General features: G+C 41.9%; 2 protein-coding genes and 1 non-coding gene across 3 annotated transcripts; 2 read left to right on the top strand and 1 right to left on the bottom strand.

The window, feature by feature from the left end:
• Window positions 1-5,427: 5,427 nt before the first annotated feature.
• Window positions 5,428-5,631, top strand: LOC149070800 (small nucleolar RNA U3). Its single transcript, XR_016195006.1, has one exon. It is a non-coding gene; the product is annotated as a small nucleolar RNA U3 (small nucleolar RNA).
• A 33,898-nt stretch (window positions 5,632-39,529) lies between these two features.
• On the top strand, window positions 39,530-70,390 carry LOC149070801 (uncharacterized). The gene is made up of 11 exons (XM_089248482.1): window positions 39,530-39,998; window positions 49,232-49,411; window positions 52,524-52,882; window positions 53,024-53,171; window positions 53,518-53,595; window positions 54,590-54,757; window positions 56,439-56,511; window positions 59,787-59,878; window positions 61,737-61,882; window positions 64,633-64,776; window positions 67,296-70,390. The coding sequence occupies exons 1-11, from the start codon at window positions 39,969-39,971 to the stop codon at window positions 67,456-67,458; spliced, it is 1,581 nt and encodes a 526-aa protein (XP_089104608.1). The 5' UTR covers window positions 39,530-39,968; the 3' UTR covers window positions 67,459-70,390.
• A 4,818-nt stretch (window positions 70,391-75,208) lies between these two features.
• On the bottom strand, window positions 75,209-83,452 carry mRpL12 (mitochondrial ribosomal protein L12). Its single transcript, XM_089248622.1, has 5 exons — window positions 83,239-83,452; window positions 80,357-80,501; window positions 77,493-77,567; window positions 77,271-77,399; window positions 75,209-75,450 (listed from the first exon to the last, which is right to left on the bottom strand). Exons 1-5 carry the CDS (start codon window positions 83,340-83,342, stop codon window positions 75,334-75,336), a joined length of 570 nt encoding a protein of 189 aa, XP_089104748.1. The 5' UTR covers window positions 83,343-83,452; the 3' UTR covers window positions 75,209-75,333.
• Window positions 83,453-110,370: the final 26,918 nt, after the last annotated feature.

Genomic DNA, 110,370 nt, shown 5'->3' on the forward strand with positions numbered 1-110,370 from the left:
CATGTATCACGAAAGAAAAACACTAATAATTAATGCTATATGCACTGCCCATAAAAAAAAGATTATGGTTGTCTTATCTAAGTATGGATGGCTTCCCGATTCATCCCACTATGTTTATCGTACTTCATTTTAAACGTGTCAATTGTGTTAGAATTCACGACCCACCGGAGGTTGGCTATTCCATTTATTAACAACCCTATCAGAGAAAAATTCCCTGTGACACCACCCGGAATTGTCCCTCACAAAACCATACTGGTATTCCCTTGTTGAAGCAGTTGATTGACGGTGTATTAAATCATGGTTCATCCCGGTGAAAATTCTAAACACTTCAATCATATCCCCACCCCCCCCCCCCTCGACATATGCGCTCTTCCAATGTAAACATTTCCAAAAAAATCAAGTGTGTCTTCATTCTCTTCTTGCCAAATCAAGTGTCTCTTCATTCTTCGTGCCATCAAGAGCACGCGTGGCTCTTCTCTGCACCCTCTCGGTCAAGTCAATGTCCCTCTGTAAGTATGGTCTCCACAACTTGATGGCATACTCCAATCCAGGACGAACTAAGCCCCGGAAAAGTGAAAGAATTGCTTTAGGAGAACGCAGAGAGACCTTTTTAATAATGAAACCGAGCTATTTCGAGCCATTCTATTTTTTAACCACCGCCGAACAATGTTCAGAAAACCTAAGCCTTCCATCCATTGGCATATGCAAGGAGGGAAAGGAGTTTGGGGCTACCCCCCACCCCCCCCACTCCTCAAGCCGTGGTTGTAGTGTTATCTTGCTGGAAAACACGTAATTCCCCCTTCCCTTCAGAAGAAAACAAAATTGAATTTCCCCCCCCCCCCCGAGAAAATACTGCGTACGCCTATGCCAAGGAGATGAATCATAATATCCATGCCATCAATAAGAACGCCAAGATCGGTGATCATCCGGAATGTAATAACACCATTCAACTCGTAAGTGAAGCACCGGTTGTTCGAACCAAAATGAGCGACCATGCACTTGTCAACGCTAGAGCACGTGCTCCATTCATTCGCCTACGCTGCTGTCCTGTTTAGGTTGGTCTGGAGCATCTTCCCTCCAATCGATTGGAATCCCAACTACCCCATTAGCTTCCCGTCATCTGCGAATTTGCTAACAATACCGTCTATACTCCCGATCGAGTTTACGGATGAAAAGCAGCTGATAATCACACTAATCTTACTTACATGGGCCAGGGATATCCATCCCTTTCATGAATTGTCCAGCCAAAGCCTGAATCATTTCTTGGTTTTGGCCATCGGAGTCTTGGCAAATTCACGAAGTGGCTGCACTTCGGGCTTCAGCAATAATTATATACAGTTTTCAGATGATTTCGCAAAGTTCCTTTTTCTGTTAGCGATACTAGGGTGATCATTCAAGTATTACGTTAGCATCGATTTGCCGACTTTTGATGGGGGGGGGGGGGGGGTTGGATGATGCTTACATCATCAACCACCCATTATAAACATATGAACTATTTTTAGTGGCATCTTACTCGGTGCGCCAAAAACGAGAAAATCCTTTCGGTAACTTGCAGGCACCTCAACTAACGTTCTCTCAAGGAATAAGTCCCCTACAGAGTCACTTTAGTGATCTCTAAATGTTTCGCGGATCCAAGTGATCTGGAAATGTGTTCGGGCTGCTTAAGTGCTCTGCAATAGTGTCACGCATCACTCAAATCATCCGTAATTATGCCACGTATCACTTAAGTAATCTTGTAATGTTCCGCGGATAACTTGAATGATGTAGAACCGCACTGGGGGCCGCTTAAGTGCTGTAAAACTGTGCCACATGACACTCAAGGAATCTCTAAATGTGCCCCGGATCGTTTAAGTGTTCTGGAACTGTGTCGCGGGTTACTTAAGTAATCTTTGATTGGCCACGGGCCTACTTCAGTGATCTGAAAATGTTCCACGGGCCGCTTAAATGCTCTGGAATTGTATATTGTAAATGTGCCACCTAGGTCATTTTTACAAAATTGGGTTTAAGGAGGCAGGCCACATCATGTAACCCCCAAGTACCACACGCAAGCCAGCACACATATTCGAATGGGATGTCAAAATTCTGATTTAGAACAATTTTTGTGAGCTCTGTTGAAATCATTTCCAAAACTAAGGAAGACAGCTTTGCAAGCACTTCTACTGTTTGCTACCACTTAGTTTTACATTATGCTTTTTCCACCACTTTTACTGATTAAAAAAAAATCACCTGAATGTTAGTGATAATATGCGTACGAAAAAGCGTAGATTTCAAACTATTATTATGAAAAACTACAATTTAGGCGCTAAAATTCGACATATACATCAAATTTTAACTTTGATGCGTTGACAGCTGGCTCGTTTTTTCTTCAACAAATCAATTTTGCAATTGTCAACTAACTTTAGAATTTTTATAACGACTAATTAGTTGATTGGCTTTGACAAAATGTTATTCAAAAGGGTGCGGGAAGGTAAATCGAGTTGCTCTGGTGGGGCGGGATGGAAAAAACGTTGCTCTAGGTCAGAGGTTCTCAACCTTTGGAAGCCCGCGGCTCGGTTTCATTTGTTTTTGTAAGAGGCCCGGTCAAACACTTGACTAACGGCGAATGAAAAAGGAAACCACCAATCACTCGCGGCCCGGTGTGAATGATGTCAGAGCCCGATAGCAGGCCGCTGCCTTGCGGTTGGGAAACACTACTCTAGGTTATGCGTAGGGTTGCAACCCGAAGTCTTAACGCCCATAAGGGAAATTAAAAGCACCTTACGCTTATTAACAGTAGCTTACAAAGACTATTTTTCCCTTGAGGTCTGATCTAGTCCTTTCGTGTCAGCTATCTCTGGTGTTTTTTTTGGCAGCGCCAAGCATTCAGGAATATATCCCTCTTTGTTCATGATCGATTTTTCGAATGTGCTGCCATCTAGTGAGCGGATGATTATTATACAACCTCAGCTAGTATGAAATTTATGATGGGATTTTTCGAACGAAAATTAGGAATTTACCTTCTCAAATCTCAGGAAATTCACTGATATGAATAAAATAATAAAATCTTTAGCACCTTACCACGTGAATAGATACTGGTTAATATATCATAAAGCTAATATGATTGATATAATTTGAAAGTTCAAATTTTGTAAGCCATTCTAGTTACCGAACTAATTGTATGCGTTGTAACTTCTCATGCAGATGTTGAACGCTTTAATATGTACCCCCTCCCGAGAAAATTCTGCGTTCGCCTATGGTTGGCTCTTTTATAACATACCCTGCTTAAAACATGCACTATGGCTATAACATACTAAAAGAATGGTCTTAACCAAGGAAATAATTCGGATATAACATAATGCAGAAAAATACAGTCAAAACATGGGTTTTTTTTGTGCAACATTCATTGTATACGGGGTAATATATCTTGACTTTACTCACAAAAAGACGAATTTCTTCAATATAAACGAGAAATTACGTATCTAAGATAGTTACATATCTGATTAACAGATGGCATTTAATTTTTTTAAAACTTTACCGCTATCTGTCGGTAATAATCGGTAATTCAACTGTATTATTTATTGGTGACGTGTATATAAAATTCATAAACATCAGTGGGGTTTTCTTTTGAATAAATTGCAATACTGTCAACTTATTGTTGTATCTAGTTTTCTAATAAATTTTCAAAACATTTCAGATACCAATCAAAAATTATATTCATACTATATATTACATTTCAATTATACTCATTCAAAGTATTGATACAGAGCGCCGATACAGATCTTTGATGGAAGGGCAGCATTGCCCCTCCGTATCTCCATCCATGTTTGAGACACATTGTGGAGAGCAAGCAAATTTGACGTTATGTTGCGATGCGAACCGAATTATACACGATCCGTATAGATCGAATTGACCTTAATGCAGTCCGGTTGAAGAAAGTGGAGAGAAAAACGCGTAATGGTATCTTACTCGGTGCGCTAAGCGAGAAAAGTCTCTTCCTAGTTTGTAGGCAGAGAGAGAGCTAACATTTTTTCTTCCTATACATTCTTCCCTTACAGTGCCACTTTAGTGATCTCTGAATGATCGCGGATCCTTTAAGTGATCTGGAAATGTGTTCGGGCAGCTTAAGTGCTCTGGAACTGCACATGTCCCTCAAGGGATCTTTAAATGCGCCACGGATCGCTTGAGTGTTCTGGAACTGTGTCACGGGTCACTTAAGTGATCTGTAAAAGTGTCGCTTAGTTCAGTTTTACAAAATTAGGTTTGAGGGAGTAGGCCACATCAGATAACCCCCAGGGCCACATTTGGTCTACGGGCCAATGATTTGGCATAGCTTATATGGCTTAGAGCAGGCATCTTTAACCCGTTGCTCGCGAGCACCACGGTGCTCCCTGAAGTACCTAGAGTGCTCGTGCCTGATTTCGTGCTCACTAGCACTTGATCAACGTTCCACTTAAGTACCTTGTAGAAATTGCATTCGCGGATTTATATCATCCTGATTTCGTGTGGACGTTTTGCACTTACTTGCAAAAATTAATCTTCTTTTACTTGCCGTAAGGGGTGATCTTCTTTTCATGATGTGTACAGGCACTGCTCGGGACTTGGAAGAGACCTCTGGCTTAGAGTGTGGGTCGCAATAAATTTCTTAAAAAGATATTTTGGGTTCGTAGCCGATAGTAGAGATATTTTGGTTAGATAGTAGAGTTATTAGAGTTCGTAGAGATATTTTGGGTTCGACTTTTGTTAGTTTAAATTTCAGTCTGACGTAAACGGAAACTTTGGTTCGAATATAAAATTATAATTGAAATAAAAAATTCTCATTTTGCTCATAATGAACCAAGTTTAAAGTATTGACTGAATTTTTTAGCATAATTTGTTTATTTATTTAAATATACCACGCTGCAGAAAACAATCGAATTACAACAAGGTATGATATAGAAATGTAAATACAATAAAATCAAACGGGATACAGAATGCAATACACAGATATAAAATACAAAAAATAGAGACAAACAATAGTCAATACCAAATTAAAATGAAGGCCTGTATAAAATCCCCGGATCAATTAAAAAATGAAAAAAACACACGACAATTAAAAATAAAATGAAAAATAAATAAACAAAATAAAACTAAATATTTTAACAGTCAAATACAAGAAATCATCATTTAAAAAAATAATAATAAACATACACGCCAGTTAAATAATACGTTGTGGATTAGCGCCATCTATCGTTCTAAATGGGTGCACATCACACAATTCACTTTCGTTGTAGATGTGAGAAATAGAACAATATAAATTTTTTTCACATTGTTAGTGATGCGAATATCAAAATTTTTTATGCAGAGGTTTCACTTTTTTCCAAAAAAAGTCTGAAATACTGTAATTAAACAACTGTTGATGTGTCAGTGAGTTAATTTTTTATATATAATTTTTGTAACTTGAATTGCGTTAAGATCATACTTCATAGGATCATTTCTATAGTATGATTTACGAGTTCGTGTCTTCGAACTCTCGCAACCCAAACCACGATGATGACGTGAGGGGTTGCCTCCTGAGCGTGAAGCCGGCTCGTAATCATCATCGGTTCTTGCCATTGATGATCGCGCCGGGTGTTCTAAGGAATACCCGACGGGAGGTAACTCGTTCTGAGTGGCTTTATTTTATATTCAACAAGTAGTGAATCGTGATGATGATTGTATCCGTAGTCAAATCTTGGTTATGACTGTTATGCGTGAAGGAAGCTGACCAGGGTACGATGCGGATCGATTATTTCGTTGGATCGTTCTGTATTTTACATAGACCAATTTTTCCTATATAATTCGGGTATTGGGTTGCAATGAAGCCCCTCCCTAGTGTTTATCCGTGCTCGGCCCAGAGATCGATCGTATTTATAAAATTTTGTTCTGACTGAATTGAATGGGTAGAAAAGGTCGCAGATGAATGTAGGAAGGCACTGCGATATAGCCTGAGTTAAAATCCAAATAATTTCAGGGTTGTTTTTTATCTTCCAGTGTGCACTCCGTCTCACGGAAGAGCATATATAGGGAACCCAAGACCGTGTTAACATCCTCATGGGCCCCCGAGCAAGTGATGATTCCCCTAGCTCAAAGTATCTGCCTCCCAATTTCCACAATCGCTCTCGGTAATCGCTTTGGTGTATATATATATATATACCAAATCTCGGTATCACGAGGCTTCCCCAGCTGAGTGTGCACACACGTTAAAACGTTTCTCCTTCCCCCCCCCCCCAGACGATTGAAAATTACAAATCAATCTTCTTGAATATTTTTGTACAAAAATTAGAATATCGAAAGAAAATATCTTCTATGTGGCCGTTTTAACCAAGTTGGTAATTTTTTTTTTTCCTGTAAGAAGCGTGCTCCATCCTGGTGCATCCCCAAACCTTTTGTACCCCTCCCAAAGGTCAACCCTGTGTACACCCACCTGCAATGCGTTAAACTCAAACAATAAATGATAATGCGTTGGAGGAAAAAACATGAGAAAGCAAATTAGAACAGAAATCAGAAAATAATGGACAGAGCATTTTCAACAACGAGCAATAATGGATAATATGTAAATTCGCATCGTTGAGTAATTGTTGATTTGATTAACAAACAAAATCGGACACTGGCCACGGGTCGATTAAATTGACCCGGAGTGTCCGAAATTCGCGTTTTGGCCAGCCAGTCCGCGAAATGGCAGAAGATGCCTGGGCCTTCTCCTCTTAGCCAGAACATGGCCCACAGCTCTAAAGATTAATGGCCAAAGTCCGATAACAAAAGATTTGATTCGAGGTCATCGCCAAGTTGGTATATTTTTTCATGATAATAATGTCCACGTAACCCATCAAACTTATTAACCCATCATTTTCTCCTCTCAAATTTCTCTTTCCCACCCCATCCCTTCCTCCCGTCACATGGTACTAATCCAATACAGCTACTATATATAGCCACACATATAACAATGTACCGCCCGTTGGCGATGAATAAATGTATTGGCCGGTCAAAACCCGAAACATGTCTGTAGATCGGACTTTGGCCAAAACTCTCAGCCCTTTCGCGAATTGGCCGCATTTCGGGCTTTGGCAGTAAACATATAATATATACACGCACACAACAAATGCATGTTGTATAAAGAATTTCATGATTGACCATCTCAATGTTCCATATTAGTCATGATTAAATGTCCGATCATCATATGTAACGAGTTCAAATAATTTGTTTATTTTTAATCGGGGGGGGGGGATATTTACCGTAGCCGAGAATAGCTCTTAGACTAATATTTTGCCGATAGATGGCGTCAGAAGTCCGGATCTCCACTCATTGAGGAGATGGATAAAAAAAACACTCTCACGCGCGCGTATGGTGAAAGTGAAGGGGGAAATTTACTCCTGAAAAACATGGCAACAAAGCGTGGGGGCCCTGAAGCCACTTGGGGGCCCGTGAATCGTTCATCTGTTGTACCAGGGGCATAGCCAGAAATTTCGTTCGGGGGGGGGGGGACCGAAGCGATAGATTTGGCCAATATTTTCTCTTTTTTCGATCTCACATTTCGGGGAGGGGGGGATTAGACCCCGAAGTTCCCCCCCTCGCTACGCCCTTGCCATGTACTAAGACGACCCTCGGTAGCGTCAACCATATCCATTCATCCAAACTTTTTTGGATTCAGTGATTTTTGTTCGTCTTAATAGCATCAGGAAAAGGAGCCCCCCCCCCCTCCCCCACCCCACCATGCTGAAGAGCCTATATATGGCTACCTTGCACAGCAGTTTGGTATGAATTTTGCTAGACGAAACACTGAGAGAGGGGAGGGGCCTGGTTTCAGGTCCACTTCTGAGGAAAAACAGGTGGGTTCTGATGCCCCGGGTACTACTTCACCAAACACCAACTCTGGCCATATCGCTATATTGCAATTTACTGCCATTAGTGAGATGGGTTGGAAGTGAAGGCGCTGTCTATCGGTGGTCGCCTCGAGTTCGTTAGGGAAAGTATCTTATCTATATCCTTCCTTGACGAACCCGGGACCCTGGCAACAACCTTCACGATGGTAGACTAGCATCTTACCACCATGCCACTGGGGCACTGCCCCGGGTACTGGGACAAGAAAGGGCGCCACGTTAATTAGTCATTCAAAATTACGAGAAGGGGGCCGGTGCTAACGTTAACGCGGATGCTTCGGGCGACAAAGTCAGTTTTAATTCCTAGTGCCGTTCTTCGCCCCCGTTAATTGCTTGACCCAAAGACGTAACAAACGATGGTGTTGTGATTCTTGCCAATCTCCCCGGGCAATAGACTACCCAGACTCCACGCGCGAGCGGAGGGGGGGGGGCACGGGTCACACTCGGTAGTAAATTGTCCGTGGTGATAGACCGAAGTTGTGCTCGGTTTGAAAGAAGGAAAGCCTCCACGGGTGATAGATCATCTATTCCATATAAGTCATGACTTCCTTTTATTCACTAAATTTTCCACCGTGCTCCCCTCCCAGGGGCAGGACGATGGAAGGGATGACCAATTGTATGAATTCGTGGGATTATAGGATTTGCCCCTCTTCTGTGGATCCTGGTCCGCTTATAACAACCTAGGGCCACAAGTTGAGAATCACACCAAAGCCGTCTCAAGAAATTCATGCCCCCCCCCCCGACCGTTGTTACCAGTCTACCATTTCACATACGTATACCCGGGAAAATAATAAGTACCAAATACCATTATTATTTGTCACCAGCCCCCCCCCCCCGGCCACGGCCCGGGGGCCTCAGGGATATTAGAACCGGTCGAAATTTTCGAAAATTTGTCAGGTAGGGCCTCAGAAAAATCACTTGGCCCGGGGGCCCATGATGCTCTTAAGACGGCCCTGCTACCATGCACGGATGGGGGCTCATGCTTTATAATGACCTTGGATGCGAAGCATATAAAATTCCTGAACGTGCCCCGTGAAAGTAAAAAAAAAAAGTTTCTAAAAGCCTGTCGTCAGACAGTGTCGAGGAATCAGGAATACCGCCTTGGGCATGTAAACCCGTGGGACCCACACGGGAAAGGTGGAGCTAGTGGTAATGAGATTCTGCCCCATGTTTGTTAGGTTTGCATTTTCATCTAGGCATGGATTCAGAGTAATGTATCGGGGAGGGCGACTTACTGTCTAATAATGGTCACTGAGGTCCATTTTCCGATATTACTGGGCTCTCTCTTATGGGGGATTCCAATACCTTCTAAAGCAGAAGGCCTTGCTCTAGAAGGTGTTGGGGATTCCCCCGTGACCCCTCTGGATCTTCCCTGTCTTCGGCTAGAAGTGCCTCGCAGAACGTCACCTAGCGCATGGACCCTGTGGTTCTGTCGATGGCGTAGCGGGGGGGGGGGGGGACTTGAGGGGTCTGGCCCCCGAAATGTTAGAAAATGACCGAAAAAAAAGGGATAAAGATGGCCAAATCTATTGTTCTATCACTTTGGTTCTCCTCCCCCCCCCCCGAAATGAAAGTGGCCCCCCCTCCGAACGAAATTTCTAGCTACGCCCCTGGGTGCTGTAGTCATCACTTCATCTCCCTTGCTAACGAGATTCATTGCCTTGAATTTCCGCATTTCTCATGAGCATTCGTTGTCTATGGCACGAATGCATTATTTATGAGAATTTCCCACGGTGTAGCCCGCAGCACAAGCCACCGTAACATCACGTTCGCTATTCACGTTCATTTGCCGAGCGAAAAAATTTTGACTTTAAAAAAAAAAACTCCGAAAACACGCACCACGAACGAAGATTCGTGCAACAACAAAAAAAAATGATGGTGGAAGAAAACGTCGCCAAATCCACAAACTGAGACATCTATCTTCCCGAGTCATTTTTTGTTTGTGAAATGTCACTTATTCGGTTCTCCTTCGATTACGTTCACGTTCCATAATCGATTGCGAAATCCCACGAATCAATTTGGCGCGCACGTGGCGCAAAAATAAACATCTCTCAAGACAATAACCGTCAACCAACCGTGATATTCTCGAGAACGTTTTGGCATGGGGGAAACCATAACGGGTTAAAAGACGGCGGTGTTGTGAGCAGCAACATGAGTAATTTTTGAACATATTTGAAGAGGTTATTTTATTACATGAGCACTGCATACAAATGTAGAATGAATGATCATTCGGGTGCGCCACCTGTCGATGGAGTTTTCTGCCGATCGGCATTTCATTCAATGCATATTTTCCCAACCTTTTTTGTGTCCCACACACATCGCCCGGTTCTTCAGAATGTTTTTTCTCCCAGCGCCCCCCCCCCCAACCCATAGAATCCTATGCTTATACCCGTAGCTTCTACCGCCTCCCAGGAACATTCCATCACTCCCCAGGGGGCGTTAACTCCCACGTTGGGAATCACTGATTTAATGAATGATTAGGGTGACCATACGTCCCGTATTTCCCGGGACAGTCCCGGTATTTTCTGTTTTTTTGGCCGTCCCGACTTTTTGGCAAAAGTGTCCCGGTTTTTCCCGTATTTTACACGAAGCCAACTTGAATTTTTATTCTTCATTGAAGTCAAAGATTGACATTATTTTTCAACTTATAAATTATTTTACGATAATTACAACTATATATGAGAATATTAATCTCCCACATTTGATTGAACGTTTGTCTTTCGTGGAATACATTGTAATCCACTGCAATTTGCATCATTTCCTGCCATTGGGATTTTTCCGTAATTTCAACAATATTTGGCAACTTTGTTTGGTTTTGGCGTTGTTTTTGGCGATAATTGGCGATGTCCCGTATTTTCCCGTATTTGGAAACGCAATGTCCCGTATTTCTCTCGAGGAAATATGGTCAGCCTATGAATGATGAGCACGTCATCAGTAGGTTGACCATATTTCCTCGAGAGAAATACGGGTAATTGGAATTCCAAGTATGGGGGAAAATACGGGACATCGCCAATTATCGCCAAAAACCGAACAAAATTGGCAAATATTGTTGCAATTGTTATGAAGCAAATTGCAGAGCATTAAAATGAATTCCACGGGGGAAAAAAACGTTCACCAAGACAAATGTGGAAGATTATATTGTGATAATTACAATTATAAATAGGAATATTAATTTATGAGTTGCAAAAATAATTCCAATCTTTGACTTCAATAAAGAATGAAACTTCAAGTAGGCTTCGTGTAAAATACGGGTAAAACCGCTACACCTTCGGCAAAAAGTCGGGACGGCCAAAAAAAAAACAATAAATACCGGGACTGTCCCGACGGAACGTATGGTCACCCTAATAGTCATCTGGGTTTTGGTGGCTCAGGAATGTCTTTGACACTCCAAAATAATCTGATTTGAGGAAGAATTCTTACTGTGTGTCTCAAATTTTGGTTCGAACGAAGACGAAGTTCCTGATGGCCACCGGCCGCTGAAATTAAAAATCTGTTTGTTTTTTTGTCATCAAAGAAATGCGTTGTTCCAACCTCGAACCAAAATTTTCCTGATAGCCGAGAAAACATCTCCATGTTCAAAACTTTAAACACGGCACGTAATACTGTTTGTAACATGCAAACACACAAGGGTCCGAAACGACCTCATTTATATTTAGCGTCACGTGAATAATTACGAGCTGAACTTTTTACATTTCTTCAGACTTTTTCCCCTTAGAATTGTCAAAAAAACAAGCATTTTCCATTTCTTTCAATTTTCCTCTCCGTTAATACAGGCGTTCCTCAACTTACGAACAGATTCGGTACCAGCCTAAAACATAGGCGGAGATACACTTGGAAGTCTGGGGCGGGCAAGATGATGATGTCGATTCATCTGTACATATATGCATTAGATCTGTCGACTTCACCTTTGATGCTGGGGGAACGATGCCTCCACATCCCCCGTATCTCCACCCATGGCCAAAAAGTGTCACACACACTAGCACAGAGGTGCCGACGTGAGGAAAACATTGCAGGGGCTGGTCATCCCATATATACGGGACTCAAGTGCGTACGCAGGAGGAGGAAGGGGCATTGCATTGCCTTTTCAGAAATTATTGGGAGGTGGGGGGGGAGCCCCCAGCCCCTTTACAAAATTCCTTAGAAGGCCTCAAATGGCCCCCCAGCCCCTTTACAAAATTCATTGGAGGGCTCAAATGGCCTCAGCCCCTAGGTTCCGGTAGGCACAGCTATTCTATACTCCGTTTCCGGTTAACTTTGCAGTGAAGAGTTTGAAGAGAGAAAAGTTGAGAGTGTATTCCTTTGTTCCCATTCATCGGAGGCTTACGGTGATCCTTTATACAGAATATTTCAATTTTTTTTCTATGAATTTGAAAAAGAAATACTGAAAAAATAACGTTTAGAACCGATGTTTATTCATTTAAAAAAATTTTAAATTATGAAAAATATTGGTTGCCATTATCGAAAATCCATAGCAACGGCAACAACATTCTGGCGCGATATCCTAGAGATTTTCTCCGCCAATATCACTGTCGTGCTTTTTTTCGTTACACCCAATTATATATACTGAAATATACATACATATTTTGTATCGCTATTCGGCTGAATTTTCCATAACGGATACAATTTTTCATTCCGTTTTACGAAAGCGAGGCAGAAATACGGAGAAGGACAAGAGCAGGGGTGGGAAGAAATTTGGAAAAGAAGAGGGGCTGGAATCCAGATATGGGGGGGGGGGGAAATTCAAATAAAAAAAGACAAGAACGGTGAAGAAATTCAAAAAAGAGGAGGGCCGAAATCATGGCCTCCACATCCTGAAGCAGGGTCCATGGGCTGGGGTCTTTGCCGGGCCCCTAGACCAAACTTTTCACTGGCCTCTCCGTAGTTAATTTATAGCTTAATAATAGCTTAATAGCTTATAATTTATAACTTCACCGCTGTAGTGGTCGAGTGGTTATAGTGACGGACTTGCGATGCGAGGATCCGGGTTCGAACCCCACAGTGGTGGTCGGCTGAAGTTGGTTTTCTGTGGTTCCCAACTTCAAGGCGCAAATGCGAGCCGATCTCCCCGTTGAAAAGTCTCGCCACAGAGAGCAACAGTCCTACAACGATAAATCATTCAATCATAACACTTCACTCATAGTTAGTAAAACTGGGGGCATATGATAGCACTACACATAACAAGCATTACACAGAAACAAACTTTACGTCAGGTTGCACTACACGTACACGCACATTCCCGCATGTACCGATTCGTTGGGGGGTCGAAAAGAAAAACGGGGCTGCAATCCAGACACGGGGGGGGGGAAGTGAGACAGAAATACAAAGAAGGACAGCAACGAGGGAGAAGAAAAGAACGGAAAGAAGAGGGGGAGCCAAAATCAAAATATGGGGGAAGCCGAATTACAAATAATGACAAGAACGGGGTGAGGGGAAAGAAATTCAAAAAAAGAGAGGCTAGAATCCAGTTATGAATGAAAATGCAGAAATACAAAGAACGACAAGAACGGTGGGGGGGGGGTGGTTAGAGAAGAAGAGGGGGGGCTGGAATCCAGATATGGGGGGGAACGCAGAAATACAAAGAATAACAAGAACGTGGAGGGTGTCAGAAAAGAAGAGGGGGGGGGCCGCAATCCAGATATGGAGGGAAAATGCAGAAATTTAAAGAACAGAAACTGGTTAGGGGAATTCAGTAAAAAAAAAAAAGAGGGCCGGAATATATAGATATTGTGGAAAAAGGCAGAAATTTAAATACAAATACAACGCCACAACAGGCAAAATGCCCAACGAGGTGGCTGAGAAGCATAAGGGGCCGTTCAAGTATTACGTCATCATCGATGGGGAGGGGAGTTTCCCATTTGCTGACTTTTGATGAAAACGGAGGAGGGGGGGGGTTTGGATAATGCTTACGTCATCAACCACCCTTTATGAAAATATGAGTTGGATTCAGAGGGGCAAAGCTGATGACGAAATTTTGCTGACAAGGGGGGGGGGGTCAAAAATGGCTAAAAATTTGCTTACGTAATACTTGAACGGCCCCTTATGAAATTCAGATTTTTTTGACCAATCAGCGTTTTCACGCTGCGCGCACCACAGAAAACTTGCTCCTAGGAAAACCCGGCTTTACCGAGGCCGCGCATCGATACATTGGTTAAGAGGCTTTCGTTGTCATAGCAACGATTGTAAAAGTGGGGGGGGGAGGAGGAATAGGGAAAGGAAAGGAGTCATTCAAGTATTACGTCAGCATCGGGGGGGGGGGGGGGTTCGGATTTGCTGACTTTTGATGACAAAGGGGGAGGGGGGTTTGAAGGTTGCTTACGTCATCAACCACCCCCTTTTGAAGATATGAAATATTCCAAGATGCTGACGAAATTCTGTTGACAGGGGGGGAGGGGGTTAGTGTTTTGCTGACTTTTGCTGACAAGGGGGGGAGGGGGGTCAAAAATGGCTGAAAATCTGCTTACGTAATACTTGAATGGCCCCTAAGAATGTGGAGGGGGGGGGGGAGAGAAATTCGCAAAAGAAGAGGGTCCGCAATCCAGTTATCGGTTCGGGGAGGCAGAAATTCAAGTAAAGACAAGAACGGTGAAGAAATTTAGAAAAGAAAAGAAAAAAGGGGGGCTGAAATCTCTCCAGATATTGGGGAAAATGCAGAAATTCGAAGTACAAAGAACGGAAGAGAAGCTCAGGAAAGAAGAGGGACCGGAACACACATATGAGCAGTGCCGTCTTAAGAGCATCATGGGCCCCCCCCCGGGCACGGCCCGGGGACCTCAAGAGAAAAGGGGGGGGCCTCACGAAAATGGAATCTGGTTGAGATTTTCGAAAATTTGCCAGGTAGGGCCTCAGAAAAATCATTTGGCCCGGAGGGGGGCCCATGATGCTCTTAAGACGGCCCTGCATATGAGGGGTGGGTGAGCAGAAATTCAAATAAAAACAAAAAAGTGGGTAAGAAACACTAAGAAAAGGAGCGGAACCGAAATCAAGATGGGGGAGGGGGGGGGAAGAGAAGACAAACACACATTCGAAAAAGACAAGAACGGGAAGCGCACGAAAGTGAAAAATCACCCGAAAAGTAATAATACTGTAAATGCATTAATCGCAAAGAATATCATTCCATCAGGAAATGCGCGTGTTTCGTGATACATGCTTTTCGATCTCCCCCCCGTTTCGTACGATGTTATATTTATAGATACAGAGAGAAAAACCCACACATCACACAACATATTTATTCATTTTTCCTTTCCCCCCGTGACGTACGTCACTGACGCGTCATCGGACGACACATTCTGCGTCATCCGCGTCTACTTCTTTCCTTTAACGATCACGCAACACACGCGCGCACACACACGGACGGACGTTCGTCGGTGCTGGTGATGACGAAGAGATCTCGAGGAATACTTCTGTGAGAGAAAAATTTTGAGAATTGAAAGACGCTTCTCGGGTGCTTAGAGGGAAAAAGATTATTGCAAAAATCAGGAAAAAGGGAAAAATGGTCCCAATAGCATTTTCGCGCTTAACTAAATTCATTAATGTGGGATATGTAATCAATGGTGGGAGTTAATTATCCACAGCCTGAGACCAATTTCGGGGGGGGGGTGCGGGAAAGCATTTTCGGGGGTGCGAGATAGAAAAAAAAAATTACATGTCGACTCAAGGCCGTGGGGGGGGGGGAATTGGGGGTCTCCCCCCCCCCCCCTCCTCCCCGAAATGTGAGAGAAAAATTACCGAAAAAACCGTACGCAGAATTTTCTCACGGAAGGGGGGGGGGGTCAATTTCTTTTCTTCCACACCCTTAGTACCAATGGTGGGAGTTAATTATCCACAGCCTGAGACCAATTTCGTGATTTCAACATCCTTGCAGCTCTTATCTCGGAGATGAAGCGTTAAATCTCCATTCTAATCAATGACCGGATTTGATTACCGACAGGGATTAGCCAGCAGCGCATTCATGGTTCTGCCGCCTGTGGGGGAGGGGGGGATACACGAACTTCAAAGCCCCCTCTCATTCCTGCCTGATTTTTTTTTGACCACTTATTCCTCGAATTCTCTCCCCCTAAGCAAAAACAATCTTGGCCACCATCCATGTTACTACGCATAGTTGCCAAGGCACTCTTTTGGTCACCCCCCTTCCCTAGGTTGGGATTTTAGGCGACCCCCCCCCCCTAACTATTTTGGGCTCTCGCATGTCTCCCGCAAGAGAGGGGTTGACAGGGCTGGGGACAATTACCATCATTTCTGTTGTTTTTGTTTTTTCATGCTATAAATTCATTATAAATAGAAGGGGCCCCGTAAAAAAGTCTGGCTTGGGAGCGCGAGAAAGATCCCAGCCTAGGGGCACTGCTCCGGGATGCGCGGCCCATGGGCACTCACACTTCCTTCGCTAAACCTTTTCCCCTCGCTCTCCGGGTCACTCTTGGTCCTTCATTAGTTTCATTTCGCGCCCAGGGCTATAGCCCGCTAAGCACACCCTCCCCCCCCCGTAAATACGCCACTGGGAATAGCGCCAAGTCTATGAGGGGTGCTTGTCCTGTATTTGAATAATACAGATTTGCTCAATGAATCACTGGTTCTTAATCGGGGGGGGGGGGTGCGGGAAAGCAATTTCGGGGGTGCGAGATAGAAAAAAAAATTACATGTCGACTCAAGGCCGTGGGGGGGGGGTGGACTTGGGGGGTCTGCCCCCCCCCCCCTCCCCGAAATGTGAGTGAAAATTACCGAAAAAAAGGGAAAAAGATGGCCAAATCTATTGCCCACCCCCGAACGAAATTTCTGGTATGGGCCTGCGTTGACTGATTGTTCAGGAAAACTAAAATTGAAATTTTTTTTTCGATTCCTAAAAAACATGGATAGGCTATACACATAGGCGTACGCAGAATTTTCTCACGGGGGGGGGGGGTTTCAATTTCTTTTCTTCCACACCATTAGTACCCGAAATATTTCGCGGTTTATTTACATTATTGTCCCACATTGGGAAGCCCAATGTCCCGTATTTTTCCTCGAGCAAATATAGTCAGCCTTAACTGAAATCGTCTTTCACAATGTTTTCAACCATTTTCTAAAAAATCGGGGCCACGACGAACAGCTCCGAGGGGGCCCACGGGCTATGCGCAGTGCGGTGTTGACGCATGGGGCCACCCGAGCACCTCATAAAAATGAGATCCGGTTGAAATTTTTTGGAATTTGCCAAGTAGGGCCATAGAAAAAACACTTGGCCCTTCGGGGTGGGGGGGCCATGGTGCTCTAAAGACGGCCCTGGCCATGCGTTGAATACCCCTTTTCTAAGTTCTTCGAATTTGATGGCCCTCTCCATAATATGAAGCATTGAAACAAAACAAGGATGTTCATGGGTAATGTTAGCGGCGGAAGCTGCAAATAAAAAGCAGGCTTCCTGTTTGACGGTCGTGAGACTGCGGAAGCCGCCGCCGAATCCGTGATGGTTGCGATTGTTCAGAGAACCAGCTAGTTGTGTGAAGTCATCACACATGCAAATTCATTCACTGTCTTCTACGTGCAGATCTGAACCATTTAGCCCCCCACAAAACGGAAGTTCTGTGCTAACAAAGAACCTGTGACATCCGGAATTAGTAATACGAATCAACTAATCGCAACTAAACACCAGCATCTCGTGGAATACAGTCGAATCCCGTTATAACGAACGCCAAGGGACCGGAAGAATCACTTCGTGTTAAAACGAAATTTCGTTGTAAAGGAAAATTCCAGGTTACCTAGCATTGTTCCTATGTAAACTTATTTGGAGGATTATAAAAGTGTTCGTTAAAACGAGAATTTCGCTATAACGGGATTCGACTGTATATGGATGTTATCATAACAGCTGTACTGCAGATAACAGATTTTTAAATGAATTCCCGCAATATTTCTTCAAGCGTAAATTCATTCCAGAACCAACACTTATCTCTAAAATAATATATGAGAAACGGTCGTATATATATCATTATCCTTTTGTTCGAGAGCGTTTCTAGAATGTTCTATCTCTCTCTGGAGTTTTTTACGAGCACTGCGCGCGCACACACTCGTAACTCTTCCACGTTGAGCTTCCTTTCACTTGTTGATTCTTAGGAAAATATTTTTGAGTATCTTAATTCGATATTGAATTCCTTCAAATTTTGTATTTTGTCTGAGGCCGGAATTATATAAAAGTTTCATAAAAGTTCTTTCACAAAACTAAGGCCGGGATTACACTATAGAAGTTTGATAAAAGTTCGTTTATAAAACTTCAAAAATGCAACCAATAGGTGGATCAGTTAAGTGTTCGCTCGAATGTAACAGATGTGTTTATTATTGTAATTACATTTTTCAAGTTTTATAAAAGAATTTTTATCAAAGTTTTATAGGGTAATACCAGCCTAAGAGAAGTTTTATTAGAGAATTAAGAAGTTACCTCAATAAATTTTGTGTGTGTGTGTGGGGGGGGGGGTGTTGCAACTCCCCCCTCCCACCAATAATTAAGGAGTAGAACGATCTATGTCGCCATCTGGAGGCTAAACGAGCTGCTCCTGAGTTAGGAGGGTGTCTATTGCGCAGTCCCGCTCAGCCCAAAGGAGCACAGTGTTCTTAGGATTAAAAATGCCTGTCCTCTGTAGTTTAATGGTAGAACACGCGGAGAGTGCGAGGTTGGTGGTTTGATTCCCCCACAGAGGAATGTGACCACAGAGGAGGTAACCAGTCATCTGTGCTTCGAATTAAAGAATACAAAAAATGCAACGTCCCCCCTTGTCCTCTTACATACAGGCTTGAGCAGGGGCGTCGGAACTGTTTCGAACCTGTGGGTGCCCGTCTTGAATCAATTCTGTGGGTGCTCGAACCCGCTCTACAAACTTCCGTGGGTGCTCGAGAACCCACAGCACCCCCGGCTCCGACACCACTGGGCTTGAGTCTCGCATATACAAGACGACGGGCAACTTTCACCTTTCACACACACAGCTCCCTACACAGTTCCGTCTTAACACATGGGCCTCAAGAGGGGGGCCTTACAAAAATGAGATTTGGTTACAATTTTCTAGAATTTACCTAGTAGGCCCATGATGCTCTTAAGACGGCCCTATCACCAGCCCCCCCCCCCCTCAATTTTTTCTCGGCGCGAAATATTAGGTTCATCGCACCTTATCGAGCAAAAATGAGAGAAATTGCCATCCTAAGTACGGCACTGGATATCACTGATCGTAGCCAGAAAATTAAATTTTCGATAAATTTGGATAATTACTGCCAAAATTGCAGAAGAGTTGGAAATAAATGGTTTCTTCAAATTGAAGTAACCAATTTCTTTTTTTTTCACTGGGGTGGTGGGGGGGGGGGAGGACATTCAAATGAACCGGGTGACTGTATTACATTGAGAAAAATACGCAAAAACTATGATAATGAACGCTGTAAAATACGGGACATCAAGATTTTTCTTGACACAAGTCGCCAAAAAACACCAATTGTTGTTGAAACCGCTGAAGTGGGAGAGGAAAATGTCGAGATAGCAACGAGAAAATCGCAGTAAATTGAATATTAGTGCGCGGAGAAAAACGTCGAACATGCATCATCTCACAAACACGTGAGGTGAATATTCATGCTACTACTTACATCTCGTCCATATTCATCTGCGGAACTTCTAACGAATTGGTACATGTTGGAATGTGTGTGTGTAGTGAACCTTCCGTGATGTTTGTTATTTGTAGTGCCGCCATCTGCCACCAATTTTTCGAACTATGCATGAAGTTTAATGATTGAATAGTATACCGTTGTAGGCGCTCTGTGCATAGTACCCTGTTGCTCTCCGCGTAAGTATTCATATTTGTAGCTATAATTTATATGTTATGAAAATAATTCATCATCGTTCAAGACTAGTAAATATTAAAAATTCAAATAAGGGGTCATTCAAGTATTACGTCAGCATCGAGGGGTGGGGGAGGGGGGGTTCGGATTTGCTGACAGGGGGGGGGGGGCGGGGTCAAAAATGCCTGAAAATCTGCTTACGTAATACTTGAATGGGAATACGGGACACAAACGGTCCGACGAATCGTTTTAGTCATCTTCCTGGTCCTTGGTGTGTTCGAATGTCGTATCGGTTGCTATTGTCACGTATGTCTTTGCTGTGTGGATGTTTATTAAAATTTATGTCTAGGTTCTCGTTATAGTAATCGACGTAGTATCGCGCGCATTTTACTAAACACTTGCGTTCAGAAAGGTTGAGAAACGCTGATCTAAGACATTTGGAATTTTTGCGGAATTGCTGTTTTGGTAAAACAATTTGACCAAAAAAAAGCGCGATCTCGTAAATTACCGTCATTATGAGCAGCAAACACATTGGGAAACAAGATCTCCGCGAATGTTTCCAGGTTTTTATAACAGCTGCTGCGTGACATTACATAAATATACATGTTTACTACAGGTATATTCAGAGTGAAACGCCCTCTGGTGGTGACACGTGCAACTAACCCCCCCCCCTCCCCGAAACACAAATTCCCATCACTTCATTAATTCCTCCACAAAATTTCACACTCTTTTCTGATGACTGGTTTCACCTGTAGGCTACTTTAAAATAGCGTCTTTTAATTACAGACGCCCTGTATAATCGGGAACTTATCGAACTTATTCCAGAGGGGTATCTAAACAATCATTTCTGAATCCATCGAGGATGCTGGTAAAATATTGCGTGTTGATTTTTGTGTCATCACTTGCAGGATACCCTGTATATAGTACTCTTCCTAGAAATGCCTGATATTTCCAGTCGATTTTCTAGGAATTTTCTGATTTCTTGTGATAATTTCTTTTAAGAATTTTCTGACTCCTTTTAGAGTAATTTTTCTAAGGATTGTCTGATTCCCCATGTGCGATTTTCCTTGCGTGTGAGTGAGTCTGGTGGCAGTTTTTTCTAGAAATGTGTGATTTTTCTAGGAATTGTATGATTTTTTCGTGGCAGTTTTTTATAGAGATCGGTAGACAGACCCCTGGAAGCATTTTTTCCCCAAAGATTATCCGACTTTCCTTTGAAATTTCTCGGACTACTCGTAGTGAGTTTTCTAGAAATTGCCTTATTTCTTGTGATAATTTTGGCAGGAATTGTCTCTGACTTCTGTCAACAATGTTTCTAAGAACTGTCTGCCTCTTAGTAGCTGTTTTTCTGAGGATTGACTGGTTTCTCTCGCAGCAGTATTTTTAAGGATTTTTTCCAAATTCTCCTCGCACATTTTCCAGACATTGTCTTCTCGCAGTGCTTTTTTTGCCATAGTGACGGACTCGCATCGCGAGGAACCGGGTTCGAACCCCACCGTCACCCATAGGCGGAGATACAATTGGAAGTCTGGGGGGGCACGATGATGATGATGTAAATTCATATATACATTTATACATTAGATCAGTCGACTCCACCTCTGACGCTGGGGTGGCAATGCCCTCCACGCCCCTCCCCCCGTATCTCCGCCCATTCCGTCGCCGCAGTGGTGGTCGGCTGAAGTTGGTTTCCAGTGGTTCCCAACTTCGAGTCGCAAATGCGAACCGATCTCCCCATTGAAAAGTCTCACCACAGAGAGCAACAGGCCTACACACACACACACACAACGATACAATTATTCAATCATTACACTTCACTCATAGTTAGAAAAAACCGCTGGCAGATGGCAGCACTACACATAACAAGCATTACACAGAAACAAACCTCTCACGTCAGGTTTCACTACATTCCAACATGTACCGATTCGTTAGAGGTTCCGCAGAGGAATATGGACGAGGTACGTGCATGGTTCTGTAGTAGCAGTAGTAGTTTTTCTTTTCTTGTCAATCATTATTGTAGTTTGCTAGTTTCCCGCGAATTGTCTGATTTCTCGTGGCTATTTTCTGAGGATTATTCATTCGAATAATTCTCAGAAAACAGATTCTGATAGCTATTTCCAAGAGCAGCGCCCCCCCCCCCCCCCACCAACCACGGCAAAACTTTGTTTTCTCTGAAAGATACACACTGCGTCTTCAAAGCAGCAATTAACTTACATTGCACATTGTAAAGTGTAAGCGTCGCAAAAAAAGCACAAATCTTTGATCGTCCGTCTTATCTCCTTGAACGAAAGATACGGAGATTTGTTTATCTTCGGTGAAATGTCGAGAGGATGCCATCATCATCATCATCACTCGATGATGCCTTCGATTACTCATCGGATCACTTGACCTTTCCCGTCACGATATTTCTTATGTAAATATAATCATTTTAAAAAAATCATTTAAAAAACCATCATCTCTCCTCAACTCTATTCGTAGATTTCTCTCAAATGTAATGGAGCGGCTGATCATGGCCCCCACAAGGGGTGGGCTGACAAGGCTCCAGCCCTGGGGCCCGGGAGGATTTTAATCATTTTTTTGTTTTTTCACGCTATAAATTCATCATAAAGGCGGCCCTCATAAAAGTCTGGCCGGGGGGGGGGCCCGTAAAAGATCCCAGCCTAGGGGCCCTGCGTCAGGATGTGGGGGCCATGCGGCTGATAGATAATGGCTTCTTAAAACATCGGAGTGGCTTCTTCGAAATGTTTGACAATTGTAAGCATAGTTTCTTAAAATGTTAAGAAATCGCAAGGATGGCTTCTTAAAATGTTGGGAAATTGTAATATTTTTCTATAATTGGTAGAGAATTTCTTATAATTTGGTAGAACCTCAACAATTTCTTTTATTCTTTCTTTTATTCTTTCTTTTATTCTTTCCTTTATTCTTTCTTTTATTCTTTCTTTTATTCTTTCTTTTATTCTTTAATTCTTTTCTTCTTATAATTTGGCAGAATTGCAACAATCTCTTTTCATAATTTGGTAGAATCTCAACAATCTCTTCTTACAATGGTAGAACCTCAACAATTTCTTCTTATTTAATTCTTTTATTCTTTCTTTTATTCTTTCTTTTATTCTTTCTTTTATTCTTTCTTTTATTCTTTCTTTTATTCTTTAATTATTTTCTTCTTATAATTTGGCAGAATTGCAACAATCTCTTTTCATAATTTGGTAGAATCTCAACAATCACTTCTTACAATGGTAGAACCTCAACAATTTCTTCTTATTTAATTCTTTTATTCTTTCTTTTATTCTTTCTTTTATTCTTTCTTTTATTCTTTAATTCTTTTCTTCTTATAATTTGGCAGAATTGCAACAATCTCTTTTCATAATTTGGTAGAATCTCAACAATCTCTTCTTACAATGGTAGAACCTCAACAATTTCTTCTTATTTAATTCTTTTATTCTTTCTTTTATTCTTTCTTTTATTCTTTCTTTTATTCTTTCTTTTATTCTTTCTTTTATTCTTTCTTTTATTCTTTCTTTTATTCTTTCTTTTATTCTTTCTTTTATTCTTTCTTTTATTCTTTAATTCTTTTCTTCTTATAATTTGGCAGAATTGCAACAATCTCTTTTCATAATTTGGTAGAATCTCAACAATCTCTTCTTACAATGGTAGAACCTCAACAATTTCTTCTTATTTAATTCTTTTATTCTTTCTTTTATTCTTTCTTTTATTCTTTCTTTTATTCTTTCTTTTATTCTTTCTTTTATTCTTTCTTTTATTCTTTCTTTTATTCTTTCTTTTATTCTTTCTTTTATTCTTTCTTTTATTCTTTAATTCTTTTCTTCTTATAATTTGGCAGAATTGCAACAATCTCTTTTCATAATTTGGTAGAATCTCAACAATCTCTTCTTACAATGGTAGAACCTCAACAATTTCTTCTTATTTAATTCTTTTATTCTTTCTTTTATTCTTTCTTTTATTCTTTCTTTTATTCTTTCTTTTATTCTTTCTTTTATTCTTTATTTTATTCTTTAATTCTTTTCTTCTTATAATTTGGCAGAATTGCAACAATCTCTTTTCATAATTTGGTAGAATCTCAACAATCACTTCTTACAATGGTAGAACCTCAACAATTTCTTCTTATTTAATTCTTTTATTCTTTCTTTTATTCTTTCTTTTATTCTTTCTTTTATTCTTTCTTTTATTCTTTCTTTTATTCTTTCTTTTATTCTTTCTTTTATTCTTTCTTTTATTCTTTAATTCTTTTCTTCTTATAATTTGGCAGAATTGCAACAATCTCTTTTCATAATTTGGTGGAACCTCAACAATTCTTCTTACAATTTGGTAGAATCGCCAGGGCCGTCTTAAGAGTACCGTGGGTCTCCCGGGCCAAGTGGTTTTTCGGAGGCCCTACGTGGTAAATCCTAGAAAATTTCAATCGGATCTCATTTTTGTGAGGCCACTCTTCTCTTGAGGCCCCCGGGCCGTGCCCGGGTGAGCCCCATGCGTTAAGACGGCACTAAGAATCGCAACATTTCTCCTTCTTATGATTTGGTAGAATTCCGACAATAGCTTGTAAAAATTCGGTAGAATTACAACAATCTCTTCTTATAACGCTGTAGAATTGCAATAATGGCTCCTCCCAACCCTCACCACAGTGGCGATCGGCTGAATTTGATTTTCTGTGGTTTCCAACTTCGAGATGCGAATGCAAGCCGATCTCCCCATTAAAAAAAAAAAATCTCGCCGCAGAGAGCAACAGGCCTACAACAACGGTAAAATCTTCGAACAGTACACTTTACTCATAGTTCGAAAACTACATGGCAGATGGCAGCACTCATTACACAGAAACAAGCTTCACGTTAGGTTCACAACACGGACACGCTATCCCAACATGTACCAATTCGTTAGAAGTTCCGCAGAGGAATATGGACGAGGTACATACGTGGATACTGCATTCTTTATATGCACCTCTCAAGAACAATTCTGTGGTTTCTACCAATGTTTCTTAACCTTTTTTTGCCCGTGGCCCCCTTTGAACCATATTTGTTTTCTCGTGACTCCCCTGTGTTACCCAGAGTTTTCGACCGTCATCTAGAAGCAAGATCCTTTATGCATATTGAATAGATATTTTTCAGTGAATTTATACTGAACGAAAATTTTGCAAATAAGATTGGCCTCCAATCTTATTTGCAAATTTGAGAGTTTATCCTTATTTTTTTATCCTGGCCTAGAATTTATTGAGCTCCCCGCTAGTCCGAGGTATATTCAGGGCCGTCTCAACATCATGGGCGCCCTAGGCAAAGTGTGGTAATCCCATACTTAGCCGGAAATAAACAGCCTACATATTTCCTACATATTTCCAAAATTTATTGTACTATACAAAATATCATAAGGTCGGGGTCACTTATGGACATGAGACCCCGGGCATGACCCCTCACAAGAGTGGGACTGACAGAGCTGCAGTCAGGGGCCTGATATGGTTTTCATCATTTTTTGTTTTTCACACTATAAATTTAATATAGAGGAGGGGTCTGTGAAAAATGTAGCCGGGGGCATGCGAAGAAACCCCACATCCTAGGGAAAAACTAGGAAAAAAAAAACCACATCCTGCTACAAAATGTAGGCGGTGAAGCCCTGGCGGGTCCATACCCTAAGACGGCCCTGGTTTCTATGGGTGGTTTTGTTGGATTCTGTAAGTGTATAGTCACTAATATAAAAGCTTTATTTCTTCTTACACCTTAATTTTTCTTCTCAGCTCTCTGCAGCCCCCCAAACCACCTGTCATGGCCCCCCTTTCCCCATTTTCTTCCGTGGCTCCCCCGGTTGAGAACCACTGGTCTATACTGTCAGTGGTCTATAATGTTCACGCATAATATACACACAAATATATATTATTTATAACCACCAAACTCAAGTTCTTCGAGACGACCTCGTAAGGTACCAGCAGCAGCATTGGTATCAGCGGCCGATCGCCATGAAGGTCGGTCGTATTAAGCACATTCATATATTTTTTTTATTTTCTGGCTCGCGATAAACGGCATCAATGGCTTGTGAAAGATTGGTTTCAGATGGATTGCAGGGCATTTGTAATAACAATAATGACCTTAGAACCGGTTCGAGTTTATCCTTATATTTTTCCTGCCCAAGGTCATCTTCTGTCTAGATATTAGTTTTCGACCGAGAGTCTTTCCTTGTAGGATAATCCTTCGTTAAATGTCATCACATCCTCGACATGATCCGATGACCTTAAGTTATTACAACGCGAAGATGAAATCTTAATTCCTTTATCGGATCGATGTCGATGGCCGTCGCCTTTTGAACTGATGCCAAGTGGGAGAAGAAGATCATCGTTTATTCATGAAGCCAAATCATTTTTCTTCTGGTTAATACAGCAAGCACTTCGAAGATTCGAATTATTCTGGATAGGTGCTCGTCCTCAGCAATGGGTGTAGGGGCGGTGCCGTCTTAGCACATGGGCCCACCCGGGAACGACCCGGGGACATCATAAAAATGAGATCTAGATGAAATTTTCGGCAGTAAGCACGTAAATTTGCCAGGTAGGGGCCTCAGAAAAATCACTCGTCCCGGTGGCCAGGGCCGTCTTAAGAGGATCATGGACCCTCCGGGCCAATTGATTTTTCTGAGGCCATACCAAACAAATTCTCGAAAATTTCAACAAGATCTCATTTTTGTGAGGCCCCTCTTCCCTTGGGCAATGCCTGAGTGGGCCCACCTTAAGATGGCACTGCCGGGGGCCCATGATGCTCTTAAGACAGCCCTGTGTAGGGGCTCGGTGATCTCTATGGCATAATTTCCCAAACCTTTCAATCGCCATTTTCTTCACATTTTTATTTCTCTCGTCGCCTCCAACTCAATTCATAGGATCCTATGCTAAATCCCTAGCTTCTACTGCCTCTCTGGACCATTCTACCTCCCTTCGAGGGCAATATTACCCACTTTGGGAAACAGTGCTCTAGAGACTCGTCATCAACAGTGGCGTAGTAGCCGGAATGAGAATGTCTGTTCTTAACAGTGGTGTTAGGCATGGCCCCCACATCCTAGAGCGGGACCCCTAGGATGGGAACTTTTCATGGGTCCCTTCTGTAGTTAATTTATAGCGTGAAAAAGCAAAAAATGATAAGAACGGTCCCGGGCTCCTAGGGCTAGAGCCCTGTCAGCCCCCCCCCCTTTGAGGGGGCCATGGGTGTAGGAGACTTTGGGCTGTGTGGTTTGTTCTCAGCAGTGACGTAGGAGCCGGGGATGGGGGAATGTCCGTCCTTAACATATGCGTAGAAGCCGGGTTGAGAATTGTTTTCCTCAGCATTGGTGTAGAAGCCCGGAAGCTGTCGGGGCTTGTCCTCAGGACTTGTTGCCGAAATTAGGGAAAGCTTAGGCTAAGTTCGGGTGAAAATATACGCTTGTCTTGACAGGGTAGTCGTGGAAGTGGCCAGGCGCGGATCTGGGGGGGGGGGTGGTAATGGGGCTGATCGCCCCTGCTAAAAGTCAAATAATATGGGGAAATTTTTTCTGTCCCGTAAAATGCAGCATGATCCAATGCACCTATTCAAAAAAGCAGGATACACACTGTACCGATATCTATTCGCAGCTGAAGATATCTGCCTAGGCTTCATTTTCAGCCACAGATATCGGTCTAGGCTTCATTCGCAGCCGCAGATATCTGCCTCGGCTTCATTCGCAACTGAAGATGCATGTCTCCGCTCTATCCGCAACTGAAGTTATCTGCCTCGTCCCCATTCGAAGCTGAAGATTCCTGCCTCGGCTCATTCGCCACTGAAGATGCCTTCCTCCGCTCCATTCGCAGCTGAAGAGTGTCTGCTTTCCCTCAGGCGCGGATCCAAAGCCGGGAAAGGGGTTCGGGAAACGACCATCGCTCCCAAGAGCCAAATAAAACGGGAAAAACGTGTCTGTCCCTAAAATACGGGACGATCAAACGAACCCACACAATTCGCCCCTCCCCGTCACTTCGTCCTGAATCCACGTCTCTATCTGTGGCTCTACGTATTGGATATCTTATCCAAATAACTCTATCGCCTCTCGTTAGAATCCACATCGAGTCATCCATGTTAGTCAGATATTACCCCGCATTACGGTCATCATCATCATCAGGATCTCGGACGGACCTTGTTGACCTGGACAAACACAGAAACGTAACGTAGGCACTTATATTACTCACGACACTCCACGCAACGAGAGACGCTGCACAATCTCTACATTTTAGAAAACGAGAACAAATTAACCTATTTTTTCCGAGAAAACAGAAATCTCACGACTTTTGCCCAGTTTTTTCGGAAGTAGCAGCAGCAGCAGCAGCCATCTCTTAATTTACATCGTGGCCATCGTTGAAACAAAAAAAAAGGCGGATTAATGACAATCCGAGAACAAATAATGAGAACAAAGAGCAGGAAAAACTATTTCCCACTTTAAAGAAAAACAGACAATTAAGACAGAGAAAAACAGGTTCTTTAAGTTGTTTTTCAACGAAAAATCCGAGAAAAAAAGTGAAATTAGGATATTTTTTTCCCCTTTTCATTTCCAATAGTTTATTAGTAGTCAAGATTGATGTCGATCAGTCCTAGATAGTCCCTAAAAAATCGAGGTCCCAACCTTTTTTCCCTTCCGCGTTTCTCGCACCATTGGCCAAGTAAAGCCCAATTTTCTTACTTATTTTTCGAACATTTTCTCTCTCCTCCTTGCTTGTTAATCACGCGACTTTTTTTAACATGAGAAAAGACGCCGAATGTCTCTTTGGCATGCGAGGGATAAGAAAAAAAAGGCGCCAAGTCATTCGTGAAATTCTATTTTGAAATTCGGTTTTTTTTTTAATATATATATATATGCCTATACTATATTCATGCAATTGTTATTACTATTCGATGGAGCGTGAGATGGACATCGAGGAAATAAAAACCATCTTCAGTTTAACTATTGGCCTTTTTTTTCTTTTACTTTCCTTTTTTTTCTGGCGATTTTGGTTCAGAATTTTTCGGTTCGGGGGGTAAGTACTTAGTCGGAATCAAGTTCAAGAGATAGCTACTGAAAATTGCCCAAACTTATAATATCTGTTTCCGAATGGTATGCTATGAAAATCTTGGATTTAATTAGCACTGCAGTGTTTTTGTTCGTTTATGATTGCAGTGTCCGAACCCTATCTGGTTCAGAGCTGGAATACTCTATGAATCTTGGTTGCATTGGATAATTGTGTCTTTTTAAAATATCTCAGAGTTGCAATGATGTTCATGGAAAACATTGAAGAATCGTAATGATGTTCGTGAGAAACATTGAAGAATTGCAATGATGTTGATGTTCGTGAGAAACATTGAAGAATTGCAATGATGTTGATGTTCGTGAGAAACATTGAAGAATTGCAATGATGTTGATGTTCGTGAGAAACATTGAAGAATTGCAATGATGTTGATGTTCGTGAGAAACATTGAAGAATTGCAATGATGTTCGGAGAAACATTGAAGAATTGCAATGATGCTCGTGAAAAACATTGAAGAATTACAATGATGTTCGGGAGAAACATTGAAGAATTGCAATGATGTTCGGGAGAAACATTGAAGAATTGTAATGATGCTCGTGAAAAACATTGAAGAATTGCAATGATGTTGATGTTCGTGAGAAACATTGAAGAATTGCAATGATGTTGTAGCGACCTCTACTTGAACTTTCACCGATTGCGGAAAAGTTATGACGTCGCACTTCGCAATTTTCTGATGAGAATATTTTGTTACCTAGCAACGCAAGTTGCGATAAAAAATCGAATGTTTTTCTTCGCAGTCGGCAAGCAACCATTGTCATGTGATGTCTTTCATTTTTATGTGTCCGTACCAAATTAAACATGTATTATAAAAAACCTTCTGATTATTATTATATTTAATAATGGAGCTCAACAACCGGTCCTACAGATAGGCGCCTACACACTGGTGCCCTGCATCGGTCCCTAAACTGGGTGCCTAAACTGGCGACGCCGGCCGTGATTTCGAACAGCGCCATGATTTCGAACAGCAAGCTTCTCAAGGTAAGCGAGTAATCGTTTCCTCCGTTCCAAATGGACAATCCGCCGAATGTCGATCGCGTCGCTATAAAGCCGCCTCCATTTTGGAGAAACAATCCAAACTTGTGGTTTATCCAACTAGAAGCACAATTCTCGATCGCAGCGATAACTGCCGATGCTACGAAGTTCAACCATACTATCGCTGGTATCGATGCCGATATTTTATCAACAGTCCAAGATTTAGTTCTAGAACCTCCCCAGCAGAATAAATACGACGCGCTGAAGACACGATTGATTCAGGTTTACGCGGAGAGCGAATCATCGAAAATCCGTACGCTACTGCAAGGTTTAGAACTAGGAAATCAAAAACCATCGCATCTGCTTGCCCGAATGCGTGAGCTTGCCGGACGTAACTTTAGTGATGACTTGCTGAAATCGTTGTGGTTAGCGCGACTCCCCGCTAACGTCCAAGCTATACTAGCTGCTTCGAGCGAAGGGCTTCCACAACTCGCTTCGATGGCAGATAAAATCGCTGAGTTGGCCATTCCAAATATCTGTTCAGCATCCGGTCGACCTGAGAACGCAATCAGCCAATCACTGGAGCAACAAGTCGCAGCTCTGACCAAAGAGTTGAGTGAGCTGAAGGCCGCTATTCACACTTCACAGCGACAGCCTAGACCTCGATTCGACCATCGTCATCGCGAACGGTATTCTCGCTCGCAATCCCACAGCCGAGCCCAATACAAACAAGCTGAAAATGGCTTCTGCTTCTATCATACCAATTTCGGAGCTCAGGCTAAGAAATGTCAACAGCCCTGCTCCTTCAAAACCTCACCGGGAAACTAATAAGGCAGTCGTCCACCGGCCAAGGCCACGGCTGCCAATTCGTCGACAGAGTCATACTGGCCGATCCTTCCACCAACTGGACTTTTTTGATCGACACGGGCGCTGATGTGTCAGTCGTCCCGCGAACTGTCGTCAATACCCACAAGAAACCCGAGAAGTTGATTCTTACAGCCGCCAATGGTTCCTCTATCTCAACTTACGGTACCAAACTTCTAACATTGAATTTGAACCTCCGAAGGACATTTGCTTGGCCGTTCATCATAGCCGACGTAACCCGACCAATTATTGGTGTAGATTTTCTATCGCATTTCAATCTGTTAGTCGATAGCAAACATCATCGCCTCATCGATGGAACGACTTTGCTATCTGCCACTTGTTCCATTGCAAGAAATATCGCAGCTCCATCTTTTTGCTTGAACGGTATCGATCTATTATCATCGCCATATCGGGATATAGTCAAAGAGTTTCCTGATATTCTCCGTCCACACATCCAAAATAAGAAAATTAAAGAGCACAATATCAAGCACTTCATTGAGACTACAGGTCCACCAGTTTTTGCCCGACCTCGACGGCTTTCCACGGAAAAGTTGAAAGTTGCGCGAAAAGAGTTCGAGTTCATGATGCAACAAGGACTTTGTCAACCTTCGAAGAGCAGTTGGTCTAGTCCACTCCATCTAGTTCCAAAGAAATCTGGCGACTGGAGACCGTGTGGAGACTATAGAGCACTCAACAAAATCACAGTTCCTGATCGTTACCCGATTCCTTTCCTCACAGATTGCTCGCACATTCTCCACGGAACGACAATATATTCCTCAATCGACCTGATTAGAGCGTAACAACAAATTCCAGTGCACGAGCCGGATATTCCAAAAACAGCAATTACTACACCGTTTGGACTCTTCGAATTTCCATATATGACCTTTGGATTACGCAATGCAGCGCAGACCTTCCAGAGATTCATGAATACGATCCTACAAGGATTGGAATTCGTATTCTGTTATTTAGACGATATCCTGGTAGCTTCTCCAGACGAGCAAACTCATCTCCAACACTTACGTGAAGTATTCAGTCGACTTGACGAATACGGACTGTGCATAAATGTGCCAAAATGCATATTTGGCGTCCCGACCATCAAATTCTTGGGATATGAAATTAGCAAGAATGGACTCAAACCGTTATCCTCCAAAGTAGATGTCATCAAGAACTTTATGCAACCCACTTCCGCCACTTCCTTGCGCCGATTTCTGGGCATGTTGAATTTTTACCACCGGTTCATACCTAAGTGTGCGGACCTGCAGCGACCACTCACCGCTATGTTAGCAGGTCATGCGAAAAACAGCCGGAAACCACTCAATTGGACTCAACAAGCTTCACAAGCCTTCGCCGATGTCAAGGAAGCGCTATGCAACGCCACTTTGCTCGTTCATCCAAAGCCAAACGCGCACATTTCTCTCGTAGCAGATGCATCGGACAATGCCATCGGTGCAGTGTTACAGCAAGAGCATGACGGTGTGATCCAACCCCTCAGTTTTTTCTCTCGCACACTCTCCCAGTCTCAAGTAAAATACAGTGCGTATGACAGAGAACTTCTAGCTATTTATAGCGCAGTTAAACATTTCAAATGCCAGCTAGAAGGACGTCATTTTACCATTTATAGTGACCATCGTCCATTAATGTATGCCTTCAAACAAGACCCGAACAAAGCTTCACCTCGACAACTACGGCAATTAAATTATATCGCAGAATTTACTACTGATATCAGGTATATTCCCGGACCAAACAATGTAGTTGCTGACACTTTGTCACGCATCGCAACTATTGCTTCTCCATCACCAATCGACTACGATGCGATTGCCGACTCTCAATGTGACGATGAATTACGTGAACTCCAACAAAGCTCATCATTGAAAATCGTCAAACTGCGTTTGCCGGACAGTAATATAACGAAGCACTTGTTTTGTGACATTTCTACGGGACACATCCGCCCTTATATTCCAGAATCACACAGAAGACAAGCTTTTGAATCACTCCATACGCTTGCTCATTCAGGTATCAAAGCTACTACCAAGTTGGTTTCTCAACGCTTCATCTGGCGCAACATCAAAAAAGATTGTCAGGCGTGGACTAGAGCATGCATTGCATGCCAACGTTCTAAAGTTCACCGACACACTCGTTCCGCTCTGGCCGAATTCAAAGTACCAAACAATAGATTTCAACACATCAATCTCGACATAGTTGGCCCATTGCCATTATGCCAAGGCTCACGGTACCTCCTAACGATAATAGACAGATATTCCAGATGGATCGAAGCCACACCTATGCCAGACCAAACTGCCGAAACAGTCGCCAAAGCCCTAATTGCGACCTGGTTTGCCAGATTTGGCATACCACAGAAGATTACCACAGACCAAGGAATACAGTTTGAGAGTCATCTTTTCCAAACCTTAAGCAGATACCTCGGATTCCAACATCACAAGACGAACGCATATCATCCTCAGGCGAATGGACTCATCGAGAGACAACACCGATCTCTGAAAGCTGCCCTAAGATGCCGAATCCAATCCCATGCAGCTTGGGTTGACGCTCTTCCATTAGCACTACTAGGCCTGAGATCCGCAGTGAAAGAAGATTTAGGATGCTCCTCCGCCGAAATCCTCTACGGATCACCATTGCAACTGCCTGGCGAGTACTTCTCCGCAATACCAGACATCAAACAATCCGATTTCGTCCATCAACTTCAAAAACTAATGCGTTCAATGAAACCCATACCTACAACAACTCACGGATCTACGCCAACATATGTTCCTACATGTCTACAATCCGCATCTCATGTCTTCCTGCGTAACGATGCACCACACTCTGCCTTGCAACCAACGTATCAAGGCCCATTTCTGGTCAAAGATCGACGAGATAAATTCTTCGACATCGACTTCAACGGGACATCCAGGAGAATCTCCATCGATCGGTTGATCCCAGCTTTCTTAAGTGACCAGCATACCCAAGTGCCTTCGACGTCACCCGTCCATCCAAGTACAGTACCAGCAACTGTGACTCGTTCCGGTCGTCATGTCCACTTCCCCGACAGATACTCGACCACGACATTTCGTTGACACTAAGGGGGGGAGTGTGTAGCGACCTCTACTTGAACTTTCACCGATTGCGGAAAAGTTATGACGTCGCACTTCGCAATTTTCTGATGAGAATATTTTGTTACCTAGCAACGCAAGTTGCGATAAAAAATCGAATGTTTTTCTTCGCAGTCGGCAAGCAATCATTGTCATGTGATGTCTTTCATTTTTATGTGTCCGTACCAAATTAAACATGTATTATTAGGGTGACCATACGTCCCGTATTTCCCGGGACAGTCCCGGTATTTTCTCTTTTTTTGGCCGTCCCGACTTTTTGGCAAAAGTGTCCCGGTTTTTCCCGTATTTCACACGACACCTACTTGAATTTTTATTCTTTATTCAAGTCGAAGATTGAGATTATTTTTCAACTCATAAATTATTTTATGATAGTTACAACTATATATGGGATATTAATCTCCCACATTTGCTTTGGTAAACGTTTTTTTTTTCGTGGAATACATTTTAATCCACTGCAATTTGCAGTAATGCATCATTTCCCGCCATTGTGATTTTTCCGTAATTTCAACAATATTTGGCAACTTTGTTTGGTTTTGGCATCGTTTTTGGTGACAATTGGCAATGTCCCGTATTTTCCCGTATTTGGAATCCCGATGTCCCGTATTTCTCTCGAGGAAATATGGTCAGCCTATGTATTATAAAAAACCTTCTGATTATTATTATATTTAATAATGGAGCTCAACAACCGGTCCTACAGATAGGCGCCTACACACCGGTGCCCTGCATCGGTCCCTAAACTGGGCGACCTAAAATGTTGATGTTCGTGAGAAACATTGAAGAATTGCAATGATGTTCGGAGAAACATTGAAGAATTGCAATGATGCTCGTGAAAAACATTGAAGAATTACAATGATGTTCGGGAGAAACATTGAAGAATTGCAATGATGTTCGGGAGAAACATTGAAGAATTGTAATGATGCTCGTGAAAAACATTGAAGAATTGCAATGATGTTCGTAAGAAACATTAAAGAATTGCAATGATGTTGATGTTCGTGAGAAACATTGAAGAATTGCAATGATGTTGATGTTCGTGAGAAACATTGAAGAATTGCAATGATGCTCGTGAAAAACATTGAAGAATTGCAATGATGTTCGGGAGAAACATTGAAGAATTGCAATGATGCTCGTGAAAAACATTGAAGAATTGCAATGATGTTCGTAAGAAACATTAAAGAATTGCAATGATGTTGATGTTCGTGAGAAACATTGAAGAATTGCAATGATGCTCGGGAAAAACATTGAAGAATTGCAATGATGTTCGTAAAACCACATTGAATAATTGCAGGAAAAGTAGGGCATTTTACCAAAAAGTAGGAAAAGTAGGACAAAACCGAGAAGGTAGGGACAAAAGTAGAACATTTTACCAAAAATTAGGAAAAGTAGGAGCCCTGTGTCTTTTTAGAAAATCACAGAATCGTGATGATGACTTTTTGAAACATTGAAGAATTTTAATGATGTTTATAAAGAAAGCACTGGGTAATTGCAACTTTGACATATTGGGGAATTTTAATTATATTTTTTCTAGGGGGACGAAACGATGTAAAAAATGACTTTCCTGAACAACAAACGGTTGGAATGATTGGTTCTGAAACATTAGGCAGTTACGAAGATGGCGTTCTAAGACACCAAAACGTTGGAATGGTGGTTTTTTGTAACAACTAACCGTTATAATAATGAATTCTTAAAACAATAAAAAGTTGCAATCATCATTTATTGAAACATTAGAGATTTGCAAAGATGGTTTCATAACCAATAAAAATATTTCAATGACAACATCTTAAAACATTGTGTAGTTTTCGCAATCAGAAGGGGGCGCTGAATTCACCCTTTACACACTCGTTCAATAATGTAAAAAAAGGGTAATCCCAAATGCATCCACTTGCAATGATGGCACCTTGAAACATTTCAAAATTGCAAGGATGACATCTGAAAACATCGGATAAATTGCACCGATAATATATGAAAGCATCGGAGAGTCGTAAGGAAAATTTGAAAACATTGCAAAAAAGAATTTCAAAGAGCTGCAAAGATGGCATCTTAAGGTAGCTATGGTGGCTCTATTTCAACATTCCTGCAGACTATTGAAATAGAGCTAAATGAAGGGACACATGTGCAAGGCCGTAGCGAGAGGGGAGGGGGCCCTTAAGGGTCTGGTATCCTCCCCACCCCTCCCCGAAATGTGAGAAAATGGCCGAAAAAATGGAAAAAGATATTTAAATCTATTGTTCTATCCCTTTGGTTCCTCCCCCCCCCCCCGCCGAAGTGAAAGTGCCCCCCCCCCCCCCACTCCGAACGAAATTTCTGGGAACGGGCTTGCACATGTGTCTCCTCAAAACATTTGAGAATCGAAAGGATAACATCTTAAACAGTGAGGAATTGCAAGGATGAGAATTTGCGAACATTGAAGAATTGCAAGGATGACATCTTGGAACATTGAGTAATTCGAGGATGATATATGTAACATTAAAGAATTATCGGAGAACGCGTAAAAGTCCCCCCCCCCCCCCCCCCCCCCCACAAAACATCTTAGAACTGTAAGGCTAGCTTAAAGTATCGGAGAATTGCGAGTGGCTCCATTTCATCTGTTCTGTGTCCCCTCAAACAGTGCCGTCTTAACACTTGGGCCCACCCGGGCACCACGGCCAACACCTTCTGCTTTAGAAGGTGTTGGCACGGCCATTGGTGTACGTGGGGGGGGGGGGGTTAGAACCCCAACCCCCCTTGAGCCAAGATTATAGTGTTATTTTGCTGGAGAAAACGTAAACCCCCCCCCTCAGAAGGAAAAAAATCTGAAAACCCCCCTCGAGAAAATTCTGCGTACGCCTACGGGCACGACCCTCAGGTACAGAGGGGGGGGGGCTCATTCTAATGAGATCTCGTAAACATTTTTGAGATTGAACACGCAAATTCGTAAACAATCACTTACAATCAGGTGGGAGGGGGGGGGAAACCTCAGAAAAATCAATTAAGCCGGGGACACCCCATGATGCTCTTAACCCTTTGGATGCTCTTAACCCTTTGAACGGCAATTATAAATCACTAAACCCTTCAAAATATCATATCTTTTTTTTAATTAAGTAGGCTTTCTTCCGATTTTCAGCAAGTGCAAACTAAGGGGTGAAGGGAAAAGTTTTCCACTGAGAAATCATTTTTACAAAATATCTGGGCTTGTCAGAGCTAAAATAAGTGGCTTTTATGGAGGCGAGTTATCTCGTCATTGCCGCTCAAATGGTTAAGACGGCCCTGCCCTCGAAACATTCGAGAGATACAAGAATGACATTTTGGAACATTGAAGAATTGCAAGCATGGGGCCCCCCTCCCCACAGCGTCAAAGGTGGAGCCTACTAATCTAATGCATCTAATGCATATGCGTATACGTCAGTCATCATCATAATCATCATGTGGGCACCCCCCCCCCACCCCAGCAATCATCATCGTGCCTCCCCAGATACCTATCGCCGCCTATGATCGCAAGGATGGTATGTTTGAACATTGAAGAATTGCAAGAATGGCATTTTGGAACTGAAGAATTACAAGGATGACATCTTAAAATATCTGAGAATGGAATGATCCCCTCAAAACAGATCAGAATCGCGAGGGGAGGGGGGAACATCGGAGAATTGCAAGGATGACATCTTAAAGCATTGGGGAATTGTTATGGTCACCTTTAAACATTTGAAGATTGCGATAATGGTTTCATCAAAACATTGCTATGCGGATTCTTGATCGAAAATAACTTCGAAATCCACTTCCGCCAGTTTTCAAGTACCCACTCGAGTTAGTACAGTCCACGCCGATTACTGTGATCACATCGGGACTCGGGGGGGGGGGGGGAGGAAGGAGAATTTCTGATAACAATAACCGATCGACAAGTACGTCCGAAAAAAGGTCCCTGTAGTAAGTACGATGACCATATATCCCGTGCGGTTGAACGGGGCGAATTGAAATGGGATAACTCCGATTTTCTTTCCCGTGTTTCAAGTTTCAAAATGTTAAATGGTGCATTTTTTTTTCAATTGTGCTAAAACAGGATTTTCTCTCCCATTCTTGAGCTAAAATCCCTTTTCTTAATCAAAAATTGTGAGAAATTGGAATGGAACTGTCTAACTCACAATGCTTCCCAAAGTGGGCAATATTGCCCACTGGTGGGCGATAGCAGCTACAGACTTAACATAGGATCCTATGGGTTCACTTGAGTTGGGGGGGAGGAAAAAATTGCTGATGAAGGGGCCGATGGGAAAAAAGTTTGGGGAACTATGGTCTAGCGCAGTGTTTCCCAAAGTGGGCAATATCGCCCCCCTGGTGGGCGAAGGAATGGTCCAAGGGGGCGATAGAACCTACTTATTCAACATAGGATCCTATGGGCTTACTTAAGTTGGGGGGCGATGAGAGGAAAAAATTTCTGAAGAAAGGGGCGATGGAACAAAAAGTTTGGGAGACCATGGAGACGTGTATGATGGCCCATACAAACGCTCAGTTATACCTGCGCAGGCATAACTGCACAGTTATACCGAATCGAAAAACCATTCCCTTCAGGTCGCCTGTGCAGGTCAACTGACGACCCCTACACACGCTCAGTTATGCCTGCACAGTTGGCCTGTACGAATCACGATACTTCTGATAATGTACAGTACGTCCCTTGGATTCCCTAGTGAGTCTTCCGGCCGAACAATAGTGAGTGTGGGCAGTTGAAAGAACACATAATGAACTAAAGAAAGGGACTTCTTTTTTACCTTTACACACACACACACACTTTAACAGTAGGAAAGCAATCGCCAGGGCCGCAACTGGGGGGGGGGGAGCAGGCGGGTCTCGTGCCCCAGGCGTTGGACCAGAGGGGGCGCAAATAAATTTTATTCTCAAATCTCTCCTTCAACATTACAAGTGGGCGCCAAAATGCGCACTTGCCCCGGGTGACCAAACATCTAGTTGCGGCCTTGGCCATTGCAAAAGTATAGCGCTATACTTATGGATCATGGCTGCTATTACGGCCCGACTAGGACATTGCGAACCCGAGTACGGAAATGGTCAATAAGGGAGCCTTCTAACCTCCCTACATAGTCTTGCAGTTGGTTGATAGCAGTGCCGTCTTAACGCATGGGCCCCACCCGGGAGGCCTCAAGAGAATAGGGACCTCACAAAAATGAGATCCTGTTGAAATTTTCTAGAATTGACCAGGTAGGGCCTCAGAAAAATCACTTGGTCCGGGGGCCCATGATGCTCTTAAGACGGCCCTGGTTGATAACAATAACTTTAGGGGGAGAGGGGACGTAAATCTGGTTCAACCGTAACTTCAAAACACACAAAGATAAAAATGAAAACTTCGGGGGATATATAAAATTGATAACATGAAGTTCTGATAACTCTAAAAGGGAATTTTTTTCCCTATGTTAATGATGTTGGTCCGTCCCGTACTAAGTGGAAGTGATACCAATACCCAAATGATATTGGTATCACTTCGATATAACGTTATCCAGGATTGTTATAAGCGACGGTGAATCCGATAGAGACCGAAACTCAATTTTTTTTTTGTCAAGAAAAAAAGCAGAACCAAATCTCCGGAGCCAACTCAAATTAATTTTGACAGAAAAAGTCAAATTTATTTTGACAGAGAAAAGATAAATTTCGAAAAAGAATCAATATTCTGTTTTGCACACTCACACACACCCGTATTTCATTTCTTTTTTATCTCCCTCCCTCTTTCAAATGAAGAAATCGATTCCATCGCCAATGTTTGTCGTCTGCTGGTTTTTCCCCTCCTCTCTCTCTCTCCCTCCAGATGGCTATATCATAAATCCTCTTTTTCCAATCTCGCCAAACGTCTGATGATCAAATCATACCCGCCAAGACGCACCCTTTAATACCCGACGTTATTCCTTCGCCAAATTGGCGGGGTCTCTCAGGGGCGGCGGAATAAGAAAGGCTTCCCTCTCTCGGTAGGTTAGATAACATCTGCAGGAAGGCGTTGTGTGTGTGGTTTTTTTCCTTTTTTATTTTGTGCTTTCTTCTCTTCCTCTCTCCATATGTATTGTTATCGCAGATGCTGCATGTGGAGTAGAGCAGTCACTTCCCTTCCTTCAGTTATCGCGATAACCGGAGGGTGAACGACAACAATAGTAATCTCTGGAGAATTTCCCTTGCGTCCATCTGCCATCATGGGGTTTCCTCCTCCTTGTCAGTGATTTCGGGTCTGCTCATAGACGAGTGAAATTCACCTTTTTGTGTTGTGTGTGTGTGTGAAGCGAGTGAGCGTCTCCGGCGTCCGCTACGGGAAACAAGTGCGATGGCGCAGCGCATGTCTCGCCGCAAGACATTGGCAACTTGATGACGAAAGATCCCTTCCAGGAAAACATGGTAAATTATTACACAGTCGTTATTAATGTCTTATCTATAATACGATTCGCGGGGCCCTGGCCTAGATTTATACAGTATTTATAATTCACTGCAACCCCATGTGAGGACCATGGATGTCTCATTCATGCCCCCCCGCACAAGGGGTGGGCTGAGAAGGCTCCAGCCCTGGGGGCCTCCCCGGGACAATTTTTTTTTTTTTGCTTTTTCACGCTATAAATTCATCATAAAGAAGCGTGAAAGTCTGTTCGGGGCCCCTGCAAAAGATCCAAGCATAGGGGCCCTTCTCCAGGATGTGGGGGGGGGCGTGGTCTCATTAACATGGATAAAAAATGGGTATGGACCCTGATTGTGCTAGCCTTTCTATCAAAGATACACATTGTTGTGTGATCGATCAATTGTTTTTTTCACGATTGTTAACAATTGAAATGAAGACAGCTGTTGAAAAGCTGTCTTCATTGGGCCTTCGATATCCAGTAGAAGGCCCGCAGCCAGAAATTTCGTTCGGAGGGTGATCACTCGAATTTCGTCCGGGGGGGGGGGGAACCAGACCCCCCAAATCGCTCCCCCCCCCTTCCTACGGCTTGGTGGGTTACGGGTAGAATGATTTTTCTCAGCCCCCCCCCCCCCACCAAATTGATTAATAAAAGCCTGCCTACCAATTTGCATGCTTACTATCGAAAATTTCAACCAGATCTCATTTTCCCGAGGCCTAACTGCACTTGCGGGCAGCCCCATACGTCAAGACGGCATTGCCCCGTTGGCTCAGTGTCTTGTCTTTATCATGATTGTTCGCCCCCTTTCGAAGAAATTCATTTTTATGCGATCGATTGTTGTTTTTTTCCCCGATTGTCAACAACTGAATGTAAGACAGTTGTTGGAATAATGGGCCCCCCTGATATCCAGTAGCAGGGCCGTCTTAACAGCATCGTGGACCAGCCCCACCTCCTGGCGGAAAAGCCCTCGCTTTGTTAAAAATGCCTACCTACCAATTTGCAATCTCGAAAATTTTAACCAGATCTCATTTCCCCGAGGTCCTCCTCTGTAATTATGGGCCCTCGAGCAGCTCGGTATGCCCATGCGTCAAGACGGCACTGTCCTGTAACTCAGTATCTTGAATCTTAATCGTGATTACTATAGCCACCTTTCGAAGAAATTCATCGTTGAGTGATCAACCGATTGTTGGGTTCACCCCCCCCCCCCCCGATTGTCAACAATTGAAAGGAAGACAGCTGTTGAAATCATACCTCCATGGTTGAAATGATGGACCCTCGATATCCAATAACAGGGCTGTCTTAAGAGCATCGTAAACCCCCCCCCCCCCCAGGCGAAATAATTTTTCTGAGGCCCTCCACCTGGTTAAAAATGCCTACCTACCAATTTACATGCTAACTTTCGAAAAATTTAACCAGATCTCACTTCCCCGAGGCCCCCCCCCACCACATCTTGGTGGCCTCATCTCAGCACTTGCGGCCCCCAGGCAGCTCGACATGCCCATGCGTCAAGACTGCACTGTCCTCTAGCGCAGTTTCTTAACCTTATCGTGATTGCTCGCCCCCCTTTTGGCAGCAATTCATGTCTATGTAAGGGTGTCTCAACATCATGAGGCAGAGATGTTCTTGGGCCCCCTCACAAGTAACGGCTTACGTGTAAACATACTACCCAAATCTTATGACGTGAGCCCCCTCTATATACAAGAGGCCCCTCTTGGCCATACCTGGATAGGCCCCCCTCCCCCCATGCGAGAAGATGGCCCTGAACGAACTCGTGCAGACGGCATTGGGTTCAATCTTTTCTTTTTTGTAAAAAAAAAAATGGAAATGCCAGAGAAAAAATTATTCTATTCGGCCCGTTTCTTCCAATTGTACGAATATATGAACAGATGTCTAGGAAAAGGAAGTTCCCTAGATAAGGTTCCCCCGTCAATGGAGGGGGGGGGGGGGGGGGGAAGACCCTCCCTGCGCATTAATCATTGAATACGGGGTAGAGGCCTCGTGTCAGCGTTATGACGTTTCTATTTTTTAAATCGCATTTTGTTCGAAATTGTGACTGAAGATTTTCATGTGGTGAAGGCAAAACTAGACCTGGGAGGGGGGGGGGGAAGAGACCGCCCCAGGACCGTCTTATAACAGCAGCCAGGGCCGCAACTAGATGCTTGGTCACCCGGGACAAGCGCGCATTTTGACGTCCCCTGGAGGAGAGGTTTTAGAATGAAATTTTTGCCCCCTTGGGTCTAGCGCCCGGGGCATGAGTCCCGCCTGCTCCCCCCCCCCCCCCCCCAGGTGCAGCCCTGAGAGCATCATCGGCTCCCGCGCCAGTGGTTTTTCTGTGGTTAAGCGAGATAAAAATTTACTTTCCCAAAAAATTTCAACGAGATCATTTGTGAGGGCCCCTGCTCTCTTGAGGGGGCCCCTTTCGCGCCCGGGTAGGCCCACGCGTTAACATGTCACTGCTTTGTCCCACTACGAAATGATCCCGAGTTCTAGTTACTGGTCCCGATTCTTTGATTTACATAATTTTAATTACGATGCACTATATATAATTGTTGACATTGCAATAAATTTTGGTTTTGCGGAGATGCCCTGGTCCCCCCCCCCCGGGGGGCGAAGTGCTTACATTGCTTCATGCGACAGAGCCTGGGTGTCTCATGGTTTCTCCGGTTACTGGCCCTGTGGGGTGGGGGGCGAAGGAAAGCCAGGACCGTCTCGACTAGTTCGGGGAATTCGGATGCGCTTGTCCCTTATCCCAACACTAGTAGTCATTTATCCGCTAGTCTTTTTTTGCCATCCCAATAGTCGTTCACTTCTTTATCCGAGCCCCAGCAGCCATCTATTTGCCGATCCTTCATCCTAGCCGGAATGGTCATGCACCCACTGGTCCCAGCCCCAATAGTTATCTACCCGTTGGTGCTTTATTCTACTAGGATAGTCATTTTCCCGCTAATCTCTTATCCCAGGCATCTTCAATCCGTTGCTCGCGAGCGCAGTGGTACACTCTGAAGCACCCAGAATGTTCGATGCTCTTGCCCGATTTCGTGCTCGCGAGCACTTGATCAACGTCCAAATTAAACACCTTTTTACAAATTGCATTAAAAGATTAAAATTGTCTAACTTGCCGTAAAGGTGCTCTTCTTTTGATGAGGATACTGACAGTGCTCGCGACTAGAAAAGGTTGAAGACCTCGGTCTTATCCCAACTCTGATAGTCATTTTGCCTCTGACCTCTCATCCTAGCCAAGATAGTGATTTAGCCACTGGTCCCTTTTCCCAGCAGTCATTCATCCGTTAGTCCCTTGCCAGGGCCGCAACTAGATACTTTGTCACCCGGGGTAAGCCGGAATTACGGCTCCCCTTGCATGAAGAAGAAACAGTTAAAGGGGGGGGGGGTCCTGAAATGTAGATGGCAGCACTGAAAAAAACACACAGCACTAGATACGCACTCACTGTTAGGTACACACGCATTTACATTTCTGGCATAACTCACTAGGTAGTAAATCGCCTGTAGATGGTGATAGACATGAGTTGTGTTCGGTTTGAAAGAAAGAAAGTTAAAGGTGGGGGGGGGGGATTTTTTTTTCAGTGCTCATTTCTGGTCCAGTGCCCGGAGCACCAAACCAGCCTGCTCCCCCCTAATTGCGGCCCTGGCCCTAACAGTCATTCATCCGTTGGTCTCTTATCTCAGACCTAACAATCTATCATCCGCTTGTCAGCCCCCAACAATCCAGGGCCGTCTCAAGAGCATCATGGGCCAAGTGGTTTTTCTGAGTCCCTACCTGATAAATTCTAGAAAATTTCAACCGAATCTCATTTTTGTGAGGCCCCTCTTCTCTTGAGGCCCCCGGGCCGTGCCCGGGTGGGCCCATGTGTCCCTTAGTCCGACAAACCAGTCACGACCCAGGCTCTATCCCTCCAGGGATATAAGCCTTTTACCCTTGCGGGTTGGGTCGCGCTGGGGAGTGTCCCTTAGTCCAGCTCCAATAGTCATTTACCCGCTGGCAGGGTTGTTTGGTTTAAACCAATGGTTTTAACCAAGTGGTTTTTTTCAAAAAATCAAATAAAAGTTGCCTAAATATAGTTTTTTTCCTTGAAAAATATCACATTGGTTCATTATTAGCCAAAATGCTTCATTTTTACCACATTTTATATTCTTGGGGTACATTTTGATGGTATATCTTCAAATGACATAAGATGGTGTAAGTAGTTTTTTTCAAAAAGTCTCATAAAAGTGGCCTGAACATATATATTTTTTCACATATGAAGTATCTTAGTTATTTAAAGTTATATACAGAAGCCAAAATTTCTCATTCTTACCATATTTTCTAACCTTTGGCTACATTCTGATGCTCTATCTTAAGCAAATTCATGAATAAGGATTGCATCACACATCTAAATATAGTGGTGTATTATCTCACAGGGTTTCTTTTTCCCTTCACAAAGAAGCAGCAACAGTAGTGACACCATCATGCTAGGGCCAGGTGGTCCTATAATCCAATAAAGACACCAGCTGTCCTTAAAGGACAAAGACTAGTGTACTAGTTGTTACATTACCTCACATACATTTTCATTCCCATAAGAAGTAGCACATCTCCTACTGTATATCTCCCAGTCTTAATATTCGATAGTTGTTTTTTTTATACTTCCACACACACACTGTTAAGCCCACATTTCAAGCCCACAATCAAGGTTCTACTGTATAGTAGTAACAGATTTATGAAAAATAATCAGCTATATACAGCGTGATTATAATTTAAGTTTTAATTCCAAAACTATACAATAAGTACTGACCAGAATAACTTGAAAATTTGCATAGATACTCCTGAAGCAACGGAAGTTTCTTTCGCAAAAGAAAAAAAGTGGAAAATGTGCAAGTAGATGATGCTGTACTTGGCCAGCAGTATAATCTACTTTGTGCAACCACATCATTTTGGCACTTCCACAGCATCAGTGTGTGGATAGAACAACTATCAAGATGCATATTGCAATACAGCAAAGCAGCTGCTGAAGACTCATTTTGGCAGGATGCACCTTAACCCTTGCAACTTCTGGCTGTGGGGGTCAAAATGTTATAAACAGTGGTCAGATTGCAAACTTTGGTGAATTGCAATCTCCATCACATTCCCTATATGTTAGAAGTTCCTCAGGAATATTAACGAGGGGGGGGGGGACGCGCGTTTAGTTTAATAAAGCTGAATTGCAAGCACATCCACATTATGGCCATGGCATACTCCGATTCTGTTGTTGAAACAAGAATGTGCTTTCAACCTCATAGCCAGAACACTCGGTGGACAACATATTTAACATTTCTTAAGTAAGTTGTAGTTATTTGTTCAATTACTTCGTTTTCTGTGATGTTTCCATGAATTATGAAATCGTGAAATGCTGTAATTAAGGTATCATTCTGCCATGACTGGCTATCGTTTCCATTCTGCGAGCAAATTTCCCACATGTTGGATGATGTCATTAATTTTACATTTTTAAGTATTTTTTTCCCCCTTTACAAAATAAAATTGAATTTTTTCAGGAATATTCATGTCAATTTTCAAGTCATTCTGACAATCGTTCTTTTTTTACAGTGTTTTATACAAATACAAATACAACGCCACAACAGGCAAACTGCCCAACGAGGTGGCTGACTTAAGAACATCATGGATCCCCGACCTACTACTGCTACACCACACATGCACCCCCCCCCCCCCCCGCGGAACCCCCCCAACGAATCGGTACATGCGGTAATGTGCGTGTACGTGTAGTGCAACCTGACGTAAAGTTTGTTTCTCTGTAATGCTTGTTATGTGTAGTGCTGCCATCTGCCACCAGTTTTTCTAACTATGAGTGAAGTGTTATGATTGAATCATTTATCGTTATAGGACTGTTACTCTCTGTGGCGAGACTTTTTAACGGGGAGATCGGCTCGCATTTGCGCTTTGAAGTTGGGAACCACAGAAAACCAACTTCAGCCGACCACCACTGTGGGGTTCGAACCCGGATCCTCGCATCGCGAGTCCGTCATTATAACCACTCGACCACCACAGCGGCCTTTTTCCCCTTTATCAAATAAAATTGAATTTTTTCAGGAATATTCATGTCAATTTTCAAGTCATTCTGACAATCGTTCTTTTTTTTTACAGTGTTTTGAAATCAGAACCTTAGTTATAATCACCCTGTATATCGTAAATCATTGCTAATTAATCTGCATTATTTATGCCTCATTATATTCACCTAATTTTTATTACTTTTTGCAAAATAGCTTCGTAATTAAGTGTACTGAAAGTAACTGGAGAAAAACCTTTATATATTATATGATTAATAATAACATTAAAAGAATTTTCAAACACACAAAGTAATCCATTGAGTTGAGCAAAAAATAATGAAATTGCAAAAGTTGGTTTTTGTTAAAATGTAATAAATATTTATTGATTAATTAGCATGGGAATAGTGTTAATTACATTAATAAACATTTTATTTTAATTAATTATTAGAAGTTGGAATGATTTTTCAGAAATTTCATTGTTTTTAATGTTAATACTATTTAAAACAAAAATAACCGGTTTAAATAAAAACGGGTTTTTTTTACCAACCCTGCCCGCTGGTCCATTATCCCAATGTCGGGTGGCCCTTGACTAACGATCAGTTTGTTTTGCACGTGTGCATGGTATAAATGCCACGGCCTGCTCCGTTTATCGGGTCACTCCGCTTACGGGGGGAGGGTAATGCTTTTACTTTCCTAAGAGTGACCCATTAAAGAGGTTTGACTGTAATCCTGTCCCAGGAAAAATACGGAACGTATGGTCACTGGTAATAGGTACGATCGGGCTATAACCCATTACACGTTACCGTATGATTCGACGAATCGAAGGGGGGGAAAAAAAGGGCAGTTTCCCATGGAGGACGTAATAGAAAAGCCACGTGACTTATCCGTGACGGGTGTCGGTATTAAAATGCAGGTGGATATTGGGATTTCCTTCGGCTCCCGAAACCATTGTTTGGAACCATTCTAATGTGGGAAATGATAATGTGAAAGTCTTACACATGGATAAAAACAGCTGATCTTTCCGTTATCATGTGACTTATCGGTGGATAAGTTACCGCGTGATCAATCTGAGAGAAAAGTCTGGAAGAAGAAGAAAAATTGACATTGTGTACGCCTTGAAAGTTTTTTCCCTTCTATTCTTCCGCTTGATTTAATTCTGCCTCCTTTCTCTGTTTTAACCTATTTTTCTTTTTGGGCCTTTCGCTATCAGTTAGTTCTTTGGCGCGTTTTCACGCAATATCCGGGTCCCGCATCGTAGACGTATACTTTCCGCTTGGAAAAAAAAGTAACGATGTACCGTCATTTGCCTGCACCAGTGTTTCCCCAAAGTGGGCAATATCGCCCCCGGTGGGCGATGGAAGCTTCAAGTATAACACAGGATTCCTATGGGTTCGCTAGAGTTGGGGGGGGGGGCCGATGAGAGAATACAAGTTTCTGAAGAAAAAAGGAAGTGAAGGCTATGGCCTACACCATAGTTTCCCAACCTTTTTTTTTTCTCCCCTCGCCCCCCCCCCAGCGCAATCTAACCCATAGGATCCTATGTTGTACCCATAGCTTCTACCTCCCCTTTAGAACTTTCCATCGCCCCCAAGGGGGCATTAACGCCCACGTTGGGAATCACTGGCCTAAATTATGACGTAAGTGCTTATTTAATTTTTCACTTGAAAAAATACGGATGTCCATATCCGCATCCTGCAGCCAGACCCTCCTAGATCGGTATCTTTGATAAGCCCCCCCCCCCGTATGGTGTGGGAAAAAAGTGATAATCTCTGCAGGGCGAGATCCCTGTCAGCCCTTTCTTTCAAACCGAGTACAACGCAGGTCTATCGCCATGGGCAATTTACTACCTAGTGAGTTGTGCCGGAAGTGTGTGTACCTAAGTTAAGAACGCCTCGAAGTTAGGTACCACGGGAAACCAACTTCGGCCGACCACACCACTGTTTCGTCAGTGGGGGTTCGAACCCGTTACCCCTCGACCACCACAGTGGTACCCTGACAGCCCTGCCTTTGTGGGGGGGGGGGGTGTCAATGTCCTATTTGAAATTAAATCCGATGCCCGCAGAGGTGGGCGCAGGGGGGTCCGCCGCACACCCCCAACACGATCGAAAGTTAAAAATGTTTTTAAAATACAAGTTGTAAAATGATTAAAACATTTATATGCTATCTCAGTTTCTGTCGATTCAAATTTTTTTTTTTTTTTTTTTTAAAAGTTGGTAACCGAAAATTTTCTGGAAGACCCCAGATGGCAGTAATTCTCAGTGTAATCCGCGTTTCCTAGAGGCGTTGTCAACCGTTATCGGGGGGCGTTCACGGCAAGCTCGCGACACAGATGTGTGTCTGTTCAGTCTTTGCAGCCAATTCGCCGACAATATCCCCGGCAAATCGTCTAGGGACAATTTACTGCCAAATCCCTTTTGTGGGGGGGGGGGGGCTAATGCGGGTTTTTTATTGTTTAAGAAAAATATTTACAAAGCAAGACAATAAATATGTACATGATATACATATACATAGAGATCTCATGCCGCTATGTAAACCGCGTTTTTTTATGCACAACCATTCATAGCCCTGATCACAATTTGTCCCGGGGTCGTGACTTGGTCGCTCACTTTATTGTTCAATGTGCCGTGTTGCTGCCAGTCTGCTGGATCTTCTCGTAGGCTGCTCTGGTCTAGTTGTGTGGTTGCCTATGTCTATTCTCCTCCTGTGTTGTTTTTCAATGCCCTCTTTTTCGAGGTAGCGCACGAGATTGTCAAGGGTTCGTGATTCTTTTTCGAGCCGGCTCATCCTCCTAAACCACTCCTTCACCTGCCTTGGTTTGATCAGGTGGAAGTCTTTTGTGTAAGGGCAGCTGGTGGCATAGTGGAGTGGTGTGCCGCAGTCTTTGCAGCCAGGGGCGGCTCTTCGGACGTGCGGCCCGCTACTCTAAGAGGAAGGGGGCACCAAATTCGAGTCGAAAGTGCAAACATCGTGGTCAGGGGGTGCCAAAAATAGGCCCCGCACCGAGGTAGGGGGTTTTTTTTCCCCTCCAGCCGCCCCTGTTTGAAGCGGTTCTTTGTTCGACTATTTTGGGGAGCTGCAGAGACAAATCCTTGGCAGTCGCGTTTAGATGATCAGCGGGGATCAAACAAAATCTATTTTCCATATAAAAATCTGATGATAAATTTATTAGAGCTAAACTAAGTAATGTTTTTTTTTCTCACCCTAAAGAATGAAGATGAGTGGGAGGAGATCCTCCAGCGATTCAACGAGGAAGGACTGAACACGAATCTATCAGATGAACGGAAGCTCCTGTATGTCTGGAGGTGGCTGGTCGATGCCGAAACCAACTGCATCTCACTTCGTCATCAACTCGACAAACTGAGCAAGAGACAAGCAGAGGAACTCAAGGTATAATTTATACTGTAAATCGACAGAAAAAATAGTCATGTATGATCAGGTAGACAAAAATTGCGTAAATTTTGCAAAAAATAATAATTTCAAATCTAAAATTAAGCATTTATTCGCAAAAATATAAAATTTTTCAAATGAAGACTTGCTCTTTCAATCAAAAAATTTGCAATAAAAATTTTGCATTCATCCACAAAAAATATTTTTCGAATCTAGAATTTTGCATTTATGTATACAACATACATGCTCAATCCATGGTCCGCGGACCAAATGTGATCCATAGCAAATAACTAAACCACTCAACTGGCCCACGAAAGATGATCAAATCACCTGAGTGTTCCTGTAGCACATTTCCAGACCATTTAGGCTCCCCACAGAGCGTATCCAGATCACTTAAGCGACCCACGGCATACTCCCCCCCCCCCCACGCCCAATTCACTTAATTGGCACGTTACATTGCAGTTAGTTTACTTAGGTGGCTGACCGGCACATGTCCAGATCACTTGAGTGACTCGTGGCACAATTTCAGATGACCCAAGCGGCACGCTTTTCATACAATAAAGTAGTCCGTTCTCCCCAAAAAGTTGAGCACCTTGATCAACAATAATATTTCTCAAATCGAAAATTTTGCAATTCATCCCGCAAAAAAATATTCCAAACCAAACATTTTGCAATCATTCCCAAAATGAAACAACAATTTTCTTTAATTTAATTACAAGGCCAAGTAATTCCTAAGAAAGTTCCTAAGTAAAAGTGAAAAAATATATATTGCCTACATACATAATATCAAACATATTTTCAATTCTGGGATTTTTTTCCCCTTCAATTCAGAATTCTCATTGTAATTAGGTATTTTTTTAGTATTCTGTAAGCTTTGTGGTAAATGCATGAATCCTTGGATGCCGATTCCTATTCCCCTCAAAAATCGGGGCTAAGGGGCCGCGAAATTACTTTCGTAAAGAGGACCAGGGCCGCGACTAGGGGATGGAGCATGCGGATCTCGTGCCCCGGACGCAAATTTCATTCTCAAACTTTACCTTCAACTTTACAAGGGGGCGCCGAAATCATGGGCGGAGATACGCCGCCCCCCCCCCCCAGCGTCAAAGGTGGAGTCGACTGATCTAATGTATATATGAATTATCATCTTGCCCCCCCCCCCCAGCAATAATGACCGTGCCCCCCCCCCCAGACTTCCAAGTCTATCTCCGCCTATGGCCGAAATGCCACTTGCTCCGGGTGACCTAGCATCTATAGATGGCCTATACAGGCAGGGCCGCAACTTGCCTGTATAGGCCATTAATGAGGGCCGTATTCTGAGCCTGGTTTTTTTCTTCTCTCTACATTTCACTATAGTAGTAGTAGCAAAATTAATCAATTTATAAATTAACTAGAACTCGCCGGAAAGAGAAACACACAAAACCGGGTTTTGAAAATCCAATATCCATCGTTATAAAAATCCAAGAATTTCACTTTCGAAGAACAACGCGCGAAGTGAGGCAGCAACGTCACTGATGACGTCTGAAGTTGAACTGCGCAGTAGAATTGCGCGATCGTCAGTTCGCGCGCTCTCGTATTTGGCGGGAAATTTCAAATTCAATTTATTCCTCATTGGCCATTAGGCCATCCGGGAACTCTCTTGTAACTACTAATTTTTGTTAACTAATTTGTTTATCGTCTGCTCTTTCTCTCCCGGTAATATAGAGCGGGAAATTTCAAGCCCTCTCATTGGTGGATTGGCGCGCCGGGCGGAAATATATACGGGGGACCTCCCTCAGCGTGAATGGTGGAGCCTTCATATATTAAGGAGTTCTAGTAGAGCCGACTGATATACGAATTGACATCATATCCCCCCCCCCAAGGCTTTCAAGCCTATATCCACCTATGGGTTGGTCTCTTCACATTTTTATTTATAACTTTATATCAGGAGGCTCTCTTACTTAACCTATGCGTCGTGACCCAAGGGCTTCCGAGAGGGTCGTACAAATCCACTTAATTCTTTTAAATGCATTTATTGCGTTACTGGTTTCACTATTTCCGAAGAACAAACAGTCCCATGTGTCAAGGAAATGCCCCTACGACATCCTGGATTAGGCCACCCAATCCTGACTTTTCAAGGGGCTCTTCTATAGTGAATTTATAGCATTAAAAAAACAAAGTGAAGGCTCTCTCGCCCGAGCCCTGTCAGCCCCACCCTTAGGGGGTCATTTTCAAGGTCGTCTTAAGAGCATCATTGCCTCCTCAGGCAAAGTGATTTTTCCGAGGCCCCCTACTTGGTTCGAAATGACTGCCTACCATTTGATATGCTCTTGAAAATTTGAACCAGATCTCATTTTCATAAGGCCTCTTTGCACTTGAGGCCCTCCATGCATTAAGACGACACAATGGCTGGGATCTTTGAGTGAGCCCTCGGGCCAGGTTTTTAGGGGCCCGTTTACAGCGTGAATGATAGCGCCGCTGTGGTGATCGAGTGGTCAGAGCGACGGACTCGCATCACAGGCCCTTGGGTTCGAGCCCCACTCTCGCCACAGTGGTGATCGGCTGAAGTTGATTTTCAAAACTTGGTTATATATATACTAACCAACTTCGAGGCGCAAATGCGAGCCGATCTCCCCGTTAAAAAGTCTCGCCACAGAGAGTAACAGGCGTACAAATATTCAATCACTACACTTCACTTCTGAAGCAATGGCAGCACTGAAAAATCAGATACAACACATGTACGCACTCATAATGTTATTGCCCCCCCCCCCCAGCATCAAAGGTGAAGTCGACAGATCTAATGTATAGATGAATCGACATCATCATCTTGCCCCCCCCCCCAGACTTCCAAGTCTATCTCCGCCTATGTCACTAGGTAGTAAATTTCCCATAGATGGCAATAGATTGTGCTCTGTTTTGAAGAAGTGAATATAATCATTCTTCAAGCAAGAAAAAAAATGGAGAGAATCGTCCACGGCCAAAGGCTGTGGCCCTGTCAGCCCCAACTTTATGGTGGGCATTGAATATCTTCTCTGTAATCAGTACCCATACTGTTCCTTCTCGGGGCCCTGGGGCAGATGCTTTAGCATGCAATGATGATTTTCAATGGACACTTATTGAAGACTATTCTTTCCAGGACATACGCAACTGCATGGAGCAAATGTGCAACTCCTGGGAGATGAAGGTATCAACGTTGGAACAGCAAAACCAAAGGTTTCAAGAGGAGTTAGACCTCAGTAGTCAAAACTCTGAGAGCTTAGTAGCAAAGCAGATACGCCAAATGTTGATGCACGAAGGTCTGCACAGCATAGCCAACTTCGGCATCACAGAGCAGTTCGGGTATTTATTGGACGAGTACTCGCGGCTCAAGAGGCATCTCGAACAAGAGGTTGAGAGGAGAAGAAAGTGCGAGCAACTGGCTAGGGTTGCATCGAATCTTCCAGATTGCCTGAAACTGAGCTCACCACAAATCCAAAGGATGCTGGACAGACAGAAGTAAGCTACATTTTTATTCGTGTAGTTGTTTAAAGCATCTTGTGCAAACTGTTGTGAATAAATGAGGTTTAAATATATTTCAATCGATTGATGGCCATAAATAAGTCCTTACTGTAACAGTTTTTGTGTCTCTTATTTAAGGGACGAATACGAAGAAGAAATCAGGCACCAGCAAGAAGCGATGAAACAAGTCAAAGAGCAGTTAAAGGAAGTTCACGAAGATGAAATAAATAGGCTAAGCAAAGAAAACGAGCATCTCGGTAGTGAACTGGCAAAGGCAAGCGAGAAAGTATGTCTTTAATATGCTAATCACATTAAATGACTAATGATTAGACAAAAATTTATCACATCTCTATGTAGTTACCTCCAAAGCAGAATATGCTAGAATTAGTTCTTCGGCAGAATTTTAAGAGGAAATACAGAAAACACTATTGGGGGATTTTTACCGATAAGACAAGATATATGCATCCCGCCTTACATCTTTTTCTGATTTCGGGGGGGGGGGGGATTTTTACCGCAGAACATTTTCAGTCAGCTGAGGGCTCATTGCAGAACAATGCAAAACATTCTGCTTTGGGGGTAGTTACATTCATTTGTTTGTCAAAATAATTATTCTACCTATTCCATTTATTTAGATTCAAGAATTGGTTATGCACATTGGAAGTAGCCAAGGAAAAGACATGAGCGACATTCCATGGGCCATGCATATATTGGTGAGTGCATTGTCTATTTGTACTCAGAGGCAGATCTATGGTTTTACCACGTTCATGCTACACAAATTTTGCCGCCCTTCAGCAACTCTAGTACAATTATCTTGACCCCTCATCTCTCAAATTTGTTACCCCGAGGCTATTTTACACTTTTCCTCCTTTTTAAATGCACCTCTTTCTAGGACACTCTTTTGGTCTCGTACAACTCACATGCTTGCCACACTTTCTTGGTCACTCTTTCGGTCACTTATTGATCGGGTCCTTTGCTCATCTAGGTCACTCTTTTGATCATTCACATAAGTTTTTGTTCAGTTCATCACAGTGCAGTTTTTGTCGCACATGCTTGCACACAATTAGTGCTTCGCAACTGCCAAGCCATGAGTGACTCTCACTATATTTCATTTTTCCTCATTTTCTATTAGACGTGTATATGGCTGGGCCTTCCTTTCACAAAAAATGGATCTTCCTTTCAGAGAAAAGTTTAGGTTCTCCTCAAGAATCCATAAAAGTCTCTCGATCCACATAAATAAAGACAAGGTTTTGCATAAATTTAATAGCAAACAAGAAAAATTGTCAAAATGCACGAGAGCAATGTCGTGAAATTCTTCGAACTAGTATACGCAAGTTAATCTGAAATTAGTTGTGATAACACAGTTCACATCCTAGTCGACTTAAGTGGGGGTTTATTTATCATGTGTCAAGTTGGAGAGATTTTTCCCCTATTCAGTATTATGCCACCCCCGGAAACAATAAATGGGTAGCAATTACCTGCATGTTGAGTTATCATGGTTCCTCTGTATTTAGTGATTCTTGATAAACTGCTTTTCCTGGCATGTCCGGAAAAGACCAAGCTGTGTCTCTTCCCCCACCCCCAAAGTTTTATGGCATGCCGGAAATACTGTATCCAAGCTTAATATGCAACATGTATTCGGCCTAACGCTATCATCAATATATTTCCCGATTTTTGTTTTTTGAAACCTATTTATCTTTATTACAGGACGGCTCCTATGCCAAAGAGATGAGAGATGTCAAAGCCGAGCGGGATCAGCTCAGGGCAAAGATGCAAGAGCAGCAGAAACAGATGAGGGAACAGTCCGAAAGAGTTCGTCTGGTTGAGCGGGAAAGCAAACAACTTGAGCTGGATAATGACACACTAGCATTTAAGGTTTGGTTTTGTTAATTTCTAAATTTTCTTTTTTTTTAGTTTGCATATGTACACTATCGGTACAAAAAATTTTTACTCTTTTTTTTTTTATGCTCTTGTTCGGAGTACTATGTTAGATTATCATTATTTTTATAGATATTTAAGTTTAATACAGAGCCAACCTCTTAGGGGTGTGGTCGCACCGGACCCCCCACACTTACTGTAATAATAATTTCTTTCATAAATTCTGGAACTTTCAGAATTTTCATCAATTTCTGTAATTAGTATTTCTTTCAATCATTCAGAATTTTCGTCAATTCTTGCATTTGTTCTGAATTTTTACGTACGCCAGAATCTTTCATGCGAAATTCACACACATTCAAAGAAAAATAAATGTTTCAATTAGTTATAGTATGCATTGTTTTACTTATACGTGAAATACAACCTTTAACAACGATACTCAACAAATACTGAACCTTTTTAACAACGGCAACATCCCAATAACAGCTACAATTTATCAGTCATGTTAGTGGCCATTATTGGGAGGTCTCATTGTACAAGTATGGCTCACAACAAACTCACTATTGTGAGTGATCTGCAATCATAGGTGGAGATATGCGAGTTTTTGACTTGAATGGCTTGGAAGGGGGCGAGCAAGATAATGATGTCCGTATACATTCAGTGCTGGTCAAAAGAAAGAACAGAATTCTCAGCTTCATTCTTAAGGTGTCTTCGCATTCTCCTGAAAAGATTCTTCCACTTACCGCTTATACTTTACCTAGTTTGTTCTGTCTAGAGTATGCCGTAAGGTTTAGGAGACCATACCTACACAGAGGGATATAGATTTGGTTGAAGAGGTGCAGAGAAGAGCTACATGTGCTCTTGTAAGTACACAAGGCTCGAGCTATGTAGAGAGGACTAATTTCTTGAATATGTTTGCATTGGAAGAACGTAGGTGTCATGAGGGATATGATTGAAGTTTTTAAAATTTTCAACGGGATGGATAGGAATGGACCACAAATTATTAATACGCCATCAATCAACTCCTTTGTCAAGGGGACACCAGTATCGTTTACTAAGTGATAATTCCAGGTAGTGGTGTTGCAGAAAGTTTTTCCCTAATAGGGCTGTGAATAAATGGAATAGATTATTCCACTTACCCCAGGCACTAGTGAAGTCTAACACAACTGACACATTTGAAAAGAAATACGATGAGCATATCGGGTTAAAATCGAGAAGCTATATACAGTGAAATCTTGATATGATGATACTCTGCAGACCAAGATAAAAAAATCTTTGCAGAGGAATTTTTGTTACATTGGGAAGTAGCAGCTTAACATTACGGCATTTCCAAAAAAAGAACTGAAAAAATATTATAGAGGGATTTATATCATTGTAGTGAGGGTTCACTGTATATTTGCATATACATTAGATCAGTCGGCTCCATTATTGATGCTGGGGACATTGTTCCCTTTGTAACTCCGCCCATTGTCTGCAATACACCATCAACGAGCTAATGTTGAAGAACTTATTGCTCATAATTGTTTTATTACAAATTTTCATTATTTTAGGCCATTTCATCACAAGTCTTTTACTCTATACATTTATGTATTGTGCATATCTCAACAGCTTTGCTTATGCGTCATATATTTCTTATTCAGAGTTTTTTAACTGAATAATATATTATTTCTGTTTGTTGCAGTTGTCTGAAGCCCTTGCTCAGATAGATGAGTTGGAAGAACAGCTTCGGAGGGAAGCCATGAGAGGCAGTAAAAGTAATTATCAATATATTTTTCACTATTAATTACACTCTGTGTTGCTCACTTTCACTTCCCTAGCAACAATGCGATAATGTACAAGTTAAATCTAGTGATGACTCATGTCCGAAAATTCTGGAGGCACGCAAATACATTCATCCTAGGATAACAGTAGTTAATTTTCGAGAATATGAATTTTTTCAACAATCAATTATTTTAATTAATCAGGTAATTTTTGCTCAAATTATATTTATATCGAGTCCAGACATGCCGACATTGGCTTGAAGCTCATCAGTAGTGATGAATGTGCAGCTTTGCCATCGGGGGGGAGGGAAGGAACCTCTAGGACAGCATAATCATAGTATAATAACAAATACTCACGTTTATTTTTATTGAAAGGAACGTAGAAAGCTCAGGCCACATGAGGCTCCCCCCCCCCCCCCCCCCCGAAGCAACTTTCTGATGTCGCAGAGTCTCTTGATTCATTAATATTTAATGCAATCCCAACCTGCATATACCCTTGTAGGCTGTATATACAGACGTCTAGCAACCCTGGACCCCATCCCTGTTTTCTTTGTATCGTAGCTCGTATGGCACCTACGATGATATATTCTTTCCAGCACAAGTTCAGTGACCTCGACCATGCAAATAAAGCGGAGTTCGGACCCGCCGCGCTGAACCACTCATAAACCTGTTTTTATAACTGGGATGGGATCCAGGGTTGCTAGACATCCATATATACGGCCCACAAGGGTGTATGCAGGCTGGGATTGCATTAAATAATGAATTAAAAGACTTTGCAGCTTCGGAAAGTTGCTTCGGGCGATGGGGTGGTTTTGACGTAAAACAGGTTTGTGCACGTTTTGGGTATCGAGTAGAGCAGTGGGTTTAGACACGGCTTTACAGATTGCCTTCTGCGGAAGATTGACTCCAAGTTTGTCTTTTCTCGAACTCTTCCACATGCGTTATGAATCCATCGCTATGGTAAAGATCAATAAATTTTTTAAAAAATAATAAAAATAAGTAAAACATTGCAAGAAACTTGATGACCCAATTCTTTTTAAAACCGATTTCCATAGTACTGAGTGTTTCCCGTAGCTTTGTAGTTTATTGCGGCTGTCCATAGAAACAACGGACAATCTGTAGCAGTTGGCAACTCTGTTTTCCAAAGAAAAATTCTCGACCCATGAAATAAGCCTTCTCAAAATACATCTGTTTTCGGTCGCCTGTATATTGAATTTTTTTGCATTTTCCTTGAACAGAGATTCAATGCAGGAAACAATGTTTTGTTTTTCTCACAAATGAGAGATGGAGGATGCTGTTCATTCGCTGTAGTGGAGCTTCGAAATTTTTTTCATGTCGGAAGTGATTGTAGAGTAAGAACCATCAACAGATACTGTGTATTGATGGTCCATCTTTCTTAGTCAGTGCATGTGACAACTAGTTACTGGCCACCATTATCAGAGTTTATTTGGAAATATATTTAAAATCTGAGCCGTAATCAAGATTTCTGTGGATGGAGGCAAACACTATTTTGCTGTCCCCACCAATGCAAAATTCAATGATTTTTATGACAGCACTGCCATGGTTTTTTTCAATTACTGGGAGGATTGAAAAGTGACAAACCATTATAAAGGAATAAACTATTATACATAATACTGGCAGCATCAAAGAAGTGGCAAGACATTGCAAAGGCCTATACATGTCTGAAACGTATTGTTTTGGAACCAAAGTAAACATTCTGAAAGTGATTGTTAAGGTCCAGGAACCATCGTTGCCTGACAGTCTTTTGCTCATTTCAGCCATTTGCCCAGCTCTGACAAACTTATAAAGTAGCCTATCATTCAATCCAGGTCCTGTTTGGTATATGTGCAAAATTTGGTGACGATTTGTATAGAGAACAGACACACACACACACACACAGAAAATCAATTTTTAATATATGAAGTTTTGTTGTTTTCTAAAATTTGCCGCCAGGGGCAATTTCTCTCCCCCCCCCCCCCCCCCCCGCTAGTTCTGACCTTGTTTAAAATGTGGTATTCCTTGTTAAAATGTGGTTCTTGTTTAAAATTTGGTATACCGACTAATTCAGTCGATGAATGATAGTTTTTTTCGTAGCGAATAAATGCTTACAAGTGCATTTTCTAGTACTAACAATGTTGACTGAGAAGAGATGCCAAGAACACCCTTTAATTTGGTAGCAAGTCATGGTAATGTTACCCATAATGATAATTCCTCTTCAATGTTTTTTTTTTTTCCGGATGAGCAGAGTATGGTTATACAGTAAAATCCCTCTTAACGGTCACCAGATACTGTCACCCCGTTATAGGGCCAAACAAAAATATACCAGCAAAAAGTGTATCTAAATAATGTACTTCAAACCCCCTATTGTTTAACGGTCACCCTCAGATACGGTCATGGACACCATTTTCATTTTTTTTTTCCATTTGACTAAAATCCCTGTATGGATGCCAATACTTGAAATTACGGTTTGAATTATGCTCACTAGATGGTGGCAAAACTTAAATATTTATTCAAATTTTCTATATTTCGCTACTTTTAAATGAAATTTTGGCTGGAAGTTTGTTTATGTTTAGCACCTCTGATATCTGTTTAGAATCTGAAATCATGTGTTGCTGATTGTGCTCACATATTTTACATTATTCCCCGCTGTTTAATATGGCCAGCTCTAGTATAATCGTCACTCTTTATCACTAAGAGAAAAAAATATCTCAAATACAGTGAAAAGCGTAAAATTGCAGTTCGTGCTCTTGCAAATGAATTCAATACATTGATTAAATATTTTCCTGTAAAAGTGATGACGGGAAAGTCATTGGATTTAGTCTTTCAGCTTAAAATGCATTTTTAACTCGACAATGCGACTTATCAGTTTTTCCAAAAGATGTTAATTCAGAACTTAAATTTCGTACAATATTTCTTTCGTAATTTTAATTTCGTATCTACGCAATAATTACATATATTCATGACTTTAAACGCATCTCGTATTGTCAGAATTTCATTCGCATTCAAATAAAGAACCATTTCAGCTATTTTTAATACTAAAAAAATTAATTAATACAGGAACCTCTGATACAGTAGTTTTTGTTGTTTTTTTTTTGTCCCGCTAGTGTCTGCAAAAGGGGGGGCTTTACTGTACAAGTCCAAGTACTAATCTTATCTGTCGTTTGCTCATTTTGGGAAAAAGTTAATGAGATGCATTTAGTATTCATTAAAATATCGCCATACTTTTTATGCATGTTAAAATAACGTCTTTTCTTGTGTTTTGCAAACAGGGGAATCCATATTCAAACAGTTCTCTTCGAAGGATTCTGTGAATGTGAAAAACAATCTCAACACTTTTCTAGACAACAGGCCAAATTACCAAGTAAGTTCCCAAAGTTTGTTTCATCTTCAAAGTACCCCATCAAGACAAGCAATATTCACAATCGAGCCTATGGTCACAATCCACTCGGTGTCAGGAAAGCGTAAATTGTCCACATTGAAGTTTCAACAGTATTATGAAGTTGCATAACATTCATACAGGTCAGCGAAAGGCTCAAAGGTCAATGCTCAAAGTGGCAGCCAAGAATGTTGTTGCATAGTTCACATCAGTGAATGGAGGATTGGTGCACCTTCTCGTAGACTCCTGGTGTCGTATTTATCTTGTCTACCACAACAACAATTCTAGCGATGGTATCTTAAGCAGAGTCTACAGGTGTGTCATACATTAATTCTTCTCCCCCCCCCCCCCGCCATAAAATGAAGTCTAGCAGATTTAGGTCTGGTGAGCATAGAGGCCAGGCACCCAGGTCCACCATGTCCAATCCATCTTCCAGGATATCTGGCATTCGGGACATATTGGGCAGCGATGCTCTGGGGCTCCATGCCTTGTGCAGAGAAAGTTTTTTCAGAGGCTCTTACTTGGCAGTGCCGTCTTAACACATGGGCCTACCCGGGTACCTCAAGGGAAGAGGGGCCTCAGAAAAATTAGAAGTAATTGAGTTTTTCGAGAATTTGTGAGGCAGGGCCTCAGAAAAATCACTTGGCCCTGGAGCCCACGATGCTCTTAAGACAGCCCTGCTACTTGGCTAGAAATTTTCCACAAAAATTGCCACAAAATCCATCACTAGTGTGTTCTGTTCACCTGGAAACAGATCATAACTGTATAGGGCAGTCATAAAATAACTTTGCAGATATCCCCCAGAGGGCTGTAAAAATCGCAAATTAAATTTGAGATGCAGGTATTTCAGAGAATGTATTTCCCAGAATAAAAACAATCCTAGTTCTCGTTGTTATGGCCATAGCAAAAATACTATCAACACCCTTTTTTTTGCATTGCAAAGTGATCGACATAGTGAAAAACCATGAATGGTGTTGGAGCGGTGCCTGTAGATGCTAAATGCCGGTGCTAGATACAGACAAATAAACACGTGAAACCAACCAATTCAGATCACCGGGGCTGTAACTAGGCAGTTCAGAGCCCACTTGAAGGGGGAGGGGGCAGAATGGGCCTAAATTCAAATTCTTGCACAGGAATGGCTAGCTACGGCCCTGCAGATCACATTAATGTCCCACATTGAGAGTTAGTGCACCAACCCCTTGATAAAATCATCTTTGTCTTCGTCCTGCACTCATAGTGTTCCAGATACTATTCTAATACCATTTGTGGTTTTCTACTGTGGCAATCACTTTGTTATCCATAAAAGTGAATGTTCCCGTTTGAATTTTTTTAAAATTTTGTTGCTGTGACCATAACCACGAGAGCTGTTTTTTTTCTCTCTTCGTTCTTGAGCACGTACTTTAAAGCACCCGTATCTTGAATTTCATTCGCGTTCACCGATTTTTGTGCCCGCTAGGAAGTCATATATCTGCAAAGTTATTTCATGACCACCCTGTCAAACTATACACCCACGGAACCGTGAGGTAATTTTGAACGTTGCAGACTTCCATATTCTTACAACACGATACTGACATAACATGACAATTGCAGCATTGACCATCTTTACTTCAAAATATGGAGCACAGATGGCAGCACTAACAAGTACACGAAACAAGTCGGACAGCATACATATGCCAGGGCCATGCATATACATACTCTCACATGTGTTCTGACATGTACTGATTCGTTAGAAATTCTGCAGGGGAATGCGTACAAGGTGCATGTTCAGTTTATTAGTAGTAGACTTCCATATTGTCAACATATGTATATCTCTAGTGTAATAAACCTTTTTTATTCCTCTCAGGACCCGTTAGAACAGGTTCGAGAGCTACAGAGCGAATCGACAAAACTTCAAGAACAGCTGCAGTGCGTTGAGAAACAGCTCGAAGTCATGACAGTGAAATACCAACAACATAAAGAAAGACACAGGGACAAAATGTTCCGATTAAGGTAAACTATCTTCTTCCATGCCTTGATTAATCACTACGGATGGTTACATAGTGACTGTGCTCATTTTCCTTCTGTTTGCTTCACTTAATAGATAAGCTTCCTCTCGATATCTTTTTACTTTTCTGTGGAAGGAGGGTACATCAATAATATTTGGTTCTTTGTTATTTTTAAACTGGTGGGGGGACAACCCCATTTTCCTCTTCACATCACATCTTGTTTATTTCATCCCACTTCACCAGACCGCTATGGGGGGAAAAGCGGCTCATGAAAGCATCAGCTCACTGGCAAATTTTACAATGTTAAAGCAACAAAAAACAATGAGATTCATCAAGAACACTCCTTCTTGAAATGAAACCTGTCAACTTTCCCATGGGGGGAAGATGGGGGAGCAGGCGGATCTTATGCCCCGGGAATTAGACCTGAGGGGGCACAAACTTCATTCCGAAACCTCTCCTTCAACATTAAATGGGGGCGTCAAAATGTGTGCTTGCCCCGGGTGACCAAGCATCTAGTTGCAGCCCTGATCCAGGGTTTCAGGATAAATGGGAGCATGCCTTTTCAACTTTATTGTGACCACACAGTCGGATCTGGAAAATTCATAGGTAAACAATTTATCGACTACAGCTAGTGAGCAAGCAGTGAGTACGTACATATGTGAGGGAGTGAGTAAGCGAGTGGGTAAATAAACGAGTAAAGTGAGCAAAAATGCAAATGTCACATCAGGCAAAAAGCCTAATGACGTGGCTGAAGAGAGATGCCCATAAAGAATATGGATGTCAAATATAACTTAAAAATACAGAAACCCAAAATAAAAACAATCGTCATGAAAAGGTTATCGAGTTAGTTGATGAGCATATCAGTGAACGAATGGGTAGATGGGTGAGGAAGTGAATTCAAGAGAGTGAGGAAGTGAGTGGATGAGCAAGCAAGTCTGTGAGTAAGTGATCAAATAAATGAGCGAATTGAGCAGGGAAGAGGGGGGAGTGAGTTAATTAGGGAGAAAAACTTTAACTTGCTTCAAGTGGCTCTATTGTCCACAGTAGTAGTGCCTTGCTTGCCTCTCACTGATCACTCACTAACTCATTCAACCCTTCACATTCACTCCTTCACTTGCTCATTAACACACTCGCTTGGTCACTCAACCACTCACTTTTTCATTCGCATGCTAACTTCATAATTTACTTGCTCACTCCCTTGCTTACCTGACTTGCTAATTCATTCTCTCACAAATGTACTCACTGACTTTCCCATTTGCTCATGCACTCACTAGCGTTCACGCATTCACTAGCTACTGTTGAGGAATTGTTTCCATTGTGTGGTGGTGAATTGTTATCCGTGAACTATACATAAGTCAAGCATGGTGGGCCGCTTCTTCTTCACTGCTTTTACCAAATTGTACATAACAAACCGAATTTTCAGTTTCTTTGAATTCATTACAAAGAGGTTCAACTTCAGTGGTCATTCAAGTATTCCATCAGCATCGATGGTGGGGGGGGGGGGGGGGCAGGACGTTTTATGCGTACTTCATTACTTCATCAACGACCCTTTATAAAAATATGAAATATCCTTAATTACATCTTTACTGAGTGTTTCAAAAACGAGAGGAAAAAACATTTCCCTAGTTTGTGGGCACCTGAACTAATGTTGCCCCCTTCCCAAGTCCTCTATAGAGCCACTTTAGTGATCTCTAAATGTTCCTCGGATCCTTTAAGTGATCTGGAAATGTGCTGCACATCAGGCAAATGATCCATAAATATGTGGCGGATCACCTAATAATGTGTTAATATCTGCGGGTAATGTGAGTGATCTATAATTGGAACTGCTGGCCACTAAGGTGCTCTAAAACTGTGCCACATGTCCATTAAGGGATTTCTAAAGGTACCACAGACCTCTTAACTTAATTTTGAATGTGCCACAAGCCTACTTGAGTGATCCGAAATTGTGCCACGGGCTGCTTAAATGCTCTGGAATTGTGCCACTTAGTTCATTTTTACAAAATCAGGTTTGGGGTGGCTGGCCACATCAGATAACTCTGATGGCCGTATTTGGCCCGTGGGACATGGGTTGAGTATATATGGCTTTGAGGATGGGTTGCAATGAATTTCTTAACATGAAAATTTTCTAGTATTTTCTTCCGAAATTTTAATTTATTTTTTAAAAATAGTTTTTGCATGCAAAAAATAAATTTTAGATTGTATGGGGGGGGCGCAGGGCTCGTGTCCATCCTGCGAACGTTTCTGATATGTGTTAGGAGGGGGAAGGCAGAGCTCACAAAATTTTGCTGACGGGGGGCAGAGTGTTTTGCTGACTGGGGTCAAAAATGGCTAAAAATCTGCTGATGAATTGTTGAATGGCCCCCTTAGTACGTTAATATTTTGAGAGAGATGATTGGAAATTTGACTATTACTTAATCGTACATGGCATCTCATAAGCATTCCTCAAAAAAAAGGAAATTTGACCATATAGTTTGAGGCAAGGGCGTAGCGGGGGGGAAGGCTTGGGGGGGTCTGGTTCCCTCCCCCCCCCCCCCCTCCGAAATGTGAGGAAATGACCGAAAAAAGGGAAAAAGATGGCCAAATCCATTGTTCTGTCACTTTGGTTTCCCCCCCCCCCCGAACGAAATTTCTGGCTACGCCCCTGGTTTGAGGGTATATACAATAGCGTTTCACTCACTCACTCAAGATATTGATTTATACATCAAAACCTACCTTATTTTATGCCAAAGTGATCAGCATTTCATAATTTTGTAGGGGCATGCAAGACAGAGAACAACAGGAGTGGAAAGACAGGTATGAACAATGCCAAAAGGAGCTGACGCTGGTTCGGTCGATGCTTTCCAGAGAACAGGAATGGCGCTTGAAAATCGAGGCAGACTGCCATAAGATACAGAATGGGTAAATACCTTGTCATTTGCTTGAATGGCTAGAAGAATCTTCTACCATTTTCGTTATACATAGTTCCACCAATACAGAAATTATTGATTTTACATTTCACAGTCTGGGATCGTATAAATAGTACTGTAGAATCCAGACTATATGGCCTAATGTGGTAGAAGATCAAGCCAGATAGGGCAGAGTTCTATAAATGGTCACTAATATTAATTGTTCCATTCATTTTGTGACAAGCTCGCAAGTATCGCATCGCCAATTAGCTCAAAGATGCCAATCATCACCAGTAAGTTAAAAATTACCTGCCATTACAAATCACTTCAAATCAAATTGTAGGCGAAAAGTAAATTACTGTTCGGCACAAAAAATGGGATGTATGATCATCCCAGATAAGTCAATCGCACTGATTTGAATGTCAAGAGGTTGAACTGACACTAGCGGTTCGACAAAAATTTTATCTTTCCCTGCCAAAATGACATTTCTTAGTGATTTGATGCAATGGCGGAAATTTACACTACGTTTTTGGGAGGAAAGCAACTGTGTCTGCCTATTCTCAGGGTAAATTTTTTAGGAATAATTTCTTTCCCAAAAGTAGAGATTTTTTTGGATTCGCGGTCGAGATTCTGGAGATTAAGAATTTTCCAGGAAAATTGGTTGCATGAAGAGATGTTGATGTGCTTAGGAAAGGGGAAATTCATCTGTCTTCACGGAAAATTGAGCCCCAGTCTCTCCCATGCCGAACGACTTCTCTACCACTAAGTTATGAAAGCAGATATATAAATGCTCCAAGGAGGGCATATTCTATGTGCTGAACGATTCTGTGTAATGGATGGCGGCAACACCCGCTAATAGCTTGCAAATGACATCAAGGCCACCAGATGGCATCATATATGTAGAGTAGAAAACATTCTCTGCACTTGTTAATACAATATATATTGAAAACTGGCCGTATGAGAGAGAAGAGATATTGATTGATCTGATTTTTATATAGGAAAGAAAAATTCATCTTTGCCCTCATGAGGACTTGTCCCTGGGGTACCCTGGTCTCTCATATGGTGCAAGAGTGCTCTACCAGCTAAATTAGCCGAATGTTGCCGCTGTCCATCGCATATAGCTATTCAGCATATATATATATATATATATATATGACATGTTATGTAAGCACCAAGGAGAGAATATTTCATCTGCTTTTTTGTTTACTGGTAGAGTACTCATTCGGCATGCAAGAGACGGGCTTGCGGTAGCAGAGGTCGATAAGATTCCTGCCTAAAGTACCAAAGGATGTTTAGAGGTGTCTCAAGTTTGATATCCTGTTTGTGTGTCCTTGTCAGAAAGTTTCCTGACACGAAGGTACAACAGAAATGGTGACATGACCACATACAGAGGTGTTGGAAGTGTTTCAATTCTGTGAGTGCTCGTCTTGAGTAGGAAATTTTGAGTTCTGAATAAAGTTTGAGGGTGCTCGAACTCTTGACACAAATTTCCCACAGCTCTGATATCACTGACCACAGAAAAAGATTGCCACCATAAGAAGTCCCACAACAAGTGCACCAATCTCTTGGTGAGTATAGAAAAGCCTGACGTTCCGAATTGGCAATAAATTGTGGTCCCGATCTTATTAGCTCCCATGAAAGAGATTCGTGAGCAGAAGAAAATGGTGCAACAAAAATTACCAACGAGAGACGGGGATTCGAGTCCCTGTAAGGGCACAGGTGAATTTTTCTTTCCTAAACATCAATATCTCTTCATACACCCAGGTTTCCCATTTATACAGGGTGCAGATCAAATAGGGGGTATGACACACTTTACTGGCGAACCATTGATCCTAGAGATATACTTCCAATTAGAAAAAGTTTCCAAATAACTTTTAGTACTCGGATATGTCATTCATGTTTAAAGAGGTTGTATATTTATTGAAATAAAAAATTAAATTTTTTATACAGTCTTTGCGTTCCCCGAAGCCCAATTAGAAAGCTCTAGCCCTGTCTCTCCTGATCCAAACACAAAAAATCCACGTTTCTAAGTGCAATATTTGCTGAGATATTTGAAAAATGGAGGAGAGTCGGGGGGGGGGGGGGAGAAATAGCTCTGAATGGGGAAAAAACCATTTAACCAGCATTTAACGCTGTTTTTTCCCAATTCAAATATAACAGTAAATATTGCACTTATAGAAACTATTTTTTTTTTTTTGTTGGCATCAGGAGAGACAGGGCAAAAGTCTAATTGGGTTTTGAGGCACACGGGGACTGTATAAAAAGTGATTAAAACATTGCGCAAGCATGTGAATGACCAATGAGTGGCGTGACCTACAGAACAAGGGACTTAACCAGCTAAATTCCATACGGAAATGTCTGGAAAATAGCTAGAAATATGCTTTTCTAGAAATTATTACAAAAAAAAAAGCTCAGAATTCAAACGATGACCCAGTAATTGCAATAATGTAATTGTGTGCAAATTGTTTTTCCGCAAGAAAATTCCATCATCTTGAATATGAATTCAATCTAACATTATCTTCATTTTTCCAGTAAACCGGAGAAAGAAAAACTGACGTTTGAAGTGCCGTTCCTTCAAGAGCTTGGACTTCTGAAGTCATCGCCGAGCCGTCCTTCGCACCAACTCAATGGCTCTCCTGCGAGGAGTAATAGCAGCAGTATATGGCCTATACTGTCGCGACCCAAGAAATGGTGAAAAAAAAAACATTGGTCCTAAAGGGTAACGCAGAAGCTACTCTTATGATTCCTACCAAAAAAACTTATATATTTCCCTCATTTCTTGAAATTACCATTCCGTTATCGTATTCATTTATATAAAACTCATCCGTCATTTAGATGAATGGTGTAAAAAGAATTGATCGGCAGAATTTGATGTTCATATATTCTAGTCCTCGAGACAATTTGTTTCCTTTTTTTCATATCATTTATCATTTTTTATTCATATTATCCATGTAAATATGTTCCTCGTGATATCTAGTACTTGTACCGTGTCGTTAAATCATGTGTGAGAGTGAGTTGTCATAGAGCTTGTAATATGCGACTTTTTTTTTTAATTCCGTCGTGTAAAGTGTGATTTATGGAGAGGAATCTTTTCATATTGAAAAATATTTCGGTTTGTGCTGGTCAGGTGATGCCACCATGATTTTTTACTCGAGCACTAAAAGCTCAGAAATCCATAAAAAAAAAATATTCAGTTTTTCACTCTAAAGCATTCCGATTAATAGCGATTTTATTCAAGGAATGGACTCATGATAGCTGCGTCATTCACAAGCAAGCACAGTGTTTGCAGTTGTTTTTCCTATCGCAGCTTTAACGGACAATGTATCGGAGAGTAAGCACGCTCCTACATTTTGCAGTCGCTCTCATTGAAGAAATGAGAACACCTCGTGGAGTGAGCTTGTGTGTTGGGATCCCTGGAGAGATGTTGATCATGTGCAACATCTCACCCAGGCGTGATGTAAATGAGTTTGTTGCTCGAATCATTGATTGATGTGTCGAAAGAAAGGGATATTTAGCGAGAGAAGCCTTACACATCTCTACACCATAGACAATGTTTTTAATCCTTGCGCCCTCGTCGCATATCTTCATCGGATGAGAATTGTATAGTTCCCACTGTGTTTCCAGAACAGGCGGGAAAAAAATGGCAGGTACAAGGTGGCGAGTCAATGTAGTTTCTGCAACACCTTGTCATTGAAAAATGATGTAATGGATTGACACCTGGTTCTCTTGATCCACCTCATTTTCTCGGCCATCTTTGATATCATGTTACTGCCAAATGTTACATGAAAGTTTGACATTTCCATTCGCTGAAATTTTGGCATGGCAGCAGGGGACTTGCCCTGCTCCTCCTCCCAACCACATCTTGGCCTGCTAGTGTTTCAATGAAGAGGACCTTTGCCACACGCTGGAAAATGTGTGTGCATGTGTTGTGAACCTAACATGAAGTTTGTTTCTGTGTAAGGCTTGTTACAGCGCTGCCATCTATGAGTGAATAATTGTACCATAGTAGGCATGTTGCTCTCTTTAGCAAGACTTTTTAACGGGGAGATCGGCTCGCATTTGCGCTTCAAAGTTGAGAACCACAATAAAATAAATTTCAGCTGACCACCATTGTGGCGTACAAACCTGGTTTCTCCCCCCCCCCCCCCATCAGATCTGCACATGCCTCCTATACATATAACGTTAGTGCTCAATAATTTATTTTTTTCTTAAGTGGTGGCATCATCTCCATTGAGATTTCACTTTTCATGTTTATAAACATGGTCGCAAAGCTATCGATATCATAAAGAACAAAGAACTAAACATTCCACAGGCAGCAGGGCTGTATAAATCCCAAACGCCAGGTCACCATAGACAGCCAGTTCAGAAACGGCCAAAAAAAAATTTTGTTTTCACCAAATGCATAACTCTTCAACATGTTACTGAATTCAGTTGATCATAGGCATTCAAGGAGTAGCGCCATAACCTCATAGCGGGGGCGGGAAACTGAAACGATACCCTTGGCTTCAGATGAGCTGATGATTTGTCTTGGAACCCTTGCAGCCAACAACCTTGAATAGGCTCACATTAAGACGAGCAATGATAATCTATGGGAGAATCTGAGAGCATTGACAGAAATAAGCTGGGGCCTGAGTGAGATGGTGGTAAGATGCTCATCTACCACTGTGAAGGTTGCCGCTACGTCCCTGTTTCGAACCGGGGGGGAAGGGAAGAATATAGGTAAGGTATTTTCTCTAACAAGCTTGAGACAACCACCAATAACAGATGACATTCATTCCCAACCTAGCTCGTTAACTACAGTAAATTGTGTATAGCGATATGGCTGGGGTTGGTGTGGTAGTGAAGTAAAATTAATAATAAGCTAGGTAAAGACGTCGTTTGCATTTTATCCAGATGATAATTAGACCAGAACCTACATCCCCCAAGCTCATTCTGAAACACTCAAATGGAAATCCCAATCCAGGCCAGTTGAAATAGAAGTCTCTGCTACCAAGAAGCTGATATTTTCGGCGAAAGAGGATTCAGTAGCAGAAATATTATATTCACTAGTCACATAGAGGAGTGTGGTCTTATTGTCGCTGCACAAGGGAATAATAAATTACATGCCAACGTTCTAACAACGATGAAGGAACTTTGGTCTTTGCCAATTTTTTTTTACATAGCTTGGCGAACAAAAGATCGATTCCACACTACTTAATCAGTTCTCTTCTAAATCGAAAAGATTGTAATGGTGTAAATAACAGATGTTTTAATGGAAGTGTATGTATGTATGATAAAACCTGCTTCTCTCGAACGGATCGTAGGAAAATCTTTGTGTTGCTCCAACACAGTGATTTGTAGTTAGAAATTTATAAATTACCAAATGTGATTCAACTATGAAAAAAAATGAACGCAGAAATTAGTGAGTTTTAGATCATGTGTAAATATGTAATTAAATCTTTTTCGAAATGTAAAATTCCGGAGATAAATGATCTAGTCATTTAAAAAAAAATTGTTGATTTTATTGTTATTTTTCATCGCAGGTTGTACTGCGATTTCGTGTTTTAAAAGTCAATATATATATTCCATGTAGCGATTGTGAAAGAATTCAGTGATGCTCAAAATAAAAGAGTTTATGTTCCACGTTTCGTAGTTCTCTTTCAAGCATGAATGTGTCATTGGATTTTTTAAGCCTTGTCTAGAGCACCCTTGGTCTAGACAACATTTAAGAGAGAGTCTGACATGTCATGGGCCACTTAAGTGCTCTAGAACTCTGCTGCGGGACACAAGTGGGATCCGGAAATTAAGCCCCAGAAATGTCCCTGGTATGGGGGAGTGAATGACCATATGACTTGGTCAATCATAGTGATTCACGTGTCAGGGCGGGCAAAATTACAGTATCAGCGAAGAAACGTTGGGTGCATAATTTTTGTAAACACACTCAAGAAGTGCTTGGAACCGAGACTCGTCAGACCAGGCAACATGTTTCCAGTCCTCAACAGTCCAATGTCGGTGTGTTGTCGGGCCCAGGCGAAGCGTAAAGCTTTGTGTCGTGCAGTCATCAAGGGTACAGAGAGTGGGCCTTCGGCTCCGAAAGCCCATATCGATGTTTCGTTGAATGGTTCGCACACTGACACTTGTTGATGGCCCAGCATTGAAATCTGCAGCTATTTGCAGAAGGGTTGCATGTCTGTCACGTTTAATGATTCCCGTCGTTGGTCCCATTCTTGCATGATCTTTTTCTGGCCGCAGCGATGTCGTAGATTTAATTTTTTACCAGATTCACGGTACACTCGTGAAATGGTCGTACATGAAAATCCAAATTTCATCGCTACCTTGGAGATGCTATGTCCCATCTCTCGTGCGCCGACTATAACACCACGTTCAAACTCACTTAAATCTCGATAACCTGCCATTGTAGCAGCAGTAACCGATCTAAAAACTATGCCAGACACTTGTTGTGTGATATAGGCGTTGTCGACCACAGCGCCGTACTCTGATTGGTAGCATATGCATGCCTGTACTAGTTTTTTTGGCTCTTCAGTTTACTTCTGAAACTTGTTTAGCCGTGGTTCCTTTTTGCAATTTCGGGTCGCATACGGTCTTCCCTGATATTACATCAGATGACTCAAAAGGCCATATATGGTCTCGATTAGTGTTTTTCAACCACCGGGGCCCTAATATTCATACTGGGCCACGAGTGATTAGCTTTGGTTGTGTGTTTGACCACGCTTCCGACTCACAAAAATGAATGAAACCGGGTCACAGGCTTGAAAAGATTGTTTACAGTCTAGACCAGTTCTCAATGTTCCAGCAAATTTCAACTTTGTCTCTGGTTTGTTGGGTCGCCTAACAAAAGCAACTATGTTTCTTCTTGCATTGAAATAAATCATTTGCAATAACAAAGTTTTGAAAAGCCTGGACATGTTCAAGGGAGATTTTGCAGCCATTCCGGGCTATTTTTCTTGACCATATTTGTCGTCCTGAATTTGCCATTCACATGCTCGTATACTGTTTTGGTTACTCATATGCTTAAACCCTTTCTAAGTGATTTTTTTTGGTTCCCGCTTGTGCTTACTCCCTCTCTAGGTCATTCTTTTGATCATTCACTGACTTAGTCCCTCACTGTCTTGGCGGAGACAGATCTATGGTTATATTTTCTAGACCACTCATTTCTCCAATTTTTCACGCTTAGCCCCACCTCTTGTATAAATACATCTCTGTACCAGAGTTGGCATGTTTTTGATGGTTTAAAAGGTACATCAAAAAACCCTCCATCTAAACCTCAAATATTGCTTTTCAATGTAAAAATTCCATTGAAAATAAAATACGTTGATTGCATGTAATGTTTAAAATGACTGTTTAACAATGAATATTTAATATGACTGTAAAAATAAGTTTCTGCTCTCTACAAAATTATTTTAGACAATATATATATATATATATGAGTTTTTTTTCCTTATAAAACAACTTGAATAAAGCATAGCATAAATGAAGAAGGGAAAAACTATGGAATGATTTGATATACTTCAATTCGAGATTCTCTTGACTTTCAAAATTTTTTTTAACTGCTTATATATGTGTATTGATATAAACTATTTGCTATTCTCTTTTCATAACAATGTATGAAAGGTTCTTTCCTGCTATATATGTAATGTTTATTTCTATATTGAATTATCCAGATATAATCATCGATACTTAAAATAACATCCTTTTATTTTGGCCGTGGTGGCTTAGATTATGATGCTTCAATAACTTTAGTCTCATTCTTACTTTTTTGTGCTAAGAATAAGTTTGACTATGATATGGTATATTTAGCAGCATTTAAAATGCAACGGTTTTCCAATTGAAGCTGTATCTAAACACACGCAAAACAATGATTTGGGTATGAAGCTCCGCCAGCTCTGCGCTGATTGAAAAGACTCTTTAAAATCCTGGATTTAGACCAGGGGTACTTGACCATGGGTCGCAACCCAATTGCTGGGACTCCAGAGATGGGTTGTTATCTAAATCCACTAACCAGAGACTTTGAGCTGCAGGATCCTGATTGAAATGTGATTTGCAGGAGCTTCCAAGAAGGGAGCCAAAGAAGAAATCCACTTACAGCCAGGGATTTTTTGAGGTATGAAGATTTTAACCTTCATTCTTTGGGGTTTCCAAATAGGGTCATAAGAATTCACTAATCCAGGGACTCGAGCTATGGGTAACAACAGACTTGATTGGTAGCAATTTCTGAGATGGATCATAAAATCCAAGACAGCCAGGGATCCTGAGCTATGGATCATAAAAATCCACTGATAGCCAGGGATCCTGAGCTATGGGTCATAAAAATCCACTGATAGCCAGGGATCCTGAGCTATGGGTCACTAACCGGACTTGCTTTGCCAGAGGCTTCAGAGATGTATCGTACAAATCTACTAACAGGATCATGATACAAACTTGATTTGCAGGGGCTTCTAAGATGAGCTGTAAAAATCTACTTAGTCCTGTTATAAATGTGCTTATAATAATGTGATCCTCACGTATTCCCAAGGGATCAGCATCCGTCCAGGGATATTATTGCATCACTGTTTTAACTAATTAAGGGCCGTGAAGCTCATCTTGTTGCTAATTTTGAGCAGCGGCTGAAAAAGGTCAAGAACCTCTGATTTAGACAATCTGAGCTAAGAAATGTTTAGGTGAGAATAAATTAGATTAGCATACCAACAGATGCTGCACGAGAATTTTTAATACATGGAATAAAATTTTGGGCAGATCAGAAAATTTAAAATATAGATCTTTTATAATTAGTAACATTACACAGCAATTCAAAATATAAAACGCTTTAATCTCCATAAAAGTAAGTTTTTGTTATTCAGCATATCTTTTATATTTCCATTTAACGTATAGTTTGCCAAACTTTTTGTTCCATCGCCGCCGCCCCCACTCAAGCAAACCCACATAGGATCCTGTTATACCCATAGCTTCCATCACCCACTTTGGGAAACACTGACTTAACATATAGGTTAAAAAACTATTGACAACAATAATTCTTTTTACTTTTAATTTCTCATCACGTTATATACCCATTTTGTTCAAAATATTGTCCAAAAGCATTTGTTTAGGTTTTTGACGATTTAAACCAGTTTTCCACATTTTAAACTGGTTTTTGATGCTTGTCAAAAAACCACCCCTGCTCTAAACATATTTAGAAACCACTGTTTGATCAACTAAATATGGTGGTCTGCAAACTACACTTGTGATAACCATTCTCTGCTCCAGTGTGTGGAGCTAGAATGAGTACGATAATGAAACGTCTCCTCTTCAGCAGCATATCAATAAATTTAGAAAATAGTTGCCTGTAGTTTCATTGTCATTAAAACATGTTATTTTAACATATTCTAATGATGTTACATGAGAAGTCATACAGGGACAAGAGAAAATTATAACCGATACTTTCATTATCATCTATTGATGATATCCGATCCGATATCGTTATAAGCCAGCTCGACTGTAACTAGAACAATACAGGGATTGTTCCAGTAAAATATCAGTCATATGATCACCTATTGATGATATTGATTCTTATCATGCAGATATAAAATTTGAAACAAAGTATGCATGAATTTTTTTTTCTGGCAGATAAATACTTATTGAATTTCTCCAAAAGTACTAAAAACAGACTTAGAATAGACGTCACCAACAGAATGAATTTGGTTGCACATTATAAAAATGCAGACTCTTGATATAATGCGAAAGATGTTACTTTTTTGGCCAACAACATATCAAAGAGAAAGATATTTTATGGACATTAGTGATGTTGTGAGATAAACTTCAGAAATAAATTTATTCGTCTTTCACCAGGAACCAAACCCGGGTCCTCCTGCATACCGGGTAAGCGTACTACATATACAGCAGGGACACACTTCTCTTTACAGAGTCAACACGAATAGTACCATGATGCACTGAGTGGGACATTACGGTCTTCCTTTAACTTCGGAAAATACGCCTCCACAGATGGTGACAGAACAGAAAGATGCTACTTTTCCAGCCTACAACTTATCAGCAAGATTTTCTGGAATCAGTGCTGAGATGAACTTCGGAAAGAAAAGATAATTTCTTAGAGTACAGGGATGAATTTGGGAAGGTAAAACTTGCCTGGTATGTGTGAGAGGACCCGCTTTCGATTCTTGGTGGAGACAAATAACTTCTCTTTCCAAAGTCCATCTTAGCACTATTGTCCAGAAAAATCTTTCTTTGATATCTTAAATCAGTAAGATATCAAAGAAATCTATTATCGATATATAAGAATAATAATTAATCTTATATAACAATAAATCCCTCCTCTAATGATATTTTTTCTTGATCCGCAGAATATCTTTGAATAACATTGTACCATAAAAATTACAACCAAGTGGAAGAAATTATTACGTTTCAAGAGTTAAATTGTGTACCACTGACTATAAATTAGTTGACAAAATAAACTATTAACGAAAGGTTTCGCATTTATTTTAGGTAATGGATTGTTTATGAACTTTAGACATACACATACGTTCGCCAGTTTTTCTACACACAAACGAACCAAAATAAAAAATGCAGTTGAGCCAGATAACTATGACACTTCACAAGTCGCGCCCACTGCTTCTAGAGCTTTCTTTATATTATCTGCTTCATCTTTACCGATATCGGCTTTGACAACTTGAGGAGCAGCTTCCACAAACTTCTTGGCCTACAAAGAAAAAAAAAAGTGCAATAACTTTGTGAATTTTCCGCATAATACTGATTCTTTAGTTGTTTCAGAGAAATCAGAATGGAGTAATTAGAAAAATAATTACTATGTAAATTAAAGATATAACATAATTGGAACTGGTAAATTCCATTTACTGATTTGCAACCATTTAATTTGTACTCTATTTTTTTCCCCAGCATAAAAAGATGGTGTTTACACAGTTGGGATTAGACCAATGCGAACGATAGAGAACAAAACGTACCTCCCAGCAATGTCAAACATGAGATTATTATAATTTCTAAGAAAAGGTCAGGTCTTCAGGAGGACAGATTATCTTCCCCCCCCCCATATTCTACCCTGGGTGGATACCCAGTAGTGTATTTACGGGGGGGGGGGGGGGTTAAGCGGGCTATAGCCCAGGGCGGCAAATTCTTAGAGGTGGCGAATTTTGGAGTATAAAAAGAAGGTGGGAAGGAAAAACCTTTTTTTTTTAAATTCACGTTTCATAAATGTGTTTAAGTGTAATATGCGTCATTTCTATCGTAAATAATATGTAATTATTAAACCATATTGTTTAGTAAACCACTCTGTATATTCAAGTAATGCAAGCACATTCAAATCACACGAGTGCACAAACCACTGGCGGGCCCCCATCTAAAATTTTAGTTGGTCCACGAAACAATTTTGAAAAAGTATTTCACTATTTCAAAATACACTTTAGGACGTGCAGTTAAACATAATATGTATAGATATTATGTAATGTATATGTATGTTGGCATATTCAAATGTAATTAAATTTATCAGTGTTTTTCATCGATGTGTTGACGCTTGCGGGCCAGAGATTGAACCCCCCCCCCCGTTATATGGCAATCATTATGGATAGGAATAGGATACGAATACAAGACAGAAAAGTAAAATTTCGGCGCAACTATATACAGTACCACTTTTTTGTCTTTTGTTTACGGGGGTGGAAGGGGGTAAAAAGTTAGACTGAAATGGGAGGGGGGGGGCGGCGGCAAAATTTTTAGCCCACAGGTGGAAAAAGCGTAAATACGGCCCTGTGGATACCAAACAGAACAAATATGACCAAGCTCTGTCACTGAAGCACTCATATAGATCCAGAGAGCATGATTGTCGGAGGCTGAAATATACAAGAAAGGAGCAGAGTGCATTAGATTCAATGGTTATGGGGTGCAGATACAGAGGAACGGTGGCAATCGCCTCTACTGTCTCCTAAAAAAAGTTGCGTTCTTGGACTAGGTGGGTAGGCAGGGGTGGAAAATTGCACCGTCACCCTTCAGTGAAAAAATTGTATTATTAGCATAGGTGAAAGGTGGGCATTTCCCTGTTCACTATACATGAGCTCAATGATACCCCCCCCCCCCCCTGTATGGCTTATGTCAGTGATCCACTGCCCCTTCCTCCCCTGGTTCAAAAAGCTGTATCCACTTACGTCTATGTCCACATCCTTGCTGACATGTTCCCAAAAACCATAAACTCAATCATTTCAAGCAGTGCATACAGGTTGTTTAAATTTAGACCTAGTTCATCCACTTCCGTGGTCATCTCAAAACGAATAACACCCAATTGTGCAAGGACTTGCCTGATGCTTAGTGTGCACAAGCACTTTGTTGTGATGGTTTGATCTAGATGGCACATAATAAAATACAGTTTGACCCAGATATATCAAAGCTGGCCCATAGAAACTTTTAATTTTTTTTTTAAACATTTTCTAATGTGTTCCGTAATCTTATTAGATCAGATCAACAGGATTTGACTGTACATTAGAGATATCACTGCGCAGAATCATTATATTTTACCTGAACTAAATTCATTCCCTCCACGTGGTTTTTAATTTCTTTTATGACGGCAACTTTCTTCGATTCATCATATTTCATAAGTTTTATTGTAAATGAAGTTTTCGCCGCAACAGGCTCAGCTTCTTCCTCCTGAAAAGAAAAACACATAATTTAAGAAAGTGGGGGGGGGGGGACCTAAGCAGCATGGTTTAGTAAAATTGGAAGCATAGGATATATAAATACTTCAGCAGCGGCTGGAGCGGCAGCAACTGGCATTGCACCCATCGCCATCGGCACATCTTTGATGTTCAATGTTTTCTGGAAAAATAAAAAATAAAGCTTAGGGAGTGATCTAAATAATATATAAGTGAATATCTGATTATCACATGAGTGGAAGGAAATATGTATACATAAATCTCGACCTGGACAGTACTACACCATAGCTGCCAACTTTGAAGAATGAGAATTAAGGTTTTTGAGCCGATCCGAATTTCGTACAAAAAATAAATGGAAAAGAGATTTATGAAAACACTGCAGGGATTATCTCCTCGCGAAAACCCGAGATTGTGCAAACCATCACGATTAGTGCAAAGTTGCAGATCATCGCCAACCAGCAGGTTATAAATTACCCGCCATTTCTTCTCTCAAATCAAATCTTGCCATAAGGCCCAAACCAAGACATACAGAACATATGGGCAGGTCTGGTATAGCGGGCACTGGATTAGAGGGGAAGGGCGCCAATTTCACCCTTTGACAGCTCCTTCTACATTACACGAAGAGGCTCCAAAATGCATGCTTGCTCTGGCTGACAAGGTATCTAATTGTGGCCCTACAAATGATTAACGTGTACAAGTCGTCTCACAAATTTCAGATGTCAAAAAGCTGAACCAATGCTGGTTGTTTGGCAAATTTTGTCTTCCCCAAAAACGTTTTTTTTTTTTTTTGTAATTCGGTGCAATAATAGCTACAACTAACATTACACTTGTGATGTCACTTTGGAGAACGAAAGCAAATGCAACTGTCTTTTTTTTTTTCGGGAAAATTCTTCTGAATAATTTTTTTTGGCAAAAGTAGGGATTCTTTACAATCATGTGGGGGGGGGGGGGAATTCAGGAAAGAAAACCTATCCAGGAGACTTGGAAACTATGCTAGCATGTTTCCAAAAGTTAAGGACATAATATTTTCTATACACGTCAAAAAACTAGAAATAAACATTGACACACACAACAATGAACTATCTTCACTTGCATGCGTGTGTGTTGCTCCTTTTATATAGTTTTCTTGAACAATGTAAAAAAATACAGAAACTCTAGGGTAGCCGTAGTTACCATACTTTTCATGGATTCTACAGTATAATCGGCGTATTATACATTTAAACACACATCTTCTCTCATTTTACATCTCCTGTCGATTTTCGGCTTCTGAATTCGGAAGACAGACGGTACTCGCTACTTTAATACATCTTCAAGCAACCATGAGTTACGTTAGGTACACGACATATACACTCAGCAATTTCGACACGCATTTACAAGGTGCAGTTCAGAATTGATAGTAGCGTTGTTAGCAAGAATAGTTGCCGAAAGGAAGATGCAATTATGGTTAATGTATCAAAAAAATTAAACAAATAAAATAAACAAAAATTGAGACACCTACTAGCATGTGATTGTCCAAAGCGAAAATGAAATTTAGGGGACATATTTACAGAATGTGCTTAGCGGGCTATAGCCCATGGTGGAAAATTTGATGAATGAGTTGCCAAGAAAATAGTCAAACGGGAGAAGGGCAAAAAAAAAATTGTATAGCCTACAGGTGGTAGAAACCATACAAGCTGCCGAGAGATCAAGGAACTAGTTCAGCGAGTGAACAAACGAGTGAGTCCACAAACATGTCACTAAAAGATGACCTAGAAAGCAAGGGACCAGGTCAGTGAGCAACCAAAAGTCTCAGGTCCAAGATCTCTCATCAGGGGGGTTCCAAGACCTCTGGCTCACAGGCAAAATGCAGCCAGTTAATGGGGTTCCATACGACCCTTGACAGGTGTACCAGTAAAAAAGTATTAGTGGTAATAGACTGCCGCTGTGGTGGTCGAGTGGTCATAGTGACATGAACGCGAGCCGATCTCCCCTTTAAAAAAGTCTTGCCACAGAGAGCAACAGACCTACAAACAGTACAAATGTAATTCAATCATAAAACATCATTCGCTTCACTTCTGAAATATAGATGGCAGCACTGAAAAACACAAACACAACACTACATGCGCACTCAGACTGTTAGGTACACACACAGTTACACTTCCAGCACAACTCACTAGGTAGTAAATCGCCCATAGATGGTGATAGACCCAAGTTGTGCTCTGTTTGAAAGAAAGTAGTAATAGACTGGCCATATTTACTTCTTAAGAATATGGTAATCGTTATCTACACAGGCTACCACCAATTATCGTTGAAAAAATTGTCAAGGGAGAGCGAAGTTGCTAATTACAGCCAAAGAAATTGTCAAATGGGGAAAAGTAAAGTTGCTAACTATCTGTAAAATTGCTGAAAAATCACCATTCAAATTGAGTGATGAAGAGGAAATGAGGGTAAGAAGAGCGGCAAAACCATAGATCCGCTTCTGGATATTAAAGAATATTGTTCCAGATAATGTCTCTCAAAAGCACTTGAGACAACAACGAATGAAGCATTTCACAGACAACACAAATTTATTGCTACAGAATAGCTATGTAAACACAAGATGTGATTTGAAACATGGCCTACAAATAGGACCTTGTCTGTCAACAAAAATTCGATAACGGGTGCTCTTAGTTCTCTCTTGGTGGCGCCACTTTATAAATATGGGAAAAACTTTGAGATCATTCTACCATCTTCTCGTGAGTTCCAAGCCTTTCCCCCTTGCATCATGAGGTCGCCACCTTATCGACCCCATTGCCAAACATGCCAACTTAGCAATATTTACTGAGAACTGCATTAATGGTTACAGGCAAAAAATTACATAATGAATAATAAATAAGGGCTATTTACATGTAGTTTCGTAATAATATATTTACCTTAAACTAGATAAATGGTCGAAGCATTGGTAAATAAGCAAAAAAAAGGTTAAGCAATTACCTTCAAACATTCGTTTAAATCGACAACTTCGATCAATGTGAGTTTCGATATTTCTTCTACGATGTTCCTAATCTTTTCTGGATAAATTTTGTCGACTCCATCGGGATGAGGAAAAGAAATAGCTTGAGTGCTATAGCGAGCTACCCTGAAACACAAGATCATTAGGTAAAATACAAAAAACAGCAGCTTAAAACTAGAAACGATTTAGACTTGCGGAGTCGTTTCTGACATTGTTGTTCATAAATTTGGGGTTCCATCGACTCTTGTAATGACTACTACCTGACACCCAACTCTGGTCATACATCGCCATACGGCAATTTCCAACCAGTGTGGAGTTTGGTGGGAAATGAAGTCGCCATCTATTGGTGGTTGCCCCAGGTTCAGTAGGTAATGAGCTTGTTCCCAATTTTCTTAGGCTGGATTTCTTGTAATAATTACTACTTTACCACATACTAACTCCGGTCATATATCACAAAACAGATATTTTAAATCACAGGAGTTGGGTGGGAAATGAAAGCTCAGTCTATCATTGGTCGCTCCTGGCTAGGTAGGTAAAGAACTTTTTCCTGATTTTCTTGCCCGGATTCGAACCCATGTACTTTGACAAGTAACCTTCATAGTGAAAGACGAGCGCCCCTTGTGATGACTGTAATGTAGCAGTTATGACAACAAGCATACTGGGGCTTTAATTTTTGGCCATTTTAGGGTCCTCAAGTCAGGAAAGCCATGCCACCATGGCCCGAAAACATTGGGACCTACAATTTATTACTTATTCCAAATGGCTGCCTTTTTTTTAATACACACAGAGAGGTTCATACACTAATCACCCAGTGGGAGACTCTCTGCGGTAGCAATCCTTTTCTGTGTGGTCATGTCACTGTTTGTCATAACCATGTGTTAGGAAAATTTCTGACAGGGATGAATCGGGTACCAAATGAGTATACACGGCGATCATTCAATCAATCTGTGCACACAAAGGCCAAATCCTACTACAGTGAAACCTGTACAAAACGGAACGTCAATAGACTGAAATAATATCACGTTTCAGAGATATTTTTTTTTTTATAAAATTGCACTAATCACTGAACAGACTGTATTTTGATTCCGTTTATGACAGGTATCCATCTCATACAGTGTTCGTCTTACACAGATTTTGAATGGTAAAATTCCCAATACACTCTACAACGCTGCTTAACAACTAATGTTTTTCTTTCCCCAGACTTGATTTGGCGGTATTTGCTACGGTGGGATAATAGGGACACCCAATAATGTTCCACAGACCAAGCCGGGAAGGATGATGTTGTCAACATATCACTGTTTTATTGGAGTTAAAACTTGTCGACGAGAAGGTAAACTATAGATCAGGAACCATTTGACTGTCATCATCAAAAATTAGTCTTTTCATTTTTGCTCGTAACGTTTGCTATTCAAGTAATAATTGTTTACGAGAATAGTTTCATAAACAACTGTTCAAGCCACACCCTCCCAGCATGGCTAGGTGGAACTTTCTCTTTAAAACTGAGCACAACTCTGGTCTAACACCACAGGCAATTCAGTACTGACTGAATTGTGCCAGAAGTGTGAGTGTGTATCTAACAGTCGTCTCAATATGTATGTAGTGTTAGTGCTGCCATCTACATTTCAAATTGTCAATGAAGTTTAATGATAAAATATTTGAACCGTTGTAAGCCTGTTGCTCTCTGTAGCGAGACTTTTTAATTGGAGATATTAGCTCATGCCTTAAAGTTAAGAACTGCAGAAAACCTACTCGAGCCAACCGCTACTGCAGCAACAGTGGTGTTCGAACCATAGTCTGCGAAAACTTGGGGGCGACCAACGTGGGATCGCCATTTTTGAGACTGTTCTGTTAAATGCTGTGCACATAAAAAAATGGTGTTAAACACTGCACCATGCCACGTTTTATACAATTATGGCATTGATAAAGTGTGCAACTAAATCGGAGCTTCAACAAGAATGTTATACTAAAAATACAAATTCAAGAAATTTCAGCCCATACAATTTACTCCGGCACGGATGCTCCCCACTCTTTTATGACTCTCTTTGGTTGGATGCTGGCCTGACAGCACACACTATCGCGTCAATGATTGGAACATGCTGCGGGGTAAATAATGAGAAGGAACTTATCTGGCTGTGTTACTGGTTGCAGTTGCTTTCAGCACAATCATGCCTTTTGGGGCTCTGAGCTTAAATCATGTTAGGGGCAGAGCCTGGTCGTGCTCTGTTAGAACCTCAACTGTTGAAGTCACAAATAATAGCATTGGTACAGTGTACAACGAAGTTGGGTCTTAGCAAGAATGTGTGTGTGATGTTGGTAGAAGAAAAATCAAGAAATAATAGCCAAATTTGGTGCAATAAGCCAACTATCCTGCAAATGTTATAAAACATTTAAACCCAACTTGCCCGAGCTGAATTAGACTATGATCAAATCCAATTCTGAATCCTTCGATTCATTCACATGTCCTCCCCTCCCCCTAACAAGGGCTCCAGCCTAGGCGGCTCATGATTCATATCCTGCTTTGGACTTGACACTATAAATTAACAACGGGGGGCCTAAGCATCTGGTCTGGGGCCCACCGACATAAATACCAGCCCATTAGCCCAGCTGCAGGATGTGGGGGGAGCTAGTCAAACTATAACTGCACCAACAATTTGAACACATAGTCTTGATGCTCGAAACATCAACACATAACAAAACTTAGCTTTGAAGGACTAATTAAATTTCATAATCATCACCATTTAGTTCAATTTTCACTGATGTTTTTACCGTGATAATTAAGATATTAGGGCCACATTAAAAGTAGCTTTGAACAATTATGAAAACACTGCCACTTTAAAAATGTAAACAAACACTTTGATCTCACCTCCTCTCCAAGAAATGGCACCGAGTCGCTGACCAGGACAATGCTTTGCATCCATTAATCATGGGAGAAACTCTCATAGAGACGTGTCTCAATTGGGATAACATTTTTAGAGTTCTTAACCTTTGAATACACAGCGAGAAATATCGCCGAGAAAAAATGTGTCTAACTTGCCGGGATGAAGGTCGCCATTGACGATCGCAAGATTTCTTAGCAAAGAACTTTTCGATTTAGATTGCGGTAACATTCCAGAAGCGTCAAAACAACATTAAGCTGGATTCACATTGGTGTCGCCATCTAGTTTCAGATTTATAAATGTCTTGTGCGGTGATATAATAACAATTCCATATAATATACTGTCGTTCAGTATGGTTCCTTACTATTGGAGTCGACGAACTGAACTGGAAGTTTCAACAAAAAGTTCGGTTAAATTTTTGGAGAGTAAGGAGCGTGTGTGACCAAGTAATAAGACAAAGCAGACGACAGCTAAAGTGAAGGTTTCTGGTTTTTTTTTTGTGCTGCCATTGAAAACAGAGATGACTCATGCGGTGATGTGAATATCTCGTCAAGTAAGCTGAATTTTTTATTCAGTTCGGTTCCTTACGATTAAAGTCGGCAAACTGAACTGATAGTTTCAACTTGAAGTTCAGTTGTCTTGTCGGGGCATGAGGAGACGTCTAAAACAAAGTAGCAGTAAGAAGCAGACGACAGCTAAAGTGAGAGTTTCCATATGTGTTTTTTGGGCTAACATCTAATTTCAAAAACAGAGGTGATATCATAGGAGGAGATAGACTTGAAAGTCTGGGGGGCACTATGATTTCTGGGGGGGGGGCATGATGATGATGATGTCGATTGATATGTACGCAACGCAAATACATTACATCAGTCGGCCGACGCTGTGGGGGGAGGGGGGAATACACAGTTTTTTATTTATTTATTATTATTTTGGTCAATTAGGAGAAGTCCGAAACTAATAATCATATCACCATATGTGTTATTGTGTTTTTAAAATAAGATGGCACCACCAACAACATATGGATCAAAAAGTAGAAAGTCCCAAAGTTAGCTGTCGGCTGCTTCTTCCAGATACTTCGTTTTAGAATAGGTTTTTTTACGAAGCGTGAACATGGGCGGAATTATACGGGGAGGGGGGGGGGTGGAGGAGGGCGTGGAAGGGCAGAGTGAATGATGGAGCCAACTGATCTAATGTACATGCGTGTATATGAATTGGCATCATCATCATCATCATGCACTCACCGCTTTCATTGTCATGCCTATCTCCGCCTATGCGCGTGAACCAAACTGGAACATTTCGCGTCGGCAGAAACGTGTTATAGTAAAAAAGCTAGCAAGACGTCACGAGAGGCGGAGTTTTGGGCGAAACTGAATTTCAAAGCTCATTGACGAAAAATGAAAGCATGACGAACTATGTGCTAAATTTCTACAATGTTGCTAGAAATTTAGGGATTGTTTATAAGCGGCCTGGCATCAGCTACTCTGTCGTCTGTATGCTTCGGTTTGAAGGGGAGGGGAAAGAAAACAACAAAAACAAAGAGAAGTGATCGGTGAAACGCGCAGCCCACGACGCAGTGGTTGTATTTTCTTTCCCTTTCCTTGACTCCTCCTCCAGGAACTCCTCCCTTGACTCCTCCAGGAACAGTCCGCTAATCACGTCCAACGTAAAGCGCTGTTGTGAGCCGTATTGCGCTCTGTATAGGGTGACCATACGTCCCGTATTTCCCGGGACAGTTCCGGTATTTTCTGGTTGTTTTTTTTTTTTTGGCTGTCCCGACTTTTTGGCAAAAGTGTCCCGGTTTTTCCCGTATTTTGGACAAAGCTTACTTGAATTTTTATTCTTTATTGAAGTCAAAGATTGAAATTATTTTTCAACTTATAAATTATATTATGATAATTACAACTATAAATGAGAATATTAATCTCCCACATTTGTCTTAGTGAACGTTTTTTTTCGTGGAATTCATTTTAATCCACTGCAATTAGCAGTAATGCTGCATTTTCCGTTATTGTGATTTTTCCGTTATTTCAACAATATTTGGCGATTTTGTTCCGTTTTGGCGTCATTTTTGGCGATAATTTGCGATGTCCCGTATTTTCCCCTATTTGGAATCCCAATTTCTCGTATTTCTCTCGAAGAAATATGATCACCCTAGCTCTGTAGGAAAACAGTCATACTGTTTTTCTTATTGGTGAGTGGACGGCGTGTCGCGCTGGGCGATTCACGTTGCGAATGGAACAGAAAACTTGCTCCTAGGAAAACCCGGTTTTAATTTGAATTTCCAGTTCAGTTTGTCGACTTTGAAGACGGGTTTTCTATGCTGCGTGCAACGTGAATCACCCAGCGTGACACGTGACGTCCACTCACCAATAAAAAAAAGTAATATGACTGTTTTCCTACGGAGCGCAATACGCCTCACGACAGCACTTTACTTCGGGCGTGATTGGCCGACTGCTTCTGGAGGAGTCAAATGCGTCGTGCGCCGCGCGTTTCGCTCATCTTCTCTTCATTTTTGTTGTATTTTCTTTCCCTTTCCTTCAAACCGGAGCATGCAGACGATAGAATAGCTGAGAGGCCAGGACCATATACAACTGCATATAGCCGCCCTGATCTCATGCGTCACTCTTTAGTTCATTCATAAGCGCAGACTCTTTAGTTCATTCATAAGCGCAGACTCTTTAGTTCATTCATAAGCGCAGACTCTTTAGTTCATTCATAAGCGCAGACTCTTTAGTTCATTCATAAGCGCAGACTCTTTAGTTCATTCATAAGCGCAGACTCTTTAGTTCATTCATAAGCGCAGACTCTTTAGTTCATTCATAAGCGCAGACTCTTTAGTTCATTCATAAGCGCAGACTCTTTAGTTCATTCATAAGCGCAGACTCTTTAGTTCATTCATAAGCGCAGACTCTTTAGTTCATTCATAAGCGCAGACTCTTTAGTTCATTCATAAGCGCAGACTCTTTAGTTCATTCACAAGCTTACAAACTCTTCAACTCAGCCACAAACTCTACTGTCTTAGTCCCTCGCTCTCTAGGCAGAAGGACTGCGACTTTTACCACCTGTGAGCTGCATACAAATTTTGCCTCCCCTTTTCCCATTCTACTTTCTTGGCCACTCATTCCACAAATTCACACGCCCCCTCCCCCGTGTGATATCGCCTCTGTCTATCGCCACGAAAGCCAACAATGCTTTTAAACCGAAATGTTAGCTCTTTGTTTCTTTCGAAGCAAGACTTTTTATTGGTTTAAAAACAAAAGCTACGGAATTATTACTTAAACCAAAACTGTTAGCAGTGGCGGCACCGCGGGTCACAGCCGTGCCCATCTGGAACAACAGTATTTCACAGAGAGAGTGGAATCTCCGTTTCAGAAAGGTCATGGATAAACTGGTGAGTGGAAATTTCCATTTTCACTACATTTATAGTCACTATCAAATATGGCCCTCGTATTCATCTGATGTGGCCCGCAACCTCAAGGCTAATTTTGTAAAAATTGAACTAAAAGTCCATTTCCAGATCACATAAGTGACTCGCGTTGCAGTTCCACATCAATTGAGTGGGCCCCGTGACACGAAGTCTCTAATGATCTGGGATTTTATGTCACGAGCCACTCAACTGATGTCGAACTGCACCGCGGGGATCATTAATATGTCATAGGTATAACTTAAGTTACCTGAAAATATGCTACGGAACAATTAAGTGATCTGTGAATGTGCCGCGCGTCACTTGAGTGATCTGTAAATGATCCACCGGTCAAACTTAAGTCATCTGCAAATGTGTCGCGGCTCACTTCAATGATCTAAGTGCGACCAGTGGATCATTCACAGATCACTCAAGTGGCTCTCGCGGCACATTAATAGATCACTTATGTGTTCCGTGGTACATTTTCAGATAGCTTAAGTTATACCGATAGCATATTAACAGCGGCCCTGCATATTAAGGATCCCGTGGCACTATTAACCAGGTCAGTGGTCACTTAAGTAGCCCGTGGCACAAGTGGCCCGCAGCACATATACAGATCGCTAAAGCGACCCACTACACAGTTCTAGATCACCGCGGCACATATACAGAACGCTAAAGCGACCCACCACACAGTTCTAGATCACCGCGGCACATATACAGATCACTAAAGCGACCCACCACACAGTTCTAGATCACCGCGGCACATATACAGATCACTAAAGCGACCCACCACACAGTTCTAGATCACCGCGGCACATATACAGATCGCTAAAGCGACCCACCACACAGTTCTAGATCACCGCGGCACATTACCAGATCACTTGAGTGACCCACTGCATATTTACAGATCACATAAGTAGCCTGCAGTGCTGTTCCAGATCACCCGCGACACGTTTCCAAATCAAAATGAAGTGGCCCGCACTCTCTCTAAAAAGTTGAGCACTCATGTTTTACACCATACTGTCCACCAATCTGTCTAAATAAGTCACTCGCTTGGTCACCCACTGACCGATTCCCCTCACTCTCTATGGAAGGGCGGATTTAGGGTTTTAACACCAGCCATAAAAATTTTGCTACCTCTCATTTCCCACCGCTAAGAACTTTCCTGTCTTGAGCTATGGCCCCGCTAAATACGCCACTGGGCAAGTGAAGCATTTGCTCCCAGTATAATATATTGGGGGCAAGTGAAGCATTTGCTCCCAGTATAATATATTGGGAGCAAATGATTTTGAGCCCTAATATAATATGTTAGGGCTCAAAATCTGAACAATACATATTCACTGATCGGTGATATGATTAACCAAAAATATTTTACCACAGTCAAAGAGGGGAAGATTCCCCCCCCCCCCCATGTCAAAGTCGGACCGTGTCAACAGGACCGTTTTGGTGCGTGGGTTCACTTGGACCAAGAGGTGCAATAAGCAAAACCTTATATAATATATTTGATGATCCTGTAAAAAATCAGACACCCCCCCCCCCCGAGATTCATGGTTTCGACGCCCCTTTCCCCCATTCAAGTACAGTTTTCTTGACCTCCCATTAATGAAATTTACCGACAGCTATATCTATATAGGTCTATTTCTTTTGGTCACTCCCATACACTCTATAGTCACTCCTTTGCTCGCACACACTCTCGAGGTCACTCTTTTGGTCTCTCATTGATCTAGTCCCCTGATCTCTAGACAGAAGCAGAGATTTCGGCTGGCTAATATACCAGTCTCCCCCATTCTACTTTAATTATTTTCTTGACCACTCATCCAATCCCGATGAGTGACCCCTCCCCCCACCCGTCAATATGCCTCAACTAATTATGAAATATGAGCCCCCCCCCCTCCCCATCCCCAGAAATTAGAAAAATTCTGGGGATTTCCTCAATAATACACAGTATTAACGATTTTTTGTCCTTGTCGTTTCAGAAATTCCTCCCAGGAGTTCCCTGCAAGGTCTGTGGTGTGGAATGTCTCAACGGTAAGTCCATTTGAACTAATGAAATTCAATTCAGGTCAGGACCTCCCGCCCCTAACATAAGGGTGCCCTCCAATGCCCTACTCACAGTAGTATGCATATGCAGTTGTCTACAACTTACAGTTTTTTGTGCACTCCGTTTCGATCTGACTGCATAACTGATCATTTCAGAAACAGAAAACGACTCCCATATGAGGGGTGCCAGGCATTGGAGGACGCTGAAGAGAAGCGTCGACGGAAAGCTCGCCATATCCGTGCACGGGCTCCCAAGTGACGTCCAAGAAGAGGAGCTCTTCGATCATTTCCAACAGTACGGGAAAGTGCGCAGGTGCGGCATCTACAGGAGAAGAGTAAGTATGATTTTTTTTCTCTAGGGCGTCCGCAACGTCGGTGTATCGCCCCTACCGATCCACCGTCTCCCTGGAAAAAGGGGGAACTTTGCAAGCTAAGTTCCCAGAAATGCCTAAAGCACATAAGCGGAACCCATGACCCTCGGAGTCATCTGACTTGGTCCTCGACCTCAAACCTAATTTTGTGAAAATGAACTTAGCGGTACATTTATACAGAGTACTTGAGTGACCGACCAGTGGTGCAGTTCCTCCTCACTTAGTGAACGCGGCATACTTACATATCACTCAAGAGACTCACGGCACGTTTACAAATCACTCAAGCGGCCCGCTGCACATTTACAGATAACGTAAGTGACGTTTTCCAGACCGTCTAAACGGCCTGCGGTGCTGTTCCAGATCACTTAAGAGGCCCGCGACACGTTTTCAAACTAAGTAAGTAGCCCGCACTCTCTCAAAGATTGAGCACTCTTGGCATAAAAGCTTGCAAAGTTAAGGCTTTCAGAGTTCCCCAGAAATACCCGTTAAGGCTTTCAGAGTTCCCCAGAAATACCCGTTAAGGCTTGCAGAGTTCCCCAGAAATACCCGTTAAGGCTTTCAGAGTTCCCCAGAAATACCCGTTAAGGCTTGCAGAGTTCCCCAGAAATACCCGTTAAGGCTTGCAGAGTTCCCCAGAAATACCCGTTAAGGCTTGCAGAGTTCCCAGAAATATCCATTAAGGCTTGCGAAGCTCAAATGCCTAAAGGCTTTCAGAGTTCCCCAGAAATACCCGTTAAGGCTTTCAGAGTTCCCCAGAAATACCCGTTAAGGCTTGCAGAGTTCCCCAGAAATACCCGTTAAGGCTTGCAGAGTTCCCCAGAAATACCCGTTAAGGCTTGCAGAGTTCCCCAGAAATACCCGTTAAGGCTTGCAGAGTTCCCCAGAAATACCCGTTAAGGCTTGCAGAGTTCCCCAGAAATACCCGTTAAGGCTTGCAGAGTTCCCCAGAAATACCCGTTAAGGCTTGCAGAGTTCCCCAGAAATACCCGTTAAGCGCTCACAAATGCCTAAAGACTTGCAAAGCGCTCACAAATGCCTAAAGACTTGCAAAGCGCTCACAAATGCCTAAAGACTTGCAAAGCGCTCACAAATGCCTAAAGACTTGCAAAGCGCTCACAAATGCCTAAAGACTTGCAAAGCGCTCACAAATGCCTAAAGACTTGCAAAGCGCTCACAAATGCCTAAAGACTTGCAAAGCGCTCACAAATGCCTAAAGACTTGCAAAGCGCTCACAAATGCCTAAAGACTTGCAAAGCGCTCACAAATGCCTAAAGACTTGCAAAGCGCTCACAAATGCCTAAAGACTTGCAAAGCGCTCACAAATGCCTAAAGACTTGCATAGCTCCCAGAAATGCTTAGCGGACTTTTTAATGTTTCCAGAAATCTGTAACAGAGTTCCAAAATTTACAGATATGTCAGCACGGTTACAAAGTTTTCAGGATAAGCGTAGCATGACTTGAAAGTTTTCAGGATAAACGTAGCATGGCTTCAAAGCTTTCAGATATGAGTAGCAAGGTTGCAAATTTCCTAAAAATGCGCATAGAGAGATTGCAAAGTTTTCAGAAATGTGTAGGCGACTTGCGAATTCGTCCAAAATTGGGCAGGAGGTCTTGTAAATTCTCCAAACAGTCTCGGGGCTCAGGGGGGGGGGGAGTGCTCCTAACGTTATCAGGATATGTTTATCAGAGTCACAAAGTTCTCATATATGTTTAGCGGGGGTTGAGAATTTCCCCGAAATGAGTGGGGGAAGGGAGGGGGAAGTTTGCAATGTTCTCAGCAACTCGTAGGAGGCTTACGAATTTCCTCGAAATGCATAGCAAGGTTACAAAGTTTAGGAAAATGCGCAAGAGGGCTTGTGAAGTTTCGGGAAATTGTGCAGGATGTGACTGGTAATTTTTTCAGAAATGCTCGGGGGAGGGGACGGCGCTTTCAAAACTCCTAGAAATGTGTAGCAGGGTTGCAAAGTGTTCAGATACGCGTAGCGGAGTTGCAAAGTGTTCAGATACGCGTAGCGGAGTTGTGAATTTCCCAGAGATGCGTAGGAGGCTTGAGAATTTGAAAAAATATATAAATGAAACTGGTTGTTTTTTTTCCCATTTGTGCAGGGAATCGATTGTTTCGTCGAATTCGAGACGACGGAGCAACGCGACAGCTCGATGCGGGCCGTACATCAGTTCCGGGGTCGGAGGGTCGGTCTCAGCACTCGCAAACAGAGCTCCGAACAGTTCGGCAAAGGATCGAATCCCGAACAGCACCAAGCCATCGTTGCCGAACTTGGAAAGTGTCAAAAGGTAACCACCGCGAGGCTTTTGACTCGCGTTTGACAAGGTCCCCGGTCCGATTGGTCACCGTGTGCGTAATGATCAGTTCGTGGTGCGATGACAAAATGATGACAATGAATCGGAAAGTCAGAAGTTGTGATTGTTTTTGTTTCCTCAGGTCGAGGAGGCCATGGAAGTGTTGCGCAGGGAGTTCTCGTTGCAAGAAACGGATGCGGAACAGCGGAAGATCGTCGTCGACGACATCCTGGAAGCGGTGAGGAAGTACTATCCGCAGGGCGGCGCCATCATCTTCGGGTCGAGCGAGAACGGCCTCGGGTTGCGAGGTTGTGACGTCGACGTTCTCTTTGAGCCGATGCCAAGTTATTTTGTGAGTCTTTTTTGTTTTCCGCCTCTTATTTTTTTCTTTTAGGCTGCGCCCATAGTGGAGTGAAGAAGCACGAGGTCCAGGAATTGTGACTAAGAAGAGATGTCCGCAAAGAGGAGGAGGATAGAGGGAAATTATCGGGGACGGGGGGTTCTTAAGTGTAAGGATGTGATGATAATGATGATCCCTCCACAGAAGAGGGGGAAAGAGGAAAAAAGGGGGACGACCAATCAGCAGATCGAGGTGAAAACAAACACGTTTGTTCAACTCCCGCACCTCGTTGAGTAGCCTCTTGGTCGTCTCACTATGTGCACGGCTTTAAGAGGCCATTCAAGTATCCCATAAACCACCCCATCAAAGTAGTTCAACAGTAAACTAAATTTTTAAGTCTTTTAAGTACTAAAAAAAACTGCCTCAAATTTAGTACGTAATCATGTAGTCAATGCTCATTGGGTAATATGAGGCGGGCCCTATGACGCATGCGTATAGGGCGTACTTAACCGAAAAAATAAAACAGAATCTTTCTTTTTCTCACTATCTATCTATCTACTTGACAACTTAACAACCGAACGGTGTTTAAACGGCCGTAGATTTCAAAGTGCCTGACGACTTAAAATTTAGTTAATTTTAGTTAACACCTGTAAACGTGGGGCCTTAATACCAAGGCCTGTATTGTATTCAGCAGCAGAAGAAGAGTAACATCAACTCACCCGTGACGGAAGTCCCTACCATCACAAGCCTGGAGACGGGGAGCGTCAGGCTCGAGGAAATCAGTCCCGAAATGCACGTCAAGTTCCTACACAGTATATTCAAGAGGAGGCCGGAAACGTTCGATAGAGTGACGCACGTACGGGCCCGGTGCCCAATCGTGAAGTTGGTCCACGTGCGGACGGGACTTCCATGCGACCTCTCGTGCAGCAACAGGTAAGTTCAAAATGAATATGATATATACGATCTAAAACCTTTGTCCTCTTTACACGCAAGGACCTGGACCAGCTTATAAACTTTTTTAAAACTTTTATGTTCTTTCTTATTCAATCAAATGCGGTTCAGGTACATCGAGATGACAATAATAACGGCTCGTGAAGCGATCGCCCGGTGAAGCTGGACCGTGCAATCAATTATTGATTCACTGAAAAATGCTTCAATTTTTCTGTAATGAGTATCGAAATTTAGTTTCGCTGAAAGCTCCTCCCCGGTGACGTTTTGTTATCTTTTTTGCTCATAGTAACCAATCATTGGCGTGCTAATGCTTCTTGTGTTACTAAGAAAGTAGGAATGGTAATTACGCTACCTGGACACGGCCTGGGGAAGGGGGCGGGGAAGCTACATGATTACGACATCCAGTTCCAGTGTAAGCATGCAGATTGATAGACTGTGGCTTTCAACCTGGTAGGGGTTCACTCTCCCAGAACCCCCCATGGTGCTATTATGGTGGCCCTGTGTACAAGCCAGTAATCCACTCTAAAATCAGTGTATTCTGATTCCATTACATTCATTTGAAAATCTTCTTCTTCACTGCAACGTAGCGTTTCTTAAGCTTTTTGCAGTTGTGAAACCCATGGTTCTCTTGCTCAAGGGAGTCGTTTAAACAATATTTGTATTCTATGGACCCCCTTTTGAACAATCTCCGAAGGAGGAGGAGGAGGGAGCTTGAAGCAATGTGCCCGTTCTAGGAGAGTCCTTGAACAATATCTCTGTTCTAAGGAGCCCTCGAAGTAATTTTTCCTTTCGAGGAAAAACCACATTCTTCCTAGATACTACCTCCTATACTAGCCTCCTACTATCTACGAGGCTTCGGAAGGCCTTCGTGAAGTAATTTTCCCTTTCTAGGGCGAGCTCTTGAAACGATGTCTCTGTTCTAGGAAAGCTCTTGAAGCAATGTCCCCGTTCTAGGGAGCCCTTGATGCAATATCCCCTTCTAAGGAAGCCCTTGAAGCAATGCTCCATTCTATGGAAGCCTTTGAAGCACTGTCCCCTGTAGGGAAGCCCTTGAAGCAATACCCCATTCTAAGGAAGCCTTTGAAGCACTGTCCCCTTGAAGCAATGTTCCTGTTCTAGGGAGCCGTTGAAGTTACATGTTCTCCGAATCCTGTAGAAAGTAACCAGGGTCTACAACAACAATAAAAGAGTCTTCAATTTGCTCGGGGCCTTTGATGGCTACAAGACGGAACCCATACAAACAAAGGAATATGCACACTTTGTATTGATACTATTATATGCGCTAATTGCAAAGTCTCCCTGAGCTTCAGGAAATGGAGGAAGGGGGTCATCCTCATAAGATAATTAGAAGCTGAGAGATTGACATCCGGGTCCCGGGAGTTAATCTGCCCTGGATGTCCCCTCTCTCCCCTGGCTGTATCACGTGACGTAAACTTACTAATTGATCTCATGCAAATTTCCTTCCTTTCTTTTTTTTATTCCGTAGACTCGTGGTGTATAACACAAGATTGCTGAAGATTTATGGTCTGCTGGAGCCTAGGTTCGTGCCTCTGACCATGATGCTGCGGTACATAGCCAAATACAGACAACTGATCTCCTCTGGGAAGCTATCCAGCTACTCTTTCTCCATGCTGGTCGTGTTCTTCTTGCAGAATACTCAACCGCCCGTGCTGCCGAGCGTGCGTGACATACAGCTTTTAGCAGGTTTGTTGACGACATGGGAAAAATCAATCGTTATGCCTATCTGAGGAGTTCTACTACTGAAAGAGTTGTGTTTGTGAGTGTGTGCGCGTGTTTTGGTTACCGATGCGAAAAGTTGAGCCGACATGCATTGTCCAGGCCACATCGCTTACATGCCGATAGTTGTCTACGGAGACATTGTTCAGGCAGTGTTTGTCCCTTCATATTGAGTGTCCTTCGATGAATACATTTACTTGGCTTGTTACTGTTTTATGAAGTTACGCAGGTGTTAACTCTAGCCTAATTTTTCTGGCCGTAGTTAGTTCTCCAAGCAGACATTGGTTGTCCACACAGACATTGTTCACGCGGTAGTTGTTTAAGTCGACCAGACATTATTCAGGCGATAATTTTCCAGACAGACCCCAAGCGGTAAATATCCAGGCAAGTTGTTCAGACCGACAGCGTTCAGCAGCAGGGCCGTCTTAAGAGCATCATGGGCCCCCGAGCCAAGGGATTTGGGAGGCCCTACATGGCAAATTCTCGAAAAATTCAACCAACTACTTTTCATTTTTCTGAGGCTCCCACGGGCCGTGCCCGGGTGGACCCATGCGTTAAGACAGCACTGTTCAGCAGGTGGTAGTTGTCTTCGAGGCGCGAATGCCGAGTCGATCTCCCCCGTTAATAAGTCTCGCCACAGACAGCAACAGGCCCACAACGGCACAAATCTTCAATCATTACACTTCACTCATAGTTCGAAAAATAGCTGGCAGCACTATAGCAAGCGCATTACATAGACACACACTTCACGTTAAGGCGTGTATACATTAGCACGCGGATCAAAAAACGAAAACATTCGCAATTGGTTGTTCAGTAATTTGTACGGTGTTGTGAACGATTCTTGAGCTGTTTTCACATTGGACCCACCTGGTCGAACACAAAGGAAGTTTGTGTACCCACGAGTGGATTGGAACCGCTGCAGGGGGTCGTGCGTTGTAAGATCGGCGCGCTAGTGTATACGCGCCTTTAAGTGCACACAACACGGACACGCACATTCCAACATGTACCGATTCGCTAGAGGTTCCGCAGAGGAATATGGAGGAAGTGCATGTTTGGTTTAGTAGTAGTAGGTGGTATTCGTCTAGACATACATTGTTCAGGTGGTAGTTATCCTGAGTCATTGTCCGGGTGATAGTTCGGGTTGCCCACACCTTGTAGTTGTTTGGGTGGTAATTGTTCGGTTATTGTCCTGCCACGCATTCTTCAGGCGTAGTTATAATTACCCCCAGGCGGTAAATATCCAGGCAGGTTGTCCAGATGATAGTTGTCCAAGCGATAGTTTTTCAGTCACACTTTTTTCAGTTGGTAGTTGTCCCTGGCACACACAGTTCAGGCGGTCACTCATTATTCTGGTATGACTGTATAATATCAATCAAGTGCAGGTCGGCATATCTTTCGCGCTTACTAATGATACCTTTCCGTCTCGTACTTTTTCCTGTGTAGACGAGCATAAAGAAGAAGGTTGGAATTGCGCCCTGTGTTGCGACCCCGACAGAATTCCAAGAACGTCGAACACGGAACGTCTAGGTACGTCGCGTTTTTGAAGTTTTTTTCGGATTGGTTTCGTGTTCCGTCATTTTGTGAGGGGGGCAAAAAGGGCTCTCGATTACGTTTACATTCAATTTCAGGAAGGCTCATGGTCCAGTTCTTCGAGTTCTACGACTCGTACGACTTCTCTCTGGTCATATGCCCGAACTCTGGTGAAGCTAAGGAACGGAACACTTTCGAACATTTCCCGTCAAAAGACCACAGGAACTTCCAGGTGAAACATGTGTACTTTAGATCAGGCTTTTTTTTGTGAAAAACTAAATATGGAAAAGTGCTTTCCACCTTACGATCGGACGAATATTAAGGGAGTTACGTTTTAAAATTTTGTAACGTCAGAACGGTCAGTCACGCGCCAAACACATACTGAAAAAAAAAAATTTCTTCATGCAGCGGGTTGCCGCCAATTGAAAATGAGCTGAAATATTCAATCCCGTTAGAAGCCAAGTTCAGTTACTTTCTTTCATGATTAGCACTTTTTCCCTGTTCGTGTTGAGTGATGTTAACCTTGTTATTACGTGTTACCTTCGCCCCACTATATTGGCAAATGTAAATATTGGATGTAGCAGTCCGACGTATGCGAAATCTTTACTTTTGCAGTATATCCAATGATTATAGGTGAATAGGACGACTTCAGTGACGTCACGAGCTTCGCGGGAAGGCTTTTTTTTGCTATAGAAGGTCTTGGTTGTCAAATTTTTTGAGGGAAAGAGGAAGGAAAAAAAACTGTTTTTTTTTAACTTTAAATTCTTGATTTTGAACTCTAAAGCTGGGTTTTCCTGGGAATAAGTTTTTACGCCGCGTGAACCGAACTGGATCATTTCGCGTCGGAAGAAACGTGTTACATAATCATGCTAAGCGTTTGTGTTTTCCTAGCGTGGCGCATCAGATCAGGGTGGCTATATTATAGTATATACTAGCTATAATACCCGGCGTTGCTCGGGTTTTCTTCAATGAGGCTTTTTGAATCATGCGATATCTCCCTCTTTTTTGAGACACATGCAAACCGTTTTTAAGTTAACCAATATGGCGACTTCCAGCGCGACTCATGAAAGAAACAAATCTGGATTTAAGGAAACGTAGAAATGAATATATTTCCCCCCTCTTTTTTAAGGGGCGCTAAGTATTTCGATCACCCCCCCCCCCTGAACTTCATCTGCCTGTTTCAGCTTCCAAGACTGCTTGTTCAAAGCTGTAGAATTTCTTCGATGTACTTTACGGGCCCATAATTAATTTTAAAACATCCTAAGCTGTGTGAATTTATGCAGTTGAATATCAAAAGACAATACAAAGAACTTAATTTTCATGTTAGAGAAGATATAAATAAAAAGTTGAAATCAATGTTATTGCATGAATATCCAACTCAAAAGTAGGTCCGGGGCTTATTACTTGATATTTAATCTCCTGGGCTTCGTATATCTCTAAACGAACTCAATATTTTGAAAATCGAGAATTCGATACAAAATTATTGATGTGGTGGAAAATCCGCATTTCTACAGTAAAATCGGCAATTTTAACACTGATTTCCTAGAGGATCACCCTTTTCCTGACCCCAAAGCGATGCTGATAATGATTATGGCATCTATTCAAAAAGTCTCATTACTGGGAGGATTGAAAAAGTGGCAAACCATTACAAAGGCTATTATACATATAGTAACAGGATTAGAGAAGTGACAAACCATTGTAAAGGCATATACACGTCTGAAACTCATTACTAGGAAACCACTGTAACCAAAGTAAACGTTCGGAAAGTGATTGTTGAAGCTCAAAAACCATTGTTGCCGGACAGTTTTTTGCCCATTTGGGGCATTTGCCCTGGTCTGACGAAATTTTAAAGTAGCCTATCGTTCAAATCGGGTCCCATTTGGTATATATGAAAATTTGGCGACGATCGATCAAAAATTGTAGATTTGTATAGAGAAAATACACACACACAGAGAGAAAATCAATTTTATATATATAGATGGCATCAGCTCTACTCTGTCGTCTGCATGCTTCCGTTTGAAGGGAAGTGAAAGAAAACAACAAAAATGAAGAGAAGATCGGTGGAACGCGTAGCGCACGACGCATTTGACACCTCCAGATGCAGTCCACCAATCACGCACGACGTAAAGCGCTGCCGTGAGGCGTACTGCGCTCTGTAGGAAAACAGTCATATTAATTTTCTTATTGATGAGTGGACGGGCATGTCGCGCTGGGCGATTCACGTTGCACGCAGCACAGAAAACCTGCTCCTAAGAAAACCAGGCTTAACGGTTACAGCAGCAGCGCTATCATCTTGAAAACGTCAAGTTATACATTTGGTGCGCGTTCTGTTAATTTGGCTGGATTCGAAAATGACGTCAAAAATATTTAATGCGTTAAAACCCCATAATTTGGTTAATCCCGTGTATAATTATTGGGCTGTCGATAGTATCCACCCTGGAGAGCCCTGAGGTCAGAGGCGGATTTATAGTTTTGCATCCCTTTTCCTATTCTAGTCAAATTTTCCGCCTTGGGTTATAGCCTGCTTAACTCCCGTCACTATAAATACGCCTCTGTCTCGCTCACTTCCTTGCACTATTTCTTGGTCACACTCTCGTGCTCACACCAGAGCACGAGCTTCAGATAACGAGCACGTTGGCGGAACGAGTTAAGTTAACCGAAGATTAATTGAATTGAAGCACTGCCATCTAGCTTCCAAATCGGGAGTGAGAATGAAGCAGATGCTCGAGTTGGGTCTGTCACGCTTCTTACGGAGGGTTTCCTCTTTGTTTAATTACATTTTTGCAGGCCAGTGCATTGTGCGTGCAAGACCCGTTCCAGTTGGATCGGAATCTCACGTCGTTTCTCTCCGCCAATACCTTCGTTTCGCTGAGAGAATGGGTCAAGTCCGCACTGTCCGTGATCAGCAGCGGTGGCAACCGAAATTTAGGCGTCGGGGAACTCTTGCGTCTCTTTGCCAACGAAGAATCCATTGAGAATCTTTCTTCAGGGGTCTCCCCATCCATGGCGGCAGTGGTGGTGTCAAAAACGGATTCGGTGAGTCTTTCTCTTTTCGCATCCTTGGTAGAGAGGATGGAGGCCCGACACAATGTGCTTTGTACACCCCCACCCCCATCAGTTAACGATAATGTACGGGACAAGATTGGGTGTCGAACTGAATTCCTGCTTATTGGGATCGAAAATTTTGTCAGCTAATCATGGTCTTCTTAAGAGCATCATGGGGTTTGCCCCCCCCCCCCCTCGGGCAAAGTAGTTTTTCCGATGCCTCTACCTACTACAAATGCTTCTGCTTACCGATTTTTGCATGCTTACTCTCAAAACTCTTACCCAGATCTTACTATAATGAGGCCCCACTCTGCACTTTAGGCCCCCACCCCCGGATCATGGCCGCCCATGCGCTAAGACGGCACTACCGCTAACAAGGAGTGCCCGTTAATAGATAGCCGAATAAATTGAAGCCTATTGACGTAATTTAAAAAAAAAAAAAGTATTCGTTAATGGGAGGTGTCCGCTAACGGAAAATGTCCATTATGGGAGGTTCCACTGTACTAACATCTCTCCAATGGCTCAACCAATTGATACAGATAAAAGTAGATGAATCCATAGTACAACCTGCACATTTGTCCATTCGATGCATGTAAGATTCTAAATCCAGAGCCACACTCATGTCAAGGCTGACCAGAGGCGGATTTAACGGCGGGCCCCGACTTCTGAAGGGCCCCGAAAAACCCAAACTTTACACTTTTTTCTAATTCAAAGGGCCCAATATTTCCTTTTGCGCCCGGGGCCTCAGCCGACTTTAATCCGCAACTGAGGCTGTTGGTGTCGCCCCTTCCTTCCCGATCGTCCAATCAGTCTGGCCACACGCTGGTTGAAGGACGCCAACAGTCACAACACTGAAAGTGTTCCGGAAGCAAACATTCGCCAAGGAATATTGGGTAAAGCTGGGCCAATGTGTAGCTAGCCTACGCCGCTGCTGCTGCTCCTTTGTGTCAGGGGAAGGCAAATATTGGAAGCAAAATATTTGCGAATGACTATTGGGCTAGGCCTTGACACGAGTGTGGCCCGGGATCTGGAAATTTCGAACCTAGTACGTTCCGTCATGGTACATTTGGCTTGCCCTGACTGTATGAGTGAGTGAATAATCTAGTGAGGGATAGTACGAGTAGTCAAATGAGTAATGAGTGACCAAGTGCGTGGCCGTATGAGTGGGTGAGTGACCGTACGGGTAGCCAAGTGAGTAGATGACCAATTGAGTTACCGTTTTTGCGATCAAGGTGATGATCGTATGAGTGACCAAGGCAGTGACCCGATCGAGTTCGTGACCGCACTCACTTGGTCTCTCATACGGTCACCCAGTGCCGTCTTAACGCATGGGCCCACCCGGGCACGGCCCGGGGGCCTCAAGAGAAAAGGGGCCTCACAAAAATGAGATCTGGTAAAAATTTTCTAGAATTTACCAGGTAGGGCCTCAGAAAACCCACTTGGCCCGGGGGCCCACGATGCTCTTAAGACGGCCGTGCGGTCACCCACCCACTCACTTGTTCACTCACACGGTGAGGGCAGGTGAAATGGCCGGGGCTAAATTTCCGGAGGCGAAATGTCGGAGGCAAAATTTCCGTTAACCGCGTGGTCCTGGCTTAATATGAAGATCATATACGCTATCGTATTTCCTTCATTGTGTTGTGTGTATCTGCAGAATCCGAACTTCAAGCCCCAGAAAATAGTCATCAAGGCCAGTCCGGACTACCCTCCTTACAGCGTTTGGGCGATCGTCCATCTACTGAAGGACAGGTTCAAGATGAGACTGATCGCCTTCACGCAGCCGAAGACGATGAAGCTTCTCCCGAAAGAAGTGAAGCAATTGAGTTGCTTTAGGAATAAGGGAGAGGTCGATCTCATGTTCACTATAATCTGGAGAGATGGTGAGTTTATATTCGGCATTTCTCTGAAACATTTGCGGTCCTCCGAAATCGAGAAAAAACTTGTTGCAATCCGATACGAGGTTGCTAGTAGGATGTTCTTGTCGGTTTCGTTCTGCCTAAAGCCGGATTTTCCTAGGAGAAGGCTTTTTGCGCCGCGTGAACCGAACTGATTCATTTCGCGCCGGCAGAAATGTGTTACGTAATCACGTAACGCGTTTGTTTGTGTTTTCCTAGCGTTTGCGCTCTGTAGGAAAATAGTCGTAACTACTTTTCTTGTAGGTGAGTGGACGGCGTGTCGCGCTGGAGGATTCGCGTTGCGCGCGACACAATATAGGAAAAGGCGTAGAATTTTTGCGCCGTGTGCAGCGTGGAAACGCTGATTGATTAAGAGCCTGAAATTCAGGTTTTTTTGACCAATCGGCGTTTTCACACTGCACGTGCAGTAGAAACCTGGCTTTAAGCCGGGTTTTCCTAGGAATAGGTTTGTTGCGCAGCGTGAACCGAATTAGACCATTTCGCGCCGACAGAAACGTGTTATATAATCACGCTACGCGTTTGTGTTTTCCTAGCGAGGCGCATCAGATCAGGGCGGCTATATAAAGTATATGACTTTGGCATCAGCTACTCTGTCGTCTGCATGCTCCGGTTTGAAGGGAAGGGAAAGAAAACACAAGAGTGAAGAGAACATCGGCAATACCGCGGCGCACGGCACATTTGACTCCTCCAGAAGCAGTCGGCCAATTAGCCCGACGTAAAGCGCTGTAGTGAGGCGTATTGCGCTCTGTAGGAAAACAATCATGCTGCTTTTCTTATTGGTGAGTGGACGGCGTGTCGCGCTGGGTGAATCACGTTGCGTGAGGCACGGGAAACCTGCTCCTAGGAAAACCCGGCTTTAGAACCAAAAGCAATTTTTAAAGAACGTCAAACCGGTTCTCAAACTAGCTCCATCTAGAGCTCCTCGGAATACCAAGCTGTCTCATGCACCATCTGAGCAAAAGTGACACATCAACACTATCGCTTCTACACTATCTATAGTACCAATAAGTATTTGGACACCTGTGATAGAAAAGAAAAACTAACTTTATTCAAAATCAATAGTTGGTAGACAATCAGTAGTTGGTTCCACAAGTCCTTGTGTGACGGCTAGTGGTATTTTCTTCCACTCGGCTTGGAGAAGACATGTCAGTTCCTTCACCGATTTTGGACGGGTAGGGCACCCCTTAATTCGGCTATCCAACTCGTCCCAGAGGTTCTCGATAGGGTTCAGGTCTGGGCAGGCCAGTCCATTCGATGAACCCCATTGGCACCATACCAAGCCTTGGTTAACCTCGCAGTATGACAGCTGGCATTGTCGTCCTGGAAGTAACAGGGGTCCACCCCGTAAAACTGCCACAACGTAGGAAGCACATTGTCATCCAAAATAGTGCAGTAGGCAACGGCGTTGAGCTTACCATGAATGGGGACCAAGGGTCCCAGTCCATACCAGGAGAAACACCCCCACACCATAATTCTACCTCCGCCGAACTTGACTGTTGGCACAATGCATTCATGTGCTGTATGTGCTTTGCACCACATTAACCGAGCAACGCGGTTGGACTTTGTGATCAAAGGCTTATGGGCAGCAGCACGACGATGAAAACCAATCAGATGTGCTTCCTTACGGATGGTATTCATTGAAACAATACTCCCGGATGCCTGTTGAAACTCCTCGCGGATGAGGGCCATCGGTTGGGGACGGATGCCCGTCGGTCTCTATCTCCCAGTTTCGTTGGTCTGCCGACTCGGGGCAAATTCCGACAATCACAGCTCACCTTCCACTTCTTAATCACATAGGCCACTGTCGATTTTGGGTACTTCAGCTCGCTAGATAGGTCCCTTAAGGATCGGTCATTTTTGTGATACCCGATAATTATACCTTTCTCGAAATCAGAGAGCTCCGAACTGCGCGGCATCTTGCATGCGACTAATGCCGATGTTGTTTCCTACACGATATATACCGGCGGAGGGCGTGACGTATCTCAGGACCGCAGATATCGTCATTTGCATAGGTGTCCAAATACTTATTGGTAGATAGTGTATAGTGAGTAGCAAATAAGTTCGCTTTGCTCAAAGATGGACGACGAGTTCACTCTCTCCTCAGCACTAATGGAATGGTGTATATACCCTCGTCATCTATTTAAATTTATATATCTTTCACAAAATGAATTTAATTTTCCGATTCAAAGATTAAAACTAATTAGATTTCCGATTCAGACTGAAAATCCTATATAGTATTTAGATTTCAAATATAAACTGAAACATTCTCCTCGATTTAAGGCGGCAAGAATCCCGAGATGACGATAACAGATCCTCCTCGTCAAGTTGTCATCGACGCCGAAGTTAATATAGCTAGGTAAGTTCATATTTACGCATATGTATACACACAGTCGAGTCACATTATATTATGGACTATTTCCTACTTTTGACTACACAGTACTTTCTTTTCTATTATTTATTTCCGTACGCATATTCCTACGCTACTCTGAAAAGAAGAAAAACGCAGTCTTTCTTCTTCTGTTATCTAACTTTGAACAAAAACTGACTCCACCCACGTGCAGTTGATCGAAAGGGCGGGGAAGGAAAATATATTATCAGGCAAAGCTCTCTCTACAGAGTTAGCTGGGTTCAGGAATGCCGAAATGAAGTGTTTCAAGAAGGCGAGATATTTCGGGATTGCTGAAATGAAATTCGTCAAAAGTTAGACCAAGTATCTCGTCATTGCCGCTGTGAAAGTCGAGTGATCAATTTACATTGAGACGCTTCCTGACATTGTTCCATTTCCACCATCAGGTATCTGTCGAGGCTGCTACGCTGGGGATACGACGACGATGATGATCCGCACGTGGCTTTCCAGATCGACCAGTGGTTGGAAACGGCTCATTCCAGGATGATTCACGGATCGGACAAACGTCGCAACTCGGCTTTGAACAAATTGAACTCGCATTTGGCGGAAAGGTCCTACTTGTCGGAAAACGCGCTCTCCATCGCCGATTTGGTCATGTGCAGCACTTTGCTCCAGTGTAAGTTACATCTAAATCTTCCGACTCATGTCAACAAATGGTGGAAGTTATTAAATGAAGGGCACGCGTTAAAAAACATCTTGCCGAGTTAGAAACGTTTGATGTTTGCGTCATTCTAGAAAACGAAGGTTGAATAAAGTCATATTTCCTCTGTAGCAAGAGTCTGGAGTTGTAACGTAAGCGAGACATTAAGTTATATAGTTTCTGTAATTGATACAAATTTGTATCAATTCTCAAAGTGTGCGTCATCGCGGTTCTTAGGGACCTTTCACACGGAGCGGATGCGGGTCCGGAAGAAATTTTAACAATTGGTATATACGGAGCCTTTCAGACGATGCGGAATGCGCCCGCCACTTCGAAGGGTTTGTGCGGGTCCGGATGGCGTCCGCAACTAGGGGGGGGGGGGGTGCAGGCGGGTCTGGTGTCCCGAGCGCCAGACTAGAGAAGGGCGCAAATTTCACTCTTTAACCTCTCCTTCAACAATACGAGGGGGGCAAAATGCGAGTTTTTCCTGGCATCTGGTTGCGGCCCTGCCTAAGGGCGTTGCGTTGAGCTGACGACATTGATAAATACCTGTTCAGTTCTTTGTGCGTGAGGTGTTTTTTTAAACTATTCTTGGGGCAAGCAGCGGTTGGCAAAAGTTTAAGAGCTTCGTGTAGAATATTTTGATTCCCCGTATTATTTCTAGAGGTTCTCGTTTTCCATGCTACAAAGTACTACTACTAAACCGTAAATGGAGAACTTCTAATGAATTGATACAGGCTTAAAAATTTTGTTTATGTGTGGCCATAAAGTATTTATGATGTGAAAAATATACGTGTGTTTTGTGTTCGGAAAGTGCTGCCATCTGCCTTGCATATTGAGAGCGAAAGTATAAAAGATATCAGAATTTTTGTGTTTATGTAAGTATCGTGTTGAGGGTCTGCTTTTTCAGCAGAGACATTTTCTTGAATGGAAGATTGGCTCCTCATCTGCTTTTCAAAGTTGGGTAACTGCATAAAATCAATTTCAGCTGTCCATCGCTGTTCTGCCTGTGAGAGGTTCAAACTCGTTCAAATTTATGACCACACGACGGTACAGTTTGCTGCCCAGCTGTGACCATAATAACCAAGAATCTGGGATCTTAGTTGTAGCCCCCCAAATAAATACTTTACCCCCAGTTGTTCATGCAGGGCCCCAACAATAAATAACAGATATTCTGGAGAGAGAGATGATAAGAATGATTATATTTTCATTAATGTCAGGGACTTTGGTTGGCCCTCCATGAAATTATGACTCATATTCAATGCGAGAACATGCCTTTGATAAGAATCGTCATAGTTTTATTTCAACTATGAAATGGAACCAATCAAACTGGAGAAAAAGAAGTCAAAAGAGAAAAACAAATGCATGAAATTTATTAAATTCTAATCCGACACAAAAAAAAAGGATTTTTTTTCTTCTCGTAACAAAGAAATCTGATTTTTTTAATACAATTTTCTTAATATATATATGTATGATGTAATATGCATGTAGTTATATGCCAAACAACAGGAATGATTTCAATAATAAGCTTCTTTGTATCCAATCACACTCTCAGATGGCAGCTCATCAAAGTACACACCACTAAACATAACATTCGAGATAATTAATATAAGTATATTTAATAGAAGCTTTGGTATATTCTATAACCCGTAAAATAAAAACAGATACTAATTACAGACAGAGGATTCGATTGACTTTAAGACTGACATGATTTGAACTTTGCAGCGGAAACCACACGAGGTTTTGTTGATGTCTTCCAGAACTTTCGGGGATCATCCGTTACTATATTTCTGATCATTTCAATGAATCTATCAGATGTTGTTGAGATATTTCGCACTATCGCTTCACCAAGCACTAATTCATTTGCACATATGTTAGATTAGAGTATGGTACAGCCCATGAAATTTGCAAGTATTAGGTGTGTAACTTAAATCTCAGCTTCCCCCACCCCTAACTAATGATAACGCCTATATCTATTTGTGTACTTATCTGGAATTGAGAAATATTGATCTACCATAGGTAAACTTTACATGGGCGAACATACGGGTGGTCATGGGGGGCAATGCTCCCCCAGCATCAAAGACGTAGCCAACTGATCTCATGTATATGGTCATATACGAACTGACATTATCATCATGTGCCCCCCCCCCCCCCAGCAATCATCTCCCTCACCTTCCACCAGACTTTAAAGGTTATCTCCGCCTATGAAACTTCAAAAAGCATAAAAAAAATTGACAGTGATAGTCACATAACCATAAGAGAAGCATCATTTGAGTAGCCTATACTTTTAAAGTAGCCTATCGTTCGAGTCGGGCTCCGTTCGGTATATATATGTAAAATTTGGCGATGATCAGTCTAAAATTGTATATTTGCATAGAGAACATACACAAAGACAGATAGATAGACAATTTTTTATATATGTATAGGTTGTTCATCACAGTCTGCTTAATTTTATTACCTTGCCTGGATGGAGCAGGGTGAGAGGTTTTCTTTATCTGATCTCAGAAGGTTTTTTCCTTTCAGGAGCACTGCTTTTTTTGTTAGAAGTGATTTCATCGTAGGAATTAGTATTGGGTGTCATTAGTATTCTATTTCTTATTTCTGAATGGAAGAGGTAACCCCCCCTCTCAACTTCAGTATATGGCATTAGCTGTTGGTGAGCAGTAATCTCTAGCCAGGTGGAGGTAGGGAGGGGCTCAGAAAAATAACTTTGCCTGAGGCCCACGATGCTTTTGAAACGGTTCTGGCACAAATGTGTACAAATCGTAGAAGTATAAATGAGTATTAAATTTTTCACAAAGCGATATTTACATTCACTGAAATGAGAAAGGCGAGAATAAGTTGCACATTTTTGTTGCTTGCAAAACATGTTTGAATCAAATACAGTGAAACCTCGACATGACAATACTCTGCAGAACCAAGAAAAAGAATTGTTGTAGAGGGACTATCGTTATATCGAGAGGCGGTAGCTTAACATTAGAGTATAGGCATTTCCAAATAAGACTTGAAAAATATATTGTTGTAGAGGGATTTATCATTATATCGAGAATCATTGGAGTGAAGTTTACTGTAACACAATAAAAAAACATACAACAAAAACTTTGAGCACTGGCTTCAATCGAGTAACACAATTCAATGCTTTCAAAAACAAAAATAGCAACATGAAGTTGCGATTGTATCTCTGTACACAGAGAGCTATAAAATACCTTACTTAAAGGCTTCTGGTGACTGGGATTTTTCTGGAACTGTATTAAAAGCAATGGAGACTGCAGATTTCCATTGAAAGAGAGAAATCATTAAATTTCCACTATCACATTGTAACTAACACTGGGTTCAGATTAGAAAAGCCACAAACAAGCCATCAACAATGGCAAGCAATACTTAAACAACTATTTTTTCTCATGCCGACACATTTTGTATACACTAAATCGCTCCTGTTAGGTTTTAACTCTACGGTTGTTCTTCGATGAATGAATTGTTTGTTTTTCGCGAGTCTGAAACCAGTGTTTTTACGCAATTCTAATACTTTAGCATTGCAGCTGGATATTGTATATTTTAGCACATGTAGATGGCATCCCTACTCAAGAGACTGGCGTCTGAAAAATTCTCGAGAAGCCATTTCTGGTTTAGAAATGAACTTTTGAAGTGTGTGTATTTTATTATCTCGTGGGTACTTTTGTTTCTCCCCCCCCCCCCTTATATTATCGATATTAAATTATTATTTTCATGCAAGTGACTTTTCTATAACCATTAAATTCCGTTTCACTTCAAACTTTTTTTAAATATATCGTCATATTTGCTGTCCTCAATTGAGGACACTTGTGTCAATACTTTTTGTCGATATATTTGAGAAAAAATCTCTTGAAATATTCTTAATTGGTGTAATTTCAAGCCTCTCTATCAGAAAATTGATGGGATCAAAAAACAAAATCGAGAAAAAGTTTTTCCAGTAAGAAAAGGAAAATGCGCCAAAAATGGCAAAAAATTCAATTGATCAAAATTAAAAATACGGTACTATATTTTTTACTACATACTTGAAATTATTGGTTAAGTTAATCAATGTTCAATCACACTATATGCAAATACACTAAAATATGTTCGATAGAATGATTGCCTATTTTTGCTCTTTGAGCTTTCATAACTTCATCTATACTAGCAAGAGCTGCAAATATTTCTGGCCCTATCGTCTCAGTTTGCTCTAGAAAATGGAGCAGTATTTTTAAAGCACATATTTAGCATTTTTCGCTGTTCATTTTTATAATTTCTCTAGAGCATCTCCTGCTGTATTTTCTTCACCCAAGTTGACCACACATTCGGCAATGATTTCGGTATGTCAAGGTTTGTAGTGAACTTGTCCATTTCCTCAAAATCGGAAAATGAAATTCCTAGCTTCAAGTTTTTTTTAATAATGCCTCAGTGCCTTTTAAAAATTTCATCTTCAACATTGCTCTGAGAATCCTTGAAATTCAAGTGAAAAACCATATCTGATAATTCATCACCGAGATGACTGGCTCCCTATCTCACAGCTTTCTTTTGAAGCAATTTTGAATTGTCTGTTGGATGACTTTTTACCATGCTGAACGACTCGTCAATAAGATCCATCAACACAATGGGCTATAATACGAATAATCGTTTTTCATAAGTTTCTTTCACTTCTGGAGAAAAGCCAGATTTACAGGCTTCTGTGATTTCTTTTTACTACCATTGAGCTTGGCCTTTGAAAATAACTTTGACAAAGAGCGGTGAAAATGCAAGGATTTTTTTTCGAGACAACAGTTTCTGAGAAAGAGGCGTGACCAATTCCCAATATTGAAATGGAATTTAAAGAACATTCAAGGTGTGGCCGTTAACGGATTAATTTCAGAGTTACACTGAGTTTCCAAAAAATATCTCCTTAGGGCACTGTCAGGGCCTTTAAGTAAGGCAACATTTAATGTGTGACCACTCTGTAAACACATAAATGCACACTGTATTAATAATTAAAATGAAAAGAAAAATAAATCCCAGAAACCTATATATCATTATGACTCTTATTACACACAACTTGCTTTTTTTCGGATGTTGATTCGTAAATATTCTTTGCTAATTTGAAATGACTAGTACGAAAGCATTCACGGTATAAAACATATTCAAAATCCAAGCATTTAGATAATCTTTTTAAACACATTCCTCCATTTATACGAAGAGGTATCAAATGTCATTAGACTGATCAATCAATAGAAATAACCAAACTAACGCTAAACAGTATCCAAAGCGTTATCTTATCTGATGCGTCAGATTCATTAAGAACAAAGGTCTATAACCTAACAGAATAACGTGTCTGTATGAGGGCTAGTCAAAAAAAAAAAGGATTGAGAATGAATCGGTCCCAAAACTTGGGGCTTGGGAGTACTTGAGCACTTCCCCAATAATTTATAAATATTCACTCTCTCCACCGACAGAATGCCTCTCCTGCGTGTACACCTTTGAATCCTGTATGCACTAGGGGAAACTCTAGGCATACCTCTAATTTCTTTCTATGTGTCTGTACAAACAAGCAGATGATATCCAAGCTATTTGCGAAGCTTCGTTTCAAATACATCACTTGCGCTTTTAAAACCAAATACATTCTCAATCTTCTTTTGACCACCCATCATACATCCAAACACACCACCTTGAAAAGAAATTTTTCATAAAAATCAAAATGTCTTTTTGAAAGAATGGTCATAACCTCGTTTGTAAAACATATTCATTAATAAATACAGGAAAAAATACAATAATTTATGCTATGCTTCTATCAAATTCAATGAATGATTATGTACGTACCATAAAAAATCTTTCTTTGGTGCTACATAATGCCATTTATCCCTCATTCATGAACGTCATTATCACACAGATGCACTTGTAACTTTTCACCGAGAAGATCTGCGAGCACGAATGCAAAGAAAAACAAAAGCTCTACGATCAATGGGCATCTTGCTCGAGCTTCCACACACTGCCACTAATTTGAAATTGTAACATCAAGAAAGACGTGGCGTGTTACTGCTGTCACAACTTCGACATCCCTGCAGTGTATTAATTTCTCATACAAATCGATAAGGTGGATCTAACTATGATCAAATACAAACATTTTATCCATTTGATACCAAATCATTAAAGTACATGAATTTTTTCCCCCAGACTTTAGTGGAAGAAATGAAAAATTTAACCCATCAATTTAAAAATACGCACAAAAAAAAGTGTTTTTCTTCGTTTCATCATACACCTCTAAAAACAAACCGAATTTACAAACACACACAATAAATGCAGACATACAAAACAAAACTCAAGATCGTAATCTCGAAACATTTCCCCCACACGTGAAGAATAACCTCGATTAGGTATATCATGGAGATCGTCCACAAAAACAAAAAAAATTTTGTCTAAAGACGAAATACTATGTTATAGATATATTATATATATA

Source organism: Pholcus phalangioides, unplaced genomic scaffold (assembly GCF_987345545.1).
Source record: "Pholcus phalangioides strain wild (caught in Gottingen) unplaced genomic scaffold, Ppha-v1.0 ptg000020l_1, whole genome shotgun sequence".
In the NCBI taxonomy this organism is placed as follows: Eukaryota; Metazoa; Arthropoda; class Arachnida; order Araneae; family Pholcidae; genus Pholcus; species Pholcus phalangioides.

Excerpts from the sequence above, each read along its gene's own strand:
- LOC149070801 (XM_089248482.1), top strand. The coding sequence starts at position 39,969 with ATGACGAAAGATCCCTTCCAGGAAAACATG. Across the intron at positions 52,883-53,023 it reads AGGATGCTGGACAGACAGAA|GGACGAATACGAAGAAGAAA; the intron begins GTAAGCTACATT and ends CTCTTATTTAAG. Across the intron at positions 56,512-59,786 it reads AGCCATGAGAGGCAGTAAAA|GGGAATCCATATTCAAACAG; the intron begins GTAATTATCAAT and ends TTTTGCAAACAG.
- mRpL12 (XM_089248622.1), bottom strand. The coding sequence starts at position 83,342 with ATGTTATCCCAATTGAGACACGTCTCTATGAGAGTTTCTCCCATGATT. Across the intron at positions 80,502-83,238 it reads TGCCATTTCTTGGAGAGGAG|GGTAGCTCGCTATAGCACTC; the intron begins GTGAGATCAAAG and ends CTTGTGTTTCAG. Across the intron at positions 75,451-77,270 it reads AGGGAATGAATTTAGTTCAG|GCCAAGAAGTTTGTGGAAGC; the intron begins GTAAAATATAAT and ends TTTTCTTTGTAG.